The sequence below is a fragment of the Homalodisca vitripennis genome, chromosome 2 (assembly GCF_021130785.1).
Source record: "Homalodisca vitripennis isolate AUS2020 chromosome 2, UT_GWSS_2.1, whole genome shotgun sequence".
Taxonomy (NCBI): Eukaryota; Metazoa; Arthropoda; class Insecta; order Hemiptera; family Cicadellidae; genus Homalodisca; species Homalodisca vitripennis.
The window spans coordinates 90,813,711-90,957,889 of record NC_060208.1 but is presented as its reverse complement, the minus strand read 5'-3'; the positions used below and the strand labels follow the sequence as shown (position 1 = coordinate 90,957,889).

Below are 144,179 nucleotides of genomic sequence, written 5' to 3'. Positions count from 1 at the left end.
TTTGTTAAGATAATAAAACAATTCTGGTTATGTTTGCATAGAAAATATGTAGTTTGCTTTATTCACAGAAGGGGTTTACTTTATATTATACGGGCAACAACCTTATAAGATACAATTTACTAAACTGTGCTTAGACCACTGTTGTTTTATTTATGTTAGATATCATTGTAGCATATTCAATTGTAACATGAAAAGAGTGCCTGTAATACCACATTTTCTCTTTGGACGTTCACTATCTGTACGAATTAGGCTTTTCATCAATTATAAGAAAAACTAATTTTGCATAATTTTACCTGTAAATATATTGAGTATATTTATCTTCCTTAAACGGCCAACGAGTTATGAGTAAACCCGTATTAAAATAATCAAAATGGTATTTAATTCAAAGACACGATTATTTTAAATATAACGTAACTTTCCTTCTTTTCAAGATAATAAGAACACATGAAATAATTCACAATAAATGAAACCATTTACTTGACTAATAATTTAACCTGAACGTATATTTAAAAACAAAATTACTATCTCTAAGGTTCTTAATAAAATTAGTATTACGTAATACCTCTCATTTAGACCAATTGATTTTGATAGTATCCTTTTGTTATAATATGTATCAAAGAAGTTTGAACAAACCACAGTAATAAAAACAATTTTTTGAACCTATTCAAACTTGTGCATTCACTAATTTTGCCTTTACAAATTACTTTTATTATGCACTAAATTAATCTGTGATAAATACTATTTTACCGTGATGGAGTAATTTTAAACACGAGTAAGTTTCTTTAAATATTACAGCAGAGTACAATTATGCTTTTAAACTTCAGCATTCAAAGAACGTTTTATTAAAATTGGTATTATATCAGTATTTATAAGTTCCATGAAAGATATTTCAGACTTACCAAGGAAATAATCAGTTATATTCTCTTATCACTTCTTACTCATGTAATATTACTGTAAAAAAATTATGGTTGCCTGTAAAGTCGGTTTTTACGGGCGAAGATTTTACGTGACAACGTCCTTTTCTCGGTAGAATATTTATTGATATGAATATTATTAAATTCCACAATAGGAACAAGGAATTGAATGAAAATAAGAATTGCACAAATTTTAACTATAGAAATATATTTTGTTTACTAAAACATTGTACATAATTTGAAATTAATTAAAATTTGTTATTGTAAATGGTAAAGTTGAATAAAACATTTACTAAAATTGGAATTTGAAATTCTTGCTAAACACAGTTAAATTCTAACTTAGCGCGTGGTGATTGGTCGGTTTAGTTCGTTTGTTTGGTCGCACTGTTATGACAGGTTAGAGGTTATAATTTGTTATTTTAAATGTTTGACTAGCAATACGCGCTGTTTCTTCTCAATCGACTGAATTACGATTGATTGCAGAGTGATTTAAACTAATAATTTACTTAAAACTATCAACATTTGTCAATAGTATGACATAACCTATAAACTCAGTTTCTCAACTTTTGTGTCAATCTAACAATTAATCAATCAATCATAGTTTACGATAATGAAATATCAGTGTACAATTATTTACCTTTATTGTTGTAGTTGTTGTAAATGACGAATCTAAGCACTCCACATTTTCACGAATAAACATAGTTATCTGCTTTATCCCGTGCGGCGGACCCACAGTTATCTGCTTTATCCCGTGCGGATCCCGTCCGGCGGGTCCACTGGACGGGCATCGTAACGTTACCGGGCGTTACACTTTTTCACGAGTGACTCCGAGCCGCAACCTAATTTAAGACGTTGTCACGTCAAAAACTTTGGTGGCAATTATGTTTAATTATTATTGCAATTGCAGCATAAATAGATGTGTAAAGAAACGGAATAGCCTTACATGCTATTTTAGCATGCGACATACATACAATTATCTAATGTTTAATAGATAGTAACTCTTCTATATCCTGATTAAACGCAATATATCCACAAAAAGATATTATTTGTAGAATTGGTTAAAATGTCTATCCTACTTCAGTGAAGCCTGTTACGACACGTTTATATTATTCTCCTTTCTTGTTATATATGCAAATGACTTGGGAATCTTACTGAGCGTTGAGTTTTCAAATATGCTAACAATACTACTGTTGTAATGCACTAATACTGTCTATATTATTTTTCAGGATATTAAATTGCCTTGGCCAAGTTGAACTCAAAGTATTGAAGTTGTATCAATAAAATCAATAAAGAAGACACATTTCTATGATGGTGTATATCGATCCATGGAATTCGTCTAGGCGTAACTGCAGACTGCTCATTAGGGTGGCATAATATATTTAATGCCTGCCGGGGCATGTAGAAGTTTTTTTACACTGATTTCATGCATGTTTGTCCGAGAGCAAGACATCTAATTAATGAAATGAGCTATATACAAGACGTTATGATGTAATCTGAGCGAAGCCTGATACGAGACACGTGCAGGCACATACTCACTCATTTGTTGAGACAGTTGAATGTGCAACTGTTGCGGTACTCTCTTTCCAAGCCTTACTTTTCATCAAACAGCCAGTATTCACTTTCAGTTTACGTGGTATGAATACCTCAGAACAGTCTATATAGCATTCTTGATGATCACGGTATTTTGCTTGTTCAGCCCGTTCCTTCTCAAATAAAAATGTTTTACATAAGAAAGCTTATTTCACATTGAACTATTCAACTATAAATGTAATGTTATATGCATTTGTAACTTTTCGTCAACAAAGAAAACTTCGTGTTCCTTAGAGGCTCTAAGAAAAACATAACTTGCAAATTATCACAACACGCTTTTTATTATGTTGTACCTATTAAATGTCCAGTCTGTATATTATTACAAATATTATTACTATACTTTATAGCAGCTAAACGAATATAACCGTAGGGACCGGAGGATAATATATCTCAGCTAACTATTACCTACTATAGTTATATCTGTAATTATAGTAATATGTTATCCCTAAAAGAAATCGTAAAAAATACTCATACTATTTTGAATATACTATAAACATTATCTATTACACATATTTACAATTTAGAATAACGTTAAACTATATGTTGCAAAAGAGGCTTTGCTGATACTGCAAGCAAAATTTGCAGTATAGCCACTTCATTAGGTTTAACTTTTGTCGATGTCCCATGTTGAAATATAATACGATTGTACTCAGTGTTTACAGCTATATAACCTTTAACTAAATTCGATGGAACGATATGCAACATCCCGAAACTGTGTTGGTTATATATGAATGAATCTTTACGCAAAAAATCTATAGGACAGTTCGATCTCAATAGAACTTTGCAGACAAATAGACAGAAATAACATTTTTAAAGCTTCTCAAGTTTTAGGTTTTAAGTATCTGTCTGCCTGGTCGCACGATGTATTGTGAAGACTAACTTAAATTTACAATTTTGCATAAGATTCATTTCTATCTAAGGAACATCGAATTCAAGAATATTGTATATCAATCCATGGAACTTAGCTAAACTTTAAGCAACTGATTACATTTGTGCTATAAATTTGCTTAAATTAGGAGCATATTGGATTTTGTCATTTTTACTTGGTAACAAAGTGTTATGTAAATAATATAAGAAAGTATACATAAATTACATAGGACCAAAAAAAACTTATTCTTAAATTGAAAACAATGTTCTTAATAGAGTTTGTTGTTCCAGGAAGTTACTTTGAAAAGTATATTTCGGTCACAAAACGACTGCTTTTCATCCGGTTTAAGATAGTTTGAGGATGTCGCTGTTTAGGATATTCTAAGGCACACTTTCTAAATTTACAAATTCTCTCTGAATACATTTTAAAAATTTGGGCTTTAAATTCTCCCAAAAATGGCAGATGTCATGTACTGTTATCATAAACTTTTCTTCTGAGTAAATTAAAACATCTAAACTAAAAAATTCGTGATAACATGTAAAAAGAGTTATTGATTCTGACATACTTTCGTCAGTCAAATGATAAAAACTTAATAACAGATAAATATATTACTATGCAAATTAAGCTATCTACATAAAACTTCATTTATATTATACTTAACTATTCCAAAAGTGTTTAGACGCATAGTGTTAATACAATTAATTATTCAATACATTTTCAAGTAACAAAACTAGCGTACATTTCGGATCACTTTGTTAAGGGATATTAAACAATAATTGCATGAAATGGGATATTATACGGTCAAAAGCTAGGTATAATATATTCCTTTTTTTACATAGGTAGTTACATAATTGGTATTATGTATTCAAATTTACTAGATGGAAAATATTTCTTTCATACAATGTATTTATTTATTATTAATGTTTTTAATTATTCAATCAATGGGGTTAAATATATATTCAAATTCTTCATATAATATTTAAATATCGTATTAGTCTCTATGTTAACCTAACAAACCCACTTCTTGTTTGTTTATACCTTTAGTATAACCTACACTGGGGAGAGGGAAAACCGACGTGTGACTTAAATTTGGGCAAAAGTATGGATGTACAGGAGTGGCAAATTACACGTTGCTAACCGTAAATATGGGATATAGGGGCAAACGTACATCGATAGGTCTATTCTACTGTGGATGATGACTTTTAAAGGTAGGGCTAACGTGTTAAAGTCACTTGATAGCCCGGACACAAGGGAGTGTCACCCGAGAGTGCTTGGCCTTCCCTTCTTGCTAGGTGACAAGACTGAGGTTAGTGCCAACAATCCTTCCTCATGAATTTCGACAGGAGGTGTTCTCTATCCTCATCCTTATCCATACTGAGTACTTATCACTCTGGAGGCAAGCGCTAAGGTTCTATTAGGACTAAGTGCAATGAGGTTCCCGGCCTAAAGAAATCTCTATTTCAACTACCAAATATTAAACCTGGCTGTAATTCAGAGAGCATAAATATATTTCAAGGAAATCAAGGGTTCACCTTTTTTTAATTAAATTCTATTTCCATATATTCTAATAGAAACTCAATACATAGGAATTTTGTAGGGATGGATTATTAGTATAAGGTATATTAAAAATCCATAATGACTTGTGTGTACCCAGAATTTAGCTTAAATTGAAGTATATTTGGACAATTAACTTTCATGTGTGAAAATAAATAGTGTTATATTCCTTTCTTCGTAAATTATACATTTTTATTTCAATGGAGTCGAATATCAATCTAATCAAGAATGTAAAACATGTATAATTGAAAAGACTTTATGTCTTTATAAATTAGGTTGTATAAACGTTGATAGGTACTAATTCTATTCATAATATTCTACGTATAAAGTCTTTATCAAACAATAATATACCTTACGTATTTCTGTACTTTCATGAAAGAAGATCAGTAATATTTGTGTATTAAAATAAAACGGGTTAGCTCTCAGAGTACAACATGAAAAAAAAATTCTATTTAGTATGTAAGATCTCAGGTTATAAACAGCAATGCACTAAAGCCTCAACCTCCTAAATGCCTTTCGTCTCTAACTATACAGTGCACCACATTCAAAATCAACCATTCCCGAAAAGTTCACAAGCTGTTCTACCTGTATTTACTCGCTATTTAAATCACCCAGTTGTTTCTCCAACCATATAATAGAAACATACGTTCTCGTAGTCATATTTATATTTTGTAACCCGAGCCATTCTTCATGTCATAATATGTGTTTAAGCTGAGGAACAAAAGAAGGATCTGAGACCACCACACCTTTTGAATCCTATATTTCATTCTATTTTTAGGAGATCTTATTAATGATGTAACTTATTCTTTCAAAATGGCAAAGAGAAGCATTCGATAATTTATTAAATAAAATCGATAAATTATTAATTTTTATACTTGGAAACTTGGTCACGTTATAACACTACTATATGTAATTTGGTTGATTATATCACAACAGCAAGAGCTATTGTTTTTAATGTGATACGAGTAATAAAGTTTGTATCACAATAGTTTGTTACGTACGAAAACTATTACAGATTTTGTCCTTAGTTTTGAATTTAGGTTGTAAAGGCTTAAGATCAAATATAAATGATTATGTAAACAAGGATGCCAATACAATTTTTTGTTTTTATGATATTTTGTAACAAAAGACTGCTTATTTTCGCGTAGTTTAAAACTTGAAAAATATTAACAAATTAAAATAAATGTAATGCAGTGATTTTGTAAGCTTTTAATTTTACCGCAAGGTCAACATTGTTTACATCATTTTATATTGTTACTTTCATAAAACTTGTTTAGTTGGTGCTTAAAGGTCTCTATTACAAACAAGTAAGACTTAAACTTAGTATATTAAGAATCAACCCTGAAACTGATCCAAGTTTCTTCACTTCCATTCAAGGTGAATGCGCTGGATGTTATTACCTCTGACTTACACATTTGGCCAGGTAAAGTTCCACGTATGTTCTAATATGAGATACATTACAGTTTTTTTTCATTACTTTTGGACTTTTGTTTATGTGAGATGGTATACAACTTATTTGACTACAAATTTTAAAGGGTTTCCTCAACTAATTATTATTTATAGTCCTCGTTTCTGGTTAAATTTTGCTCCCGAAATTCTAAGGCAAGTTGATTTATCAATATAATTCAAATATACTGCTCTCATTTTCATAATCAACGTTTCATTTATAAGGAAAATAGATTATATGTGAAACTTGAAAATACCTTTCTTTGGACATGGTTTCAAAGAAGAATGATAGCCATGGCCCTAGTTCATATTGGTTGCTTTTAAATTATTAAGATGGATTTTTAACAGCAAAAAAGACAAGTAAGTAGATACTGAAGTATTTATCATTAGACCAAAACTTTCTTTCCAAATGGCTCATTGATAATATTAAGACTTACCCATTCACAGCTAATGGGTATGGTAGCATGATTCATATCATCAACATTGATTACTACTGGTCCTGATATGATGAACGCTGAGAGATAACATGGTAATCAAACAAATACAGATTTTTAACATAGTGTTCAAAAACCAAGCCATCATATTCACAGACTGCGATATTATTTTCTTAAAATTTGATTTTGTACTTAAGTAATTACTAAAACTTCTCATTTCCTTTTCTTGATATTCTGGGCTCAGTGCAGAAAATTTGTAAATAAAGATTCTTGCTTCTAATCATACTCTTTGCTTTAAAGATTATAAATGTAAACAAATTAAAAAATATAGGTCATATAATTACACATATTGTTTTGCTGTCCTAACGCAATTTTTACTCAGAACATTGGGTTACATTACAGGCTTTTTTAATTAATTACATGTGTCTACTGCAATGCACTTCTTTTAAAAAACTTTCACAACATTATACAACAGTGAGGTGGAGCCCTGAGATCAAGAATACACTCCTTATCTAGGGCACAAGACAAACTTTGTACCGTACTTTATGTCTCTATCCTTCATGAATTTTGCTAGGCGTAAATAATTCAGTCAGTCAGTCAAAAAGAATTGTCCTTACTGCCTATGGAATAGACATAGATTATATGTTGTGATAAAATAAGATAACAACTAAAATAGATATATGAGTGAAGGTTACAATTGTATTTATATATTTTAAACTACAGTATACTAGTCCAGAATTCAAGACCTGCAATTAATTATTATTGTTATACATTTTTAATGTAGAATTATTTACATCTACAAACATCTATTTACATCTAACATTAAGCAGGGTATTCTTAAATAATATACACAGTACCAATTTTGTAAGATCATTTGGGTATCTCGTTATTAGTTGGACGTTATATTCACTATTGTATCATTGTTAAATCATTACAGACATTCCACATATTGTAAAATAACAAAAAACATCACTTTTTAATTGGGACTATATTATAAAATATCTCTCGTTTTAAAATGTTGTCATTAAAGTTGCGTACAGAGCTAATAAGCCTGAAGATCAGATAAAAATGTCACTTAATATTATTTAATGGTTTAGCACCCTTAACTTGTCACGTTACTGTAATAAATATGTTTGAGTGAGAAATTTTGATGTGGTTAATTGCAATAGCCTATTTCATCGTAACTCTTGTGTCTTAATTAAATTAATTTAAACTGGGACAGAGGATGTCTCTTTTTCAAGTATAAATCTGTTACATGGGGTATTTTTAAAATAATTATTTTTCTTTAGATCTTTCATTTCTAATAACCTTTACATAAATACGTTTTTCATACCTTAGGCACCTTGAGGGTTAGCTAATCCTCAAACGTGGTTTCAATTTGAGATGCTATTACCCTTAAATTGTGTTTTCTTCCAATTTCATGGCAGCGTCTTTGCGAAGTGGAGACATTTATTTTGTTGGTAGAAAGCACTACATACTCCTTCTGACGGATATATTTATTCCAGGGATATACTGAAACAAATTCTTCAAAGAGAATTAAGCGTGCGAGCTCTTAAAACATGAAGGGGTATTATCAATCTAAATATAACCTTAATGAGGTACTAAGGTAATGTTATATTAAAGAAATAAAAATAGTAAAACAGTACAAAAGGTTTACACCTTCTCTTTTTGCTCTAGTAGAGCTCTGGTGCATATCTAACAGTTAACTCAATTTGTCGAAAGTAAAGTTTCTTTTAATTAATCTGATGCCAGGAACAAGCTATTCCCTTTAAATAAGCCCAAAATTGTAGCATGCATATTCATTGTTTAGTGTTAATAAGTAGTTGGTGAATAATCAAGCTCCAAAATAGTTGAATACCCAGTAACTATATAGCCAGTAGATTTAACTTTGGCAAAGTCGAGTAGATATAAAGTAATTGAACTTTTTGAATAGTTTCAATAAGAAAACTAGGAAAATAAAACCTTAGAGATGGAAGCAATTGAAGATAGTGTGTGGATAATTAGTGACCCTTCGTAAGTGAAAAGTGGTGGGTTATAAAAAGCCAAGAAAGATCAGATTACCCAAATAAATTAAACGATGTGTGTTGTAAAAGTAACAAAATCGCGTTGCAACCCAATTTGAATGATAGGAGTACATGAAACGCACCAGAATGTGGTTGCACCATCCTATGTTGAAAAACAACGATACACAAGTTGAATAGTATACTAGTAGTAATATTAAAAATAAGGCTGTATTACTATACAAAAATTATGTATAATAATATTAACTACTCGTTTTATGAAAATGTTGGTCAATTTTGAAGTTCTCAATAAAGTGAAAGTTTGGTTAGTTATTCTTAACCAGTTGTTAGATTTCTTTCTTCTTTTAACATACCAGGAACTGAAGATTTGCAAAGTGCAGTTCAAGATTTAAAAGAGAGAATTATGAATTAGAAAATGGAAGAGGAAGGTCTGTTGAATAGTTATTCTGAATTTTCTAAAGGGAAAGACTTAGTAAATAAAAATTGTTTAATATATCAGGGTACTTAGTCAATATTTTCATATTCTTGTGTAAAATATCAATGTTTTCCTGCAACTCACAGTTTTTGAACTGGTAAGATTTCTTTTATAAGTTATATAAACTTAATAATACATAACGTATGTTAATAACTAATAAGTATAAATATCTATAAAGAAACTTTTTAGTCTGGAACCTTATTGAAAACACAAATAGTCACTTCTGTCAGTTATAAAACAAAAATAAAAATGAATTCTAACTGGATTTTAACATACGTTTTAAATCGGCTTTAAATATCCTTTCTCATTTCAGTATAGTTGAGCTTTTCTTTCCTTAAGAAGCCATTTTTTAAAATTACAGTTCAAAAACAAAAAGAGCTTTTCTTCTTTTAGTTCACTATTATTTTCTTTAGTTTTAGTAACTCTTCTACAACCTTAATAATACATAGACATATTATTGTAATATGTGATTAATGGGTTACTTTTCAAAATCATGAGACAATTATGTTTATTCCATAACAACCTAGATTCGTTCGAAGAAGAAAAAATCAATATGGGGAGGAAATGCGTATAACTATTGTGGTTTTCATCTTTTACCACTTTTAACGAAGTTAACTCAAAAACTACGAACCATACAGTAGTTCTTTCCTCACCAATAAAAGGTTGAATATTATGTCAAAAACTATACAGAAATAAAACATTATCATTCAAATAAACTTTCGTTCATTTAAAAATAAATGGCAATAGTTTTCCTCAATAGAAGTAACTTATTATAGTTATAGAGCAAACATACATGTTCGTGTGGGAAGGAAGCGGAGGAGGAAGAGTTTTATGGCGGAAAGAGAGAGATATATATTCGTATATTAATAAGGAATCAATATTATACTGTACTGTAAACGTGGTAGGTCTATTGGGAGGCTGACAGTAATAACAATAACTCAGACGCTGTCGCTATGGCAACCAGGTAAACATCTATATTCGGGTCTGGGTATATGAATCCCTAATGTGTACTGTGCATGTTCAGATCAATACTCATTATCTTTATGGTTTTTTTTAATCGGGCCATATAATAACACTAAGAATAATTAGATAGCACTGCCATGAAACTAATTTTATTGGTTGACCGTTAGTGAAGCATTTCATTGTAGCCAAATAAAATCACATTTCTCTCCATCTATCCATACGATATCTTAAGAACAAACTAACCTATTGATTGGAATTTGACTTATCTCATCTAGACGACAATCAGTTTGAAGAATTTTCGCCTAATTCTACGGTATTAGACTGGACATTAACGGACTTTTATATTGGTCTTATAGATAACCGTTCTCTTACTTCTGGCAGGTGTTCCCGCGGGAAACATAGAGGTCCACTAAATGCATAGCAAAATATCTTTCATGTGCACTAAAACAATATATCCTATTAGCTCTTTGTGTTATATAATAATAATATTTGGAGTATATAATAATAATAATAATTATTATATACCCCATGACTGAACTGACACCATGTATATTATCTAATTATACATAAATAGAGGATTAAAGTACAAGTTTGTATAATTGCAAAAGAGATTTTTTTGTTTACTTCATTTTTAAAAACTTTTTAAAAATACCGTTTGTATTACATTGTAGTCTACAGATACTAAAATGGTCTTAGATATTAACGGAGATTTTTCTAATATTATGATTTAACAAATTTATAATTTATAGTTTCTTGTTTTTCTAATGCCAGGAATAAAATAAAGCAAGGTTAAATATCCTGACCATTATTATTCGAAAGCAGGGTAAACAAAGATTCCCTGACTTCACCATTTGGTTAAAGAAGTTTAGTTTAGTTCAAGTGTGTACGAAAGTATAATCCATATTTATTTCACAACCACACATAGTTTTCAAAGTATACACCCAGTGTAGATCAAAATGGTTGCTTTACTCAGTTGCGTCAATTTTAGGATGCGGTTGATTACCAGATTGGACATAATTCTCTAACTTGATAACATGGAGAGGAAAGCTGTTAATTTCAGTAGTGTTAGTTAGCGTTTTAATTATAAAATATTGTTTTATTTAGCCTTTATCTGAATTTATTAGCTAAAGCTTTTCATTGAGTTAAAAATAAATTTTAGAGTTAATAAAGGAACAAAGTTTAAATATTTTGTTGATTTAACGTCGTATAAATTTGCTCTCATGAAGAACCAAGGTAACCACACTATAATTTTATTTAACTTTTTTAAATCAAAGTTACATAACTTTACTTTACTAGTTAGTAATATAGTTAATACTAGTACACAGGCGTAACAAAATATGTATGACATAAAAAACGAGTCAAATAAATAGATAGATGTCTTATTTAAGCATTATAAGGATAATTGAAATGACAAAGCAGGTTTTGTAGCAATCATTAGAAAAGAAAAAGCCTTGTTTCAAGCTCAGTAGACAGATGCGAAATGAAAACTGCCATTTCCGGTTTATGACTTTTAAAAATTGGTAACACTTCCTCAAACTTGAAACTGAGTTGTAAGAAAATTTAAAAAATTTTTCTAAGTTCAGACATAAACACAGACAGGCAATAACTTTATAAACATTTTTGTAAATACCAAGAGATCACAATAGAAAACATAACATACAAATAGATCGTATGACTTAAAAATTATAAAATTGTATTAAATACGAGCTGTACTTTAAATATTAAAATTTAACCCCAATATTTGTGTCCAATATATTTGTAATGTTGTAACGGTAAGTGCAATTAGTTCTTCTGTACTATATTATAAACAATAAGGGTGTTATTATTAACTGGTTTTTGTAGAATGTATGAAAATAATTTTTCGATTTATAACTCTATTAATAGTACGGTTATATTTATCTCGATGACAGGATACTGCTCATAATCAATATTTGAAACTGAACACTATAATAATAGTACATATAATAACAAGTTTTATTTACAATTCCAAGCTTTTCGCAATATGGTGATCAATAAAATCTCAGAATAAATGTATAAAATCCAGTTTCAGTTTTTAAAAAAACCATAAAATTTTTGCCATTCAAACCTTGTTTATGGTACAAAAACTACAAATTGTATAGGATTAGGTCTTTTGTTTATGGTTTTTTTGGGTTCTTTAAGATAACAAGCATTATATAATATTATTGAATTCATTAATGATCTATTTTAATGTTTTACTCCTGGATGTATAAAATAAAAATAACTGATTAATTGATGAGAGTTTCCTATTGAATGGTAAATAATTTGAATAGTATTTAATGGTTTTTAAATATCCACATTAAATGTTTAATCCATGAAAAAATAATTGTGTTAAGGATATAACTTTATTATCCACTCTTAACTTTTATAAGTGTCACTCTCGTGTCTTGGGTATATTGGTGTTGTAATATGGTACTTTATACCCAATATAAATATATCCATATCATTTTAGACGATTATTTTTAAGTATCTCAGGATCAATAAACAATATTGTCTGAAACGCAAAGAAGATTATAATCTAAATTGACCTCAAAGTGATAAAACAGTAGGCGTAATAATTCATCTGCAGAATCAGTGAAATAATCTGTGTAAAGGAAAAGCTGCAAATTAATCAACCTTCTGTGCTCAAGGTTGGTGATGAATGAAATGGTTTATATGAATTTAGTCCGTTGATTTATTGCTATGTTCCTTCAACAAATATTATCCTTTGTTTCAATGCTAACCTTCATTTATTGTAGACAATGCTGAAATGTGTTTTGATTTTATAATTAAAATGTGTTAGCTGCTTCATGAAAATCAAAATGCTCAATATTTTTAAATTCTTATTTATTAAAATAAGTTTTCAATAAAATTATTCCACAAATACTTTATTCATATAGGTAGTATACATGTAGTTGCACTTTAAATTTTAATTCTCTATAACTCATTAGAGGTTTATCGTGCATAAAAAAGGAATAACCCAGATAGAAATATGATTTCGTCAACTTGTAGGATAGATAAAAATAAACGCTCAGACCGTTCAATTGCAAATTGCATATTGGATAATTTTTAATGTATGAATACGTTTTTAACTCACAGTCCTATACTTTATGATAAATACATTTATTTTAAAATTTTCTTTCATATGTTTCTGTACACAAGTAAATAAAAACCAAATTTACTTAGAATTAAAAAACCATGCAAATAAATAAAAACTGCATTACTCAGTGACAAATATATATTTATTTTCTGGTTGTTGAAGGCATTCTCTCTGTTTTAAAACGATAACAGATGCATGCATTATTAATCCAAGTTACCTAACCACAGTAAAAAATTAATTAGCCGTTTAACTTGCTATAACAGTTTCATCGCAGGTAAGGTTGAAATATCAATTTTAGTATGAAACCAACCAATCTAACAGATACAGTTTACCACAAATGTTATTTTTTGTTATTTGTTATAGTATTCACAATGTAACAAAAAGTGTTTTTTTATTTTATTTCCGCTGGAAACATGCTTACACGATGAGAATAACTAGATCCACATTTCGACAGAGAGATATTGTAACTTTCAAAGGACCAATCGCTCATATTTTCTATCCCAATTTAGACGTAGTGGACTTATATTCTCACCCAAAATTCCATTGAATGTACACACAATCGCTAGTCTCTGTCAATAAATGTAACATTACATTTAATATCCATGCACTCTTTGTTTAAGTACTATGAATTAAACACTAAAATTAAACTCATCGATATAAGTATTCTGTTATACCATTAGAAAAACGCACATATTTATATTTGTTGATAGTGCCAAAAACATGATTACTAACAAAGTATGTGTGCAATACATTTCAATTACAACACTCAGTATATGTAAAACTTACCTTAAAACTGTAGTTTGCAATAATATCCTGCACCAAAAGTAAACAATATAGGAGATATACTATCTCTTACAACTCGCTTTTTACATGGATATATTGAAACTGATATAAGACATTTTTTTTATTAATAGTTTACAACTACTGTGTACTTTGTAATTTCTTATATTGTCTTATATTGGTTAATATTACATAGGGCTCACTCTTTCAATACAACTGTGTTAACCCTGTGTGATTTATTACATTGTTTCTCCCGACATACACTCGCACACATTGTTAGTCTACGTTTCATTCAAATAATCAAGAAAACACGTAAGTACAGAAGAGGAAAACTTTGCCGGTTTATCCATGTTTTTAACTTTGGCTTGGTTGTAGCCTATACAAGTATTTGGAATTGAACATTAAACTTAGACTATGCTATCATACATGAATTTTAATCCATAGCCACATTACTCGGACGGGTTTGCGTATTTCCTAACAGGCAAACATCGATTTCAATGTCCATTTCATCGCTCTCCAGCGACCATATAGAAAAACAGTGGGACACTTTCAAGGGCACAAGTAACAAAACTTTAGTCGGTGACAATTTATATTTTTATTATCATATAAATCTTAAAAGATACACGAACCCTGAGTTGAAATACTCTCTCAGAGTAAACCAATAGTTACGAGTATTCCGACCAAACAGAACAACATGACAATGTACATAAAACGGTTTTGTGATACTTAGGATTATACCGACCACACCCAGACATGAATCGTTATTTGACATTTTGCTTCTACTGATTACTAGATTAGCTTAGAACAATATTTCGTCAGTATAAAACAGGAATTGTTTATCGCAAACCCCTCCCCATCCTCAGACAGAGGTCAAAGTCGAGCGGTCTAGTAGATAACGTGATTGCCGAGTCTCGCCGCCCGTTTCAGCTGGTGCGTCGCTTTGTTGTACTTCCGTGTTTTACCCCTACATTTCTCAAAACACAAAAATTTTAACAAAAACAAACATTACCAAACAAAAACTAAACTCTTTATTGAACAAAACACACAAAACCTGTACATTCCAAACCCAAAATGCGAGTGCCTTCGGCCATCAGCGCGGGGCAGCACAGTCGGTGCGTGAAACTTATTCTTTACATAGAAGAAAATAAGTTATAATATGGAGCATGTCTAGTGATGGAATGTGGCTCAGATTATTCGAAACCTGCATTAACTTAGTAGGCTGACAAATTTATTTTTCGGGATAAGTAGAAAGTAAACATTTATCTGTATCATTATATCTGCCTGCTACCTTTCCGTGAACCCTGTATAACATATCATAAACCCCATGGATGAGCTGATATGTTAAAGTTTTATAATACATCCTGTATTTTAATTGGAATGACTCTTAATTAATCCAGTTTACAAGTGGCGCTGTCTTTCAGAGGAAGTATATTTGAAGTCATAAAGTCATAGCATTTTTATTTCATAGGATTAAACGAGCTGTAACAAGTGGTAAAAGGAGTCTCTACGTGTTTAATTACTATCTCGTACTTAATAAAGTAGAAATGTATGAATTAAAAAACATTTTAGCAGCTTTTGTTTACATATCATGATTAATAATTTTAAGCTCCTTTCTTTAACTCTTTATGTAATATTTCGTAAAACTTTCTCATAACCGCTAATCCACTAATTTATTATAACATACACCAAAATTAAGTTCCCAGTGTTCCTTAAACCCTGTGATATTAAAAATGTCAGGCTTTCATTCATATTATATTAAAAAAGAGAATTGAAGGGTAAACTAGTAAATGCTATGGCCATTAAACAGATTTATTTCTTAATACGTTTTATAAGTACGAGTATATTCAAAGAAAAAAGTAACAAATAAAGCATCATTATAATTCTCATTAAAACCAATTTTGTACAAACAAAAGAAAAATTGAAGTTGGAACCAAAAATTGATAGGGACCCCAAACAATCTCCATACGCAATCATTTTTATTAATAGTGTATATTTTACAAATCATAATAATTTTATCACCCAAAGATATAATTGTGTAATTTTGTGGTTTATGTACTACTCTCACATTGGTGATACACATAGATCACAATCCTTGACGCATTTCCTTCCTATGATTAATTTTAATGGTACATCCATTTTGTCTAAGATAAAAATGTCAAAAATCCGAACAAGAATAGGAAATGAAAGGTCCAAGTGATAGCTCTCAAGTCGATCTAGGAGGGAAAAACCAAACTGGTAAGGTTTGTTACAAATCAGAAACGGCAGCTATTGTGAAAACGTGCATCCAAATTTGATGCCCTCCAGCAAAACAACAAGAGCAACACCTTGCCAGCCTTTCAGAAAAACAATCTAGAGTTCACCTTATAAGCGGAACTTTATTCATAATTTTGGTTCAACGTCAGCTAAAAATATATTTACTCTTCCCAATTAAATAAAAATATTTATTGAATTAAGAGATTTTACTAGGATATATAACGGGAAAGGTAGATATAATTTAGATTAGCGCCGTGTAAATAACTATCATCTAAGTAGTCAATGGAGTAAACCAATGCAAATGTTTCAAAGTTTCATTTTCATAAACTAAATATTGTTATCAATTTATTATAATCTCTTCTTCTTAGTGATAGTAAACATTTTTACATTGGTGTTAAGTTTAAACATCAGGGTAATGAGAAAATAGCAGAGCAAATAAATTTTTAAACAAATTTAGTACAATCATATTATATTTTTAACATTTTACATATTAACATATTTAGCTAAATACTTTAGATTTTGGATGTATCTACCACGAAGCCTGTTCCTAGACAACTGGTATGGCATACTAATACCATATTGATAGCATATGTGACTATATGGGATTTGGCAGTGCATTTGCGAATATCCTTATACTGCTATTACGGGAAACGGTGATGTATAATACATAATAGCTGTAAAAATAAAATTACTCATATAGCAAAAAGACAACATAATAAACTGGATTCAATGATAAAAGTCGGTGTCAAGTATTTGTCGTCATCGCACTCTTACATTATAGTGCCTTGGTTTGCACATCGGAAATTGTATTTGAACACGGCTATAAAACATATCTTACTGGTTACCTATTTTGGAAAATATTTCATCTGTACAATTTGACGAATGATGCAACCATTTCTCATATGTATGATTGAATGTCTGTTAATCTGTCGGCAGAAAGAATGAAATGAACTATATAGAATATCAGAAATTTTGCATGCAACCTTAGCGTACCAGGGTACGTGTTGTCGCGTACTGTAATCATTGTTATTTGTGAATCAAACTAAAATAATTGAAGTATTGCTTTAAATGTCCAAATATATCTGCCATAAATAGAAGAAATCAGAGAGATTTGACTTACTTTGACTCAAAACCACTAATAAAATTTTTCGTTGCCTAACGTCCGTATGGAAGGCTTTCCAATAGGATTCTGTTGTCACATAAACATATAGTATACCTAAATATATATCATCATACGAAAAACGTCAGAAATTCAAAGTACTTTCTTTAAATCGTAATAGCCATAAAAATATAAAACAAATTATCCTTCATCACGAAAGCCGAAAATATTACTGTAGTCGGAATACAGATACAAATATTACAACACAGTTCATCACCAAATAACACAGTCTCGAGATGCAGCACGGTTAGTTCAAAGTGGCGTGAAAGGACGTCCGGTTACAGAGATATAAATAAGGGAAATTCGTTATTTTAACGTTTGAAAGATATTATGACCACCACCGCGTAAGTCACGCATAGATATAAAACCCAGACACAAGGTAAGATTTTTGTACAGCCGAGTGAGTAAGGTGAGGACATATAAACCCATACGTCAAGGCGATCATGAGATAGTAAACATTCCGAAACCCTCGGACAACATAGACTCTCACACGTTGTACGCTATAAGACCATGAACCAGAAGGACTAGCAGCGGCAGGGTAGCGTAAACGGCACACCCCACTAGAAAGCAGAAGATGAGGGCATTGATTTTAGGTCTGTAGCTGATTCGATCTAACCAATAATATTTTGATATAAAAACATCCTGAAGTAAGTGACCTGGACAGGATTGATTACGAAGATATATATTTTCCAAAATCTCTATAAGTTACCATACACTTACTATTGGAAGTTTACTAGTATACGTAAAAGTATCAGAAAATGCTCCTATAGGAGTACTTAGAAACATGACATGAAACAATAAGACTGAATTACTATTCGGTTGAAAAAAATTCTATGAAAACTACCGAGATATAGTTTTCTCCCAAAGTTTAACCTTACATGGCACATCTAAGTAACATGCAATGGTTCAAGGTAATGATATAAGTGACATTACTATTGGAGTTCATATCAACATTATGTTCTGAAGTGACGAGCCAGGTTAGAATGCCGAGATTTGAATTTCCTCAATTATTACTAGTTACATCAGAGTTACTGAGAGATGAATTCTAGTACACATTAGGGTTCCAGACAATTGTCCTTTAAATTAAACATGACATGGTGCAAAGAGACAGAATAAGATGCCAAAATGTAACTTTCTTTAAATGATAATAACTTGCCTCTCAGGTGCTAAGAACAATATTTGTTCAATGAAATCTTCGTTGACCGTAATTGTCCGAGGGAAGTCATTACTAGAGGCAATATAAACATACCGTACTAGATTAATGAGACAGGATTTAAAGTGGAGTTTAGAGTTTTTTTTATCACTATGATTTTCCTTAGAATTGCTGGATGAAGATTATTAGTCTACATCAGGGTAAACCTCTGTTGCAGTCTTTTGATTACGACGTGGAACAACGTTATGGAGTGAAATGCCGATATGTAGTTTTCTTCTAACATTTAAAACGTACCTCACAGATAATAGGGAACATACAATTGTTCGTAGCAATGTCGAAATAAAGTCTGTTCGACGCAATGTTGAATTCCTGTTGAGGAAATTAAGTAAGATTGCGTGCGGAGATTGTAGTTTTTTAAATCACCAAATACGTATGTTACCGCAGAGTTGTGCGAAGCTTCCTATTCTACATTAGTGTTCCAGATTATGGTGGAATCTTTTGAAACATGATATGGTGCAACGGTACAAAATGGAGTTTTCTTACTAAGACCATAACCTACCTCACAAATGCTAGGGAACAGACTTTTGTTCACAGTAACGTCCCAAATACGGTCGCTTTAGTGCCAATTTTGAATACATCTGGAGCAATGGACGATTGTGTGATGACATCTAAAATTTTTAAAGCACAATTTGATACCTCCAAGTTGCTGTGGTAAGCTTCTCAGGTTACATCAGGATTGCATTTGACGTTCCTGTAGGAATGCTTGGAATCTTGGGACGAAGCATCAAGACGAAATAGCATGCTGAGAAACCTAAATGCTTACAATAAAAGTGTAACTCGAGAATGCAAAGAGATAAAGATTTAATACTTAGAATAATTTGCTAACACTGAAGAGGGCAAAATAATTAAGTAAATTTATCTCTCTACGCGTACGATATTGTAAGAACGAAATGAGCTGAGTATTATAAATGTGTAATGAAACTTCAGCGATGAAAGGTAAATGGTAAATATTTTTTTGTGCTATTACCTTATAGCTACAGAATAACTCCATACTCGAGTTCTTTGTTTTGTACTGAAGCTCAGATCTAAACTCACTTTGATAAAGATTATATCCTACTTGTATGTTTTATATTCTTGTATATACCATTAAAGAAGTTGCACTAGATAATATACATTTCTTTGAAATATGAACATTAGTATAAATGAGTTACATTGATACTAAATTGATACCTGTGTTTATTAAAATTTGTTGGATTCAATTTAGTTAGTTTTAATTGTTGGTGTTCAATAAATTAATATGCAACTGTAATTTACTTTGTTATTTAAAGCTGCAATTTAGGTAAATGATTTGATTGCCGGTTCGAAAAAAAAGATATTATGGTAAATAAGGATTTGATGAATTATTCCATTTTTTGAAAGGAGAGTTTACTTGCTAGAAATATGGTTAATAATACTTTTCAAAAATAAGGTAAAGGAAATTACAAGTATATTTATAAAAGCCATTTAGCCTATGAAGAAGTTAAATGAATATTAAAATAATTCAATTCAGTCAATTAAAAACTACTACTCACAGAAAATATACGCATGTATTAAGAGTTTTCATTATATTTATAAACATTTAACAATAACATTGAAAAGTAAAATATAAAAGCCAACTCTTTCACTGTAATCACGAATTTTTGAACAGCTATGATTTATAAGGTACACATTTTACGCTACCTCACGTTGGCAGGAAAATAAACGTTGTTAGAAAGGATATTAAATTTCATAGCAAGCCTTGTATTGAATTCTTTGACATGAAAGACGTATGAATATGAGATAGCTGTGGCGTTGATATTTGGTTACACCTTGCTTTCTTCTTACGTAGTGAACGCGTAATGTTGAAAATAGATAGTATGACAAAAAAATTACTTTAACATTCTGTTTTATAATAATAAACTCCTGATTTTGATATTACTTTATTTTATTTTGTTACATTTCCATTGTAATATAATTTTGAAGATTCTAACAACAAAGATGGCTGGAGCCAAGCACAAGTACTGAACTAATTTAGAAAAATATAAATGTAACAACAAATCAATGGAATATTTATTTATTTATAAGCTTTACAAAAAGTAAATAATAAATGTCTAAAATATGGCAACAATAATAAATACTATAACAAGATAATAATAATAAATTAGATCACACTATAAGCCATGTGATATGAATTCCAGGGCGGTATTCCTATACAACTCTGAGTCCACCAAAAAAGAAGTATACTACTGACGCCATTGCCTAATAGAAAAATTATTGGATTGGAGCAGAAATCGAAATAATTTATGTGTAAACTTAAATAAGTGGTAAGATCTATTGGTAACGGGAAGACAAAATCTGTTTATCTCCAACAGAGGGTTTCAGCCCTTACCGAGTTGAGAACGTAATAGAGGAATGTGATATCAGATACTTGTCTTCTAACCTCAAGTGGATGAAGTCCGTAGGCAATTGCGCATAGAATAAGGGATTTCTGACTACCTCTCGCAATTCCAAGATCTGGACAAATCTCCTCTGGACGGATTTAAGTCTATTAATAAGCACCCCTTGGTGCGGTGGCCACACGACGGATCCATCCCCAACCTACTGCAGGACCAGGGACTTTTAGAGGAGAGTTGAGGCCATACCAGAGGTACGCTTTTTTTGTCTACACTCTTCTGCATATTTTATGAACATGCACTCTATAGAAAACAAAGGAATCAAGAACAGTGTGTGTCAAAGTGCTTAGTTGGGGCACACTGCTCCAATGGCAATGGGAATAGTCAAACTGAATGATAGTTCTATAATATATCATTAGCTTTTACTATCATTGATAGACATTGCATTACACTGAAAGCAACAAAACTAGTTTTAAGAGATTATTACAAAATAACAAGAAAATGTCTTCTGCATTCTAGTTTATGTCATTAAAAAATCATGTCCACAGTAAAGAACTTGAAATTGCTTCTTTGTTTGAAGGTTATTTTTGACGATGGAAGGATTGTGAAGGAAACAGGATTTTTCCGGACATTTGCCATCGTTCAGTGAAACAAGAAATCAGTAACACTAGGTTAAAGATCTAGTGGTATTTATACCTAGAGTTTATTTTATTTGTTTTATTATAGGTAGTGTTTATTTTAACCTAGTTTGTAATTATGTATTAGGTTAGTTCTTTACCCGAAGAACAGATCAGATTGCAGATCTCGAAACGTAGTGTTACTGATTTTTTGTTTCTTTGAAATTGCTATTTTTAGCCTATTATGACCATTCATTTAAGTTTTGAAAACAATGATTTCTGCAAATTTAAAAACTTTATCAAGGGTTTTAAAAACTCTACAGTCAAATCTGTTACAGTTGCGATATGAGAAACTACTCCTTAGGAAATAGTTTATGAACAAATTAGACAAATATTTCATATCCAGACATAGGTGTATGTAAAAAATTTACGGCAGAAAGTACAAAATTTACTTTTTATAAAAATTATACGGTTAGAATAACTAAATATGTATTTTTGTGAAGTACAGTTTTGTGGCAACTGAGTTTTTATTAATTTATTCTCAGATTATTTATATATGTACATACTTAATGTTTAAAATCTTTTTGGGAAATAAAAAAACTGTGTATATAAAAAAATATTATGGACATTTTATATACATTTTACAAAGTTTTTGAAGTTTCCCTATGTGTATAAATACAAGAGTTTATGAAAAACATTTAACAAAAAAGCATACTAAGTTGGCCAGAAAGTTTAGACGATATATTTATAAAAGGATTTTTGTACCAAGTTTCAACAATATATGTTGAAGGGGGGGGGGTAATGTTGAGCGCTGCATATCCTAAGTGGTGAATTTATGCATTTATTTTCCATGAGAACATTTGAAAAAGTTTTATTCTATATATAAACTCTACTAAAAAATAAAATGAAGTTGTTCATTGGCATAGATAAACTAGGTGAAAAGTATGACATAAAGATGAAAGGTCAGTAGCTGTTATATGTACTCACAATCCACCCTGCAATTTGAAATTTAATGACATTTCTTATCTTACCTCCTTATGTAGCTTGACCTTTTCCTCCAATGTCCTCATTTATTCAATAGCACTTTACTATATTTTTCTGTATTAAAGCTTTAATAATTGTTCTGGAATAAAAAAAAAAAACTAGGAATAATTCAGGATCATATAAATCAAAAGTATATTATAACAAAAGCAATAAATTTATATTTTTATGTAGACGTATAGTCCTGATAAAAGTACATCAGTAGTATACAACCTACTGCTAGATCAGCTTTTTTAACAGTACTTCAAATCAATGTGTCTGATGTACACTCATATTAACCAGATATATTTAATGAAATTAAATTATATGAGCCACATGTTTCTAGTCAAAAAGAATTGTATCTGTCTAATTTATAGCATCCATGTTCTTTAAACATAACTTTTAACTGATGACTCAACATCACCCGTAAAATATAAACGAGTCATATGTAGTAAAATATCGTTATATCTTACCATATTTTCTAAGCTGAAATAATGTTTACTCTGTCTCTATGGCTCTATACAAAGTAGTACAAAGTAGTAATGAGTACTGTAACAAAGCAGTACGCACGATGGTGTCTGTTGCTCTAAATTTGTTGAATAAATAAAAGGAGGGGTTCTATATGAATGCGGTATAGACACAAATCACTAGTAATTTACGGTTTAAACCAACATATTTATTTGTTCAACTCAATAAATCTAATATACTAATTCATTTGAATACTACTGTGTATAAAAATAGGCTCTTAAAGTTTGTAACAGGTATAGTTTCGTGCAGTAGCCTTGCTTTCCCCGCCCACGATAAGCTCAATCAGATTGTTGGTCAGTGCGGACTGGGCTGATGTGTATCGCCAATCGGATGTGCCATCTGCTTTCTATTATTTATTTCAAACTTTCGTTGGTTTATTTCACAAAGTAAAATACCAATATAGAATCGAACTAAAAATAAGAAACTTGAACCTTGGATGAATGAATTACTTTGCTTAAAAATAAAGAGAAGGAATTTACGTTTTAAAATTTTAAAGACATCCGAATAACGAAACGTAAAAAAGTATTTAAGATTTAGGAATTATTTGTGAAAAGAAATTATAAAAGTAAAAAATTAATATTATTTAAGTACGTTTGATAAATGTATTAAAATAATATAATAATTCTAGAGCTACTTGGAATACTGGTAATTAAATAACCGGGCAAAAGAAAGAAAATAATAGGATAGTGTATTTGGAGGTGGGCGATAGGATAGAGCAAGACTCTACAATAGTGGCTAACAGATTTAATTCTTATTTTCTCAATATATTAAACAATTTCGAATTAGGTAATATTCTACCTCTTGAGTTCTCTTCGCTGATATTGAAGAACTATTTTCCGGTAACCAATTAATTAGCTGAGTTCAATATTTATATATTCAGTCTTATCACAGAATGTTGAAAGTGTAATAAAATCTGTAAAAAAATAATACAGCTCCAGGAATTTATGGGATTAGTTCTTTTATATTGAAACGGGTTTTTTTGTAATATATTAAAGGTCTTAATTTGTTTACTTGATTTAAGTTTTCAGACTGATGTTTTTCCTGAACATCCGAAAAGTGCAGTAGTCATACACATATTCAAAACTGGCTCGAATAAAAAATGCAGCAACTTCAGGGCTATATCTTTGCTTTCATGTTTTTAAGAATTATACGAAAAGATTATGTTACAGCAGTTACTTCAGTTTTTAGAAAACAATCTTTTTAGCATGAATTAATTTACTTTTAGGGTGATAAACTGAAAGTGCTGTGTACAATTTTATAACTGATATTCATAATGGGCGCAATGATAACAAATTTGTCAATGGGGTGTTCTTAGATATAAGAAAGGCTTTCGACACCGTTGATCATGATATTCTATTAGAAAAATTATATAAAAACGGAATAAGGGGTTCTATTCATAAATGGTTTAGAAGTTATTTACTAAAAAGAAAATAGTGTTGTAAAAATAAATTCGTACATTAGTGAAATGGGTATAATAAAGCAAGGGGGTCCTTAGGGGTTATAAATGGCACACTTCTTTCATTTAAATAACTATAAACTATATATGGTAGATGTCTCAGATAAGAGGTTAGATAATAGTATAAGGGAAAATACATCTTCCAGTGTTTTTAATACGACATCAACAAAATAATTGCATATGGTCTTACACAAGTTGAACTCCGGAACTCGACACTCAACATTCACTCAGTGTTGTAACCCGCAAGGAAAATTATATCACGGTAGATTACGCAACCAAAGAAAAACTTAAATGTTATGCAAACATATTGCACGTTGTATCCCTATCTTGGATTTTTCTTCTGTCACCATCCACTACACTGCTATATCCGTGGCACGGTTTGAGTTAGATTTTTGTGAGAAGTTCTGTTCAAAGGTTTGATAACACGTATTTAACACATCTTTCAAACCAAATCATTATAAGTATTTTTAATACCAAAACTCACAGGCCTTGATTCTGGAAATTTCAACCATCCTAATTACATTACACCATCATTGATTATTTACTAAAAGATATAGTTATATTGCGTAGGGGAAATGTTACTTATATTGCTAAAATGTATATTTCTTTAATATAGTCATCAAAAACGTCCCAAGCAATAAACTAAAAATAAAGATTTTCATATTATTATTGTACTCATTAATATCTCTTGAAAAGAAACAAATTGTGTACATTTATATCAACTCATACATGATAATCAATTAGAGCATGTTCTAACATTACGTATTAGATAATATTCATAAGCTTTGATTTACAGCTCCTTGCCGAAGAATGTTTAACATGATGTCACGTTGTAAACGTCGATTTTCTGATTTTATTCAGTGCTGCAACTTAATTAAAAAATATAAATGTATGTAAATACTATATAATAAATGAATACCAAATAAAAGGAAAGAAAAATGTATTGTATAACATCAATCTGGGCATGTTTCAGTACATATTACCGAAATGAATCCTACAATAACTTTGCTCTAAATGTATACCAGCTCTTAATAGCGTGGTACTACCGTAGTTTAATATTTTCTAATTCTGTATGTAAGTAAATTTTGATAAAGGTGGATTGACAGAGTAAAAGAGTCAATTAAGCTAAAGCATCATATTTCCATGCATGACCGACCATAACGCATTACATCAAAGGAAATTTATTACCCTGTGTTACTGTGGATTCTTCTAATTCTATTAGTATATTATAGATAGTAGAACCAAAGGTGATTAATAAAGTGCTCCCAATGAGTCATACTTTTTTAATCTTTATAAAACCCATTGTATTGTTATTGTTTTCCGTGGATACCTACAATTACGTGTAAATTTTATTTTATTTTATTTACTTTTGGAAATATCATGAGCTATAAAATATGTGTAATTTAAATTGAAGTAACTATGTATGTTTCTCATAACTACTTATACTTACAACTGTTTAAGATTATTTATTGTTAACAAGATCGTACTTAGTCTTAACAGTTTTGAAAGTAATGTATGTATTATATGATACATCCATGTCAAATTGCGTTTTAATGAATCAAGTTTTTGCCAAATACTATGTAGTGTAGGAAAATAAGAAGTAATAGAATGAGGCTTATATCCAATATTTTCTAACACAGTTCGCTTCAGTAAAAATTAAATTACTTGCGCACTTTGTAAAACCCATAAGCTCAAGCATTTGTTACCAGACTATTTCTGAGTAACATGCCCAGGGAAAACGTTGCTTAGACTAACATTACGTTTACTGGTAAAACTCAAAATAATATTTTTATTACTCATCTACTCATTATAGCAGATTAATTTAAAACAAATATTTTATTTAAAATGATTAATGTATCATGATTACAGAGCGTTAACAACTCTTTCATAAACGGCAAGCGTGTCATTAGAAACGTAGCTGTAGTATGCAAATCACAAAAACTTTCATCTCACTTTGTCCAGTGAATCGTTTGTTGGCCACAATACATACCTTTGTGACTTGTGACCTCTTCATTTATAGAACATCAAAGTGAGATTTACTAGTGACAAGTCATTAAAAATGTTAGGAACATGGGGAATAATTAAAACAATTCATATGTTTTTTAATACATGTTTTTATCGTAGTTCAGCATTTGTAAATATGTGTTCTGAATATTTGCACGTAGGACATCTCGAGAATTAAATGAGCGATAGACTAGAAATGTTGCACGCAAGCTCAGCAAATTCAGACACGTGGTATATATATATATATATCATTCTCACACGGTTTACAGTTGAACTAAAAATCTCACTATGGCTGAGAATGTCTTATTTCAAATTTCATTAAATAGAAAACAAGTAACGTTCTAATAATTGAATATTCCACGATCAATGAATGTAACTTCATTATTAATCTACAGTGGCTTGCCTTTTTATTTCCTTCTCTTTCTCATAGTCTATTTTTCCTCTGAATCCTTTCCCCTCTCTCTTACTTATACAATATTGTAACTCTATTTGGACTGTTATAAATTCTACGAAATGTTTGTAGTGTTATTTTTAAAAGGATGAAACTGTAAAGAAAAATGTGCTACAACTTTGAAGTACGTGATTTTAACTTATAAAACATTAAAACACTTATTAAATATTTGATGTTATGGATTGCTGTATCTATATTTGAGGATCCATAATATTACTTGTAGGTAATGAGGGTATTACACTAATCGATTTATCTGGTGTGCATGCATTCTAAATCCAATTGGCTTTAATATGATTAATTTAAAAAAAATATATATATACTAGCAGACCCGACAGACGTTGTCCTGTACACACGTCTTTAATTCGAAAATTTTAAACTTTGATTAATCTCTAGCAATCTGGGCTGTTTTGATAAAAATGTCTATTAAATAGTTATTACAATATCTAACTTCATTACATGTACATTTAATCACACTTCGACCAACCGATAGTGTGTGAGTATAACATGAGTGATGTGAAAAGTAGAGGATGTTTTAAATGGAAACTTAAACTTACTTAATCTTAAGGTAAAAAAGTTGAAACAAACTATTTTATAACAGGAATATTTTTCAAATTACAACTTAATTTATCGTAATCCCATTGAATGTACAATATTTTTTGTTAATGCTTCAGGAGTATACACAAACAAATTAGATGGTTTTCCGATAGGGCTAAAGTATAATAAGTGGCCTCCATCACAATCCAATTATGGATATTTCTGAATAGCCTATCTAAACGACTATCCGAATTAGATTATCATTATGTAAAGGCTGAAGTATAATAAGCGGCCACCATCACAATCGCGAATATTTGATATTTTTGATAAGTCTTTCTAAACTACCGAATTTCATTATAGTTATTTGAAATTACAGTATAGTATCGGAAACTGGTCAACAGAATTTACCTTATCTAAAATAGTAAATAAGTATTTCCTATAGGGCTGAAGTATGATAAGTGGCCATCATCACAATCGAATTATTGATATTTCTGAATAGCCTATCAAAACTCTTAAAATGACGATCCGAATTAGATTATAGTTATTTAAAGTCTGAAGTATAATAAGCGGCCAAATTATTCGTTGATTTGGCTTTATCAAAGGCCAGAAGACAAAAGAGAAAATATAGAAGAGAGAACAGGCACAAGGTGAGGCAGAGGTGAAAGCTACAAATCTTACAAAGGTATAGAAGTCCCTTCTAAATCAGTTGAAGAGGGCAATATTTGCCCAGAAAGTTGCAAATTGAGATGTTCTCAAAAGTCTAATCTTGAGCAAAGAAGAAACATTTTTAGACCTTTCTACAAAATGGATGTCAATGGTAAAAATGCTATTTTGTGTAACAAAATACTTGGTACTGTCCCAGAAAGGAAAAGGAAGGGGGCAATAACACATAAGCACAATACTTACAAGTATTTCATAACTTTACAGGGTAAGCAAACTTTAGTTTGCAAAGGAGCACTCATGGCTTTGTACCAAATTAGCAAGAAGAAAATTGAAGTTATACAAACCAAAATGAAAAGAAAATCAGTCACCAGTAGTCCCGACAAAAGGGCCCATCATGATAACAGGCCGAATAAAATCCCAGATGCAGTTAAAGAATATGTTAAGGAGCATATTTCAAGCTTTCCTGCAGAAAATGCTCACTACTCTAGAACACACAACATAAATAGAAAATACCTTTCCCCTTTGTTGACATTACCAAAAATGCACCGCCTTTACCTTGAGTTATGTGAAGGAGAAAACAAGTCAGCCAGTTACAAGATTAAAGAATGTTCAGACAGATACATTTTTGTAAATGAATTTAATCTCTCGTTTCGTCAGCCCCGAAGTGACACTTGCAGAACGTGTGATTCAGGGAAAGCTAACAATGAACATGTAGAAAATTATCGCGATGCCTTCGACGCTATGAAAGCAGAGAGGAACTTAGCACGAACATCGGACAAAATTTGTCTACATCACTATTGACTTACAACAAACAATGCCACTACCGAGATTAACCACCTTGAAGGCGTTCTACCTCAGACAGCTATGGTTTTACAATTTCGGGGTTCATATTGTCACAAAAGATATTGATAAAGCGGTATTTTGTACTTGGACAGAACAACAGAGCTCCAAAGGAAGTACAGATATCTTAAGCTCTTTACTGACTTTCTTTGAGTTTGAAAATATCTTCAGAAATAAGAAACACCTCATTTTGTGGTCGGACCCTTGCGGAGGCCAAAACAAAAACTTCTTGATTCTTTGTCTCCACCAGTACCTACTTCATAAGAAGTTTTTCAAAATAATTGATCACAAATACCCTGAGGTCGGACACACTTACCTGACTCTGATTGCGCTTTTGGTAAGATTGAAAAGATTCTACGAAAAAATGAGACCTTATATTCTCCAGAGCAGTATAGATATATCATTATCAAAAGTGGAAAAAAGAATGTAGTAATTGACATGACAAACCATTTTAGGAAAACGGACAACTTGGAGAAAGAAATGAAACTGTTGAACAGAAAAAAGATTGTGTAAAGGAACAGGTTAGGTTCAGAGATGGAATCAAGTGGTTCAGAACTGACACGTACGGCTACTACATGTTTAAAGAATGCTACGACTACAATATGCCCTTTAAACAAGTGAACAACAGATCAACGAAGGATGATGAAACTCCTAGTCTGGAAAACCTCGTTCTTGAAAGGGATCTGAACAAGAAAAATCCGGTAACAAGAGAGAAGATTGACAACCTGCGGGAGCAACTTAAATACGTTCCCGAAGAGCACCAGTGGTTCTACCGAAACATCATAGCTGAACATGACACACATGAAGATCAATGAACAATGCCATAAACGCAAGAAGGATATTACTCTGTGACAAAAATATCGAAACGATTAGCTTACATTTTTTTATGCATGGTTGCACATCCACCGTTTCATGTAGCTTATGGCGAACAATTTTAATTTTTTGACAAAGATTTGTGTAAAATGTCTATCAATGTTTTTATATATTTGGTAATCAAAATTAGTTTGTTCTCATTTAATTTGATTGATTAAAACCTAGAGTAACCCCTTTATTCAATTTGGAAGGTCCTCAATAACAACTACACTATAATGGAAGAAGGAGCTATGTGATTTGTAAATTTGTTAATAAATAGGTGCAAACTCCATTCAAGTGTAAAAATCTATTCAAAAGAATTTGATAATTGTTGGTAACACACCCTAAACAAATTTGAGTTATAGAGTGTACACTTAAAAACCTCCAGCAAAAAAACTTTGAGGCCAAATATCTCAAAACTTACTTTTTGTTACATAGCCCCTTCATGCACTCACCCCTTCAATTTTAAATAACTATAATGAAAATTGGATTCGGTTGTTTGGATAGGCTATTCAGAAATATCTATAATTCGATTGTGATGATGGCCACTCATTATACTTCAGCCCTATAGGGAATACTTATTTAGTATTTTAGATAAATTAAATTCTGTTGGCCAGTAATTCGGTAGTTTAGATAGACTAATCAGAAATATCAATAATTTGATTGTGATGGGTGCCGCTTATTATACTTCAGCCTTTACATAACTATAATCTAATTCGGATAGTAGTTTAGATAGGCTATTCAGAAATATCAATAATTCGATTGTGATGGAGGGCACTTATTATACTTCAGCCCTATCGGAAAACCATCAAATTTTTTTGTGTATACTCTTGAAGCATTAACAAAAATTATTGTACATTCGATAGCATTACGATAAATTAAGTTGTAAATTGAAAAAAAAAACCTGTTATAAAATTAGTTATTTAAAATTACAGTATAGCCTAGTATCGGAACTGGCCAACAGAATTTAATTTAAAACCAATTCCTACACTATTAACAATATTTATTCACACATGTGATTTGTATGCAACTTAATTTGAACTTATGTGACCAATTTTGACTGGAGATTAAAATGTAAATTACAACAAATTATTTTTAATCCAATTAGTTTAAAACTTGATTATCTAAACTGTTAACAATAGTTATTCACACATAGAAACACAACCTTTTGATTTGTATGCTACTTAGGTTATTTGAGGTTATGCAACCAATATACTCACTTCATTAAATTTGCAAAATGAGTTCAATAACTTCAATAAATAACTATAGTTTTTTATGCACTTGAAACATCTTCATTCTCTATTAAGGTATTATTACAATAATTAGCACTTAGCACAATAATTACACGATGTTACAAAACAACACACAAATTTGATAGCAGCACAAAGTGTCGGGACAACCTGGAATAAAAATAGAAAAACATTATGGCTGTGTTGTAATATTATAATGTTTAAATACAACAATTGGTTAAACTTCATCTTTGCAATCTGCATTACACTACTAATCAAGCACTTTACAATAACAATTTTCTAAATTTAAAATGTAAACAACTGTTTCTGCCTCTTTGATGAACTTCAGCTGAAAGTATTAACAGTTCACTTTGTATTACTTGTCGTAGCGCAGTCTGGCGGATCCAATGTAAAACACTCCAACATCATCAACAATTTATTATTAAAAAATTAATTAAATAAACTATTTAAATTGGACCGAATTATGAATCTAAACCATTCTCGGATCCAACTGAAGACAAACAAAAAGTTTCATTACAATCGGTCCACCCGTTTAGGAGGAGTTCAGCCCCATACACACGCACACAAGAAATATATATATATATATATATATATATATATATATATATATATATATATATATATACTAGCGGGCCCGGCGCGCTTTGCTGCGCATTTCAATAATTTTTTGCAAAAGTTGCCCGCGGCTTCGCACGCAATTTCCCGTTGAAAACAGTACACTATATTCACTTATTCTTTTTCTATCACATTCTAAACATTGCTGAGATAATTGATAGTCGTTCCATCGTGAGCCTCTTGGGCGTATTATGAAGGTATGTACCATATTCCTGCCTCTATCTAGCTGTTACCCACGGCTTCGCACGCAAATCTTAAGAACCGTTTTACTATAATAAATTTTAGATTAAATTAGTTATATCTCCGATGCCACGATTGAGCTTGCTTTGTTGTCTCGATCGAGAGAATATGTACACACGGAGTTTTGAGAACCATACTTCTGTAAAAAAAAACAACTAAGGTTGATTTTATAACATTCTTTATATTTGTAGCCAACGTAAGATAGTAATTATGATATCTGCATTACTCTTCTGATCAAGCATGAGCATGGTTTATATTAAATAAATATTGCAGTTAAAGGTGAATTTTTACGTCAAATTTGAATTGTATTATCTGGATAGTAAAGTCTATGTTTAACAGTGATTGCAAAAACAGTTTAAACAAAATTTGTCGTTTCTCTTAAGCTTACTCTATGCTTTAAAACTATAAGTGTAATATATGTTTACAAAGAACAGCTGATTAAAAATTTGAAAAGACGTTAACATATGTTTGCTGCAATGCATTTCTTATGGGTATTTCTGTAACCAGTGGGGCGGAATCCTGAATCGGGAAAGGGATGGGCATAGCTTATAAACCTTCTCCGTGGAAAAATACATATACGTACAAATTTTCATCATGATCGGTCCAATAGTTCACGATTCCATAAAGGACAAACATACAAACATTCATTTTATATATATATAGATATATATATATATATAATGTAATATAAAGATATATATATATATGTATGTATATAGGTTTTATATTTACAGTTATATAAATGCCGTTCTGATATCGTAGCGGCCATAACCATGGCTCAACCAATAAGAGTTAAGTTTCTAACTATTTAAAATAAATATGTTAACCTAATTTTTACTATCAAATTATTAACTTAGAATAATGCCATTGTACGATGGACAAAAATTATGAAAGAAAATAAACTAAACTCTTAGATTACTTATGTAGTCTTGATCAATAAATACACTCTGTAATTAAGATTAAACATCCATGTGTGTGTTGGACTATCAGCATACATTGTGATAGCTGATGTTCAATATACTTAAGCTGATTACCCCATCCCTACTAGCAACTGTGCTCATTGTTTATGATCAACGGTCTCTACTGTGTTCAGAGTGAGGCAGGCAAATTGGAGATACAGTTCTGTATGGTATTTTAATAAAAAAAAAAAACACACACACACACACACACACACACACACATACACACACACACACATATATATATATATAACTATAATATATTTCATTATTAAACATTAGCATGTAAAACTAAAATACCACACTAACAGCAACAGATAACTCACCAATAACTTAGCACAGGCGAGTAACATATGACATTGGCTGCTGACTTATATTCATTCAGATTATTTAACGAGATTAATTTTTTCTTTCGTCATCAAGTTATCCTTATATATATTGGTTAAGTTATTGGTGAGTTATCTGTTGCTGTTAGTGTGGTATTTTCGTTTTACATGCTAATGTTTAATAATGAAATATATTATAGTTTCCTAATATGTTTTATAATATAGCAGTTTATTTTATTTTTAATTATTGTAAAAAAAAAAACAGTCTGGCCGATTATAGAAAATACATAATTTTATACAAAATCAGCTGGTAAAATTCAAATGGTAACTCAATGCATACTAAATGAAATTTCCCTAGTATTACGTACCCGATAAGAGGTCGATTTGTATATCCACCTGTGCAGTACCTCTTATTAGAAAGGTCATAGAGACTTGGTACAAATTAGAACTCTATTGCTTTTTTTATCAAGATCTTAAAACGCAGGACACTTCTCACTTAAACAGTTGAAGTGCTACACGGATGGTAGGTACGCAAGGCATGTATACGCAACACAGTTGGTGTAGCGTCCACCGCTAAGAAGGGGCTCCTGATAGCCGGGACCGTGTTACAGGTCGTTCGGTAAAGACGTTCTGTCGGACCCGCAACGTTCTGTCGAGTAATACTCTGTTGTACCGCAATGTAAAAATTTGTCTTTTCTGAAATAGAAAATCAGTAGTAGAGTGTGAATTCCAACCATACAAGGATCCTAAAATAAAATGCATATGAGGTTTTATAAGGTTCTAGGAACCCCCGATCTTGTGAAACTCTTAACTAATTAACCACTGAATCTTTTGGCATTTATTTCTGACAAATCGTTAATGGCTATCATATAAATTGCTTGCGCGTAAAGGTTTCTTTAGGTTTCGTCCAAAAGCACATTTATTTTTTAACGTTTAAATTTTTATTTACGTTTAGTTTACGTCAGTTTTAATAGCGATACACCAACTACATTCACCACATAGTTGGCTAAGCTTTAGCGTAGCCTATCATTAGTGGAGCTGGAAAAATATCATTTATGTGTTTGTCTGTGTCTCTGTTTATCTCCATGCCTTTCATACGATATATCGAAATCGAACTGACCTAGAAACTTGAAATTGTACATGAAACTTTATTTCTATGTGAGGAAAATTTAATTTGATGATTGTGCATGTCACTCACTCTGTTGGATTTTTCGGAGCCTTAGCGAATGTGTTTACATTAATTTTAAGGGTAACAATGGTGTGAACGAGAAAAGAGCAGAATAAATAAAACTTTAATCGAACCCAATACACCCATAAGAGATTCAAACCCGGAAGATATAACACATTTAGCCTAACTATTCAAACACATTAAGCATCATTTTATAATGATTTGGTATGTACACTGTTAATTGTTAAACAATGACATGAACGTCAATTAAAAGAACAAAAATCCAAATGTATTATAAGCTAAAATGTTTCGAGGAAGATTTAATATGAAGAATTTAAATTTAGCACGCTACTTAATTTTTCTAAGAATGAGTGCTATGATGCGTCATTTTTGTGTCTCCTTTTTTGTATTATGCATTTCCTTCTATATGTATGCAGGAGACCTCTAATATGTAATGAGTTTTTTTTATAGTTTTTGTAAGCAACCTTACCGAAAACCGTTACGACACGTGGAGTTACCTTGATTTATGGAAAGTATTTGGCCTTTACACTCTATTATCTTAGTTTTAAGTGTTATAAGTAACTTACGTTAATTAATATCAGGTATGTATTCCAACATAAATAGCCCTACTTCATTGGATTCCAAAGCTCTATAAAATTTGCATGTAATAAATCTGACTACCATAGTACATAAAAAGTTCTAGACCTTTAAAAGGCGTTGAGGCTTCTTATGTTACAACCAAAACCCTGGTGCTTAAATTCATTACCTTTGGTAGCAGTGAACACCGAATTCGACTAACGTTTACTGTATAGAATGCAAATGTTAATTAAGTTTGAACACAGAAACCCATTATATAGTTTTTAGATAATAGTTTTGGCCATGGTACCAAAAAAGGAGTTCACGAACTCGTATTAAATTAGGTTTTTTTAGAATTTGTATTATATTAATTAAACCACGATGCATCTGGAGTAGTATTGAAAACTGTTTTCATGAAGAGCCTCTACGATAATAAATATACATAGTGTCTCGTTAGAAATAATGACAAAGTTGTAAAACCATCCCTTCATAATCACAAAAGTTATAACGTTGATACATAAATCGCTGGATCAAAGTTAGTTTTCATAAAACAGTTCAGTATGTAGATTTGGAAATTTTGGTATTATCTGGAGAAATCCGTATCGTGAGAAAAGAAAGCGTTTTATTTAAAAACAAATGGTAATCATTGCAATAACTATATCAAAGTCAATTTTTTTAATATATAAATGTAGAAGGAGAACGTTTTAAAATAAATTAAAACTAATAACTATAAACTTTGAGTGATGCTAACATGGAAATACTCTAGTAAGTAACCAAATCCTCACTGGGCGTTAAGTGTTAGGATATGGTCAGTATAGAAGAAAAGTACCGTAGATTACAGTGGTAAATAAAACTGTAACTATTACATTGATTATAACAGCTGTTGGAAATAAGCTGTGTAGCTTAGCAATTGTTGTTTATTTTGAAAAAATTAACATTGGTATTAAAATACCTCTAACTCAGGAATTTAAATTATAATAAGACTCCTTTACGTAACAAAATGTTTTTGAATTTTTCTAGTACCTTATTTTAGTTAGAACATTACGAAAGTTTTAAATGTATTTAAAGGAAACTATCTGTGTAAAACACACATAATATTAATGATCTTTTATCTTAATTTTATGCTTTAAAGCCTAATTGATCTTTAAAGTTAAGGCGGTTTTCTCCCAAAAAACTATTACATTTAACCTGGCAGAGAAATGCGATCAAAGCTGCATTTAAGTCTTAGTATTGCCTAAAGAATAAGGAATTTGCACCATTATATACGTGCATATAAATATAAAAAAAGTGTACAACCAAACATAAGAGAATAAAATTAGTTATAATCCACTTTTGTTCTTACGGAAAATATACTTCAGCAACCATAAGAGGATAAATACATTTTTGTTCTTAGAATATAAATAAATACATACACATACACAGTATATATATATATATATATATATATATATATATATATATATATATATATATATATATATATATATAGTCTCTTTCCTATTTAATATACCCAGGTTAATAACCCATTGGGTTTAAACAGGTAGGAATTCATGATTGATACGTAACACAATTAGTATTTCCAAAGGATATTTTTAAGCTCTTCTTGTTTCTTAATTATATCATTTATACTATATAAAACAATAATAAAACTATATATTTTTGACCGCTTCATGTGTAATAATCAAATATAACGTACAATAATGCGTACCGTTTAGATTTTTGTTTATAGTTCTCCTTTGTTTATCTGAAAGAAACAAACACCATTTTATTTTAAAGTACGAGCGAGCAACCGGAAACACGAAACTTCCGGATACCCAGGCCGGATACTGTTACTACTGACACTCTTTGTAACACTCTCTACTTTGTTTCTTGTTTTGTTATGTAAGGTTGAGTGTAAGGATGAAATTGGAAACCTAATCAGGCACACAACAATTTTGAAACTTAAGTTTTCGTTTTTTAACAATAATTAAATATGTAATTACGTGTATATTATTGTTTTGTTTTATTAGTTCATGAACATCATCTGTAATTTTATGTTTTATTCAGATTTAATCACGAATGCATTTACCTAAAATTTTATCTTCTTCCACAGATAAACACACAGGAATAATTTTAGTCGCGGCTGATAAATGAAAATCAAATTTAGTTGTTATAAAATAAAGAATATAAAATAACAAGAATTACACAAGGTAGCCTACTGTTTGTTAAAATTAAATACATATTATGTATAGTAAAAATAAATTTAAATTGTTAAATTAAAATAATAACCTTAATTTAGGAAAATAATTGTAAAAGTGAAACTATACTCTAATCTGTATTTTTCATACTTATTCATTCGTAAATAAAAATTGAATGGACCTTAGGCTGCAGATATAATGTATGTCTTTGTAATGTTTTGTATTCTTCTTTGAATCCTCACTTTTATGTTATTTCATATTAGTTGTAAATATTTAGACAGTTAATGTTTTTCTGAAGCGTACTATATACATGAAAATAGATAATTGTGGTAAAACATTATATATCTCTCTCTCTCTCTCTCTCTCTCTCTCTCTCTCTCTCTCTCTATTTGACAGAATGTAATCTCTCTCTCTCTCTCTCTCTCTCTCTCTCTCTCTCTGTGTGTGTGTGTGTGTGTGTGTGTGTGTGTGTGTGTGTGTGTGTGTGTGTGTGTGTGTGTGTGTCTCTCGCGCGTGTGTATGTGTGTGTGTGTGTGTGTGTGTGTGTGTGTGTGTGTGTGAGAGATATTTCTCTAATAATTTTTGGAAAATCAATTTTTGTATTTATATGGTATGACAATTAGGACTCCGTTCTTGGCGTTCTGTCCATTTATATTTGTTTATTGTAACAATATTAAATCATGTATTATGCAGACAAATACTAGCACGTTCGATACATATCATAACATTGTATGTTTGCGTTTTTTTTTTAACTAATGTTTTGTTATATTAGTTGACTGACAATTTTGAATTGGCCATAAATTATTCTTTCATAAATATCTCAAAAATACTGATGCTTTTACACTGTTGGGTGATAGGAGACAATGCAGTCATTCCTCAAACACTATTTATACTACCAAATGCCGCTGTTGATAATACATCTTGCATGTATAATGTATGATATTTATAATATGCAAAGCTTACGTAACTGTTATAAGAAGATTTTTTTGCCATGAATCGTTCATTACGTACTGCATACAGTAATGAAATTAAAATTTGAATCATACCATAGTGGAAATTGAATAAAATACAAAGTGACACATGATTTTGTTAAAATATATGAACCTATTAAGCTATTTAATGATGTATAGGAGAGAGTTATATCTTCTAGAAGCTAATAAACAAAATACTCAACTCAAACAAGAACACATAATAGTGGACGAGACATAATCTGCGCATTGGTAAATATTCATGTATGAAAAAATAAAATATTTTTTAAGGAATGTTTAGGAAAAAAAACACGTTAAAATATATCATAATAGACAATGTTATAGTCTATAACAGCGATATATGTCATTTATTCTCGATTTCTTGGACCCTGCATTGAGTAGACCACAATTAATTAAAAGGAAATCTTCATGGAAACGGACACATTAAGAAAAATTCAATATTGGCAAATTACAGTACTGACTGATCCTATTTCTTCATTTTCCCTATTTTCATGTAAATGTCTATACTTTCACTGTTATTGATGCTGCGGCTAAACCTTACATGTACTTAATATTATTAAGTAAACAAACGCAGATCATTCCCTAATGCTAGTTAACTTAGACACTAGACTCTGATATTAATAAATACTTCCCTACAATTGTTTTGTTAAATTTACTGAGGGATACTTAGCTGCAACAAATCACAAACTTACTTTTATTACTACCTATTTGTATGTGTTGAAATTTATCGTATGTTGTAACATTACACAATGTTTGAACATATATATAATTTTGTAATACAGTATATACTTTATATTTTAAACTCCGTCACACAGAAAAATATTTAGTTATTGATATGTATTATCAACGAATAGTAATAATACTTCTGATAGAGAGAGAGAGACACTGGTGACTGGCCGCCCTCTCTGTCTCTGAGCTACAAGTTGGGTCTTTACAACCTTTACCTCGAGTCTCTATTTCATTTGTGACCCACTTAACCGTGATACTAAAAGGTTTTTGCTCTGATTCTGTATTGGTTACTATTATACTATCGAAAAAACAGGAGAAAATCAAATAAAAAATACATAACTTTTCTACGTTTTCACATGTTTAGTAGTTGATCCATTTATAATTTTAGGATGGGAGTTCCTAAAAATACACAAATATCAAAAATCACTATACAATCATATATTATCATTAAAATCTTTCTAAGCTTGTACTAGCATTGAGGATATTATCTCTTGTGCTGGCTAAGTGGGGTAATGCAGACAACAAAAGAAAAGTAATTATACTCGAATAACTGTTATTGCAAATTATGCCAGTGACTAACTAAAAGCATGTAATATGAAGGAAACAGGATTTTTCCGGACATTTGCCATCGTTCAGTGAAACAAGAAAACAGTAACACTACGTTTCGAGATCTGCAATCTGATCTCTTCTTCAGGTAAAGAACTAATCTAATACATAATATTACAGACTGGTTAAAATAAACAAATCTTACCAAAGCGTTGTGGCACGCCTAAGTCAGGAATCACAACCTACATGTTGTTTGTCAACTTCACTAACACTAAAGACATGCACTTAATACAAAACTATACAAAACACTAATCATTAAAACTAAACTACGGAATACAGGTCACAATACGTCTTCACTCGTCTACTAACCACCTACGACTGACCAGAGGGACTAGCCAATGGTAATCGTGATGGCTGGCTAAAACAAGATGGCGGAAAATGTAATGTATTGGAAATACTTTTTTTCAAGATTATTTCTTGAAATACCTTGAAAGTTCTGATATTGTATTTATTAGAGTGGCTTTAGAAAAAGCAGATTAATGAAAAACAAACGTACCTCAACAACCCATTCTTTTGCAGACTACAATCTGAAAAACTACAAGACATATCTCTCAAAAGCTATTATAATCGATTAGGTAAATTGAAATGTTGCATTACTTTGTTAGGATTCCCCCTTTATTACGGGAGCAGATTTCTTTGCCCATAGTACGCTTATCAGTCCTACCTATGGATATATATATATATATATATATATATATATATATATATTCTTCGTCGGATAACAAGGCATACTCAAGTAAAGGACTGGATATATCTTAAACTTAAATACGATTTCAAAAGCTGGAAGTAGGACATTTTTAACAGAAGGTGGATTCTAAGATGTAAATATATACATATTTTCGGTACAATAAAGCAAATCGACTTTAACACCGTATATACATTAGACCGGAAGTCAATTTAAACAGTCTGAACTATATATAAAGTTATATTGTAAATATTATGTGATGTATATAAATTTATTTTCTTGATCGGGTAAACTCAACTGGGAAACCATATGTGCAGTATAATAAAATTGAATTTAAAAGTTAAAATCTTGCAAAAAGAAAACTTAGGTATGGCATCGTAAATATATTTCATTTTAACTAGAATTACTCTTATACGGGCAAAGCCTACTATACGAATCGATCCCTTAAACTCTGATATTCTCAACCAAGAAGACTTAAACAGTGTTTATCTGGTAGTTGCCTTTACTTTTGTAACATATTATAGGTAACCATCGTAAGTGGTTCAACTAAGTAAGGTATGAATTTATAAGTTAGGAATTGTGTGCAAAGTTACGGGTAATAGTTGGTATTAATTATCAAAAGTATTTGAAGTAAGCAACAAATATGATCTTTTAAAATAAAACATACGTTCTGCAGCCAAACTACTGTACACAACAGTACAAAGCTAATGAAAAATATGGTATTGTAATTAATGCTGTGTTTAACAAACTCTCTTCAAGCCCTGTTGTTTACCATACACAGTGGTCCGTATTTATCTGCATGAAACCGTTGAGTAAATATTCAGAGAATATTGTACTTAAATATGGATATATTTATTTCATATTTTTTTCTGGCTACCGTATATGTACCTCGGAATGTAACGTTATATAAGTAATGTCTTTTTATAAGATTATTTTATATATATATATACATATAAGTGTATATATATATATATATATATATATATATATATATATATATATACATATATATATATATATATATTTATTTATTTATAAGACTTTAGTTTCCACGTTAATTGTAATAGTGATATTATGTAAACTTCATTGGTTTAGTTTTACGAAGCGGGTCAGTAGGGGTGTCAAGAATTTAGTCATGTATTTTTTCACTAGAAATTGTAAATAAGCTCGAGTTTATTTACGCGAGATTGACCTACATTAGACAATTTATTGGAAACAATTATGTGGTAAAAAATATATAAGGTAGCTTTGTGTAAAAATTAACGAAAATACATGCATTGTCAACCATGAATCCCAAAGTGTAATTTTATAAACTTAATTGAATAATAATACTAACTTCCAACACGGTTGTATTTCTAAAATCGTGTTATAACTCACAAAGAATTAATGTCATTGCAATAAATAAATACAGTAATGGATATGTTTCAGAGAGTATTATCTTTAATTTACACCGTTAAATACAATCCAAATAATTAAATTTACCATTGAATGATATCATTTAGATATAGAGGTTATGTTGAGTTCAGTCCATGAAAAGATATAGTGGTTTGATATGTAACCTGTAACTATGTATTATCTTGAGAGATATATCTACTTAAACGCATATTCATAGATAATGTTTCTGTTCTTACAGGTTGACATATGATAGTTGAAATAAAAAAGTTGTAATTTACTGTAGATACTCTTTCATACAAATATTTGTTCTTAGAGACTAGACAGGAAATAAAGAGATGTAATCTAGATATTCCAATTAAGAACCATTTTAACACCTATTCGTCTATTGTTTGAATAACTTATATTGATATTTTGCGTTGTAAGATAAAACTTTGTTCATATGCAATAAATATTCTATAGAGAATACGAAGTTTTCCTCAATAATAAAAAACATACATCTCCCTGTCTAGGTAACTTATTTATTTATACAGAATTTTTTTAATTTTGTTTATCATAATTGGTTATGAAAAGGTTTAGTTATAAGTTAGTAATATTCACCCTTAATGGTACGCACCATGTTACCAGCCAGCAGTATTTGTTCTTATCGTGTTAAGTGGACTTTACATGATAACATTGGGTTTAAAACCACATTTTTGTTTCCGTGGTTACGGTCTATGTTTTTTATTGTATGATTTACATTCCCAATTATTCTGTGTACAGTTCTGAATTAATCAATTTTAAACTTTTCATTTACAACAATTATCTATTTAGAATAGAAAGATTTACAAAAATACAATGTATTAATTATCTTTCAAGGCAGTATTTATATTTAATTTCCGTACGTACAGACAGGTAAGATATTATTAACCAATAACAGCCCGTGTAGCCAGTAACAAGTTGTCCTCCAGGGAACTGGCATTAATTAGATCATACACTTCGGTCCTACAGGTATAAGGTCTTACTGGTACCCATCATAGTTGATTACCCAACTTAGTTATGGTGCTAAAGATTTTGACTCAATATCCAATTGGAGGCATAGATGTTGTCATTAGTTTAATTAGGAAGTAATTTTTATTTTCATAACGCAAAGTAACAAAATAATATAATAATCCAAGATTTTGGATAAAATGGGTACTATACTCGTATACTTTGCAGTATTGTAGACAGATAAGCAAAACCAGCTGTGATAAGAATTTACAAAAAGTATCAACTAATAATTAGGCTATTAGAAGCATATTGGTAATACATTGTCCATAGTAAATATAACATGCAAGGTAAGTACATAGACATTACAGATCAATATTTAATATTAATCTTCAATGAAATGCAAGATGTCTTTATTAAACACAAGGAAAATGTATTAAATTGGTGAGGTTAATACTTATTAAGTCCTATTTAACACATAACCCTACATTTATAAGAGATACGTTTAGTGTAAAACCGTATAGTCTACATTACTGCGTTACATTAAAAATTATAATCTATATTTATATAAAATAATAAAATTTTAAGAAGGTTCTTCATTAAACTAAAAAGTAAATAAATGAAATATAAACTGGAACATGTTAACAGACATTCACGCATCACCATTCATACAAAACCATCGTCCGATATACCCTATGCCACGAAATCGTCAACTCGACGAGGCCCGAAACAGATGTAGAGACTGAATGATTTACTGTAAGTAGAAAATCTATGAGCAGGAATAGACAACTGGATATTCACTGGCATTAATATCAAATTCAAGGATAAGTAAGTAGTAAATTGACTAAGACTATTATTAAGTGTAGAAGAGGTGTTCAAGTTGATACTACTCAGAAATCTGGAAGTTTCAATGAGAACAGTGTGACAGATACGACCCATCGTACAACCACTCCACATAGCCATCATAGAATCCGATTATAGACAAACTATACTGAGGGAAGAGGATTAATGAATACCCCTTTCCTTCAACCATATCACTAACGTAGCTTGCAGCCGCTAAGACACACGACTTCAGCAGGAAACCTGGTTAATATAGCCAAAATATTTCGTTCATACCTAACTTCATATTTTATTCATGCTGAAAGTAATTACTATTACCAGTAAGTACAATATTAAACTTCCAGTAATTCAGGAAATTACTGAACAGGTTTACGTTCATATTGAAATTATCCGCTTTCAGAAAAGAAAACATATCCAAAGGCTGGACTGAAAGTACAATAACAAAATGGTTTCCATATGTCAGAAATCCATATTTGAGATTGAATAGAAGGGAGGGCTAAATAGCCCTAACTGCGTCCTCACGAAGAAAGATGCCTGAATTACTAGATAATGATTGGCCTGTAGCTCAGAGTAGGTGCTTGACATTAATGAGCGACGCCGAGTGCCCGGTGTTGTCTGTGATAAACATAAACAAGCAGAATCATGGTCTGATAAGCTAATTTATTATTTAGTTATTTTTTTTAATAAGGTACTTAAATATTTGAATACAACAAAAGTGAGATTAACCATACTGTTTGACAGTATTAAAATTAATCTAAACCCTGTTAATGCTCTAATATATAAGTATACGCATTAAGCAGGCATGAATTCACTACTATACACATATATTATATAAAAACAAGCTTAATAATAGTTATTTGTTAAAAAACATTTAGTTATATTAGCAAAATATCACACGGAGTCACATTCAATTATAGTTGGTTAGGTAGCGCCACGAATCAAAATCTATTGCATAGTAAAAAATGGTAGTTTCGCAGAAAGATTAGCTTAATTAAATCCATTCCAATAAATTGCACGATATTTAATAGAAAAGCTTAACTTTAATGCGAAGACGTTGACAAATGTAGTAGCCAATGTCGAGAAATAATTGTGGTGGGAATCAAAAAGGCCTAACTTTGATTTAGTCGTAGTTATGTAATTTGAATTGTTATTTGTATTGCTGATTTATTACGAGAACATAGTAGAATACTTTAGTGATGTGTTGTTCTTTACCTTTATAATAACGCCATGTAAGAAACACATTTGGCACATTGCTATCTTTATATCAAACTTCCTATTCATACGTTTCTTTATGGATGCATTAGAGAAGTAAGAGAAATCTACTAAAACAATAGGAAGCAGGTATATTTACGTCTATTGCAAGATATATTAAAAATTCAGTTAATTATTTTGAAGGTTAACTGTACAATATAAGTTGTGTGACGCCTAAATACTAGCTCGCATGTTTATATATTACGAATATTTAGAAGATTCATCACATTGCATCATGCCACCTGAATGGTTATGAGTGTGTTTAAAATTTTCAAATTTCTAGCCGTTATTTTCCCTCTGAGGTCTGGTAAACCATTGTCTACATTACGTAAGTACTCTTTATTTCATATAACTTAAAGCGATATTGTTAAATGGCCAACAATAAAAATTTGTATATTTAAATATATTTGGTCTAAGTACAAGAACGTTTAATTAATTAGTGAATACAAATTTAGCGCATAATATACACAATGTTTTCCGTTATTGTAACAATCGGTTATAAATATAACAGTGTAGTATTCATTGATAGTACGATATCGTAGTGAAAAATCTAAACTTTAGTTCTTAAAACTTTGTAGAACCCTTATCTTGAAAGCTAACGAGATACCAAGAACCGTATAAGAACAAAGTTGTACTAAATGACCCGAGAAACTTAAAATTGTTTTCTCAGGTTCACTTTATGATAGAAACTTTGCTTCAGATGGAATAGTTCAGATATAATCACTCACTTTCGATACTTTGAACGGTATTGTTTAAAGACAATAGTTTTTCAACTATAAAATTTTTGTATAACTAGAAACGATACTTGAAACTTGAAACAACATTTAGCAATGAAATATTAAGGTAGTTTAATGCCAAATTAAGGGATATGGGCACTAAAATATTCTTTAAAAAAATAGGGCTCTACATATACATATTACTGTGTCACAGTGCTACACTCCTCCGAAAGGGCTTTACCGATTTGTATGACATGTTATATGTATACTTGATAGGGTTGAGAATAGGTTTTTATCTATTTTCCATACCCCTAAGTCATAAGGATAATCGACCAATTAAGTTTGTAGAATAACAGTTTTCAAAGTGTCTGCACACTTTAGAGACCGTTACTGTAGCCGAACAATTATAGCCGAACACTATTTGAAGGCACTAAGTTGAGATGTATAATTTTCCTTCAAATAAATTTCTAGTTGAACTTCAAACTTGAATGTTTTAAGACCACTTTATTAAAAAAAAATACATGGACGTGTAGCATGCGTGTTTTTATAATTTTGTATTGGTTTGTAGGAAACCTCAGCCTACAAACACTATTAATTATTACCCAGAAATTCGACAATGTCATTCTTAGCCTACATATTTTTGTGTAGAAATTGTTAATTGTTTTAAAACTTTTTATATTCACAGTTTGTACATATATTTTTTACTTCGTTTTAGATTTCAGCGATAAGTTGAACTCATATATTTAACAAAATGCCCCAAAACGTAGGATACTCAGACTTTGATATCGAAAACTCCCTTTAAAGCAGTCGACAACACAAATATGCTAGATGAAAGTTTGCTGGACTGGGCATTTTAACTAATTTACTAATTCCAGCTTAGAATTTTGTTAAATATTGGCAATAGTTTTCTGTTATTAAAGAAACAAATGCGTAGTGTGATTTTTAATGTACTTTTAGTTGTACGTTTGAATCAAATATTAAGTATTAGATATATGAGAAAATGCTAGTAATCTAACAATGTAAATTGGAATGGCCATAAATATAAACTATTTTATGTATTTTCTAGATCGCGGCAACAAGGCACACTTAACATTGGCATTGGGAATATAATCAATCAAACCAGTACCGGGCATACATGTGTAAGGCATTACACTACTAAATTCCGTGCACAAGAACGGATAACTGCTACCGGTGCAGATATGAGAAGAAATGTAGTCTGACCATTACTTTACATTTAAAGACTGTTATCAAACCCAAATTAGATGTATTTTGATAAAAGTATGGTTCTTAGATACGTATATATAAGTGTGTTAGTGTTTTATTATGTGTTTTTGTTTGTTTTATGAAACATATATAAAACAATACAAATTTAAAAATACTCTTTTAATAATTATTTAGTAGATGATACTATAAATATCTAAAGATATGTTGAAAGCAATATAGTAGATAATATAGTTTCTTTAGCAAACTATCTTATATCAGCCACTATACAAACAATTATTGACAAAGTATTTTTGAATGTTCATTGCCTTATATTTGTCTTTTAAAATATTAAATGAGTGTTATGATGCTAAAGTAATTACCATTTAACCGTAATTGGATGAAATGAGTGGCCTTAGATTTGAAACTATTATAATATTCTAATTTTACAAATAAATATAATATTACCGGTGTGTGATTTTGTAACTAATATTTCTAAAATGGAATTGTAAAAATTGTTTTTTTTAATTACTATTAGTAAGGGCTTTGGAGTAATTATAATAAAACTGAGAGTAAATAACTGAATTACCTCTACTTCACTGTTCAGTTTGATCGTCGAATCATCACTAATATGGGAATGGGACAAAGAAAGGTCAAAGGTCAAACAAGAGACGGTGGTGTGGCAAGTAACAGGTACTTTAAGTTAACTGTTATTTCTTCAACGTTGATACACTGATATTGTTTGTAACGTTATATTTGCCAGATAAAACCCCGTTTGTCTCAAGTACCAATATTAATTGTTTCTTGTGTCCAGAACTGTGATTAGTTTTAAGTATTTTTATTAATTTAACTTTAGAATTATAACGTTATTGTACTGCATTATTTGTATTACTGTTATTATTCAGTGTACTTATAAAATTATTCTTGTAGTATTATGACCAAATTTGATCTAAAAAAATAGTTTGTACTGAGAATACGCTTATAAAATAAAAGCATATCATTATTAATACTATCATTATAGATAAGAGTTTGTTTAAAGTTTGGGTGATAAAATCTTTTCGCTAAATAGAGAGGTGTGCCCCAGAGTATATGTCTTGAACCAGACGAATTAAACTTGTCATATATTTTCACCTGATCTGTGTAAACTTACATGGTTCACCTCTATGCAGATCAGTTACACCTGGCTTATGAAAGAAGGACTTTGATTAATTAGCTAATTAGTTCTTGCTTACACACCAGGAGGAAGACTTTATATGTAGCACACTTCAGGACAGGCATCTTCAGTTGCCTAGAGTGAGGCTAGGAATTGGTAAGAGAAGCTTTATAAGTTGCTACAATTTTACTGTTACAAGCGCCTGCAATCAGCAAATGCACCAACAGAAATAATTATTACTGACTGCAATTATTTGTAGTCTGTAACCGAAAGCTCTACGTACAGTGCAGTCTAAGATCTTTGACAGCCTGTGTTCTTGAAGTTGGTATTACGACACGATTCTGTATAATAATTGCAGGCAACAACATTATTTACATCGATACATTCTACATTCAGTTATTTTGTGTTACTTAAATTCAATTCAGTTCAATTTAGTTAAATTCAGTTTTAGATTCAGTTGATGTATTGTTTAAAATACAAGGAGCATTAGATTTTTTAAATGTTTGTATTACTAACTTCATTCAAAATACGTAACAACTCGTTAAATATTTAGTTTTTAAATTCATTTAAGTATTTTAAGAGACCCATAAACTATAAATCTGTACGACTATTTCCATTGGTAAAAACTTAGACGAAAACAACATCTGCTTACTCTTGATTTAAATATACAGAGTGAGTTTTATGTCCTGGCACACCTGGATATAATTTAAACGGCCCGAGATATCTATGTGAAACCTTGACCCTACCTATTATAACATTTTTTTTTAATTGTTCAAGTTGTTGAATATTTTCCCCCCCTTTTCTAAAGGGGGATAAAGGGGGGCAACTAAAAATTTCCAAATACAAACCCCTATCATGTGACCCCTCATTTTAAAGGGAATAAAAAAAGAAATCCAATAATGCAAACTAGAGGTCTCTACGTTTATTTTAACAGATTTTATGACAAATTTACAATTGAGTAAAGGGGGGTAAAGGGGGGTAAAGGGGGGCAACTAAACATTTTTAAATACAAACCCCTATCATGTGACCCCTCATTTTAAAGGGAATAAAAAAATAAATCCACAACATTGGATTTTGGAATTTTTGGAATTTACAATAATAAAATCAGTAACTATCTTGTTTTGTTTATCGTAACATGAGTCAACACTAACGCAAATTCTAAAACAGTTACCTGTTTTAATGTAGCAGGTGTTCAAACTGTTCACCTTCGGCTGTTTGACAGTGTGCTAGACGTGTGTAAAAAACTTGAGACATGATAGGGGTTTGTATTTGAAAATTTTTAGTTGCCCCCCTTTACCCCCCTTTACTCAATTGTAAATTTGTCATAAAATCTGTTAAAATACAACTAAGAAAAGCGGGGCAAAATTTTCAACAAATTGAAAAATAAAAAAATATGTTATTATAGGTAGGGCCAAGGCTTCACATAGATATCTCGGGCCGTTTAAATTATATTCAGGTGTGCCAGGACATAAAACTCACATAAATAATTACATATATACAATTGCAATATATGTAAATAATGTAATAATAAATACAACCATAGACGAATAAGGTACAATTAATACCATAATACAAATGCTCTGCACAAAACAAAGTAGATACCCGAATTACTGTATCAGCTGAATTGTTGGACAGCTGTACAATAATAATTCGCATTCAGGTATAATTGTTGCAGCACTGTTACCAACTGTCGATTTTCAAGAATTAAAAAAAAAATTTTAACTGACGCAATATTTTAAAAATATAGTTTTTCAACCTACAATATTTTAAAAGTGTAAATGTTTTGTAGCTATTCACTTGGCTGAATAAAACATCTTACTATGTTTTTTTTTTACCAAGAACGTTCATTTAATAAACGGATATACCATTTTCTGTCTTATTTTTCGCATGTGTTGATTTAATTAAACATTCCTTTATTAAACTTCGTGCTTGTTTATTAGTGGCCTATATTACCTAATTTCCTTCAAAACTACATTGTCTATAAGCTTGGTTATAAAGTTTGAGTGTTTATTACCCATTTAATGACGTTAATAATACTTCAAATCTAAACAAAGCATGTCGAGACAAAATTTTGCATATTTGGTTTGATATCTCAAAAAAATGTGATCTAACAAGTCCGGGACGGTCTTTGAAACATTTTTAAGTTCATTTTATTTTAAATACAATAACAAAAATTTTTCGCTATAAAAACATAAGTTTTGCTTTATTTCCGTACTTCAATAGAAATTTAAACGAAAACTTTCCTTAGCCGTAGCTCGCTAACAAAACGTTTCCGGACATATTTTATGTTTATATGAATGTTTTTCATTATTTTGTTAAGAGGAAACCATCCAAAAAGTTTTTCGGGTTACGCGTGGGACAATCTATATAGTAACTGTTTAATTTATAGTATGTTTCTAGAATGTTCATTATAATAAGGTTGTCAAATATCAACAGTTTAAATTTTCCATTAAAGATTGCTTTTAACGATGGCCGGTCTGTGTCGGAAGCAGTATTGCCAGGTATTTACCATTGATAAGTGATACAAAAGTAGTATTCAAAAATATTTTTTTTTGATATTTTTAGTAATTCAAAAACATCAGTTGTGTTACTGATCTTTTCTTTTACTGAACGTTAGCAAAAGTCTGGAGAAGTCCTGTTTAATTTAACAGTTTAAAGTTGGCAATATACTTAGCCATAACATTTAAATGTTTATCCATTACATTTGATTTCCTACACAGCAGAATTTATTGCTCCAAATAAAAAAGCTTTAGTAAATTCCCCATTTAAAGTTTATGTTGAGTTAAATCGACTGGAACAGCTCCCGTGAGAGTATCTACGATATCTGTAACCCTTTTTCCCTCGGCTGGCAGTCAAAGGTATTTAAACTACATGCTAAAACTGTGATAAACTCCACCAGATAGTATTGAAGAGATTTATGTTAATTGGTTTCTAGAAACCTCGAATAAAAACTCATAAATATGTTTCTTTAATCTATATGGCAAGAGTACGCCAGAGCAAGTATTAGGTAAGACTACCTTTAGAGACCCTTGTTTTTGTCTCAACAGTATCCTGGTGAGATACATGTAATATATATATATATATATATATATATATATATATATATATATATATATATGATGGCACATACCTTTTGCTTAGATATACATATGGAACAGACCAGGTTAATGATCTATAAAAATAATGTTAGCGTGTAATGTTTCACTCTTAAAGAAGCAAATGTACTAATATTATCCAGTTACCATCCAAAACCTTATTCTGTCCTAAATATATAAATACTCAATGGGAATATATTATGATATATATGTTAATATCAGACATATATACATGTGTGTGTGTGTGTGTGTGTGTGTGGTGTGTGTGTGTGTGTGTGTGTGTGTGTGTGTGTGTGTGTGTGTGTGTGTGTGTGTGTGTGTGTGTGTGTGTGTGTGTGTGTGTGTGTGTGTGTGTGTGTGTGTGTGTGTGTGTGTGTGTGTGTGTGTGTGTGTAGTTAATATATTGAGAGTGAATTTATTTAACTGCTTCTAAAACTAGTAACTTCATAACTAAAGTGAGTTCATATCTTAATTATTTGACTGCCACAGTTATCTTCTATACCTATTATCGTTGATTGATAAAATACAACTAATCTTACTGATTTCAAATTTAAATCTTAACTTTGAACGTTTGTTCATTAAGACAGACGCTGTTTTTATTACCAATTTTCTGTGTTTGTATTATAAATTTGTTTAAAACGACTCGTAATCATGACAGAAGAAGACATAAAAATGGTTTTGTGGTCTCTATTTAAGTAGGTGGTATTTTACGTAGGTCTCTATGATACACATGAGAGAACTTGTTTTTTATATTATTAAGAACTAAATATATCGATTCAACATGGGATATTTATAAATGTGACAAAATTATTATGCATCCTTGAAAGTTTCATCATCCAACTATTTCGAATTTACTTACTCAAATAAATATAGAGAAAAATAAACATATCAATTGAATTTAATTGAAGCAAACAGTCAAAATACACATAGTTATACACAAATAAAGTTAAGGTTTCGAGATCTGAAATCTATTATAGGAAGATGTAAGATAATGATTGATTGCAGTTCAAACATGCAAATTCCGGTTGCGGTTAGTATCAACCAAAGTTTATTGTAGATGCATTTTGATATAATAGCGTAAATAAAACAAAAAGAATCAATCAGTTTAAAAACTGTGACCTTATATCATTACTACTAATATCTCAATGCACATATAATTAATATACAAGGAACTGAATGTTTAAAGACTTAACTAACATTTGAACATAATTGAATAATTTAATACAAGTAGACTTGTTTTTTTTTATACAACACAATTCAATTACATGCCAAGACGATTGTTCTAATTGTTGACAGATCTCATGTTATTGCAACAACCATTACTAAAATACTATAGGAAATTTTAAAATCAATGAATATTTAAAGGAAAAATTACCAACTCTACTCTACTCTGAATACAATGATTCTATATTAACGAAATTTAAATAAATACGGTGTACATCTTAACAGTCAATGTAGTAAACAGCTTTAAAGAAGTACAGTACACTATTGTTACTTTAATTAAAGACGTGGGGATACAGGGAAGCCGTAAAAAGTGTTTTACGAAATCATTTACTCTGCAAGTAATTGCGAGTAGAAAGTAATCTAATCCATTATACAAGACGAAAACATTCCAAATTCCAGAAAAACACAGATTACGTTTAAATTATAGTAACGTCTTTGTCAAATGCCTTTAAAATGGAATTTTTAGTTTCCAATTTTTGGAACCATTATTGGTCAAATAGTACCTTTAAACCTAACTAAACCAACTTAACGTGATTTAGCGTTCCTCCAAGAGACTTATGCATGAATACCAGTACCTGTGCTTATGTAAGCAATTGGTCTATTAACAATTTAGATATGCTGAGACCATATCACTAATATTGTAAGTTGTGAAGTGTTTCTTGTACATATTTATGGAGAAATGATAGAACAAAAGTAACCTGATATTTCAACATATTAGCATTAATTTTCTAAGGAATGTATGGAAAATTAGTTTGTAAATCAGATGAGTTGTTAATAAGTTATATTTTAAATTATAATTTACTTAAAGATTAAAAATAAATTTTTATATCATCGGATAAGTATGGCAGTGTAAGAGAAATTCTGTTCATTGAAGAGACTTCTATAATTGAGATTCCCTTGAAATTTGCATACTTTAATTGCTTGATTACAGGAAGCGTGTTGAAGTGCTTCATTTACCTTAATTATTCCAAACAGTTTAACGCAGAAGGAGCTTGCAACGGTCTTAAATATATTGCATCGATATTGTTGAAATAATTAATTTTCTGGTGAACTTTTGGAGGTTTGTTTTATTACGTGTAGAGGTTAACACAATAACTGACTGCGTGTTATAAAAATATAATATAAATTAATTTTAAAGCAATAAAATTTAGTTATTTAATAATTGTCTAAATATAAATAGACACATAAGGTAAAGCCCCCATAGGTATGCAGATTTAGCTTTACATGATAAAAATAAAAATTTTTACACGATGGATGTATTCCTTTATAAAAAATTGTATGTCCTCGTGAAACAAAGTTACTAGTTCAAAATCAAGTTAGTAAATAAAATATAAATATAACAAAAAGACATTTTGGTATAAAATATTGAAATAATTACATTTTAGTACTTTTAGAATTATTTTAATTATAATAATAGTTAGTACAACCGTCTTTTTAAAATATATGAGTAGTTTCTATAAATTTAGAATAGTTATTTCGATACTAATTTCGTTATTTGGCACGTTAAAGTATATTCGAAAATATTTTATGAAATTAGCCATTGCTTTCAGAAAAATAACATTTTACACGAATTTAAGAAAATTTAAACTAATGTAATAATATCTGTCATGCAATAATACTAATTGACTGTAACAACCACATAATACGAATGTAACAACATACCTACGTTACATTCACTAACGTCTTATTTGTAAGCAGAATTTTCATTAAAAAGATTAATATAAGCATTCGTAGTTAAAGGTATCGTCAAATTGTTGTAAGAGAGTCCTCAGGCATGCTCATGTGAGAAATATTTAACAAGACTCACCTAAAAGCAGTGAATACAGTATCTGATAATGATATAATACTTAGCAATATTACATATATTCATATATGCCTAACTAATAAAATTTACTTATTCTATTTTTTCTACCTGAATTGATTCAATAAATGCAAGCTTACTAAAATTTACAGGAATGTATTTTTTTATATAAAAATTTAGTTTCTGCTAGAGTACGAACGGACTACATCTATAAATTTAAATTTAAGTTTATGTAAAGCATTGTTTAGATCTATGTTTTCTTGAAGGATGCAACTGCATAACTATAATTATGTTATATTAAGTAAGCATATAACGTAAATAGTATACAGATATCAGGCAAAGTTGTTAAGAAAACTTGAAACACTCTATGAAATTTTTCTGATACTAGAAGGTAAGTTATTTGGGATATTTTAGCGCTTTTATAATAATTATCAGTTTAGTAAAAAATATAGTCTTACTCCAAGAAGTTGGTGGTCATATTTTATGCAACAACGAAAACCAACTATCTATATCAAATAAACTGCTCTCATTGCTTGATTTCTCCCCTCTTCTCATAGTTTCCGAACTGCCTTAACACTCGTAAAAGTCGTTACTAAGCACTCCTAAATTTAAGTTTTTGTAAAAATTGCATTCGTGTGCTAATTGTGGTAAGTTTAATTTTTTACTTAGAAATTGTTTAATTATTTAATATTATTTAATTGTATATAGCATATAGTAAAGTCCTAACGTAGAACACCACGTTGATATTTTTATAGTCCAGAATAATAATGAATGACAAATTAAAGTTACCTATATTTTGAATATAACGCACTTTAACTTGTTTTTGAAACGTATATTTAAACAAGTGTTTTAATAAAAAGTTCTGACAGCACGAATAAAAATCGTAGCAAAAGTCAATTAGCATGTTTGAACTGAAGTTAAGTCGATCATTCTGTTTCCTCTCACAATTGAAGCTTGCAGCCTGTAAACCGGATCCTATTGGATTATACCGGATTTCCGTAGGAACGCTCGCTCCATGCATGTTTTGTTCTGCACGAAATTACTTATAAAACTTTTTATCTCTGAGAGTAATCCTTACTATTACTGAACACCTGCGTAATTAAATTGTATGCAACACTTTGGAGAGTTAAATCTGTAATGATCACATTGATTTTATGTTAACATTGTATTAACAATAATGTCTGTTTAAGTTATTCCCCCTTTAATATTGTGAGCAAATACACTTCTTATCAATATAATTCATGTATTGATTTTAATTGAAAAAAATTAATTTTGGAATAAATGCAAACATATATATTTAACTAAAGCCGACGGTAAATTAGAGGCTAACCACCAAGCGACATGATTCATGTGGGTACAAAATAAACTTGTTTGACAAAATTTAAAAAATCTGTACAAAATATCTTGTTTAAATGTTCCACAAATATACTGTTAACTTGTAACTAATGTTTGATAGTTCTACTAGATTTACAAAGTAAATTAAATTACTCAGTATCTGTATATTGACACTGGAAATGAGTTCTTTGTCAGGTAAAAATGAAATGCAGGTAGAAAACATTGATTCCATTAATTTACTTCAAATAGGTTAATCATACACAGCAGCCCGCCTGCCCAGCCATTGGTGGTGGTTCGAAAGTCACCTTTAAGCCGTTGGTCCCCTGGTTAAGTGTTAGAGAGGTTTTCTTAACCCTGACTTCGCCTTGTAAAATAAGACTACTTTATTTGATACAAGATTACGCATTCAATCTACAAAAATAAAACTTTTAGAACTAAAACATATCCAAAGTATGCTTAATGGTTATTGCCCAATTAGAGTAAAAATTATACATTAAACTTTTAGTTTTATTGTTATTAGTCGTAAACTAATTTATTTTTTTAGGTATGAAATAACCTAAAACTTTAATTCTTTTATTGTGAATAGACAGAATACAAAGGGGATCGAATATGGCCACTCTTGTACACAATATACAACCTTTCAATCTTGACTAGCTACCCTATTAAATAATGTGTTCTAAGAGTTTCAAGTATGAAGATGGTACACATAGTCTAAAAATAAATGTTTTAGGTACGATTTCTGTCGCTTTACAAAATATGCACAAAGTCAACTTAAAATTAATTTTCTTGTAACCAATGCCAATACTCTAAAAGTAAAGGATGTAGGTCGGTAGAGATTATATCACCCACTAGCACCTCAACATAAGAAAAGTCTGATTCTTTAATCAGTCAAAGGACTAGTCGGTTACACTACAGAAAGAAGAGTTAGTCTATAATAGAATAAATATTAAAAATCTGTATAATAATACTTAATAAACTATAAATAAATTATTAATATTTATGATTTTAAGCCTGTAGCAGCGTAATGTACACATACAGTGATTATACTTTTTAATACTTGTATTTTCCGTGATCAGAATCTATTTTTACAACATAACTTTGGTGAAGGAAACAGGATTTTTCCAGACATTTGCCATCGTTCAGTGAAACAATAAATCAGTAACACTACGTTTCGAGATCTGCAATCTGATCTGTTCGTCAGGTAAAGAACTAACCTAATACATAATTAAAAACTAGGCTAAAATAAACAAATCTTACCAAAGCGTTGTGTTACGCCTGTCAGTTGTTTATTAAGTCCATGTTTATAGAGTTAGTGAAGTTGACAAACAACATGGTGGTTGTGATTCCTGACTTAGGCGTGCCACATCGCTTTGGTGAGATTTGTTTTTTTAACGTAGTTTGTAATTATGTATTGGGTTAGTTCTTTACCTGAAGAAGAGATCAGATTGAAAATCTCGAAACGTAGTGTTACTGATTTCTTGTTTCACTGAACGATGGAAAATGTCCGGAAAAATCCTGTTTCTTTCACAATCCTTTCATCGTCAAAAGTAACCTTCAGACAAATAACTTTGGTACCTCTGTTCTCCATCACTATTAAAATTAATCATTTTGTAAAGGAAGCTTATGACACAACGATTATTACCAGCATTTATTCAAAAGCTTTCTTACTATTTTAGATGTTTTCGAGAATGTTATTGTATTGTGTACCGATCATGTTTTTAATTCAGAATTTATCATTCATGCAATGTTGGAGAAAAAAATTTTCACATTGATAATACACAGTTCATTATGGCCATGAAACTGAATACTTCTAAAAGTGTATTTTATTAAAAGTAATATGGAAAGTTTAAAATATTTGGACAACTAAGGCAAAATTTCTGTAATTTGAAATAAGTTAAATAAGTATTTATGCTTACAATCTGTATACAATAGGCGCTGCGTTGTTGATGAGGATGGAAAGTTGCGCTGTGAAAATGTTTAGTAATTAAATAATAATTTCATGAATTTGCAACGAGAATTTCTCACTGCTTACTCTATCTCTAAATATGTTAATTAAACTGTTGGAATTGAGTATAATACATTAAACAATGTTCTTTAATAAAATTAAACAAAAATAACTCCAAAATGTATTATACCCAAAGCATAATAATAACGTAAAACCTATGTTAAATATTCAGAAAAGTTATTACCAGTCATGTTTTAGAAAATTATTTAATAATTTCTATAACAATATTTAGAAAATAACTGTTTATTTTGCGAATAGATTGATAACAAAAATATTTTTATTATTTCAAGCGAATGAAATGATAAACAACCATAATTTTTGCTGAATCCTCAACGAGAAAAATATTGGTAAGTGCAATCATTGTTTTTGTGAAGAATTCCACTCACACAATACACTCCACACAGTGTTTGACAGAAACTATAATTTTCCTCTTATACACAGTGACTAATTAATCTGTAAACAATTATCCTCGTATTACATGCCTTAGGCCACCAAACAATTTTAATTTTAAATATTGTTATCCTTAAAACTTATTTATCAGACTTATTTGTGTTTAATTTAATTTCGAACTGGAACCTCCAAACCCAGCACTAAGCCGGTGCAGCACCACTATGGCTCATTTTGCTAGTACGGTAATATTTATAAATGCTGCAAATTAATAAGTTTATTTCTAAGTAAAGGGTTTGTAAATTTGTAATTTTGAAACGAAAATGAATAATAATAACTAATTTGATTGACAATAATTTTAGAAACACATAAAATAGTACAGCATAAAATAATAATAACTTTATCAGTTACATGATCACTTATGTGTATTTAAGAATTTTATTAAGTATATAATAATTGTTGAAAGTATACTTTAATCGTAACTTTTGCCCTCCGTCAAAATATGAATTCGTGCCCGGAATAAGATTGTATTATATTTTTATCTGAAGTTGTGATTAACATAGGCTATAATAAAATACTCTTTTTATAAATTTATCTTTTGCAAAATAGTGTTTAATCGTACTGTTGATCACAACCAGTTTGTGAACTAATTATTTTTCGTGTATATTAAGGTAAATATAAGAGGCTAAAAAATTATAGTTGACTATACACAGTACTTTATATCCAGCTTTATTTTATTATAAAAGTCATTACAGATTTGTGTAAAAATAGTATTTGTTAATTTTTGGTAAGTCGTTAGTTATTAGCATATGCTACGTATAGTTAAGTATTAAGCATTCCTTTTTTGTACTTTATTCTACGATTGTAACAAGTCAATGATTTTTAATATTATCAAGATTAGAAAGTTGACTCTATGTTTAATTAAAATTCAAGAGGTTCTTGTTAGCACCTTGAATGCGACACGACTCATGTACCGAGTTTGTGAGAGCCGGAGTACTTGTAAAGTGCGTCTACCTCAGACAATGAGTTAGTCTAAGTATTGGCAAGGGGTGATTTGAAAGTACTGGAGAACTTGTTATATTTCCTTTATCTAAAGAATGAAACATTAGTTGCTAAACGAATAAGTCCCATTAGTTCGATTTTAATATCTCAAAAAGAAATCTGTTCCAGATCTCAAAACGACAAGTTTCAATTCCTAGCCCTTATCTGTGTAAAGACGACAAATAATGTTAAAATCACCAATATTATTTTTTCTTACCGTTATAAAAGTCCTTCAGTTTTAGAACTGGAAAATGAATACGTTTGCATTGTTCTTAAGGATAACAATGATTGTAACCAAAAAAAGTATACAGAATAAATCAATTTGTAAACAAACTAAGTACACTAATAAGAGATTGTAACGTATGACTTATTAACATAATAATTCATACATTATGGTGACTTTCTGTAAAAACTTTTATTATTTAATCATTGATATTAATCCAATTTAATTAAAAAAAAAATGGCCATGAATCATTGAGCAAGATAATTCAATAGGTATTTATTCTGTCGACTTACGATTTTGAACGAAACTTCCATGTCTCATGTCCATGCACGAAATAGCTTATTCTCTAAAGTCTATCGTTATTTCTCTTATGTTAGGAAGGAGGTAAACACGTTTCTTTTACTGTGATTGTCTGTAATCTATTTATCGGGAATGATCTATAGATTTGAAATGTTGCATTGGACCTCAAAGATGCCTGTTATACGATACTAGGCGTGGCGTACTCGTACCTTGTATTACTGTAAAAAAAACAGTAAAATAAAATACATTGCTACTATAATAAATAAAAAAATCTGTGATATTCATCTTCAGCTGCAATTCCTGTATAAATAACTAATCCTCATTCTGAAAAAGTGCCGAACTATCTGGTATCAACTAGAATTCAAGATAGTTGCTCGTCATAATATGTAGTAAAAATAAAACCTTGATTTATATTTTGTTGTACATTCTTGTTCATGAAAAGTTAAGCTGGTAAATGTAATGTTATAATGCAGGAACTTATAAATGGTCCATTATATAATAATATTGTTTCAAACATTCTATTCTATACTATACTATTCTGCAATACAATACAGCTAAATAAAATTATATTGGTATTAAGTACAATCAACAATGTAATGGTATTCCACGTGTACCAACGTTATTCAAACATAAGTTTACACTTGTTAAAATTGAATGAATACATAAAATGAGCAAACACGTGAACGATACTTGTAAACTCTACAGAACTAACAAGCCCTTTACTTTGAAGAACTGTTGTTGCACGTTGTTCCAACAAAAGACACAAAAGGTATGCACCGGCTTTGAAGTCTTGTACATAAAACATCTCCTCCCTACTAACTAAAGAAGAAATGTATTTTAAAGTTTCTAGTTTTATTTTAACTTCTTGAAAAGTTACGAATTTTGTATAATAGACCATATGTAACAGTTTCTTTATATTTTTTAACCATACATTTCTTTCAGTGTGCCTTTTTAGAACAGATTCAAACTGTTACGTTGTTTTTTTAGAGATGGCAGTAATTGAAGAGTTTTGGTTACACCTGATTCTGCATTTCTGTCGCTCAGAATTAAGTCGCTTCATGTCAGAAATTAAGCTTTTTCATTATAAAAACCTTGTAAAATTAGGACCAATAAACTGCGTTTTACAGATTAAGATAGGCGATATTTTTAATTTTAGCAAATGCATAAAAAGATCATATTTTCTAAAGTATAAGAATGAATTAAACATAATTTAGTTTTTCTATGATATTAAAAAAATATAGTTTGAACTATCGGAAAAACTTAGGTGGCTTTGTTTTTTATAAAATGAGTATTTATATCCAAATATATATATATATCTTTGGAAGTTTTTCTGTTAGATACTGTAACAAGTAGAAACCTGCATACAGATACACTGCAAGATAGTTTCATAATTTATAAGTTTTTTTACAAGTGGAAAATTAAGAATACGTTTCAAAGGAGATACGGACGCAAAAAAATAGTAGTCACTATTTCGTGATATAACAGCAACATTCGAACCCCTATGACTCAATTTTATTGCCACTTTATATCTATGAATTAAAAGAACAAAATCTTTGTGCCCATGTAAAGTAAAAAAGCGGAAGAGGGACGCCCAAAGTCAACAAAATTTCGTACACGAGTTTGCCTGTTCCATCCGGCGCCTACAGGTTTTCTCAAGAGCGTCGTCCGTTAAGACACAAAAGTTTCTCGTGAGCCGGTAAGTTATGTACTTTATTTATTTGTGTATAGAAAAAATACTTACGGAACATGTTCAGTCAAAATTTGTATTTGATTCTGTAACAAAAACTACCTTTTAATGTTTCCTATTGTTCTCTTACCAGGATGTTTGTTGAGTATGGAGTTGGCTGTAACATGTTTAGTGTAATTCATAAATAGTGCGAGTCTAGATTATAGTTGATTTAATTAAAGTTAATTATTCAGATGAGGAGGAAGTGATCGAATTGCAGATCTCCAAACTTAGTGAATAAAATCAAGAATATTTCCCCTAAAATTTGAGTACTAATAATAAAAAGACACTTGTTTCGTACAGTCTTAGCAGAAGAGTTATATAGGTGTAGTATTTCTGGTTGAAAGTCATGAAAGGAGAAGGAACTGTATCCTTTCAAAGCACAAACGTTTTCAAAGACTTGAATGACAATGTTGTTTTTAACACAAGGATATAAACAAATTATTTTTATGTTACATTTCTAATATTTATCTAGTTTTCAGAAAAGATATTTTTTACTTTTCAGTCAACACTGGGCAGGTTTCAACTAATACACAGCGTATTGCAAAGCTGGCTAAGCTTACCTTGTGTGTTGACATATCATCCCTGACTTGTTAGAAGACGTCACTATGCAAACTAGCCCATGATTGTGATTTCAACTTGATCAGATTTCTGACTATTTTGGGGACGTGATTCTAGGCTATGTGAATGTTGAGTAAAATTTTCTCTTAGTGCTGAGTATGTGATATAAATATGAAGCAAACTCAGCATGCACATGGAATAAATCACTCTCACCTAACTTTTGTATTGCAGACTACTTGACCAAAACCTACGAGAAATAGAACTTTGGTCGTGGTAGTCTAGTAAATTGGCCACTCACATCCTCTAAAACTTCACACTTTAGACTATTTTATCAGCGATCTTGTAAATGGAAATATTCATAGTTTAACAGTTGAAAATGGTTTCGTTGCTCGGATACATGTAGCTAGTGCTATCGTTCAATACAATGTTCATAGCTCACCGGTTTAAAAGGATTTCGTTGCTCATATAGCTGATGCTGGTGCTTTAATTTAATACTTTGTTCATAGTTCTTCGATAAAAACAGATTTTGTTGCTCGGATAGCTGATGTTATTGTTGTATTGCAATGTAGTGTTAATATCTCACCAGTTTAAATGGATATCGTTGCTTGTATACCTGATGCTGGTGCTTTTGTTCAATACTGTGTTCATAGTTCATCGGTTAAAACATATTTTGTTACTCGGTTAGCTGATGTTACCGTTATAGTGCAATGTAATGTTCATATCTCACCAGTTTAAATGGATTCCGTTGCTTGTATAGCTGATGCTGGTGCTTTTGTTCAATACTGTGTTCATACGAGTAGTTCTTCGGTAAAAACAGATTTTGTTGCTCGGATAGCTGATGTTACTGTTTTAGTGCAATGTAATGTTCATATCTTACCTGTTTAATTGTATTTCATTGCTTAAATAGCTGAAGCTTCTGCCTTGGTTCAATACAATACCAATATTTTTTAAGGTCAAGCGTTCTACACAAGACCACTTTAGAAGTAGAGTGGATAACTTCATTTTAAACATTTGATTGACATATTTATGGTAAAGCCAGTTACTTTAGGATGATCCTATTTTTATTATTCACTTTTATGTTTCCAATAATAAACGAATTTTACTATGTATCTTGGTACTTACCCAGCAGTTTTGTAATTTTATGACTTATAAACATTTCTATGAAACCCATATTTATTAAACATGTAGATGTATCATTTAGCATGATAATTTGAGAAAGTTTTCATCCGTGGAATTTTGTATAAAAATTCATAATACATATATAAGTATGAGTTTATGATGATGCATATCCAACGTGAGTATTGGCTGAGCGTCGTTGAAAACTACCACTAAATGTAAGCTAACACTTTATCTCTTTTTGTCTACCGTATAAATGAAAAAATAAAACTCACCTTATAATCTGATATCGCTCTGTATGTCCCTCCGCCGGCTATCTCTAAAATAAAAACAACTAAAGACATGACATAGCTAAACCTCAAACCGCATTGCAACATCTGTAAATCAAAATAAGTTGATTCACCGTAACCCTATGCACAATATGTTGTGGCGTACTCCTACCTTGCACAAGTTGTAGGATCTTAAAAATACACGTTCGTTTGAGTTATTTTCAGACTTTCAACATAGGAAGCCTTATTTTTAGCACACAAACATATATTTCATACAAAACGTAACTATTTCCGCAGTCCAGTGTAGGAATTTTATCAGTATGTAGGCTATATCCCTAAGCAGTATCGTATAAATCTTCAGTGATAAATGGATGTGTTGTCCCATCAGTCATAATAACTTCATTTAGTGTTTCGTATATTGTTTTGTGTTTCCACTTGTTATAATCACAGACTCACTGCGCTCGCTTGTTTCCTGAAATTGTAGCCACGAAGAAAATCGTTTGTTTAACCATGCTAAAGCCCCAGTCCGTTCGTTATTGTTCCTTCAGCTACTGTATGCTGTCTCACAACGTCTAAGGAAACTAAATTCAATATCTGACATGTACACATTCACAATTTAATTTATATAGAAAAATATACATTCGTTCATTAGCCTTTTTGCCACGATGTTGAAATAAGATGATAGTTACTTTTGTAAAATATTTAATCGAAATTTACATGGTTTTTCAATATTAATATTTTACAACTTTAGAGAACAAGATAGAATTTTTAACTTTTTAGTGACCAGTGAGGCGTAGCCTGGATGGATTTTTTAAATAAGAATAGGTCAAATTCATCTCAGTGACCGTAATAATGTCTAAGTAAAATTACAGTAACTTACATTCAGTTGATTGATTTACGTATGAAAGAACAACAAACAAACAGACGAAATTTCGCATTTATAATATTATTGGTAGTCGTTTACTAGTTATAAATGTTTTCACTCACAGTCTGGATATCATACGCGATTTTAAAAACGTGTCAGGAAAACATAATTGTAAATGACCCAGATTCACAATCATTTTTTTTATTATGAGCTATAATGGCAAATAAAAATAATTATTCATGTTCCCGTTTTCCAATACCATCTACTACATAACAATAAAAGATATATTAAATCAATACAAGGATTTTAGTCACGTAATATATTGCATCACGTACTGAATAGGGTCTATATTGACAATCAGTTGATTAAAAGTAAAACACGAAGCATGAATGGTCCAAAATCTTGAAAATTTGAAAAGCCTAAGACTGGAACATGATCTCCTTCAAGCAATGAGCATGTACGGCATTTGTACCTAGTTAAGTCTGGATATGTAAATATGTAGCATATATATATATATATACACATATATTAAAATATGAAAGGAATGTACAAAGTCTTTTTCTTGCATATATATATATATATATATATATATATATATATTTATATATGTCATGACATTATATCAATATATATGCAAGAAAAAGACTTTGTACATTCCTATATATATTTTGTACGTAAATATGTACGTATTTATGTATACATATATTGAATAAAAGATATAATCGAGCAGAGGCTTCTTGTAAGAATGCTAGAAAAAGACTTCGTACATTCCTTTCATATTTTGATATAATGTCATGACAAAAAAAACTCAAACGTTTCACCTGTTGGTGCTCTAATAATTATTTTAGTATAAAGTCCCAATACAACTTATTTAGTATTGAAACATGCGTCGGGAAAATATATTTTATTGAACATGTAATTTCATTATTCAACACAGAACGTAACAAATAACAAAATTATATTCTGGCTTTATAATTAAACATCTTTTTTTATTTATGTAAAATGTAAAGATGACGTAGATTATTAGGATACCTGTTTGGCATACGTAAAATGTATTATAATCCTTTGGGTGCTATCGTCTTGATGCGTTACAACTGAAGACACTTTATTATGTATGCGTTTTGTTTTACATGAAAAATATAAAAACTTTAAAGAAAAGAAAAAAATAGATATATTAATATTATAATATATTATGTAAGCTCGTGTTGTTATTATAGTACAGGTTTGACTAGTCATAGCGAAATGTATCCTCGTGAGAATATGAATAAAACTATATAGTACTCTAGCCATTGTAACACTTTTGCTAATTAGTTTATCCATCCAGAAGAGAACCAGTGACCTAAATGTCCTACAGATATTTTGAACTCCACCATGCGTTGCCATTAGTAGAAACAATTTTATCACACGGTATAGAGTATCTTTGGTGGGAAGAGCTTGAAAGATTGGCCATATTTGAAAGATCCATTCCCTTAAAAACACGTATATTCTCTCCGTGCGCCATTTGGCTCATTTCCATGTTTCATTCTAGAAAAGTATGATTATGAATAAGGAAAAAAAATCTTTCTATTTCAAAGTTTAGAACTGTTAAAATTATTAAACTATTAAAATTAAAAGATATACAAAGTTGGTCACTATGAGCGGATCTTGAATTTTCTTAAGAAGTCAAATCCCTTAAGAAATGTTTTTCTTACAGACTTAAAAAAATTTTTCACATTTGTAAAGTTTACTTGATTTTGTTAAATAAGTAAATTAGCTTTACCAGACTTACATTTCAGTTAGTCTTGGGAGCTATGTATTGCTCGTGAAGCTGCATGTATGTACTAGTAGTGGGAATAATAAAATTGTAAACACGATAACTACACTCATTCTCAATATGTAGATTCAAACATAGCTTCATACAGAGACAGTATTTTTTTTAATGACTTTGTTTACTAGCATTAACGAATTTTGAACCGGTAGAAGTGAATATATTTTAAAAATTACTTTTGATTAGTTGTAACTAAAAAAAGAGCACGATTTTATAATCAGGTGTATATTGTTACGGTTTCGAGATTATGTATGTGAACATTGAGGATTATTGTTATATCAGTGTTGTACAAATCAATAAATATTCAGTTTCACCCTTTGAGATTACACCTTTATGTTAAATCTACTTTTATTTCAACTAATCCGGGAGGGATATTTTCAGTTTTATTTTAATTATATATCTTACATATTTTATTATAATATAATAATATCTTAATATAATATCTAATATTATAATATATTATAATATATATATATATATATAATATAATATTGGGATGGAGTATATTTAAAGCCCAGCAAAAGTGTAATGGTATCATTAAAAATGTTAAAAGTATTATTGTATTTTTTTGGTAATTGACATTTGATATGTACACTACATTTAAGGCAGTTACAAACCTTACAAAATTTTAGACCATCCAAGAGGAAATGTGTCATATTCGATACGAAACCGGATTTTCCCATTCCATCCTACATTGCTGCACTAAAAAAGGCTTATAATGTCCCTTAAAAGGGAGCTCATGTATAACTTTTAACACGTAAGTGTTGCCATAATTACTATGATTATTGACCAATAATGAAAGAAAGTGGAAGCTGCAGTGTATGCTCTCTCGTTACTTCAGAACATAGATTAGGTGAAATGAAGATTGTTAGAAATAATTATAATTCATGGGTAGTTATTCTCTGCCACGTGGTAATTTGTCAGGAGTAAGTGACACGTATTGGGTGAAAACACCTTACTTGCACTAAGTTATCTCATTGCTCCAGGTCAATAATATACGAAGGGTATTATTCTACACTATCTATGTAAAATTTAAAATACAAGTTAGGCGCAATACTCAATCTCATATTATTTTGTCTATATTACTCTATACGCAGTCTCTATAATAGAAAGAAAGACATTTTATTTCATAACACACAGCTTTTACACTCAATCCTCTTAATAACAACAAATAAACTATTTTTTTAACTAAAAATAATAATATTAACATGTTAATGTTACAACAATGGGATATACAAAACTAGTATTCATCGAATTTAGCTTGGATCACTCAGTAGCTTGGGGGAGACTTTTTTCTATCTGCCGGGGCGCTGGACTTTTTTTACACGATTGTGTTTCTGTCTATCCGCTTAATATCTCCAGATTAAAGGACCTTTATAGAAATGAAATATTACACGCAAAGTTAGCGGGGCCTGTTACACGATAGTTAGTGCTGCATACTCCTATATTTAAGATTCGTAAAGTTTTAATGATACGACTTAAAGGATAGAAAAGGAAATGGCGTGTAATACTTAGCAATATACTTTGCATAAAAAATAACAAAAGCATTGTAAGTGCAGTTTAAATTAATAATTGTAACAAGAACAAACATTAAAACACTTTACACAGAAGTAAAATTAGTCTCAGTTGAAGAACGGTATAACGTGCGATTAACTCTTTCTCTGAGTTCTGTATCTTCCATCACCATAATCTGGTATATTATCATAACGTATCGAGGGTCTCCTTTGTCTAGGACGTGCCGGTTCCTGTTCTTCCTCATCGCGCCTTCCAGTTTCTCGTACACCAGGGATATTACGCGCATTTCTTGGGGAATTAGACATAGGGTAACTCGTCATTAATAAGCTCCCACGCTCTGTAACACAAAAATAAATATGTAATAAGCATGTATTCATACTGTGTTGCGTTCTCCATTCAATAAAGTTAATAACAAACCACAATAGATATATTTTAATATGGGTATTGACTTGTTCAAACTTTTGTGCGTCAATTTAAATTGAGTCTCTTAAGTGTGAATTTTTGTTTGTATGAAATCTATATTGACTATTAAATCCGTGTAGAGTCTTGAAGTAGCCTAATAAAGATGGATATTCATTCTAAATGCATTTTTACCTCTACTAAAGAAAGGATTACTACCCTGATAGTATTCATTTTCGTGATATACTGGGATATTCTCTGAGGAGTCCCTACGGGGAGAAAGTCTCTACATGGTTTTACATGCGTTTAAATGGGAAAAAATACACATATAATGTACCTGCTGAGCAAAATCTACTAGGCTTATACTCATGGATTTTAAGGACACTTTAAGGTAAGTATGTACTAACTTTCATTAAAAATGTTCAAAATAAATTCATTTTTGGAAATAAATATGAAGTTTTAAAAGTTAAATTTTTTGTCAATGATAGTCACTACAGAAATGAACTATTTTAGGTACATAGTTACCCATAAACATATGTAACGCACACAAAAATTGGAAGTGAGTAGCTTACTCCAAAGCTGTATTACAGATATATAAATTCTGAAAATAACAAGTTTAGGAAAACCTATTGGAAAGAAAAGAGTACTTTAAAACTTACTTTTAAAGTCTACATCTTCATATTGTGACTCTATCTCCTGCTTCTGGTCTTCTTTCCCTTTTAATTTTTCATCACTCTAGCTTCTTTGGTAATATCTTCCGAGGTTTTTCAGCTTGTTTTTTCTTATCGCATCAATTTTACGCAATTCAATTAATGTACTTTTTCCTGCTTCCACATCCATGTTCTCAAAAACTTTTGACTTGGCTATTGTACTATCATTAAAGTTATTACAGCATATATGCTCCACATTTTAGAATAGAGTATCCTGTAAACACTCTTTTAACAATCTTTCACAAAATTACATGATTTAGACTCTCATTTGGATTTTTTGCCCTTCCACGAAGACATTTTTTAAGACTTCATCTTTTGGAAGCTTTCTGAATATTTGTTTTATGTGGAGCACTAGTGATGCTGGCCTTAAGTTTTTACTTGAATAAACTTCACCAGTTGCCTTGCCTTTTCATATTTACAAAAAAAAATCAAGTCTCATTAAATTAAAGTTCATATTGCGTCTTTTCATCTCTTGATACGTTGTGGAAATAAAGTAGCCATATCGATTTTTTCATAGCTTCTAAATCATTTACATATCCCCTTATAGCTAAACCAAAATAGTTTTATAAACGATCGATTTGGGCATCTGTTAGTCTACCCTTTCCTGATAAGCACTTTCCATATTTTAATAAGATGCCGTAATACTTAGCTTTGAGGCGACGCGACGTAGTCTGGAACCCATCCAAAGTGTGGCCAATGCATTCCAACGTTTATTTCATCACCATAGAGTTTTTTTTTTTACAGTGTCAAAAGCAGAAGAATTCTCTATCACCCAAGAATTTGACATATTAAACGTTTCTTATGTCTTCCGATCGTTTAAAAATATTCAATATGCTTAAAGACTCCATACCGCCACTGGAACATTTGTAATTCTTTACACATCCTGCACGGGTTTTATTGGAATCTTTAATGCATTTCTGGCAGTACTTAGATAAAATATCTATATGTAACACTTCACCCGTTCAAATGAAGTGGCAGTGATAATTCTGTTGAGGAATGTCCCATGAAATGTAGCAGTGATTTTGTTACTTCCTGAGTTTTCTTCAATTACTTCTTTGGCAGCTTTGGTCATTGATTCTTCAGCTACAGATTGAAGAAAACCAACCAAGGCTTTCATGTGAGTAACAAACTTTAATGGCGGTGGTGGAAAAATGATGAATGACAGATATACATTACACTCGTTATCTCTTACTTAATAATTTTGTAAACATTTATATAGTACAAATGTACATTTAAATGAACTAAAATGTCAGAATAATAAACCCATTGAAATTACAGTAAAACGTAGAGAAGTGTGAACGCGTCAGTGAGAATGTTTTATACTGGAAATGAGTTTCTAAAACTAAACAATCGATTGAAATCTCCTACACCTCTTAGTTACTATTCTGTATACAGTATATTAGCCAAAATAAACAGTACTGAAACGGTATTATTTTGTATGGTAAACACAGTAGGGCCTAACATTATATATATATATATAAGTAGATATGAATATGAGGGTTCTAGGACACTTTTGGGACAGACAGAAAATCAAGGGAAAATACTGTTTTAAAGGACAATAAACGAATCTGTAAAATCAAACAGTATGGCGGTTCTGGACCACTTTTGGGACAGCCCAAAAATCAATACAAATACTGTTCAATACACCATAAATATGTAAAAACAAGATAATAATATGGCGGTTCTGGACCACTTTTGGGACAGCCCAAAAATCAATACAAATACTGTTCAATACACCATAAATATGTAAAAAACAATTCACAATACAATTTACTTAAATAAACTATGGTAAACTGTATTCAAGCAATTTTTCATGACAGTATGACAACATAAATTGTGGAATTTATAATACTCGAATGTTGAATTTAGAATATGTTGGCATTACCGTTGAGCGAGAAATGTTGGTAGCACTGCGCGGCACACAGGAGAACAGCCTTTCCCGTCCAGACCTCACACTAGTCAGTCATATTTAAATTTTACTCTATACTTTTGATCCAGGAATGTTAAAAGTTCACTGTTTACTGGTTTTAATATCGCATTCTCTTCATCTTCAGCTCTATTTGGAACAAGACTTAGTGAAATTAATCCGTAGTGACAAGTTCAGTGCTTTATATTCTACAATTTTAACCACGTTACAACCATCTTTAAGACTCATCCATCATAACATCTCTTCCTTCAAGATAGGTGTGAATCATTCAGTTCATCAAGACATTTTCTAATCATGCCTATTTCATTACTTCAAAGCGACACTATGATGTGGTCTACAGTCACTGATCTGCGTTGTGCAACATCTCGAAGCAGCGGACGTTGTTATCACCATGACGTGATTCTGCAGTGTTGTGCAACATCCTGAAGCAGCCGACGGTCAAGGACTTATCAACCGCAGCCTCACACTCTGAACATCTGGGCTACACTGCCTCAACACTCCGCAACACCTTGTTTCATCACTCGACCCCTTTCTGCACCCTCCAACCACGTCATCGCAACCCTCACGAAGAATGAAAGATCACAGATGAGTTCTTAAAGAAATTAAGCTTAATCTATAGATTTAATAATGTAAATAGCGCTTATCAACACACCTTCATGAACTAATTTCAAAAACCTTTCTAAAAAATAACAAACCAAAAATTCAAAATTCATTCAGATGACAAAAATTGGCTTACAATTGGCATTCAAACCGCCGTTAAAGTTAGAAATAAACTGTAATAGACAAAAGAGATTTGAACAAGCAAAATTTTATAAATTGAAAATTAAACATTATAGCAATATTTTTAAAAGAAAACTATTATAAAGAACTGATTGAAATGTCATCTGATTCAAAAACCAAATGGAATTATTATAAACAAATTTTTAAATAAATCCAAAAAACCTTGTAGATACACAGGTGATTTAAATACAATGAACAAATTCTTTGCAAACATTGGTTCAGAATTGGCTTCAAAGATTCCAGATCTAGAAAACGAAAAAATGAAATCAAATCCGAACTCTATATATCTCTCTGAAATTACCAAACTAGAAATTGAGACCAAAATTAAACTTTTAAAGAATGATAAAGCAAGTGGATCAGATAAAATTCCAATCAAACTAATCAAAAATCTTGTATACATAATAAGTGAACCACTAGCATACATTTTTAACTTAAGTATTCAAACTGGCACTTTTCCCGATAGATTAAAAATAGCAACAATCAGCCCAATCTACAAAAGTGAAGGAATTTTTATCAGATCCATCCAATTTTCGACCAATCAGTCTACTACCAATAATTGGCAAGATATTTGAGAAATGTTTGTATGAGAGATTATATAGCTTTTTGGAAAAATACAACCTGTTATCAAGAAAAACAATTTGGCTTTAGAGTTAACAAAAAATACAGAGGAAGCAATCAATTTAGTTGTTAACAGTATTGATCAAAATACACTAATCTCATTTCCTAGACCTTAAGAAAGCCTTTGACACTGTAGATTTTAAGATATTACTATACAAATTAGAATATTTAGGAATTAGAGGTAAATGTTTAGATTTATTTGCTAGTTATCTTGATAACAGGTTCTGTAATACAAAAATTGGCAACAAAATTTCAAATTTAGAAAAAATCACCTGTGGAGTTCCTCAAGGAAGTTGTCTTGGTCCTCTTTTGTTTATAATATATATCAATAGTATAACAACCCTTAATTTACATGGCGAATTAGTACTCTTTGCCGATGACACAGCCTTAATAGTTAAAGGTAACGATTTATATAAAAAAAACAAACGAGGACCTGACGAAAATTAATAATTGGCTACAACAAAATAAATTAACTTTAAACTTTCAAAAACAGAATATATAGATTTCTCCAGAACTAATGACCAATTACCAATAAAAAAGGTAAATGTTATAAGTACTTAGGCTGTATCATAGACTTATACTTAAATTTTAATCAACATATTAACCATATAGAAAACAAATTAAAAAAGCTTTGAAACCGTTATATGTATGTAAAGAAGAAAACTTCAAAAAGTTCAGTATTTTCAGCATTTGTCATGTCTTTTCTAAATTATGCAATAACCATTTGGGGTAACAAAATATTTCAAACCTTTCTAACATTCAAAAAACATATTATGACTAGATTCAAGATAAAAAATATCATATCTTTAGATTCTTTTATATACATATAACAGGATAAAAATTAGCCCGTAAAAATAAAATAGATGTAAGTAGTTTAAGTAACATAGAATTAGATATTTTTAATAAAAAATTTAAGCGATACCAAACTTAAGGCATATTTTAACTACGAATATACCAACTAAAAGTTATTACAATCTGTAATTATCTTGTTTTCAAAATTCTTTAGGTTCAATTGGGATCACTTGGCCATTTACTTTAAAACAGATTTGATTGTAGGAAGTATGGCCGAGTTTTTTCTCATTGTATCTCCCTTATATTACTCCTGATTACATCATATTCAAGCAATTTATCAGAGACAACGACAACATAACCAAACCGCATTGGTAACCGCACTCTGAAAATCCATATTGATAATTATATCGTTCTTTGAACCAGAAATATTTGTCAAACTCTTTGTTGTATCAATGACATAAATAGGTCTATTCGCTAAAAAATTCTTTAGGATTGTAATACATTTCCTTATTATTACAGTAAACTTTCTTAAAAATCTTGATACATTCTGATACATGATTCTGAAAAGACCTCCGGAAATGTTTAAATTTTGTAATTCATTCTGGATAATAAGAACCGTTCAATTTTACTCTGATATTTTTTACATCCAAACTATCAAACTTTGAAGGATTTTTTTCTTGATTATTCTGTCTATCTGTTTGAAAACCTATAATAATGAACTTGGGATTGAAGATGTTTTCTATAAATATTTGTGATATCGAACGAATAAGTTGTTCCGGAAATACCTTTTTGCTCAATACATTGCCAATCTAGAAAATTAAACATAATGTTTTGACTTTTTGTAATTTCATCAATCAACCTAATTTTACTCGTGGTTTTATAATCAATTCATTGGGAACTCTAATAAAAAAAAATCTGTAATTGTAATTTTGCCATCAACTGGCATATCATTTCCAGTTTTTGTTTTTTAATATCGCATCATCGTCTTCTGCTCTTATAAAACTTAGATAAAATCCTCCCTTTATAGATCGGAATAGTAACATTTTCAAAAAAATCCTAATCCAAAATGAGATAAATTTCCAGCTGCTTCAAAAACACCAAATTTAAAAATCTGATTCAAAGCCATTAGAAGTTTGAGAAATAACATCACTTTTTGAATACGAAATAGTTCCTTTAAATTGTGCTTTAAATTGGCCACAGTTTTCGACTTCTTCTATCAATTTATTGTGTTTTCTTACTTCAATCTTAGAAAATAAAAACGGTATAAAATTATCGATTAATCTAACATTATCAGTTCCAAGATATGCTTGACCATCTTGTTTTGTTAAAGTTCCAGAAATATAAAACTGGAAGTTAGACGAGCAAAAGTTATCTCCAAAATCAATATTAAAACTCAGTTCTTTTATTCGGTTCATTCAAATGTTGTTTACTAATTGGATAGAAATTTTTAAACTCCGCCCTTTCAATATCACTAGCATATTTTCTGTAGTCCGCCATTTAATAAGAGAAATATTTAGAAATTTTTAAACATCGTGTATCATTTTTTTCATCGATCTAATGTACGTTTTTATAAGAAAAGATATAAATTTTAGTAAAATAATTAAAAAGATTAGAGTCATTTTTAATGATCTACTTCGTCATATTCAGGATTCTCTTCCTTAAATTTTGCGATCTCGGTCACATATTTCAATAAAATTTGCACAGGATAGTAACCGCTATCTATAATATTGTTCCAATCAACTGTATCTTTATTTTCATCCAAAAACTTTATACTCAAGTGTTGATAGAGACAAAGAACAGACATATGATCTTTTAATTGATAATGTATATTTTTCTTGAATGAACTCTGATGATAAAGTTTGATATTTTGCAATGTTATACCAATTCTATTTGTTTTACGTTGCCCCATCAAGCCCATCATATCTTCGGATAATTCATATTTTTGAGAAATGTCATCCCAATGTTCTTTTTTCAAATCTCTTTCGTGTTGCATGATAAAAAGATCGAAAGCACTGTAATGTCCCGCCATCTCTATTTTTATTAGGAAAAAATTTCAAAATCAAGTTTTTTATAAATTGGCTCTTTTTTGCGTTACATTCAGCACATTTTCCAGAAATTCTCTTAACTCCATTGATGTTTGCATAGTATTTTATATCATTTGTTTGCAGTTTTTTCTGTACATCTCACACAATATATGAGCGCCATTTATATAAGGAAAATTAGTCATCATAGCCGCCTAATCCATTAAATCTGTTATCAATGTTTTCAAAAGATTTATTAACATCTTCTTTAAATTTATTAAAGTTTTCTTCTAGTTTATTTACTTTATCGAGATATAAAGAGTTTTGATCATCTATTCTTTTAAGTAATTCATTATTATGTGTTACATTCTCATTGAAACGTGTACCTAAATTTTCAAAAAAGTTTATTTTCTCATTGAAACGTGTATCAAAATTTTTCCAGAATTTTGTTAATTACTTCACCAACTAATTCATTAACATTATTTTTTATATGTATTAAAGTTTTTTCTTCTAGTTTTATTTACTTTATCAAGTAATTCACCAACATCGTTCTACTGATCTTTTATTTCTTTCAATCAAGTTTTTCAATAGACTTCTGTTGTAAAAATCTTTAACATGCTGTTTATGATTCTCATAATTTTGTTTTAGTTCATTAAACATTTTAATAGGAATCTTCTAATTGAATCATTACAACAACATCAAATGGATTAATTCCTTTACTAACACCGCTAATTCTTTTTCCTTTAAAATCTAAGGCATTTTTAACATTCGGATCATGTAAATCAACAATATCGTTGTTTTCTGATAATTTTAGAGGTTTTAAAATTTGTTCTTTAACAACAACATCATGTTTGTCAATACCAGGTCGAACACCGACAATTCTTTTTTTATTAGCCAAACTAACATAATTCTTTTCAACTTTGATCGCTTCAGTAATTTTATCAGCTTATCGATATGAGAACATTAAATTGGTAAATAATTTTTTTACACCATCATCAACTTCTTTTTCCAATGTTTTTATTTTATCAGCAACTTCATTTGAACTCATGAAAATTTGCAAGTTTGTTATCATATTCTGCTTTAAAAATCTTCAATCTCGACAGCAAACATATCTGAATCTGGAAGGTTTTGTAATTAATTTTCTAACTTGTTATCAAACTCATTTCTCAAACTATCAAAATTCAAACTATTATCTACATTTTTGAATAATTTGTGTTCCAAATACGTCAAAAATATTTGTGAATCCATATTTATTAAGTAATAATTTGTTAACAACTTCTTTAAAATCTTTACCAGTACTCAGTTCATTCAAAACAAAAACACATAAATGACCACAAATTGGGGGATCTTTATAATCTTGAATCTGAGAATCATTGTAGTAGACGCTTGATTTTTTCAAATATTTAATCAATTCTATAGGTGGTTTGTCCTCAATTCTTCCATACGAATCAAAATAACATGCATTCTTATCTTTTTTATAATAACAAATCCAATGCGTTCCACTTCCCATAATCGAGTCTAAATTCACAATTTCCACATTCAAATTTCTTAACTTTTTCAGGTAATGTATCTCTCATGAAATTCCTCTAAAATGTTTAATATTTTTGCAGATTTTCTTCCCAATTCCCCGAATGTTATAAGGTTTAAATATTTTTTTTTCAATGTTTGATTTCACGTAATTCAAAGTTTTTTCATCTAATCCAGATCCTGTAACATCTTCCAACTCTTTATCTAACCAATTTAAAATGTTTCGAACAATAGGAATCACAATCCTTTTTAACGATTGGAGCAGCTTTACGAACATAAGGAACAACATTTTTAACAACTGGAATATTTTCTCCAAAATCTAATAAATCTTTTCAAAGTCCACCATTTTTGAGTTTCTTTTCAACTGATTATAAGAAAATTCTATTCTGGTTCCTTTATTGTTTTTCTTATGTTTTTCGAGTTTATTGTATTGTCTATTTGTCATATCTTGCCATTTTTAAAATTGATCTTATCTTCGCCATTTTTAGTTGATCTATTTTAAAATTGAATACTAACGGGTATTTTCTTCTTAAAAGCGGATTTTATTTTTTCTTTCTGATTTTTGCTGAAATTTACATTCACCTCCATTTATATAGTTAAAATTTCAAGTTCTCTTCGATTCCCATTCCTAGTTTTCTCTTCAAAAACATTGCTCCAGCTGTTGGAAGTGCAACAAATCTTTCACCTAATCTAGCATCTTTTGATAAAAATCTATCCATGTGCCTTATCTTGCAAAACTTTATCTGCTATATGTCTGGAATTTGTGTCTCTATTGTTTTGCATAAAAAAATATCGTGTTCCATAGCAGCTTGATCTAATTTATTTATACCAGGATCTCCTCTTTTCAATCTTTTTATCAAGTTTTGTGCCAGGTCCCAGATATTCATAGCCTGGTACGTGTAATTCAAAAGGTAAATTGTTGATAAAATCATTCAAAAGTCCCGCTACCTTCAATCATAGATGAACTTATTGCCGGCAAAACTCGTTTTAAATATTTAATTCCATCAGGTTTTTCAATCATTTTCATCAAGTTTGTTCGAAATAAAATCTTTAATCGCTTTCTTTTCGTTCAAAAAATTGTTGTTTCCAGCCTTTTCTTGAGCATAAATATAATTTATAATTCCATCGAGTTTTGTCAAATCGTCCGATATATCTGTACTCAATCTTATTATCACTGTATTTTCTTATACCAGATCCTTCGATTCGTTTTTCCCAAATTGGTTTAATCAAATTGAGATATTTTTTTACCTTTACTTGACTTTGGTTTCTTAGTTGATGGATCATTATTTTTGTAAATTGAATCAGATTTCCATAAAATTTCAGTATACTTTTTCAAGTCTTCTTCAGAATATAAACCGTCTTTTGGAACATCAGTGCCTGTTAATAATCTCCATAAACCTTGAGTTCCTTCATATGTTTTTTTCATTAATAATGATATCATTATGCTCAAAATTCACGGGCAAATTTCCAATCATAAAACTTTTCTTTTTTCTGTCCCAATACAAACCAAATTTATCATCCTTTGCTCTAGGAAGAAATTTTTTTACCAATTTCACCAATTATTTATATCCGTTGTTCCAGGACTTATTGGTTCAACTATGGTAGACGTCTTCAATGATTCGAGGTCTAAATGGTGTTGAAGATGGTAATTTTGGCAATTCAAACTCAGATTCTGGTATCGAAATATCAGCAAATTGTCGTACAACTGGAACCAAATTCATGAAATTTTGATTATCGCTTTAAAAACATTTTCAATTTTGCCCTCAACATTTTTTATTGCAGATGTTACAGGTTGATTAATTTTTTGAATAAATTCTTGTTCTTTTTCATCAATTCGAATCTGTTCTTTAAATTCTTTGATTAATTTCTTTTCGATTTGATCAAGTTTTTTTTGCTTCTTCAGAAGTTACGTATCGCTATTTATTTAGGAAAATTTTGAAACGTAAACGTAAACGTGAACGTGAAACGTAAACACGAAACGTAACACGAACGTGAAACGTAAACACGAACGTGAAACATGAACGTGAACGTGGAACGTGAACGTGGAACGTGGAACGTGAACGTGGAACGTGGAACGTGGAACGTGAACGTGGAACGTGAAACGTGGAACGTGAACAGATTTACCGTTTTTCTGTTATTTTCATAATGTAAATAAAAAGTAAAGATAATATAAAAATAATTGTAACAAATATTTTATCGAGACCACTGAGCAGCATTTATGTTAGAAAATTTATTCAAATATTTTTCCATTTTTAGGCTTCAAAGTTAGATTAATAGTTAAAAATCCATAGTCTTCTTTCCAAATTTTATCACACAATTCATTAAAGTGGTTAAAACTCATATCAGATCCCACATAATTGTTATAAATCTTTCTCGAATAGTGATCATCTTGCTTAAAAATACACAACATATTCAAATTATTTCTAATAACTTGTTTATCAACCTTTGAAAAGCATTGGGAAAGATAGATAGATACAAGATATGTTTTTGTGACGAGACATTACGAAATATTCCTTAATAACGTCCTGGATTTTCCAAAATACAATCATCAAAAACGATTAACGAATTGGGTTTACATTCGCTTAACGGAACTATGTCCCTCAGAAGCATTATAAAAATGTGATATTTTTTTGTTTAAGTTTTTCTCAATATTTTTCAAATCTTTCTTGTAATTTTTTTTATAGGCGTCTTGTTCTAAAGATTTACTAAAAACATACAAATTGGAATAAGGAATCAACCTATTGTAGATAAAATTCAATAATAAAGTTGTTTTTCACACATCCACTTGAACCAACAATTAACAATCTGATTGGTTGATCTTTCTTATTTTCTTCAAACGTTTGAAGTTTTATCTGATCTTTTTGCTTTAAAAATTTCTCCATTTAAATAGAAGATTTTCATCTTGAAGCAACGCTTGCGAAAATGAAGCTGTTCAAGTTGACTTCAGAAAGCTCTAAATTAGTTTTAAACTTGGAACATCCTATACACTTAGAGAAGAATCAAATTATTTTATCGGTTTAAGCGGTTTTTATTCTGACAATTTTGTAATAAATATTAGTGAAAGTTCTCCTTATTGTATAGGATTTTAGTGAGAAGAACATAACAAAATATTATGGTTTAAACAAAGGATATTATACCTTCGATCAAATAAAAAATTCCCTTAAAAATTATCTGAAAATATTCAAACAATCAGATAAATCTTTAAACTTTGACGAAAACAAGTTTGAAATGCAAAAAAATTATCTGTCTAATAAAATTCAAATAAAATCACCAGTAAGAATAATGTTTTTCAGCAATTATTGTAGAATTGTTAGGGTTTGTTCAAGAAACTATTGAGCCAAATCAGGTATATTTAGGAAATAAAAACGCCAAAATTTAGACCGTTCGATGTAATTGAAGTGCACTGCAATCTCGTTGAACCTAGTTTTGAAAATCATACCGAACATTTACACAAAGAATCTGAAATTTTTGTACACTTTTTTTCCCAAATGTTGCTTATGGATCAAAAATCAGTGAAAAAACCGAATGAAATCGATTATATTCCAATTAGAAAAAATATTAAAAGAATTCAAAAAAATCGTTCTAACTATACAAGACTCTGAGGGAAATTTATTAAATAATGAGAGTAAAACAACAATATATTTAAGATTGAAAAAGGAATAAAAATGGAGTTGATGATGATGACAAAATTCAATATTTTACTTAAAAAACAAGGGGCTATTCGAATGGCCCCTTAACAATCTTCATCCTGACACTGTTTTTATCAATGAATCTGGCCTTCATTCTCAAAATAAAAATAACTAGTTAAATTTCTTTCTATCTAAATGGAGTCCAGTTGTAGACCTACTCAACAATCAACTTACATTCAATAATAAAGACATTTGCACGATTGTTGACGAAAATAATGAAATTTGGTTTAAGGCTAAAGATGTTGCAGAAATTTTACAATATGAAAATACTAGACAAGCTATCATAAATAATATTGATAATGACGAGAAAATAGCCTTTAAATATATAAATTTACAAGAGTCTATGCCATAGACCCTTTCAAAATCTTCATCCTGAACACTATTTTCATTAATGAATCTGGATTTTATTCTTTAATACTAAGATCTAATAAATTAGAAGCAAAAACCTTTCAAAAGTGGGTTTACAAAAGAGGTTTTAATACCCTCCATTAGAAAATTTGGTGAGTACAAACTTGAAAACAAGATTAAATATTTAGAGGACGAAGTTAAACACTTGCAAATTAAAGATGAAATGAAATCATTGAAAATAGAGAATCAAGAATTGCGAATGGAATTAATGAAGAGAGATATGGTATGTAAAGATTTTGATAAGAAAAAACACCATGTTTTAGTATTAATTAAGAAGAATCACATGTGGGAATATCCTTATTACGTTATCAGAGCTCAAAAGAGAGAAATACCGAAAAGATTGAAAGAACTTGAAATTGATTACCCAGAAATGGAAATTTTATTAAGACAAGGAGATCCAAAATAGTATAAATCTCTACAACCAAATGAAAGAATCTTTGAATATTTTATACAACGGAAATCATTTTACTACAAATATGGCAGAATCTCGACTGAATTTATAGAATATCTAAATTACACGATGAAAATGTTAAACATTCGAATTATGATAGTTTGTTTGTAAATGTCTTTTAAGACTATAGAAATGTTGAATTTCTCTTCCGCATACGCAAAGAACTGGTCTAGCAAAGATTTGTTTAGCACAATCTTTACAATATGCTTGTTTGTTGTCTTTACTATAATGGAGATTATAAAAATTCTGAAATATTCTTATAACCTTTTTACACCGTGTGCACTCTTTCTCTTCTAAAGTTAATTTTTCCATTTTATCATATATTCTTTTCTCTATATTTCTTATTACAATCCTTACAATAATAGCATAATCCATCTTTTCTAGTCTTATCTTGAAAAAACTTCGACAAATCTTTAAATTCTTGACACTTTATACATTTCTTTTGGGCCTCCATTTATATAGAAAAAATTACAGCTTTGACTTTTTTCAATTCATATTCGTAAAAACTTCCGGTTATTTCTCAATTTTCAAAGTTTCCAAGTTTATTTAATTCGTCTAATATATCAGATTTTGCTTCATTTTTATAGCCATAAGGTACTGTATCGATCTTATTTTTCTAGGACAATTCTTCTTATCATCTTTAGCGTTCAGTGCTAACTTGTTTATGGTAACAGTGTACAACTCATGTTTATAACTTTTTGATGACTGTCATCTCCCTAAATTCTTCTTTATCTTCGAACAAACATCTCTCTTCAAGTTTTCGATATTTATTGTTTTATTTACAACGCTTCTCTTAATTCCTTTACATCTTACTGGATTTTTGTCTAGATATTTGTACGAGTACATCTTTGATCTCAATCCACAAAATTCTTCTAAATATCTCGCCGTTCAATTCGTCTTTGAATTTCCCTATTACCTTCTTATTTTTAGTAGTGAAACATTCGTGATCTTTTTGGATAGTCGCTCGTATCGAAATCATCTATATTTTCTTTAATAATTTTAAAGGGATCTCGTTTCAATTTCTAGGAAATAACTGTCTGTATCCATGTAACACAGATTCAAATCTGGATCAAACTTCTTTAAATTTGTTGTAATAAAACTCGTACATTAGCAATTTTGAGAGGTCGAGAACTGAAAATCCTATGTAAATCGGTTTGTTAAATTTAACCTTTTGTTTGTACATGTGACTCGCTATACAGTTGTCGTCAAAGATGTTAAAAGCATTTGAAATTTGTTTTCTTAGCTTGTTTCATTGAAAATTCTTCATTTCCTAGTCTAAAATCACATCTGTTTCTCAACATTTTTCCATAGATTTTCCAAAAACTGAGTTGTTCATCAGCTTATAAAAGTCCTTTTCAAAGTCACTTGTAGCTTTGGTTCTCATGTTTGTGTTAAAATCAATGTACTTTTTCATAAAAGGCTTCTGATCAAATGCGATAACTCTATTCACATGTTTTAAAAATCATACCTTGTTCCAAAATAGAACTTCAAATTTCTCGAATGAACAACGTATTCAGTTTTATCCAGTAGAGTTGTGCAAAGTTTGTTTTTAAAATGTTCTGGAGCAAGAGGTAAATCCTTGTGATGTTCGTGTAAATTTGTTGGATATTCCTAGATCGACTTCAAGAATATAGCCATAATCTTCGTCGCCAGTGAGTTCCAAAATTGTTTCTTGCCATTTCTGCTGTTGTGTAAGTTTTAGGATCCATCCACTTGATTTCGTTTATATGGTACATTTTCTTGCATGAGACCATACCTATAAAGGTTGTTTGCATCGACGTACAACAAATAGTTTTCGGGCTTTGTCTTATCAAAATCTTTTAAATATTTGTTTATTTGCTTTAAACATATCGTTTAAATTACATTGAGAAAAATGCCTCCGCGAATACCTTTTTCAATCATTAAATACATATCGTAATCGTTTATCAGCTGAAGCTCAATTTTCGTTAATTTTAAACATTGCGTCCCAAGCAAGACTTGGAGCTGTTAGATAATGTGCCTGATCAAGTTTATAGCAATTTAAGCAAATATTCTGAAAATTTTCAAATATATCAGCGAGCAATAGTACATCTTGGATATTGTACAAATCAGAGTAATTTCCAAGATTTTTTCTCTTTTAATTTGTTCCAAACGCTCAAGTAGTGTTGATAATCTTTCTCAGATATGCTCTCGTCTGTCAAAAGTGAATAGAAATCTTGAATTTTCAGCTCTTCTGTGTAATCAAGTTTTTCAATACTATCGATAAATTCGTAAGGAAATATACCTTTCCCAGATAGAATTTTAAAAGATTTCTTCTTCGTCATTGGTTGTCTTTCTAGAATTGCGTTCAATATTCGTCCATCTTGTATAAAATGATTTGTATGTTTGAAGTCTTCTTTCTTTAGATTTTTAGCTAACTTTTCTATAGACGAGGCCATGAATCTGAACGTGTCTACGAACGAAAAACTTGATGAATTTTCTTGGCTTATCACCTTCGAATTCATATCCATATCCTGAATTTACTGAATAATTTATATATTTTTCATCTGTGTTTGCGATCAAATCAACATTTCCATATTGTTTAGCCATCTCTTTTATGTACAAATGAGTATCGTAATTTGACATATTATGACAGAAAACTGGGATGTTTCTGGGGAAATTTCAAATTCAGATTACAACATGAATGAGCTGCGCCTCGAAACTTGCCGGTTAAATGACAATGATCTCTCACTTTATTATAACTCTTATCTTTCCAAATATCAGGAGTAAAACCATACTGAATTGACCCAACATCATAAGCAGACCATTCGCAAATATGACAAACGTTTTGCATTTTGGTATGAAAATTTCTTCTTCTTCAGTCAATTTCATAGGTTTTTTGTTCTTAGAATTATACTTTGTAGCTATGTATTTTGATATTTTTATTGAGTTCTTCAAACAATTTTTGCAGGAACATTTTGGCAAATCTTCTTCATTTTTTGCTCGATAACATATCGGCTTGTACATACGATTGGTCTCATTTCGAAACTAAATATAGAGTAAAACTATAAGGAATATGCTTCTGAACCTTGGTTGTAGTTCGATCTTTGTGGATTGTTTTTTTGCATGTGGGAATCTTCTCTAATATGCTTTCAAAATCCATATAAATAAACGTAAGGATGAGAAAATTTCTTTTGATAATTAGTAAATGTTGTTGTTTGACCTGGAAACGGCATAATTGGCTTACAAACTTCATGTTGCTTGCAAATTTCTAAATGATCTGTTAAATCTCCAGATTTGTAGAAATGGCTTAAACATCTTCTGCATAGAAATTTTTATTTTTACACTTAGATAACTGAGAAAATACAAGTTTGTTTAAATCTGTTATCAAAACATTAATGAGATTTTTCATCTTGTTTTACATACAATAAATTGATTTCTAATTTGGCGTCATAAACTTCTGAAATTTGCAACGGAACAATATTGAGTTTTTCATCAAAACTATAGACATTTACAGACATTTTCGGATAATTATACTTTGCTTTACTGCTTCGTTTTCTCAAATAATTGTATATCTTTTAAAGACATAGGATAGTCGAACCCAGAAAATATCTCGTCATTTACAAATTTTTCATATTGTTTTACACGTTCAGGATGAAATTTTGATTTTCAATTGCACATCGGATAGAGTAAATAAAGCAATAGTCATCTTCATTTTTGATATTTACACAAGCTTTCTTTACCTTGATCTCTTGTGGTAAATCGATATATGATCCTGCGTTCATAAATTCGAGTTTATTAAGGCTCAAAAATCAGTTGTTTACAGCGTTTTAATGTCCATCCCAGAACCTCGATTTGGATGATTTTGTCTGTTCTCGATGTGTTAATTTATTAAATTGTTTAGAAATAAAGTCGTTTACATCAAAGATCTCGTCTGCTTTTTATAGTAAAGTACATTGGACAAGTTTGTGTTTTCACCGTTCACTAAAGTTTCGTTCGTATTCGCATTCTAAAGAGAGATATCCTTACTATTTTTTCACAGTTTCTTGAAAATTTTTTCGATTAAACTTTTAATTTCTGGGGCGCAAAATAGAAAGATATTTGTAAATTGACATGAAATTGTCGTTCAAATTTGAATAAATGTATTGCTTAAATAGACCGTGTATTGAGGATAAAACTTCTACATCAATGATATTTTCAGGTTTCTCATTAATCGTTTTTATCAATTTCTTCGATCATTTCTGACTTAGTTTTGTCGTCGTTAGTTTCGATAGCCAATTTTTCAGCTATTGAATGAATTTTTTTCATCATTAAAATAGATTGAGATCTTTTTTACTTTCCTTAAAATTTTTCTTTTAGTTCACGCAATTTTTCTATATTGTACATCTTTTCGTGACCATCGATTTGATTCTCTTTAGCCCAAGTCCTCAAATAATTTAGTTCTTTTTCATAAATATCTTTGTTCTTCAAATGATTTTTTCGAATTGTAATGACGAGTATAGTGATGTTCAAAAAATGTCTTTTTTGCAGTATGGGCACTCTATCTTTTTCCGCTCCATATTTAAAGAGCAAAAATTTGTAAACCTAAAATTTTGAGAAGTGGTGATTTTTGTGACAACTTGACACAAATCAGCACAATTTCTGGTCAAATGTTTTCAGATTGTTCTATTTATTATAGAAAAAATCTTTTAACTAAGTTCTCCTGTGTGCCGCGCAGTGCTACCAACATTTCTCGCTCAACGGTAATGCCAACATATTCTAAATTCAACATTCGAGTATTATAAAATTCCACAATTTATGTTGTCATACTGTCATGAAAAATTGCTTGAATACAGTTTACCATAGTTTATTTAAGTAAATTGTATTGTGAATTGTTTTTACATATTTATGGTTGTATTGAACAGTATTTTGTATTGATTTTTGGGCTGTCCCAAAAGTGGTCCAAACCGCCATATTATTATCTTGTTTTTTACATATTTATGGTGTATTGAACAGTATTTGTATTGATTTTTGGGCTGTCCCAAAAGTGGTCCAGAACCGCCATACTGTTTGATTTTACAGATTCGTTTATTGTCCTTTAAACAGTATTTTCCCTTGATTTTCTGTCTGTCCCAAAAGTGTCCTAGAACCCTCATATTCATATCTACTTATATATATATATATATATATATATATATATATATATATAGATTTTAACAATAAATAGTCAAAGGTCAAAGGAAGCAAAAACGGTTAAACTCGGATATTAACATAATCAATATGACCTCCCTTCAGATTGAGGCAACTCTCGTACCCTTCTTGTAGGATTTGCATCAATTTTATGAATAGGGGTTGTTCTTTTCTCCGAATACACGTTTTTATTTTTTTCTTTGAGATAAACTATGGTAGATGGTGAGTCCTCGGTGAAAATGTTTTCTTTCAACATTCCCCAGACGTAGGCGTCCGGTGTTGTAAGATCGGGGGAGTGGGCTGGGTAAGGAATGTTTGTTCTAAGGGAGATGAGACGGTTGCCGAAGGTTTGTTGGAGGAAAGCAATATTGTTAATGGCAGTGTGACTGGTAGCGCCATCTTGCTGGAACCACTGTGAATTTAACGGCAGGTTTCGTGCACGACAAAATATCCTGCGGTCTCTCACAAAACGATCAAGAATGGCCCCATATCGATACTGATTTACAGTAAGAGTCTCTCAATTGTTGCCTTCAAAAAGGTATGGTCTCACTATACCCCTTTCAGACACGGCGCACCAAATGGTTACATGATTACTATGCTGTGGCCTTTTTACAACAATCTCAGGACGTTGAAATCCAAGGAAACGTGTTGTCTGTTTGTTTACGAAACCATTAAGGTGCATATGACATTCATCTGTAAACCATACATCACTCAGAAACTCACGTTCTTCATAGCATATTGCTAACATTGAAGCTCAGTAGTGAATTCTTGCTTGTTTGTTTCTATAGTTCGAAGGTTGTCCAGTTTTTATCCTGCAGGGAAACCCACCAATGTTTTTGAACATTCTTCGCATTGACGTATTGCTAATATTCAGTGTAAGAGAAGCTCGCATTAGGCTTCTTTCGGTGACTGTAACACTTGCTGAAACACTCTTGTGTGGTTTTCATTTGTACAGACATTAGTTGGGCGACCTGAAAAGCCCTTTTGCTGTGTCAAAACACTACCTGTTCTTCGAAATCTTTCAACAACACTAAGAATCACAGCATTACTAGGCGGGTTTTATGTTTAAATATTCATGAAGACGTAATGCAGAGTATGACAAGATTGGCCCACCCGGACGTCTAATTCCGTATGTGCGAAAATAATGCTCTACGATAAAAACTTTCTCTACCGCTGTTAGCACAATGTTACCAAAAACTAACCTCAAATAAGAAATACGTAATGAACACGAAGCCATGGCAACAATCCACAATTGAATATGCTCATCAAGAAGGTAAGTACAGTTCATTCAGTTTCAGTACTGTTTATTATGGCTAATACTATATTTTGTACTATAGTTCTGGTTAAATTGTATGTATCATAAAATCATTATCGCTATTTATGAAATTATAAAATAATTTTTCAGTTCATTCGAACGAAGGCTCTTATTTCTTTTACGTAAGATACTTTTATTTCATATAGCAATTTAAATGTTATACTGAATATACATAAATAAAATTAAAATTTAACAAAAAACTTTTTGAAAATTGACACACAATATTGAAATTAAATCATATCATTTATTATAAGAACAGCTTCGAATATATCAAATCCAAAAACTCACATAAAACTGTAAGTGTTTTAAAGAAGTATCATTATTGAATACAGTGTTTTGTAAACTCCTGTTTTGGATTTCTTTTTGTTTTAGTTGAGAGAAATATATTGAGAATCTTTACTTGAACACCATTCAATTTAAAAATATGGATTTCTTTCGGTATTATATTACACTTATATTTCAATGCCATACCACATACCACGAACGCTTGGAGGATATGACGCATGAGCTGGATACTGATGTTGAGGACCCATACTACGGGGGTATGCCATCGTCGGCCCTGACGCTCCCTCTGTTCCGAGGACATGATTAGGGAAGTACGTTGGTTCTGAAACAGTTTATATAGTGTTACTCAATACACAATGAAGAAACGGGTGTAATATTTATGCCCCGTTACATACCATAAATTGAATAAATTTCTTGCGATGAGTACAGTATGAAGATTTCTTACAATATAAAATTATTATAAGGGAAATTCCAAACACTCACAAAAATGGAATTACGTGGGTTACAATACAGTTTGTTGATTTACAATATTGGACTGCAAGGTAAGTATTTTTTTACTTACTGAAAGTTACGTCTAGCACTGCAAGAATCTCTCCAGAAGTACCCCACCCAGTTCCAGAACTTATATTACTGTAATATATATTATGATATTACTTTATCAATTCTGTACCAGTAATTGTTAGAGGAGCCAGTGGTTGGGTAACTGACGGTTGACTCATCCATAGACCCTGGTCGGTCATGGAATTACTCGTATATTGGAGCTGTGGACTCGTGTACTGGTATGGTTCTAGATTTGGTAAGAACCACTGTCCCACAATTGTTGATGGCACAACTGTAAATTAAAAGGGATTTAAACGTATGAATCAACAGTTACATTGAATAATATTAGTACATATGACGATTCTGATCTAATAAATCCAATATTGGGGAAATGAAACTAGTCTACATCAATTGAAGGCAAACCAGATAATAATTTATGAAACTGTTATAATTTATAGTAGGTGATCTATAATAGCATTTTGTTTAAAATGGAACAATAACATCATGTAAAAATATACCATATTAATTTTAATAATTTAGAATCGTATAAGAGTTATTAAATATATATATACATATCAAAGGCAAAGAAGGTTGTACTTTTTAATAGACCATGTTTGTTAGTTTTGAATTTTCGGAACAAAATTGACAATTGTATAACCAAAAATCATAATAATATTTAAAAAAATAATATTCCAAATCTTTAAATTTTAATTAGATACGTTTAAATTAACCTCTAAGTATAGTAAAACATTAAAAGTTTATCCCACATTATTTCTCAAGAACAGGCAGTTAGAAGACGAATATTGTTACTCCACTATTTGATTATATGTAAAAATTGTTAATTAGTCCAACATTTAATTCGTTCTTGAAATATCTTAAGGAAAATTAAGTTTCAAGATTGCTCAGAAAAATCTAATAGGGCTATCCACCATCACCGATGTGGATTTATCCCATATGGAGTTTAAGCGACATGCAAAATTATTCAAGTCTATATATGTTATGTAGATATTGAGATATTTTAATCATGGAAACATACCTTTGGATTTATATGAACTGTATAAGGTAAATCAAGAAAAATAATTACATTAATTGTTAAAATATGTTTATTTTTAAACTTTGATAGCAACACTTTAAGACAAATTAACATTTTATAATCATGTTAAAGGAACGGTTAGCTTTCACTGAATTATTCTTTAGTAAATTTATATTGGTTCATTAGTCAAAAGTATTATATTTACAACATCCTAGGATGATCCTCCAGACGAGATTAAATCATAAATTGTAAGTAGTAAATTACTTATTGTCTATAAATTATTACGTATTTCATGTAGATAAATAAAGTACCTAAATTTTGTACCGTAGTATAAACAAGAGGTAAAAGTGAATTTAATAACCTTCAATAACTATTACTGTTACTCCTATAAACTGTACTAATATTATACTTATTTTGCCTCTTTCGGTAAAAATACTTAGTTACTAAAACTCAATATCTCATTATATTAAAAACTCATTAAGAATATTTTTAGGAATACAACTTCAGGATACTTTCCAAGAAAGCCTAATATTAAACTTCTATGGACCGTGAGAGTATTTCATCTCAATAAAGCTATACATCAGTAAGATTGATCCTTACTGACGGAACCATCAGGCTGTGCTTGTGACATGGCTTGGTATAGAGGCATTTGTTGTTGGACACCCATCTCTTGAGGATACATAGATCGTGGTAGTGACGAAAATGGTCTATACGGTGGAGGATATAGTACAACCCCTGAAAGATTTAACATATGGTTAAGGAACCCAACATGAAAAGTTTAAGAGTAACCCTTATTACAATCTAATCAATATGAAATAATCTAAGCGTCTAAAACAGAGAATGGGTTTTCCTTATTTCATAATTTAGATTCATATTATTCATATATGTTTCATCTTATAATGTATAAATTAAAAATTCTTCATCCGAATTTTAGTAAGAGTGTACAAAACACGAGCTGACCTAGTGATATGCTGAGGGTACATCAAACAATATTTCTTAGAGTGGTATCTAAATATCAAATTACAATTACTATTCTATAATTACTAGCTATAACATTAGGAGTGTTAATAATAAAATTCCTGAACTTGTCATATATCTCGATTCTCTTCCTCGATCTCCAGATGTGCTGTTTCTACAGGAGACTTGGACTGATGCTGACACGGAGGCTCTGCTGCATACCGTGCCTGGCTACAGACTTGTCTCTTGCTATTCACGCTCAGAACAAAAGGCAGGAGGGACCACAATACTAGCCAAATCAAATCTAAAAACTAACTCGGTGAAGAATATGAATCGAATTAAATGTATCGACGGCACATTTGAGTACAGTGTTGCTGAGGTTTTTAAAGGTTGTAATTCGTTTCTAATAATGTCTTTGTACAGAAATTCTGAGATCAAAGCTCTAGACTTCCTATCTAGTCTCAAGGATGCGCTCACCCTAATCTCTAAAAAACATAAACACATAGTTATAGCAGCAGATTTTAATATAGACATTTTGTTACAATGAAAACAATGCGAAATCTTTAAAAACGTTATCACCTCTTTTGATCTGAAAATAAACTTCGTAAATGCAACGAGAATAACAAAGGTGTCAACAAAATGTATATATAATAACCTCACAAGTTTTAGTCCCGATGTATGTAAATTGATGGAGCCTTCATTGTCTGACCACCAAATGCTGTTACTAGAATATCCCTTAATAAAAAAGAATCAAACCCAAATTAAAAAAATAAATTATTTATAAGACAATTCAATAATTACAATATTAGTAATTTTTTAAATAACCTTGAATTACAACTGAGTGTTTTCGATTATTATATGACTGAATTTGAGTATTTTTATTCAACATTTCTAAAACTGTTTGAACAAAGTTTCCCACTGAAACTCTCAACTGTAAAAGACAAGAGGAATACAGCAGGTTAGATGACCGGGGGAATTAACATATCATCAAAGAGAAAACGAGAATTATAACTAGCTCAGAAATCACTGAACAGTCCAGAGCTCACTAAATACTATAAGAAGTATCGTAATATCTTAAGAAAAGTAATTCTTGCTTCCAAAAAACTGGCAAATGACAGATTCATATTGGATGCGAGGAACAGGCCACAAGCGATGTGGTATGTGGTTAATAGATAAACTGGTAAGTTAAAATTTAAAGCGGATGACGATCTTGAAATAATAGTTAATAAATCTCCCATAGTCAATAATTTCCTGATAGCCAATTCATTTATGACTTTTTTTATTAACGTAAGTAAATTAATAATAACAAACGAAAAATTATCGATTAATTTTCAGACCAAAAATAACAAATTTATCCAACTTTGTTTTTGTACCCCACTAACGCTGAAGAAGTGTTTCACATCATAAAAAATTAAAAAAATCCAAATCGTGTGGATGGGATGAAGTTCCAACTCACATATTAAAAGTATCAGCCTCAATTATATCAGTCTTTAGCTCTTTTCATTAATAATTGTTTTTCAAATGGTATTTTTCCTGAAAAACTAAAATACAAACTAAACCTATCCATAAGAAAAATTCAAAACTGACATGTCCAACTACCGTCCTATAGCCCTTCTTCCAGTGATTTCCAAAATTTTCGAAAAAGTAATCGCAGTCATAATTCTTAAAGAAACTAAATATAATATTTTGTGTAAAAATCAATTTGATTTTAAACCAAACTCATCAACAGCCTGAGCAGTTTTTAACTAATTGACACAATTGTATGTTCAATTGACAAAAAAATCATTTTTTGCGACCTTTCAAAGGCTTTTGACTCGTTGAACACAGTATATTGTTAAAGAAATTATAATTTTATGGCTTAAGAGGCTCAGTTCACAGTTTATTATCTTTATATTTATTAAATAGAAACAAAAGGTTACAATTAAAAATAGTTCTTCTGTCAAGTATTCTTCCCCCTGGCAACTCAGTGATCGTGGCGTTCTCCAGGCCTCAGTGCTGGGTCCACTACTATTTCTCATTTACGGGAACGATTTCCTACATAACCTAAACTACATCATCTGTAGTTCTGTTTGCTGACGACACAACTCTTACTATAAAAACAAAATCTCTTGATGATTTAGAGAATAAAATTAATCAAGCAAGTGACGAAGCAGGACTGTGGTTCTCAGCAAATGGGCTACTGCTCAATAAAAATAAAAGCCAATTATTAATATTCTCAACACTCTAATCGGCAAGCACGTATACTAACTTTAACCTAACTAATATTAAAAAAAAAATAGTAAAATCGTCATGTAAATTTCTGGGTTTAGTTATGGATAATTCAATATCATGGAAAGAACACACAGTCTTTATAGAAAAAGTTACATTCAGCCTGTTTCGCATTAAGAACGTTCTCTCATGTGGCTAGTTTAGATACTGTGAAAGCATTTTACTATGGTTATGTTTACTCGCATCTGAGGTTTGGGGTGGTATTTTGGGGAAATTCGGTGTTATCAAATCAAATTTTCAAAACTCAGAAATATATCATTAGAATCATGTTCAAACTTAGAAAGAGACAATCCTGCAAACCACTTTTTAAAAACCATAACATTCTCACTTTACCATCTCTATATATTCTAGAAATCCTATTACTATTTAAAACTAATAACAACTCTTTTCCAAAAAAATCAAGTATTCCACCATCATGACATCAGAATTCAAATGGTACAATATTTGAAATAAATTTAATTTGAAATAAATTAAAGTAAATTTCTTTTTTCTGTAAACAATATCAAACTGAAAGTGCTTTTTTAATAAATTTTATGTGGAAGTATATAAAAAATGTCTTTTCCATTAAAACCTACTCACTTCCACCAAGGATTCAAAGCAGAAAAATCAGAATTCAACCCTTACAATACTCCATACACCGATTAAAATTATGCAGGGTCCTTATTATTCAGCTCTTAAAATCTACAATAAATTACCTCCAAATCTAAAGAAGGAGAATTCCATAAATGCATTTAAAACTTCCCTAAAATGCTACCTCATTAACCGGGCATACTATTCAGTTGATGAATACTTAAATGAATAACAGTTGTTTACTGGTTTATATAATTGAATTTTTAGACCAAGTTTACTAAGCTTTGCAGATGTGTAACTGCTTCTTGATTAGTTTAGTTTAGTTTATTTTTAACATTGACAATTCATATGTTTATCTTTAGCTATGCTGAAAATTAGGAACCTATGTGAAGCTTACAATAAATTTAAAAAAAAATTCTTTTGGGAATTCATTCCCTTCTAAATGTTATTATTGAATATCTTGGTTTAATTATGTCCATATTTATATAAGGCATTTTTTTACGAAACAGAAATAGACTTTTATTACATTATCGGTTAATAAATCGGGGTACGCGACAGGCATATTTTGGGTGGTGGGAGGGGGGTAATGGAGGATATTTTCCTTACGTAGACCTAAGTCGAAGCCTTTATCATATATCTCTACAAGGATTTCTCAGAAGTTACAATGAAAGTTTGATGTATTGGAACTGGCACAGGCCTCACAGTACAACAACTAGAGCGGAGCGAGTTCTACAATAAACAAATAAAGTGCATTAACTATGGATAAGTGTTTGAAAACTGGATTAATGTAAAACAAACACTTTGTAGCAAGTAAGGTACATTACAAACTCAGTTCATCCCCAGACGTTGCAACTGGTTCCATATTCGAGAGTAAGAATATTTACAAACCTCATAAAAAATATAATAACTCTTTTCCGAAGAATCGATAATATTTATGCCAATATATAATTTGAAGAACAATTAATGCTTTCTTGCGAAATAACTGAAGGAACTACATTAGTGTACTTATTCAATAACATTTAGGGTTATTTTTGTGAAAAAAATATAGATTCCAGAAAAGGAAACTCACTGAAATTTTTAACAAACTCTACGTTAAAATAAAACTCAAAGTTAAAATCCTTTTTAAATACGTGATGAGTAAGGATCTTTGACTAAAGAAGCACTCTAGTTTTAGTACCATTTACAAATTCTGAACTAGTAAGGGAGATTTCTCTTCTTGTGCTTTCTCGAAGAACGAATATCGTAACCGAGTGGATGATATTGCTAATTTAAGACTTTATCAGTCAAGAACTTCATTTTTAAATGCTAAATGCAACAAACATACTTAAGTAATACATTAAAACAGGCTTTGCATTACTTACCAGACTAATAAAAAAGTCTATAACATTTATATTGTCAATCTTTTCTTTGGGATTTATATTAAGTACTATGACTAGGAAATACTATGATTTTATTTTTTAATTTATTATTATTATTAGGATTTTACTATGAAATATACTAATATTGATTGGTTTAAATATCATTCTTTGTCTTACAAATATTTACCTCAATAAAACGATTTTATCTTTATTTTCAAAAGTAAATAAAAACCCAAAAAATCAGGGTTTTCCCTATATTAAAATTTCATATATATATATATATATATATATATATATATATATATATATATATATACGTATATACACACATAGAAAATAATTTTGAATAAATATCATTCTAGAGTGCTTTTGGCTAAAATCTCATAGTAAGATATGATATATTATATCAAAGACACTATTATATTAATTATTCCATAATCATGATTTGATGCCTATATATAATAAATTGATTGCAAGAAATACATATGACGTTTTTGGGGCTACAGTTTTTGTATCAAATGTGCAAAAGTTACTGGAGGGAAAAAGGTTGGGAATCACTGACCTAGATGATACTTAGTTAGTAAACATAGAAACTAAGAGAAAAACATTATTTATTTCTTAGAACACTATTTATAGACATTCTGAATATTCTTTTATGTACTGCTTGAACTGTGATATATGCAGAGTTTTGGTCAGTTTCATAGCCATATATAATTTTATCTACATGATTTAGTCTGATTCTATAAATTTCGTGTTAATTATTATGATATAGGAAAATGATATAATTATCACATTTGAATATTTTATTAATAATCTCTCCTTTTTGAAAGATAACAATTCCAAACAAAACGTAAACTGGTATGTGAACGAAAGGAAGATGTAAAATTTCCAATAAATGGCAATGAAAATATAGTTTAAAACGTAAAGATTTGTAAGATAATGAGTGTTGTAGTATCATACCACCACCATTCACAGGTAGATAGATTTCGTCTTGGATATAAATCGATTGAAGTTCTTCATCAGTATTATATCCTATGGAATTGAAGAGTTGTTGAGGATCCATAATATAATTCTCCCTCCATGGTAATGCTATTGAAAATCAAGAAAATTCAGGTTTGTGAGACATATATTATTTGTAGATATGAAGTATAAAAATATAATATTACATCTAAAAAAGTATATTAAATTGAATTTCACATCTATACTAAAATTTGTTAGTCCTTTTTTTATTAAATACAGTTAAATTAATTTCTACTAAAAATTTATTGAAAGGTAGATCCAATAATTTTATTCACAAAGCCAAAAAAATATTATTTTTAAATAAAGTGTTTTTATATTATACTTTATTCAAATTCTAATCTTTGAACCAACTATTATGCACATTAATATAAAAACTAATAACGATTTGGTTATGTTATTTTATTTTTTCTTTTCTTTATAAATGTATTTATTTATTCACTTGTTCATTTCTTGCAAAACTTTACGGTGCCACAATTTTACGCAACTTAATGTCCAATAGATAAAATAAGGCTGAATGGCACTGTGATTTCACCTGCATACTGCATACCTATTACGATTTGTGTATTTTCCAACCTCAGATTAACCATACGAGTAATTTACATTGTCAAGTCAGCAAGCTATAACTTTACTCCAATAAGAATTAATTTGCAATAAAAGACATGCAATAATTCTTAAGTAAAAACTGGCAATTTCATTCGTTATATGAACTATGATTCATTCACAAGTAAGCGTCATACCTATGGATTATTACCATGTAGACATAGATTTTCTCTAAGAAAGAAGAATAAAATACTAAATATATTTAGTAAAAGCACACTTTTTAACTGAAAAGGTTTACTCACAATTTCAATATGGTAACTTCATATCGCTGTTGTTGCTATAATTACTTATATCAAATCCTTTCTCTTAAACTAAAATAATAATGATAAACATGTAGACAATAACTTAAGTTTTGTTTACCAGTGATAAATAATCGCATGTGTAAATTTGATAGAAGTATTATGTGTTATAATACACCAGCACTTACCCGTGTTTTACATGATTTCTTATTGAAAAAAGTAGGTAGGCTAATCAATACTACTGAAAATTAAATACTGTCACAAATATTTAAATATAGAACATTCCTGGTCCACTTAAACGAATTGGATTTTAAATTTAAAAAACAATGTTTTGATAGTCGTATAGTGAAAACGTTTTATGAGTACCAATGATGTACATACATTTCTTTGCTAATTATATTTATAAATCCTTTTACGTCAACGTATTTATCTAGTGTTAAAATTATTTTATTATGGGGGGTTTATCTACCTTTATTAGTAGACTAGGAAATTTAATACTTCCGACCATTGAATCTAATTCTCGCGCGTCGTTGCGTTTTTATTATTACATGAAATAAAATAATATAGTACGTTGCTCTTAAAATTATAATTTAATAAAAAATTATTTGACTTCCATACAAAAATATTTTTTATGCAATAGAAGACCTTTTACTATTGTAAATGTGTAGGGGAAAAATCATACAAAATGCCTCTATCAGAAGAGTTTCTTTGTTAAAAAATCATATACTTTCTGCCATTAGAATCTACTTCAGTTCTAAGGTATTTTTGGTGAGGGTAATGTGTTTAGTGCATAATATAAACTTGTATCAAAGTCTACATTTTTAGGACACCAGGAAGTTTAAAAACAAAATGTAGCTCTTTTGACCTGATTCAACTCGTATAGGGTGCTTATGAAGAACCTTGGATTATTGGAAAAGTTTAATTTATTATCACTAGTAAATAAACACTAATTTTCCAATATTATTTTATTCTTGCGAGACCTTTCAAAATCAATAATTCCAACATCAGACAACTTCACAAAAGAATGTTTAACGTTGTAGAACATCGGGAAGAAGAAAAAAAGAAATGTATTTATTTAGAGTTGAAACTCTTTTCTAATACTAGGTTTATTTACTTCTATTGGAAGGATAAAAATTATACTTCTTGTCATTAATTCCAATTCTAGTTTGTAACTGCGTTCCTACTATTTCCTCAAATAAAACAATATACTATATTATACATGGGAGTAAAAGTTCGACGTATTAGGATATTAACAAGCTGAAAAGCAAAAGAGAAATGAATCTTGGAGGTTCAACCTGATTTAAATCCTGAAGGGTTACTAACCTTCATAATAAACATTTTATGTTCTTCTTTTGAGAGCATAACACACGTATGTGACAGTTTGTACAGGGTGTCCCATGAAGAAACGGAGAAACTGTCAGGACTTGTTCTTACGGTGAAAATAATGAAAAAAGTTCATATACACATAGGTCCAGAAACGCTTAGTTAGCCAGCTATACACGGTGAAAGATTTCACCCAGATTTCAGTGCCACCGTTAAAAGGGAGCCCTATTAAATTATTTTGTGCGTTATTTAGGACCTAAAAGTTAATGTATATTATGCAAATTGAACTGGAAAATTGAATAAAATTGGTACCAGACCTCTAGCTGCAGTAATTTTTAAGATTTCTGAAGAAATACGCAAAATTTGGTGTCCAAAAACAAGTTTCATTTAGGTTTCAAGTAGATTAACTTTGTTAAATGTGTAACAAACACGTAAAATTCTTTGACAAAACTTGTAAAGAATTAATGTCTTAGGATAATGATGTAAAATAAGCCAGTAAAAATTATACGTAAACTTTAAGAAAATCAATTTTTAATTAAATAAATAACGTACGAAGAACAGACAAAATCGGTTACACTTTTTTTCTTGCTGAACGTACATGTTTTTATAAACTTTTATTTTCACTTACTATTGCAAAACAAATAAATGCTAACAAAATAACTAACCTTAGTTTAGTAACTGTTCGAAATTCTCTCCTTCACAATGCACACAGCATTCTGCTCGACGTAAAATATTTGTGGTGGCTCTGCGAATCATGTCTGGATTGTTTCTTATACTGTCAAATGCGTTGCGAATTCTAACGAGTAATTCTTCCTTGGTATCAACTTTACGTTTATACATCATAGCTTTTGATATGTCCCCATAAGAAGTAGTCAAGAGGCGATAAGTCAGGCGATCGTGGTGGCCGGTTGATTGGTCCACTACGCCCAATCCAGTTCAAGAAATTAGCATTCAAATGGTTTCTAGCTACTAAAGAAAAATGAGGAGTTGCACCATCATGTTGGAAAATCATTTTTAATCTTTTTTGTAAAGGGATATCTTCCAAAAGAGCCGGTAAATAATTTTTCAGAAATTGTTCGTACATATTTCCTGTAAGGTTTCCTTTAAAAAACGAATGGTCCTAGAATTTTGTCATCAATAACGGCAAACCAAACAACAATGTGAAATCTGTGTTGGAAAAAGGTTTCTACGGTACCATGTGGATTTTCTTCGCTCCATAAATGACTATTTCTACAATTGAAGGACCCGTTTCTCGTGAAAGTTGCTTCATCAGTAAATAAAATTGAATTCACCCTATCAGCATTGTCTAGAAGCCAATGAGAACAGGTTAACCGTAAAGGGTAATCTGTCGGCAGCAAATGTTGTACCTTTTGCAGGTGAAAAGGATGAAGTCTCTCTTTACGCAAGATGCGCCACACTTTGTTTCTCGATAAACCAGTGCGATACGCAATTCGCCTCGTACTAGTACCCGGGCTACGATGAATATGTTGAATCACTTGAAGTTCATCGTTAACGCGATGATGTGCCTGCCGTTCAACCGAAAACGAAATTGTTTGGAAATGATCCATTCGTTCCTAAAAACTGAAACACTGAAGAAAAGGTTTTCGCATTCGGAATCCGCCTTGCAGGAAATCTTTCCTGATATTCACGTCGAGCAGCTTCCGCATTTCCATTAGCATATCCGTAACAGAACATTATGTCGGCATATTCTTCGTTAGAAAATTGAAACGGCATATTAACTTTTATACTGTATCAATATTTACACTTAACTTATCTGTATGACACTTCAATATAAAATATTCAAAAAAAGTTCGTAATTGTGATTGTTGAACTACTGTTAGTACGGCCAACCTATGAAAATAATATTTTTGTTACAAAAGTTGTAGAATAACGTAAATTAATTCGCAATTATTGTTAAGTTTCAGATTTTATGACACTACAGTTATTTTACTAGTATGTAATTCATTAGAAAAAATAGAGGAATGTTTCTATTAATAAAATCTATACATAATTATTTTCAATAATATTTTCAATAATTAACATGTTTTCTCCAAATATTAGGATGTACATTCAGTATGAAAAAAAGTATTTCTAGTATGTTTAAAATCTGAAAACGAAATATAGCTTTTGTAGGGATTGTCACTCCATTTCAACTCATATGGATGTCTGATCTTTATGGAAATGCTTTAGTTTTTTTCTTCAAGGTAACGGCCGACGCCAGTGCTCAAGTATCTGTATTATTGTGAATTTGTAGAACGGGGTTTGCTTTCCACGAAGGTTGGCATTGTCATTATGTTTGTCATACCCAAATGAAATCTCATTTAATAGATGTAAACACCTATGAATATTGTCAGCAACTACTCGTATATCCGATCTGCTTTGTCTAATAGGTTTCTGAAATCGTTTAGTATATAATGTGTTTCATATTTTATGCACTCTGAAGTGGTCCTGGAAACTATAAAAGATGCACATACGACTAAATTGGTAAAGTTCTACGTTATAACAAGACCAACAAGGTAATTGAGTTAAGTTGATTATTGGTTGCGTCGTTCACTCGCTGAGCTCAAAAATCTAATGTTGGTAATAAAACTGCCACAGCTCTTTTATTGGTTTCTATATTGTAAGCGAAAAATAGCATGTTATATCAAATTGTATCATAATTTATAATTTAAAAAAATAAAATACGATATAAAATAACAAAACGTCGACCTAATCAAGTTTTAATACAGCTTATTTTACTCCAACTACTAATAGTCTATTGGACCACACGTTCAAAAAATGGCACCATTACATATTTTTATTTTGGAATATTGCATCAACAAAGTTTATACGTGCAAAGAAAGATGCAGTACTGAAATCACTGGGGCAAGTGCCGTTATTTAGTAAATTAAAGGCTACTTCAAAAACTGAGTCTTTGGTTTCCATTACCAATTAATAAAATAATAGAGTTATTTATTTTATTATTTTTAGTTACTTTACTCGTAGTTGCGTTAAAATTTTATTAGGTGTTTTAATTATTTTCATTTCATGATATTTGGTTGTATAACAATTATGAAACATAACGCAACTTGAAATTATTAAGCTACTGTGTTAATTAGTAACAAAACTCTCAGTAAAAGTAGACTCACCTTATCATATATTTTGTATATTTTACTGAAAATCTGGTTCCAAACACTATGTGCAGTGAAATATCAGTCAGGTCTACCAACTATCCGAATAAGAGAATAAATATTCCTTTCACACAACCATACAAAAACGGGATTTTATGACTTGTTTTATAAAAATCACCAAGAAAGTAAAACATGTATGGTATTTTTGAAATCAGCAAAAAACTCTACATTCTTTTCATTAAGTAAAACTTTCCTTGCGTTAAAAACTATTCGAACCATATACCTCGTACTTGGTGGTTTTGTAACATTATAATGTTGCTATTTAAAAACTTTCATTCAGATTTGCTTAAAAAACGTTTTAATATATGAACTACTAAGATAGCTGTGTCTGTGATTTTAACATCATAAAAAAGTATGGATTAAAAAAATGTTAAAATTATTTTTCATATTATTTTTTAATAATAAAAGAGATCAACTTGCCATATAAGTCATAAAATGTTTCGATAAGATTTGCTTGAAGAAAACTAAAAAATTCAATGCTAAATTTTAGATATGCAATGCTAAAAATTCTCAGGAAGCAGCAGTGAGTAATCGATGACAACATAATACCATTTATAATATTGTTTCGTATAGTACTCGTGTACCTGTAGGTACGCCTACAGGTGCCGCTCCTCCCTCGTAAGGAACTATTTGCATATCTTGATAAGAATCGTAACCTGATTCTCTAGCAATTCGGAGTTGTTCTTCAGCAGCCGACACGAAGTCCCCTGGCCAGTCTGTGGACAAAAACACAAGCGTAACTTCAAAATATACCACTCTTCTATTAATATCCCACCCGTTAGAATGAAATATAGGCCATTTTTAATATCTAAGAACAAAACCTGTTCCTTAATAATCATGTTAAAATTATTTATGAACCATCTCATTAAACTATACAGAATGGGCGGGTGTTTGAAAGAATATATATATGTATATATATATATATATATATATGTATATATATATATATATATGATATATATATATATATATATTTTAAGGATTTTAGAATATAACAAAAATCCACTCCTGAAAAGCGTTTGCCTGTACGTCACATTTAAGTATTTCGAGGGAATTTGCTCCAACCACATAAACTTTTGCTCCAATAAAATAAAGTATTACTGTAAGACTAATAGTCTCCAGAGGGCAGACTATAATAATTGTTGATGAAATAAGCTGTTTGTAAATTAGTACTATCCAAAGTTTATTTACATTTCTATAAATAAATTGGCCTAAGTCCACTTATCAGCACCGCCGAAGGAAAAAATACACATACCGGTATTTCTTGAGAGGAAAACTAAAGTTTTCATCATTGCCAGTATCAAACTGAACAACTCCGCCAGAGTAATAACTGTGGAACATGAATGATGATTTTTGTCTTAATTAATGATGAGCGCTCATAATTAATATTTTTATTTACTTATCTTTTCGAATTCTAAAATAGTGTTGAATTATCTTTCTAAAATGCCAATATTCGTGATAAACATCTGTCACTAATGTAAATATATGTTTTAAATATTTAAAGAATATCCTAATCACATATATTTTATGGAATATACACGTTTGATTCAAAATGTACTATAAAGTTTAGTGTTTTCTAAGATTGTGGAAATTTCATTTTTCTATATTAAATGTTAAGCTTCTATATTTCCTGGGGTTTTCCCTACATATTGAGGAATATTCAAACAAAAATTAATAACAAATATTTTTTCAGTTCTAAGCTCACTTCAATTTTGTCTTGTTTGTGGGCAGGAGCGTGTTTCGATAGGTTGGACTGGATAAGTTCCCTCCTTATCTTTATGAAATGTTTCAAATTTGGCCATTTTACGCTGACTCTAAGATGACAATAAGTTTGCCCAGTGTGCTGCTTATAAGAAAATTAGCATCATAAGTTAAAGCGTCAATATGTGATTGTGTTTTATGACCTCATCTTCAGGAAAGCATGAATAATAGTACATAAAATAAACAATAAACTAATTAATTTCACAGTAACTGTAATATGGCCAATGGCTACTACTCATAATATGTTAGATGAGTGCCTTATTTTTATGAGTGTACGTTGACAAGATGTTTACGCAATGTATTGCTTATTACAATATTTTAAATTCATTTAAAATCGTTACAATTATAGAGTTACAGTGTGATTTGCTAAGTATGAAACATTTTAAAGTAGCTACAAGCTATGTCTATTACAGTATGTACACATCTTGATCTAATAACTGTGTTTCAGTAGATAAATATCTGTACAATTCATTAGCTAAAGCTGTAAGAAGACATTATAGAAATCAAGGTCTAAAACTGAGATCTACAAAGAAATATACATAACAGCACTCTAACTATGAGTAATATACGTATAAGAATTTTCCTCCGATCTGCGCTTATCAGAGCGTATACATGATGGTTAAAAGGATTGGTAAGCTTTAGATCTATAATACCATCATTCACCATCAAACAATTCAATGGATATGCATTAATGATGTAAAAGAATCGAAAATAGCCAATATTATTTCCTAATATTATTACAGCTGTGTTTGCCAGACAACACTCTTTCTAGAGAATATCCAACAAGCATTACATCGAAGAATTTCAAAAATACTCTTTGCTTTTCAGAGTCATCGTTTCATAACTGGAGCGTAAAACCTCTGGATGCCAAAGAACATTCCTGTATGAAAAGTGTTTTCTCCTGAACATACTTGTTGCTCACAACATTTATACTTGTGTAACATAACTACCTTCAAAATTATCAGTAACATTCCTCATTCAAACTAAGCATTCCTTATATGTACATGTGATTCCCAAAATGACCTGCTGGGAGTTGTCCTGAGCACCTTGTCTCTTCACGTCGTGTATAGATTATCTGTTCCATGTACCTGGATGGGCTCACTGTATCATCTGGATGCGACAGTCCTAAAATCAGAAATAACTTATGTAAAGCTAAAGACATAGTTATATCTCCACTTAGTACAAGAAGATGAGGAATCCTCTCGTTATATTTTGCCCTAAAATACAAGGATACTTGTGTAATTCCCGGAGTGACATAATGGATAAGTTTAGGGGTAGATATTGTCAAAAAACGTGAAATATTTCTGTCCTCCCGAATTGGAATAAGAGGGCTAGCTCTGCTCCAGCCTCTTCCAGTCAAAGCGGAAATACAGTCAAATATTCTCATCTTTATGAATTAAACCTTTACACGAAGGGAGCTTCACCCACTCTAACAGTTATACTCCAAAGTAAAACAAATCAAGCTCGTTGTATCACAACATATCTATATTTGTAGTTAACGATGTGTGTACTTTAGCAAACCTGGTCTTAACGCACCGAAATATAAGTAGATAATTATTAGTAATACAAATAGCAATATAATAGAAACAGCTAGAGTATTTTGTATTCTACAATATTAATTCTACGTAACTTTGCCTGTATCAAATATATCTACGTAACGAATGTATCTCCTCTCCAAAAGACTAAACTGGCTAATTAGACTAAAATATAACATAAGGCTAGACAGATTTTTATGGCTATTTATTTATTCTTACAACAGTAGTCGGTGAAATGTAATTAGGACTGATGTCAAGTGTGTCAGTGTAATAAGTAAGTTAGCATATTTAAAAACTACTTTTAGGACAAAAATAAAAGAGGAAGATGTTTGGATGTACCGAATATGTCAGAAACTCAAAACTTTATGATGATAAATGTTTCTACCAATTTCACTACATAGTTTTAGTAGTGGATTTACAATATGTAAAGATAAATCAATTGGAGAAAACTCCTCTCAATTTCAAATTTTATAATAAAAGAGAAATGCCTCCTCCACTTAATCACTAGCACAGATCGGAAGGAGACTGTTGAACGCTTAGATCTCCTTATATTTACTGTTGTACCCAAGCTCATTTATTTATGAATTAATATAAGTATAAAGATGACAAGATAAATTGTAATTATTTATATTTTATATAGCAACCAAATACTGATTAACAGTATATGTTTATGTATTTTGTATTACTCGTTAACTATTACAAAGATATTGCTATTTTACATTAATATTTGCTATCCTCAAATTTTCAGGCAATTCTTATTAATCTCATGTAGAATACTAAGATTTGTAGTAGTATATGTCATAATGGCTTACAACACAAGCTTTGTTTGTCAGAATCTCTACTGGAGTTTGGAGACCTGATTGTCTGTCAGAGAGTTGCTCACTGCAGTAGATTCTTAAGCTATAAAATTGTAATCTGAAAATGGTCCATAACATCCCTGATAAATATTTTTCTCCTGTGGAAAGCTGAAAACTTTATGGCTGTTGATACAGTTGAAATCGAACTTCTAATTTACCAACATTACCTTAAAGGACATGGTTAAAACCAGTTAAAATTAAATTTTAAATTTACCTGTTGAATGGATTTGAAAATGCCCAGGCGAGACCGTACGTCGAGTATATGACACCTCGGTGATAGAAGAAGGAGTTCCCTCTCGATGTGGCAGTGCTGGAAAGAAAATGAACCTGTTAGCAGCTGAAGCTACATATTATACTATCTTATAATATCGAAATTAAACTATTCCTTTCTTTTTATAGTCCCTTAAAATTCATGCACTAAAATTTTAATCAACTATCCATATTTTAAGAACTAAATTAAAAATATTTGTTGCAAAATAATGACGTTTAAAAGTATTTTTGCAACTATCAAAACTAGGTTTGTATTAAAAAGGATAGGGGTACGCTAAATGAAATGTCACTTAAGAGTCTGAGCTGCCTTCGGGAAAATATTATATTATATATATAGGTTTATTTTAATATTTTGAAAACAATCAGTCACAAAAACCTTTTTATATCCATTGCAGACTGGAGAGAAACTCTTTCACTCTATAAGCCTCAATAGCTCTAAAACAAATTACATTGCTATACATGCATTATTATATAAAGAATTATACTAGAATTATATTACGAAATTAGAAATATTGTATTATTTATAGACATTAAGTTCCATGCAAGATTTAAAGTTCACAAGAACTACTTTGTCAGATATCTTACGGATATTTTTGTTAATGTGTTTCGTGATGTTGCATGTAAAAATTGTATATCTTTGTTCTCAGTTAGCTTCCATATTTATTTATAATATCTCCTCTTTTCAATCATGGTTAGCTAAGCACAAATGTAGAAATGTTCTCTAACGTTCAACAAAATCCCAAAGCCAGTTCGTCAGTCAGTTCGTCTTCAAAATATTGTGAAATTAAAGATTCCCAGTTCCCCAAGTAATATATATATATTTTAAATCAAATAAATACTTAAGAGGGATACGTTTATGATCAACAACCCTTAAACTTTTGTATATACATGTCAGTAATATTTAGATATTACATGTTTAAAAAATCTTAATTGTCGTTGATCATAAAACCATTTGAGAACTTCTATATAACTTAGATGATTAAATAATATATATGTATATCAATAATATATAGGTGAATATGATATACTATCAGAAAGAACTATCACGCGAAACACAGGCCTGAAAAATCTAATAAATAACATGGATATGTAACATGTGAAATAAATGTGAATTCCCTAGTAATATTTTTCATGTAAATTCGTTTTTATAAGACATTGTTAATAGTCGTCTCATTATAAGAAACAGATTAAGATAAATATAAAAGTATCATATACCGTTACAGTTAAGGAAACGTTAAATGTTCAAACAATATCTCTAAACTGGCCTATAGACTTGAAAATTTGGATTAATCTTTATTTTAATATAAGCAATATACTGAGATAATGATGGTGTAATTCACGCAAAAGGATTTGGCTGGGCTTTAGCTAATATTTTTAGATTAGTCTTATAGATAACAATGAAGGTAACGTAACATATTTAAATTCATAACTTTTTAAGGAAACGAATGACGGTGACTGTGTTTGATTTCAACACTCCTATGAGGCTAATCTTAATAATAATAGATATGATTGTATGATGTAAAAAGATATCTCAAAAAAGATTTCATCTGTAGACTTTTAATTGAAACTTCCTTTCTGCATATGCACGGATGATTTCTGTAATGGTGAATGCTCAATCAAAAAATCCGCCCCAGCGTCGTTGAAGTCTATCATTCAGTATATCTATTTTGTGAGTAGTCTTTAAATTTGTCTTTAGTTAGCAACGAGATTTATAAAAATTATGATCTATTTGATAAACATTATTATTATTTTATATTCTGCCAACTTTATCTGTCCACAAAACACCTAGAAAACGAAAACTTCTTTGAAGGGTATACCACGTCATGTAGTGTGGGGTACTTTTACCTTGTTCAAATGTGGCTTTGATGTTATTGGCGATCTACTTATATTCTTGTTTAATGTGTACCTTTTATTAATTACCAAAGCAAACAATTGCTTTTCTCTTATTCTGTTTTAAGCAATGGACAAACATTTAGATATAACTCAGTTAATTATTAACTAGAAAGTAACTAACCAGAACAAACTATTCTGAAATAAGTAATTGCGTAGCTAAGAAATTATAGGAAATCCTAGATATAAATTATTCAAATTAAATTGAAAAAAGATAGCCTACAAAAATATCTTTCAAACTTTCCTACTACTAATAAGAAGGAAGACTTTAGATTGTCTCTTGATTTGGGTAGAAATATATAGCCATACGGCAGCTCGATTCTTCACGCATGATTGAATTGAAAGGGAAGAAAGAATTTTTGGGGTGGATCTAAAAAGTAGGTTAGCACTTTGAATACCCCAGTACAGTATTTATGGACATCATGTTTTATCCCATAGACATGATTTGGTCCCTGTAGTTTTTCACCTGTAAGATCCACGGGAGTGTTGTCTTCTCAGCACAATAAAGTTTCCAAACACCTTCCATCTGGAGAATATTTCTGTGGTGTCTAAGTTTTACACTTTTTTTAGTAAATATGAAATTAACTGTGGGAATTGTCCGGACGCGGATTTTAAACGTTTAAATTGCAGATCATAGCGATGCTGAGACATCTTTTGTCATAGTAAGGAAAATACTTAATTTGGACGTTAGTGGTTTGTATACACCAATTTATTTTTATTATAATTACACCAAAGCCGTGCACATCGACTGATTCTAAATCTCACTTAACTATTCGTAGTTTACCCGAGGCTTCGCACCCAATTGCCTGCTAAACATCCTTTATTAAGTTGCATAGCAAACACTCTTATGTCCCTGGAGGGTGTTGAATGGATCAGGAGTGATAATAGGACTTTGGATAAAGGTCAGTGTTTTGAGGCCTTGGAGTTCCAGAGTAAATAGTTTTTATAAATGCTAATTGAATGTATTGAATTTCTCCGAAACTTTCCATCACGTTTTATAGAATGATTCAAATGGTTTAGGTTACAATAAAAATATTTTAGGCCAACTTGCAAGAATAATAAAGTCAAAGTACTTAGTCATTTTAGTGAAACCATTTAAATTTCAATATAACGGGGTGCTATAATGATTTTTAAATGGTAATAGGTATTTATAAGATAGATAATATTCCGATGTTTTCTGGAAAAGGAGTCACAGGTCAGGCAAAATTGTAACTGGCTCTTATTAGACATGTATTGCACGTGTAGAAATACTTATGGTTTTAATAAAATACATATACGTCACCACAATTGGGCTTTTCCCTCTTGGCCGTGTAAATAATTAAATTTCAGTTTAGAAGCCTACTTTGGTCAAAATGCATCAACTTCCAGAAGTTATAATCAACTTCGTTATAAGAGTGATAGTGTGAAAAGAAATTTACGGATTAACCTTATTATTCAATAGGCTAACATCAGTGCTGTGCTTCTGACATGTTACACATCTTATTTTTTTATAAACTAAATTGTTAGAATAAAAACACCTAATTCGTCACTATTGCCATCTACAGTAAAAGTTAATATAGTTTGGTAGATTATATAATTTTTGCCGTAACTTAAATGGTCATATAGGCAGTGCGCTCCTTGTTAAAGAAAAATTCGTGAAAACGAAAAAGGTTTTCGGCTAGGAGTTGACAGTCAGTAGAACGTAGACAAGTGAACTGGTGCCGCAGGGTAGGAGAGGGTAGTTCAAACAACCATGGTTTCATCATGAATGAATGGTGGTAAGAAAACGATCATTTCTCAAAAAGAACTCGATTGAAATAATGCTTATTTAAATTGTAAAAAAAATTTCAGTTGATATGCAGAAGCAAAAAGAAAGCTCATTTCAAAAATACAGTCATAAATTTAAGTTTTATTCTGATTATAAAACGAGTTGGACACTAATTAATAGTTTTAAAAATAAAAATCCTAAATTCACCTAAATTTTTTATAAAATTGCGCCTGTCCAGTGAGTGATCTGAACGTTTGAAAATGCCATTGAATCCATCTTTAACTGCAGCTGGTGATTGGACTTTTATAGGAATTATACATGTTCTGAAAAGATCTAAAAATGATAAGGCCGCAAGTTTTGATAGAATATTAGACAACGAGTTAGTATCAAATCTGTAAATAATTCCATTTTTTCATTTGCACAAAAAGGGGATATTAACTCCGTCGAAATCTACAGAGGATTGTCCTACATTTAATGCATATGCAACATGTTACAGGCATATTACATTCAAGATTAAGTAAATGGTTTAATTACTGCGAAATACTTCCATAATTTCAAGGTTGGTACAGGAAAATATATTCTACAGTGATAATATTTTGTCCAACATGGTTTATTTCCTCTTGACGTAGCTACAAGGAAAGACGTTTTGCTTCTTTGTTGACTTTACATCTGAATTTGACATCATTGAAAGGGAGGCGTTCATTTCTTGGTTGTCATGTATGGGGTTGTCAAAACGGATGCTAACTGTGAGAAAAGGTTTGTAAGAAGGAAATAAGACCTGGCATGTGGTGCGCTGAAGGAGTAACAACGGAGTTCACCACGAAACTCGACTTGAGACAAGACTGTATCCCCAGTCCGCGACTGTTCTCTCTGTTTGTTAACTACCTGCAGAGCTCTGGGGGGTGGCTGCAGTTTCGGTGGTTAACGAGTTGCTCTGTGCAGATACTAGCTACAACAGCAGCCGGGCTACAGCACATGATCGCAAACTTAGAGAAATACTGTGATAACTGGAATTTCAAAAGTTAATTGAATAATTCAAAGATCATGCTGTTTAAAAAAGAGGAGTAAAAACGGAAAATTAACCGATAAGTGATCGTACAAGGGAGAAAAAATTGTAATATTAATTCAGTTTAAATATCTAGGGGTAATTTGAACGTTTGAGAGAAAAACTTAGAATGGGAAAGTTGTTACTAACTTCAATCTGGGAGAATTGAAGTTAATGTGTGTTAGTAATGTAAGTTAATAATGTGTTTTAACATTAGTGTTCCATTATGCACCAAATACATGGTATACAGTGCGGTAGTAAAATCTATGCTATGGTGCTTAAGTTTTATGAACGAGTTTTTATTAGAAAATTATTTCGCTTTTTTATTTTGAGTTGCATTTATACAAACTAAAATTACAGTCTTGTTACATATATAATAGTTTAAATCCATAACCAAATCGCCTTACAAAAGGTTTTCTTGTATCGCGAATGGAAACCAATAGGTCAAAGTTAGACTTCTGGTTAAATGATCTGGAACGCGGGGAATCACAGTTGATGGCGGTGGTGGAGACGGCACAGGCTGGAACAGGCTGGTGAACAGAGCTGGAGGGACAGGCATAGACCTTGTAAATTCAAATTGTAAAGGCAATACCTGATCCTCGACCTTGACCTCAAAGACAGGAAATATCCAATTGATAACTATCATATAAGTACAATATCATGGTTAGTAAAGACAAGGTCTCACTTGATTTATCTAAATTACCAACGGGTTAAAAGTAGAAACTAAATATGTTCGCTTTGTAATTTGGATGAAAACGGGAGTGAATTTCACTTAGCTGCTACTTGTCAATTCGTAAAAACTATAAGGCGGCATTGATTTCGCTTTCACAACCTAAGCGAAAAGCTACTAATAATTATCTGAATAGGGAACATTTGCTGGCTCTAGGGAATTATTTGAAAAATACTTGATTAGGCTTACAGACGGGATTTGGTCAATGAGTTCAATTTCTAAATTTCTTATTATGTTTTAATACTTATATACTATCTGTTCCTTCCTAGAATTATAGATATTCATAATAATGTCTGTTACATATCAGTCCTTCCGAAATATAAAATTATAACTTGATTGAAGTTGTGCCTCCAGATCTGTCCATCATCAAATAAGAGTCACTACAAGATGAGTCTGTAAAGAGTTAATATTTAAGAGTCTGTAGAGGAGATAGCCTTCTCTTTTTAGCACTCACTTATTTCGCGTCTCCCGGTAGTCCCTAGCTTATACTTGGGCGTAAATGTGCATTGTTCGGCCAGGTGGAGCATTAGACTTCTGCGGGGGTCTTCAAAAATATAAAACCACCAATAAAACATTTTGAGTTGGCGGTCAACTTTTACATTAGGAAAGCTAGTATTTCGAGTACATCACAAAATAAATTAAACTGGACATATAATTAAAATCGGCAAGACATTTTATTCTACATTTATTCTTGCTTTTTTTAACTTTTCAGGTTTCAAAATCGTTGCAGATTAAAGTTTTATTGCATTATACAATTAAACCATTATAACCGAATATGTTTAAATGTATGGTTATAACAATTACGATTTCCAATTTTAAGATTTAATGATTCCGGACCTACAAATTATTTTTAAGTGTTATATTATATTGAAATTCCAACATCGATTGCTATTGTCTCGTCAGTGTTGCGCAAATCAACCATCTGAAATAATAATTTATCTTCAATTTTACATTTCAAATGGTATTTGACAAAAATGGTAGCCTCATGTGAAATATACCTTTCTTTTGACTAAATCAGAAAGGAAATTGATATATTCTCGAGAGATGGAAATGTACTCAACATCTCAAAACCATTCTAGATTTAAACACATTTTTATAACAAATAAAATAGGAAATGTTATAAGCGCTCCTTAAAACATGTTTCTTTAACTTTATAAACAACAGAGTTATGACACAACTGTTTTCATGAACGGTCTTTCCCTTTTTTTAGACACTTATCATTCATATAATAAGTAGGCGTAGTTAATTGTAGACAAAATAGTTAATAGTATATTTTCTGATTCTTGGGTGTACGTAGATATTCATACCTCAGAGTAACTAGATCAAACTCCTATCTTCCATCCTAGTAATATTATGGCAAATATAGTGATTGGTTTATTAAATAATATTAGACGAGAAAACTAACATAAAATACTTGAAAAGGTTTTGCTTACCAATAGGAGGTGAAACATGTAGTTGTCTCAAGCTCTGAAGAGAACTATTGTCTAGATCTGAATCTCTTGAGGACACCGATTTAAGATGTTCGACTGAAGTAGGAAGGGAGTAAGCACTTTTAGACGGATCTAAAATCCATAAAGAAATTTAAAACAAACATTTGGACATAATAAGAGTTAAAATAAAACAATTAACAAACTCTAAGTTGTTGATTTAAGGGTTAACCTATTGGCTTTAAAAATTTCAAATACAGGCACTAAAAAAATTGGATATCTACCAAAAACTATTTGTTTGCATTTTTTATTTCTTTCGTGAAATATAACTAAAACTCTGAGAAATGACAAATTCATTATTACGTCTTATTTACATAGATATGAGCTAAAACATATGTTAATTAGAATAGTAGTTCCACACCTTGTAAATAAATTGTTTTAAGAATATGTACATACTTATGCATTCATTAACAAGTACATTCTATAAAATATGCTATGTTAGTTATTTGGGATATAAGAAATCATACTTTGTTTCGTGGTTTGAGTGGATTTATTTTCAGAAACTGAAGCTCTGGACAGCGTGGTGTTTTGATGACCATTTGACGTGGAAGGGAGGTAAAGACTATCCTCGGATTGTTCTAAAAATAATAAAACAGATTGTAATTTATTTATTTGAAAAATGGCAGAAAATCCATCTAACTCTAACCAAAGGCAGGTTGTCAGTGCCGTTTAAGACAAGCTGATTGGAACCCAAAGATGAAATCCATAGCATAAAAATTACTCTGGGCACTTTTTCGTCTAGAATTTTCCTTCATTCTATTATTTGTCTATCTGCATTATATATCAAGACATTACAAATATATTTATTTTATTTTACTATAGACAATAATTAATTCAACAATGGTGTATCTGTAGGATATTATAAAGTGTATTGTGTATAAAGTGTAAGTCATTGAAGTCTACCATTCATTAGGCTGATGAATTTCTCTTCAGTGTATTTTCAAGTTTATTTCTGCATGATTGTCTATTTGGTTGCAAGCCCGCAGAACATCTCGAGTATGAAGTGAGCAACAGAACAAACTTCGTATGCAACATGAGCGAGCCTGTTAAGCGTAATGCACTCTGGCCTATTCCAATCACGTTTTAAGAAAACATGTCCGCATTAAAGTTATTCACCTTTTGACGCCTACAATAACATTGAAGTATAAAAATATGTGTTTAGTGGAAACAAAATTATCATCCTATAAAAAAAGCACAGTGGTATTTATGAACAAGTGTATTATATCTTTCTTAACCTTTCAAAAAAACAGCCAAATTAAACAGTATTATAGAACTTATCAATAGCAGATCAAGAGATGAAGCGCCTTAATCACAATATTTCTGAAAACAAATTTTTGTTCAACAACTTTTCCAATAAGAAGGTCAAACAAACATTTTAAGTAAAAAAAGGACACATATTTGTACTTTAATAATTGTTATGTGTATGTGTCTTAAATTATGTAATACAAGTACATTATAGAAATTTGAACGCAATAAATGTTGTAATTTTAATTAGATTATCAAAACTTACTACAACGATAATTCTAACTATTAATATAAGCACCGGAAAAGGTTTTTCGGTTATCATAATAAAACAAGTTTCATGTTGACACTTTACACTTATCTTTCTAACGTACTTTAGTCCAAATACTAATCAATGGGTTTGTGAAAACTGTTCTTTGCCTCATCCCTTAAATGATTTACCTACAAGAACCCGATTAAGTTTAATCGATGTAAAATCTTGAGAAATATTTAAAATCAGAGTTACATATCTATGATTTGCGATGAGGAAACCGGCAGCCTATCTTGGTGACACTCTTGAACATTACTCAATATGCTGAATGTTGTTGGCACACATCTAATCAATGTAAAAGGTGTCCCCAACTCTCGTTTGAGGTATTATTTGTAGACAAAAGAAAAACAAATTTTTAATCTATATACCAAGGATGTTTGGGTAATTATTGAGTTTTTGAAAGTTTCAATATAATATTTTTGTTTTTATTTTGTTTGGTTGTCTAGGAGTAATACTTTAAAGATTGGTAGAGTAGTCTTGGATACCCTATAGATATGGGTACCTCCTACTCTTACAAGTCTATCTCCCTGCTCTTAACCAGATAGGTTTGCCAAGAGATTAACCTCCACTCTATACTAGAGCTTAGGTTTGCCAATGGCGCAGTGTAGTGGGTACGGCGGTTATCGCAAGATAACCAGATCAAGCAACGCCGAGCGTGGCTGCTGCTTGGACAGGTGACCGCTGAGCGATCCTGTCCTTGCAAGCGGCCCGCCTGCCCGGCCATTGGTGGTGGTTCGGAAGTCACCTTTAAGCCGTTGGTCCCCAGGTTAAGTGTTAGAGAGGGCTTCTTAGCCCTAACTTCGCCTGGTAAAATAAGACATTCTTTACTTTTTTTTTTTACTTTTTAGAGCTTCTGAAGTAACGAAAATGTTGGAAAATGTAAGGCATTCATTTGAATCAAGACTTTATTTTTGCCAAGAAATAAATGGCCCATTTTCAGCATTTATTTTGAGCTTAAAAAAGATTGAGGTAAGATTTGAACATTGAGTTTAATTATTTTAAGTTTAATTTAAACTTAAAATAATTAGTTAAGAATCACTGGGAGAGTTAAGAATGGAAAGGAGAAGACACAACCTAAGGTGGAACGACGAACTAGAACAACTAAAACATGACAAACAAAAATGCACCAAAGATGGCTCCAGAGCAAACAACCAGAAAGTTTAGTCGCCTACAAACACGCCAGAGCAAAGTTTTAAAAGATTAATAAAACAGGAAAAAAATAATCAATGGGAAAGGAAATGTAAAGAATTGGATACCTACCTAGGAAAACAGACAAAACTCCAACTTAACACTCAATCTAATAAAGAACGAGGAATGGAAACAATACTTCCAAGAGATGCTAAGTGAAAAATCGAGCAGAATTCATAAGCCAACCAGAGAAGGAAGATATTTATACAATAGGGGGAGAACAAGTAGCACTTGATGAAACAACAGTTACGAAGGCGATTAAACAGCTAAAAAATAGAAAAGCAGCTGGTCCTGGCAATATTCCGGCCGAATTAATCAAATACGAACCCAGAGAACTACAAATCATGTTTACAATACTCTTTAGAAAGTGCCTGGACGAACACAAAACCCCAAAGGAATGGAAGCATAGCTGGATAATACCACTGCATAAAAAAGGGCCAAAAAATTACTGCGAAAATTACAGGGGACTCTCTGTTAACAGCACACTATGCAGATTGTATGGGCGAATAATAACATCGTTGATAACCCATGATTACTCTCCGTATCAACTAGAAGAGCAAGCCGGATTTCGAGCAGGCAGATCCACGGTCGATAATACTTTCTGCCTGATGCAAAATAGCCGAAAAAAGATTAGCCACGGGGAAGAAGTACTGATCTACTATTCGTAGACTTAACAAAAGCGTATGACAAATGTGCCAATCAAAATCCTTTTTAAGGTACTAGACGAATCACAGATCAGTATACCGATTATAAAAACCGCCAAAGAAATGTACACAAGGTTGCTGCATGTAACACCAATACTGTTCAACATATACGTCGATGCTGCATTAGCAAAAATGGAGACGGAAATGCAGTGGAATGGGAATTTCCGTGGGTGATCGAACGCTATATACACTGCATTATGCCGACGACCAGATGGTACTCGCTCAAGACCCTGAAGATTTAGAGTATATGAGGAGGAAGTTGCTGGAGGAATATAAAGTGGGGGACTAGCAGTAAATATAAAGAGAAAACCAAATACTTATGTATAGGAGGACAAATACAAGCCCTACAAACTGAACTCTGGAGAAAAAATTAGTGGGTGTGAAGAGTACATATACATGGGCACGAGAATCACTCAAGATGGCAAGTGTGAAAAAATGATCAATGATAGGATAGTCGGAGCACGAAGAATTACGGGAACAGTTAACTCCATCCTGTGGCAGAAAAAGATGTAAGAAACAGAACGAAAATGCATATTTACGACGCGGCGATTGTCAAAAGCACATTGACCTACGGTAGTGAAACATGGCAAATTTCCAGAAAAAATGGAAAATAAACTATTGTCCACCGAAATGGATTTCCTGAGAAGAGCTGCGCGGAAATCGAAATTAGACAGAGTGCGAAATGAGGAGATAAGGAAGAACGATGAAACGAGAAGAAAACTATTGTTGAAGCAATTAGACAGAAACAGTTAGTATGGTTCGGCCACGTAAACCGAATGGATGAGGAACGTCTGCCAAAAATTCTTATGGAATGGCTACTAACAGAACGACGAAAAAGGGGACGCCCTAGAGAAACATGGAAGCAGGGGATATCGAGGGCAATGTCGGAACGGAACTTAGGACCTGGTGATTGGATTGATAGGAAAGAGTGGAAGTTGGGAATCGGAAGGCGACCACATACGCTGTGAAACCGATTATATATATATATATATATATATATATATATATATATAAGTTTAATTTAGCACCACTTAGTGTTAAGAATAAGTCTGAACAGATGAGTTAAGAAAAATAGTGTTTTTTAGCGTAACTTTTCAATAAAACTTTGACAAGCCGATGTTTCGTACTGGATTGAGATGGAGACCTCTAGTCTGTGGCATTGTCCTTCTTTTATATAGACCTTTAAAATGGAGTGTCCCACCCGTTGGTTGGTGGTTGGGGGTTTGCATTTAAAAATTTTGACTTGACCCCCCAACCCCCTATTTTGGGTTGAGAGGCTAAGGTTTCATGTAGCGCAAAAAATTAAGCTACCCCCCAAAGGATATTGGTTTGTTTAATTCCGTTCAAAAGTTAGAAGGGGAGGTGGGACTTTTGGGACACCCGGTGTATTGTTTATTGAATCAGTTAAAATAGCACTAAATTGGAACAGACCTTTAATATTTTAGAATTACGACTATAGGATTACAAAAAGCAAATACTCAAAATTAACTTACTTAAAATAAATACTTTTAAATGACATATACTTCAAAGAAACGTACCATATAACTAAAAATGTTGTTAAATACGATAAAACCAACGATGGCCTCTCATAATTAAGTCAGCTCGAGGATTAATCTTTCTTGAAAATTTTCAACAATAAGTTATTACAATTTCTTAAATAGTAGATAGTACTGGATAGAATAATTTTAAATTTCTTTAATAAAATATATTCCATAAAACTTGATTATACAATGAAACTACACAATATTGATTTCCCTGCAAAAGAATAACATTTGTAAAACATTATTTGGAAGTTCTATAAACACTCATTAGATATATTGTTTAGTTAAAAAAAATATATATACGAAAATAATGTGACATTACCAGTAGAATATGAAGATGGAAGTAGGGTTGTAGTTGGTACATCCATACAAATGTTGTCCGGATCTACAGCAATAACTAAACTGGAGCATAAGTTTGTGATTGTCCTGGGAGATGGGACTGTATTGTAATTAGATGACCCTAAAACAAAGTCATAAATTAGTTGAGAATATTTTTAAACACGATGAGACTAAATTAATCATTACTGTGACATTACGAATTGTAATATTAACACACATTTTTAATAGCTTATTGGAGGAAAATGTATACTTTTTTACTGAAATATCTGATTTCACATATGTGTAGATTTCTAAGGTTCAAACTTTGGTATTGTAACAAATATATACTCAATATGTGCTGCCTAGTATAGTTATACTTAAATAGTGTATAATAAAATCGGATGAGACTTTGACACTCAAACCACCATTTCATTTTTTGTAATAAATATAATACCGTACATCGTGGAAGGTTTATCTCTTACCAAAAGGATGTTCATATGAAGTTGGGTTCATAGTTTGTATAGAAGTATTGCTCGTGTCTGGAGCTGCCCTGGTTTCTTGATCTACATGAACTGGTGCGAATGAATGAGAAGGCCAGACTGCATTTTTATCAGCTTGTTCTAAAAATCATTAATTATTTTGTGATATCTGGACACATGAAAATAATTTGATAACAAAAGCCACATTACTACATGTATTACTAACTAGACAGATATTGCGTGATGGTTAAAATGTCCATAGAATTGGTTTAATACCAAAACATAGTCTAGTAAGATACAAAGGATACATTTATTCGTCCATTAAAATAGGATTATTCAAAATGTCTTCGCATTGTTGTTTTAATCGAGTTTAAAACTTTGAGAATTTACTATAATACTATATGTAACGTTGACGGCCATGAATCTGAAAATGTTATTATGTCAATTATTATACAATCGCACTTGGCGCAACTATTGTAGAGTCCGAGCAGAGTTTGAATTATTAATCGTTCCCCTTTATGAACTATCTCCTTATGTACCTCGGGTTGAATTCAACCTACCCTCTAATAATAAAACGTAAAAATAGGTTAAATACACAAAGATCATTAATTTATAGTCATAGTTTATGATATTTGATATGCACATTTGATACGTAATTTCAATTTTATTTTTATAAATAACATCTTGGTTTACAAAAAAAACACTTGTATCATTAGTATGGGCGTATGTGTACATAACTTATTACTCAAGTGGTTTATTTTAAAGGTACAAAAATTATTACTGGTTTATTAAAAAAAAAGGTTTTTATCTTCACTAAAACGGCTTTTCGTAATTATTTTGTGATATTTCGTTAGGCGTCGTTAATTTGGCTTATATATTTTACCTATAGTTAGTTCAATACGTCATAGCTCTTTAAGGGATATATGAAAAAAGAATAAGAATAGTTTTAATGTTTCCCCATGTTATATGTTACTGCAGTGCTGGAAACCTTACTATTCTTCATTTGTAAAAAATATGATCTCAGGTTAAACATGGACCAACATTAAGATGGAAACCAACAAATCTCGCTGAATTTGTCATTAATTGTGAATACGCCATAACAGTCAAGTTTATTACTGAAGAAGCATAATTTACAAAATGACAAACAGAAAAATCGGACCGTAACTGTAGCGTACATTTAGTGCTCTATATTATTGGATATTACAATGGGACTTGTTCATAATCCAATCATCTTTTCAAGTCATCAATATTGATTTTAATTTTAACCAGAGTACAACATTATGAACTTGATAAATAATTCGCCAACAATCAAATACAGCAGTGCTAACTGAAAACTAAAAGTGTTTGATATACCCAAATTATATTTTATTACCTATTTGTGTAGCGGCTGCATTCTTCAAAGCCTCTTCTTCTGCACGTCGGTTCTGCCGTTGAAAACGAACCATCCTCGTATAATATGCATTGTCCTCTATCACTTGTAAAACTACCATAAAGATAAAAAATAATAGTTATATAAATAAGGAAACAATATACCAATGTGTGTGTCGGTATATATATATATATATATATATATATATATATATATATATATATATATATATATATATATATATAAAATAATCAAATTATTTTAAGTATGATAAAGGTAAGCTATAATAATTAATTTTGAACTATAATATATTATTGCTATGATTTGGAGGTGATGTGCCGCTGGTCTTTAGATTCATTTGATTGGAGGCAGCAGTATGGATGTATAAATAATTAGCCACTTTTTGATCGCTGTCATGGATTTGCTAACTTGTGCCACTAGTAGACTCGATAGATTGTACTTTTCTAGCACCTATGTTATATTTTTAATATTGATTTCTTTTTCCACCAGTATATCACAAAAACTGTTATCAGTAGATCCCGCTGACAAGTTCTAACTTAGTGGGGCCAAATGCATGTATGATTGGTGAATAAATAAATTCTATTCTAATTCTAATATATAATATAATTATCTTTATTTTGTCAAAAATTATAAGATTGCATGAGTCAAGTAAATTCATAATAATATACAATTCCACATATTATTTGTATATTTGACGATAGGTTCTCTGAAAATTCTGATTAAAATTTTACAAAATTTTATAAATTATTTAGTTATAGTGTTGTGCTGTCAATGTTTGTTACTTTTTAATTATAGAAATGTTTAAATATATTTATAGGGATTTTCTTGCAAAATGTAAAAAACCATATCAGTACCTATCTATAATTCCAATTATTTCTATTTTAAACCATATCATTTTAAACTGATACGTTGGTGGTAAAGCATTTTAAATTTTCCGAGGCTTTTCTTTATATTTGGATTTTTTCATATTGAAGTAATAAGTTTTTCAGTTGATGTAAAGTTAGATGTTGATATCAGCTGTTTACAGGTTCATATTAATAAATCTGTTCTTACTGTTCTCATGAGTTGAATACCGTTATGCCGTAGTTATTTTAAATGTGAGTTCATGTTGAGAAATACTATAGAAGGCATACTAAATAGATCGCTATTTCCATTGACAAAAAGACATTTACCTTTTTTTACAACAGGCTTGGATAAATTTGAAGGTTATATTTGAACACTGGAGAAAATATGATTTGCAAGATTAGCAAGAGTTAAGAGACAATCATCATCTATATTCATGTCTGGATATAAATATAGAATATTCGTTGGATAGACTATGCCATTGCATGATATACACAAATAAACAAATTGTTAATGGACCTACATCTTTAAAAGCGGGACTCTTGATCCTTAACATAAGGTACTTTCTTCCTTGATGGATGACGATTCTTCGGATTTAGAACAGAGTATATGGTGTCGAATTAATGGACCTCATATTCATTTTGAAAGTACTTTTACTATCCACAGTTATTTTGATGAGACATTAATAAACAGCGCAATAGTGGGTAAGATCTTAATATCTCACATTAATAACATTTCCTGGTCGTTTATGATTCATTGATCTATCTTTATAGATTTTGTTGGTTTGAATAGCAAAGCGATCATCGGAATACCGTATCAAAAAACATAAGGACATCGGTAGTACATGCGTAAATTCCTCTTATAATGTTAATTTAAAAATGTTTACTAAGAAAAGAAAACTACTCCTTGTGTTTGATTCTTATTCCCTTATTATATTTAGTAAATCACATATAAATAAAAAAAAATTGGAATGTTTTGTCTTTATGGTAATCTGAATTACAAATTTGTTTTTGTTAATAGAGATAAAAATAGACTGATACACTATAATATATTTAATATCATTAACGATTATAGATTTTATGATTGATATGTAATATACATTACGTATACATTATCTATGAATAGTATTACTATACTGTGACATGAAACCCATAAATATTTCCTTAAAATGTAACAAGGGGATTCTGTGACATTCTAGATAAGATAAATATAATTATTTAACTACGAGAGTACAAAACAATACTTACATTCTTGATGTTGCCCTCTAGTTAGATCAGGTCCCTCATCTCTGGACATTTCTATACTCCAATCCATATTCATAACTTCTTCCTCAGCGCATATGACTAATTCATAGTTTTCGGAAATATCACAGGTGATCTTGACATATGATGTGTTTAATTTCGAAACGGGGAAATTAAGAATCATTCTTCCTATAAAACTGAACTCATTTTCTACCTCTCTCCGGCGTTCATAAACCTCTACTACTATATCATTGATACCCTGTTCCCTATTGACAGAGAAATATGCAATACCAGTTGCTGGAACACAAGCTGGTGGTGAGATCACGGGAACTATCCTCTTAGTGATATCTCGTACACCCAACTCAGGTACAAACTCTCGCAGGGAACACAAGTTGCAGCCAAAATCTTCTCGGGACAACGCAATCAACGCGGCTCCTTCACAGGCTAAGTACCTGATTTCTGATTCATACGTAGTGCGTATATGAGGATATCGTTCAAAGGCAGTTTGCACTTCTTCTCTTACCCTTTTCATTTGCGACAGACCACCGAACACAAAGGCTTCAATATGGATCGTATCTCTTATTTCATTGTTTAGAAATGACAAACAACTATTAATCATACTTGTAATATTTTGAAACCAATGTTTGAGTGACGCTAATATAGCGTTTTTATCGATCTCACACTCTGTATAAACGTTGGGCACCGGGACTCGGATGCTCGTACGTTCTTCTGACAGTTGTTTTTTTGCGATTTCACACGATGCTCTTAAACATACTTTCTCGATTTTTCTCATGGGACGTGCTTTCACACTATTAAAATGGTAGCAACATTCACGAAATATGGCAAAATCAATAAACTCTCCTCCGTAATAGCAGTCTCCTACGGTACTGAGTACAACAAGCTCATTGTCTTCCACATTATATTCCACAAGTGACACTGTACAGGAACTTCCTCCAATATCAATTATTAAAGAATGTTTCTGAAAACATAACACGTAACCAAATTAATTTAATTACATATAGTTTTTAATTATTATTTATCCCATGACAAATAACAAATATTAATTTTAAACCAGAAATATTCCTTAAAAAAATAATTGTAATGTTAAAATAAATTTATTTTATATAGCCTATCTCGTATTTTACAAAAATATACGTTTTACGTAGGTAAACAACGACCACCAATTTTATTATTGAGAGTTTTGTAGGCTCTTTCTACGCCTGTAACATTTTATTTTCATTGTATAAGCATTTTTAAGATTAAAATAAAATCTTTCAATTATTTATTGCCCTCCACTGGAATGGAACCCGTGGAGGACCTGTTGGTTAGAGGGTCCTGCGCTACGAGAAAGGTCATATTATTTAAGAAATTTCTCCAAAATTTAGCACTGGTTATTTTTGTATTTAAATCTAGACCCTTTATGGAGTCTAACACACCGGAATGTACGTGTAGTTCAAGGGTCTTAGCAACTAATCTGGAAACTTTTTGCTGTTAACTAAAATTTACATAAACTTTAATCAAACATTTTTACCCTGACGATTATTCATAAATGTGGAATGCCAAAAATAAAAAGCAATCATATTTACAAAATTGTAAATGAATTATGTTTGCGAATAATTGTAGTTTATTTAAAAGTAGTGTATATTATGTAGAATACATTATGTCCGATAATTCATATAAATTGGGGCAAAAACACAAAGCACCTAGATTAAAAGTTATTTTTGCATAGCCGCCACGTAATGCTAACATTATTGTTTAAATGTAAACCAGTCAGTTAATATGTTATATCGAACAAATATTAAGCATTTATTTATTGTAAAAGACAGGAGCTCAATGCTGAAATAATTCTTCAAATAGTTCTCAAACTCCTTTAAATGTATGCATTTTAAACAAAATTGAAAATAAAAACATAAAATAAGTCATATTCCGGAAATTAATCAGTGCCTTTTGACCCACTTCTCTATTATTATAGAAATTTTCGACCTACACTTATTATTGGTGGTTGGAAATTTACCTAAATTTATACGTTTTACGTAGAATATTTCAATAACTTTCAGATCTAGTGTGCTTTTGTAGCCAAATTGTGTACTCCCGATTTTGACAAGCGATTCTGAACATTTCCCATGGTAATAGTATGCATCCATGTAATGATGCATGATCCAACCCATGAACATCAAATACGGCTAAATTTAAATTCGATGACATTGAATGATACCCTATCCCAAAATATATCTACAAAAACGTGTAGTGTTGTAAACAATTATTGTTATGGAGCAATATTTTATATATTTTAAGCAGGGATATTTATTAACCTCTCTTGGACTAATGGTTAATGTTAATCTAAAGAAACCAGGCTCTACACTACTGTTTGTTACCTTCAACAAGTTATTAATGTGGGGTTTTTTTTCAAAATTTATCGAATCTAATTAATGCACAGTTATTTAAATAGTGAACACAGATTATGATTACATACTTTGCTAATGGTCTTTAAGAGTGCATATGTTCTGTTAATTAGAATTTGCTGATTATACAAAAAGTAACAGTAATACGACTGGGATTCATTCTACCCCTAAACTATTGCCTGTATATCTTCAAATAATTTACGTACACATCAAGTAACAAACCGACATTTTCACCAATTATTCGAGCATTCAGACTAAACAGTTATGAATAAAAACTTGATGCGTAATATTAGTTACAAGTCTATAGAGCATTCTCATCTTTTATGAACAAAAATTTATAAATTAAATATAACTATAACGTATAGTCTGTTCCCTTGAGAGCCGGTATGCCCTTTACGACATGAACTCTTAGTGGGCAGGAGTTTCTCAGTTCAGAAATGTTAGAATCATTCTCTTCACAGACTAGGGCTCCTATAATAAATCTTAGAATCTAACAGGGTCTCATGATTCCAAAAGCCCAAATTGTTTATTGCCATAGCTTCTGGAAGCTGGTACCTCGGACGAGGCGCTAGCTCAGGCGCAACACTTTCAGCTGCTGTAAGATTGTATGAACCTTTCACAGGGTGGGAACTATCTTACGCCAGAAGCTTTCATCGGAGGAGAATATTTAGATGGCTGAGGGCTTTTCTACTAATAGCTAATGGCTTATCGGCATTTTAAATATTAAAACATTTCTATGAGCCCTCCAAAACCGGAAGTTTTAAAGTTACGAGGTTTATAAGGCTTTAGTTTTTTGGTCAATATAATAAAGATGTTTTTCTATTATATTGCCCAATAAATTATGTGGATCTTCAAAAGACAGTGACCAGTTATCGTTAATTCCCAGTAACAAAGAGGAGTCATGAGCTGCCTGACAACAGATAAAAATTAATAAGAGCAAATTTCTTTATACTATTTATAGACAGAAATATCCTTTAAAAGATTTTCTTACGTTAACATCCTGTATATAAAGACCATAATGACATAATTTTGAATTTTGTATTTGGTTACTATTTATTTTAACCCTAGCCACCGATAGCGTTAACAAAGTCGCTGGTTAGGTATGAACGTTATAAGAAATGTAAGGAAAATGAATACAGAAAAATTATAATAAGCTAATGCTTAAGTTGCAATAATGAACTCTCTTACCTGCTTCCATCTAGGTAAAGTTGCATAAGCAATTGCGCTTGTGTCACCAACCATACTGGTGACAGTAAATTTTGCTCTCCTAGCAGCGTTTAGTACTGCCCGCCTGTACTTGTAAGAGCAACATCCAGGCACTGACAGTACGAACAAAGGCTCTTTGTCTTTGCATATCCTTCCGGCCCGATACTTTACAACTTTAAGAATAAAACTCAAAATCTGAAACAACACACGTGTGCAATTGTTACTGTAATTATAAATAACTTTAAAAATTACCTTTACAAAAAATATTGTTAAATTTTTAGTTAAATTATACATGACTTTGTAAATCTAAAAAATGTGCTACCTGAACAAAAAGAACATGTTTAATTCTTAATAATCATAAACAGCGTGAGTTTCTCCCCCATCAGTCTCTTCCTCATTGTCTCTCTTTCTCTCCTCTTAAAAAAATAATCGGACATTTTTACTCGTTACAATACCCATTTTTATTCTGTTACTCTAATTCAGGTATCTCGTAATTAAAGGTTCATTCAGCATAATTAAAATTTACTAACTTTGTTTAAAGGCCATCATAATATTTTTAATAGGATAGTTGCTGTAGAAAGTGAGATTTGAAAGTGAAAACATGAAAATTGTAGGAATGCACGTTTTGTACTTAATTAGGTTTACATCATACCTGAAACCTAAGACTGATATAGGAAAATAAACGACCTCACTATTCTTGTAATTTAAGCTGGCAATAAATAAACAATATGTTATTTCCTCTTAAAAAATTATAAATATAGTCAAATCTACAGTAGATAATATTCTATTTCAAAATGAATATATAAATTTTAGTTAAATTTTTGAAATTAAGACTGATGTCAAATTATGTTTAGAATTGTAGATTCTAAGAGGGTTTTATATATATATATATATATATATATATATATATATATATATATAACAGATTATTTTTTTCTGATACAAAACTATTATTGTTAAATCGTCAATGTCTGATTGAAATGGATAATTGAAAAAAACCTAATCTTCATAAATTGATAAAAAAACACTGTTAGTAACGGCGTGGGGTAAAGCAGCTTTAGGATATGTTTACAATCATTTAAAATTTTTATACATGTTTTTAATTTCCTGTTTATTTATGTCATATTATATTATTACTGACTATGTATTGGTCCAATACAAGCCAAACTATTAAGTATTTAACATGTCCAAGTAAAACATCCACTTAAAGTTCTTGCCATTATAATATTATTTGTCTGCCCTTTGCCTCACATTAACGTAATGCAGGAATCTATCCTGCATGGACAAACATTTGCGGCTGTCCTGTTTACACAAGCCTTTCTTTCAATCGAATGCAACTGGAATCTTGATATCTATACATAGTTTAATGAATGACCTTACTATCAAAAACTTCACATTATAATTTAATATGTCACCTATTAAAATTCTATTTTGAAATATTAATTCTAACATAATTTACATAATACTTAACATTTCAACATTTCTGCATATACATTTCGAGTTTTAAATTACAATTTAATTCAATAATTGTTTCCTGATACAATTATGTGTACATCTCAAATAAATATTATTTACAATTTTACTATGCAAATTAAATATTAATTAATATTTTTACTGCAAGACTATTGTTATTCAAGGATTATTCTACTTAAAATCAATAACACGTGCCTTTGCTACGTCATTTAAGTGTGCTTGAAAATATATATTACAAGAGCGAAAATTATATAATACTAATAGACGTTAACTTTTCCACGATCTTATTTACCTTATTAATCAGGCCCTTTTCCACACGAGAGAAATTGTATAAACATAGTGTTTTACATACTTACTGTCATTTATAATTCCATTTACACTGTGTTTGTATAGTCCTTTTGACATTTTTGGTGGCCCACTTTATTTTTCCTTATTTTACTAAATGAAAAATTTTCATTTACAATGCATTTATAATACTGTTTCTAAACATTAACTCAAAGTATCTAATTCCTGAATCATCATTGCATGCAGTATTTATAAAAGTCTGTAGAGATCCAAAGTTTACATTTCAATTAGTTTGATCATCGCTATAAAAATATCTAGACAGTGTAGGTATGTTATATATCTAACCTTTTCTGTACAAGGAATTCTCCTACGTTCAATTTAGCTCTTAAATAAAAATGGATTAAAAAGGGCAATCATAAAATAATACACAATAGCTGATACTTACGTACAACTATAGTACGCAAAAAAAAACTCTGTAAATTTTCACATCTCTGCACTTTTACAATATATGAATAATCAGACCTATACAAAGAAAATCCACATAAAGCTGGTAATGAATACCAATGACTCATTGCAGTGCAAGGTAATTGGCCATAACATGTACAGTTCAGGCTACATCCTTATCTTGTAACCTTTTTTTGACTTTAAAGGCTGATGATAAATCGCTAACTAGCTGCCATAGGTTATTCTTTACACTGTCTTCACTTACACCCATAGTATATTTTATGGTTTCAGCATTTCATAAATTTTAACTGTAGTGGCTAAAAAGAGTTTAAACAAAACGTATTAATATTTTTAATACTTATAGCCTGACTTTTAACCTCATTAATACTTGTCGTACTGTCTTCAAAATTATGGAGAAAAAATCGTCGCTAAACAATTCGTAAAAATGCTTTGGATGGTTCAATATCCGCTGAGCTTTTAGATTCTACCGTAAGTAACATATAACATTCCTTCAGGATAACGAGCTAACCATCCTACATTCCGTTTGTTAAGTAATATATATGAAGTTCTTGGTTATTGATTGTAATGTAAGTACTTCTAAACATTCATTACAGTTTCCGTTATAGAAAAGTCTTGATAGTTTTACTACTCATATAAAAAATATTTATTCAGAATCTTGACATTTTTATAAATAATAGGAAAAGTTTACGAAATAATTACTGTTCTCTGCACTTTTACAATATGAATAATCAGATCCATACAAAGAAAACCCACATAAAGCTGGTAACGAATACCAATGACCCATTGCAGTGCAAGATAAGTGGCCATAACATCAATAAAAGTACAGTTCCTACATCCTTATCTTGTAACCTTTTTTTTACTTTAAAGGCTGATGGTAAATCGCTAACTAGCTGCCATAGGTTATTCTTTACACTGTCTTCACTTACACCCATAGTATATTTTGTGGTTTATACATTTTTAACTGTAGCGTCTAAAAAGAGTTTAAACAAAACGTATTAATATTTTGAATACTTATAGCCTGAATTTTAACCTCATTAATACTTGTAGTACTGTCTTCAATATTATTGAGAAAAAATCGTCTCTAAACAATTCGTGAAAATGATTTGGATGGTTCATTATCCGCTGAGCTTTTAGATTCTACCTTAAGTAACATATAACATTTCTTCAGGTTAACGAGCTAATCATCCTACATTCCGTTTGTTGTGTAATATATATGAAACTCTTGGTTATTGATTGTAATGTAAGCGTTTCTAAAAATTCATTACAGTTTTCGTTTTTAAAACTCCTGATAGTTTTACTACCCATAAAAAGAAATATTTATTCATAATCTTGAAATTTTTATAAATAATAGGAAAAGTTTACGAAATAATTATTGTTCTCTGCACTTTTACAATATGAATAATCAGACCCATACAAAGAAAAACCCACATAAAGCTGGTAACGAATACCAATGACTCATTGCAGTGCAAGGTAAGTGGCCATAACATCTTGAAATTTTTATAAATAATAGGAAAAGTTTAAGAAATAATTATTTTTTTCTTAATAAAAACCCCATCTGAGGCTATCACACTTGTATCTACAAATATAATAAATGGTATATAGACATTATCTAACTGGAGTATAGGGCATTTGATTTAACTCTTTTAGTCTATAACGAGAATTTTAACACTCAGTTGTTTTCCATTAAATTTATAGTGTTTTTCTCTGGGGTTGTTTAGCAGAGTACAAATATTAGCATAATTTTAGTAAACTGTGCAAAAATCATGTCTTTTTTAAAAGTTGACTGGATTATTCAACATTTTTAGGAGCTTGGAAAGCGTTTATACTCTCCGTTTTACTTGCATTTATGGTCGCAGTAAGCATTAATTTAAATTACCTGGAAATAATATTTTTGATTGCAATAACATTTTGTTTTATTCCTTGTTATATATTTTTTTTAATCTTGTTTACTTAACGTAACAACTACTTCCTTTACACTGTTCGTTCGTGAACTCTAATATTGCGCGTAAATTTGAATATGGTTACAAATTCCATGGTATAATTTAACTTTTAATCCTTAGGTATAGCATTCCCAAAAGCAGCAAGAACAGTGCAACCAACACATAAACCGAATGGTACTATGATAAATTTATATTTTCTAAATAGTGCACTGAATAAAACTTAGTCTTTGGCTATATTTACACAGTTTACATCTTAAAAAGGTCTCTAATTTTAGTATATATATATATGTAAAGCGATATGCATCATTTAACATTGGGAATACTTTTGAATATTGCCTAGTAGAAAACATCAATTTATTAAATTTTTATTACACTATGTGTAATTGACTACTGGCCTATCTTTCTCGATAAAAATCCCGGACTCGAGTAAGCCAAAGTATCAGGTTCAATAAAGCCGTGTTTTAACTAGTCATAAAAAATTTCCACCATTTTTTCACAGGAGGGCAACTTAAAAATAGAGACGTACAGGTATGTTAACTAGTGTGGAATCTTATAAAGTTAATTTCAATTTTAAGTTGAGCGTATCACCCTACTTTGATAAATGCATTTTGATAAATTTCAATCAGTGCTTAAATCTAGTACTGTACTAGCCCAGTATTGGTTGTAATAGAGGCTTTAATTGATTGTTATAATATATTCCATCCAATACCAAATAATTTTATAGCTATACTTACTTTACTCAAACGGTGACTAAAATATTTATATGTTGACGCATATGGACTTTTTAGGAACCATTACTCGGAAATCTCGAGGTGGCATCCATTAGTTTGATGCTTACCATAGATAACAAAATATCACCCTCTTAATAGATTATCAGCGATTTTTTTTCCTATAACATTTTTAGCCAATAAATGCTATAAGATTTCTTTATAGCAAGTACATAAACACTACTCTAATAGCCGTCCTCTCTTGCAATCCTATCTCGTAACTCAAAGTTGGCAATTTGAATACACTAGACACTTCCATTACTATATTACCATAATAAGTATAATGTTATAAAGAATATACTATTTTGTAGTTTAAAAAGTATTTGCACTGGTATCACGGGGGATACTTACTGTATACCTCCAAAGAATTGTGACTATCGGCAATATCTTAAGCAAATCAGCGGAATGCCAATATTATCCTTTGATATACAAATAATAATTTACATTATTATATTTTGGTTAGGATCATTCAAAGTAAAAGATAATTTTTAACTATAAGCAGTTTAAACTAATCATAAGTTTAAGATATTTCGTTATCAAAACGGGTAAATAAATAACTTATTCTTGAGGATGTAGTTTTTAAACCATTATTTGTTTAGCAAAAATGTCAAGCATTAATATACTGTGTTACATAATTACAGTTATAATTGATCTTAAAACTGATAGAAACACTAATAACTCTCCATATGGTAATATAATAATATGATAAATAAAACAGTGATAGTTAGTTATTTATTTTAATTTAACAATAAATTTTACTAATTATATATATATATATATATATATATATATAATTATATACATATATATATATATATATATATATATATATATATATATATATATATATATATAAGATCCTGGTTATACATATTTCACATCCACCCCTTAAAACCAATCCCAAACCGTAATACAATTGGATTTAAAACATTTAAACTAACCTTTTCAGGAGTGAGGAAAACGGTTTTCTTGTCTACACTGCACATTATATTGAGACATCGACCTTTACCCACTACTTGGTAAGGCCACAAACTTAAGTTGTCCACGTATGAAGTTTCTTTGTCTCTGCCAATTAGTTCCATTACACCTGAACAGCAGTTTCGACATTTCACCTTTAAAATATCAAATTACAATAATGATTGGAGTACTGAGTCTTTATCAAATGGGCATTCCGCAAACTAAATTTCGATATCTGTGAATATTTAACAGCTTCTCATTTTGTTGAAAATAAAATAATACAACTACCATAAAGCTAGAGCTTTGAAAATATAAATATGAGGAGCCTAATGATGGAATATCGGTCTCAACATGAATTACAATATTAATTTAATACACATTCAATAATCTATTGAAAACCTTCAATCAATCAAGAATGATTTAAGTTTAACCATGTTACTTTAGTATTTTTCTATTACCTATACTTTTGTTTTCGTGAATTTATATTATTATCTCTATTACGTGTAAAATTAATCGCTAGTTATATAATTATGATTTTGTAAACTCCAAGTTTAGTAAATGTATTAACTTACCTAATTGAATAAGGAACTTTAAACTTTAATAGTAATAGTAATTAAGTAATATGGATTTATTTAATAATATTTATTAGCTCCTTACGTATAAAGGTTTCTCTTTGATTGGTTTATTTCTAAAATTGTTTATATTTCCAGATGTTTTGGTGTTTTCTATAAAGCTTACCGAATGTGACTTGGTTGTCCCTGTTGAATATGTCCGCCTCAATATCGTCTCCGATACAGATTTTTGTACCTGAGAAACGCACTATCTTTGAAGTTTGCACAGGTGGGTCACAGTAGATCGGAAACACTCTGGCCTCGTTTTCTATGTAGTGGGCCACTCTGACACAGGTGGTGCCTAGATCCACCCCAAACATTATTACTGTGAGTGCGCTCCTGGAACATATATAAGCCATGTTTACCCAAATTCAATCTGAAGTAAACATTTATTCAATTAAAAGAGAACAATGTGACATTTAAAGTCTAGATGGTATGAAAAAATACCGCACTCGTTATTTCATCTACATATTAGGAAAGTATGTTGCAGTAAAACTATTCAAAGATGCACCTTAATAACGGCACTGCATTAAAATTTGAATGACTCAAAACTTTCATTTATTAACCAGCCTTAACTCTAAAATACCATTGTATTAAAAATCAAAATGAAACCTTTCTCAAAATGAAATAAGTAATACATATAACTTGGAAATGGTGTCCTTAAAACTAAAAATATTTACCCTATGATACTTTAAAGTTAACATTAAAAATGTGTTTCAATTCAAAAGAATTTTATGGTAAGAGTGCATTTGTTACATATATAATTAATTATGAGTTTGCAACTATAAACCATTAATTACAAATTTTTTTTGTAAGCATTATAAAATTAAATGTGGTATCTTAGTAAAATATATTTACATTAAGTTTTCAATTTTTAATACTAACTTATAGGTCTAATGTATAGTCAAAAAACCAAATAAAATATATGAAAAGATGTCAACTAACACATGTAAATTTATTAGTAGGGCTCCTTAATACAAATTAAAAAGTGTGATTGTAATCATAGTAGCGTTATAGTTAAAATTAAGACTCAGGGTAAGAAATTTGCAACGTCATCAACGATTTTATATACCTTAAGTCGGTAAAACTCCTGATGTGACTCTCATATGTAACAAAAAGTAATAAAATTTTCCGCATATAGCCAATAATTTAGTCTCACCATTTTTCCAGAAAATAATGTGTGTGTGTGTGTGTGTGTATATGTGTGTATATATATATATATATATATATATATATATATATATACATACAATAATATATTCAATATATTACTTATATTATATATAATATTAAATAATGTACTTATTCTTTACCAGATGACCGAGACCACTATAGAGTATGATATAAATAGGGGTCATAGTTACCATTCTACTCATGAACATAGATTAAAACAAACATAAAATTCTGGTAAAATCCATTGCAAATCTTAACTCTATACCACACAAAGGCAACTCGTAAACCTTGTACAGGACATAATTCGATGTAAGATTAGTAGGAGAAAAATGATGAAACAATTTTTAATTCTCCTTTGTAAAATCCAAACTGCCAATAACTTTAATTTAAAAAAAAAACAGCTAAGATTAATCGGTTTCATTGTAGAAAAGTGTTTAAACTTTTTTACATACTTTAACAAAAAACCACAGTTTTCTTATGATTAATGAATCTATCACAACAGATACAACACAATAATTCAAACACGTCCTTCAAAAAAACATAGATAAAATATATCATAATCTTAAGACAGTAATTAACAAATTTTTTAGAAAGTATTAGATTTTTTAAAGATTAGTATTACAAAACAACTTTGACACTCACTGTATTATCGTCAATTGGACTAATAAAGGAACATATATTAGACGAATTATTTACCCTTAAGGCGTTTATATGCAGTGGCAATATGTGTATAAAACTGTAGCTTTAAAACATTATCCCAAAACCATGTAAGTGTTTAAATTAAAGCTACATTTAAATTTAAAATAAAGCCCATTAATTAATAAAAATATTATAAATCTACATTTTTTCTTGGAAATATTATATAGATGACCAGTAAAACTAAATAATTCTTTGTTCAGAAATGTATAAAAGTGATCAAACATTACACTTGCATGTTTAATATACCAAACCATATTTGAAATACCAGTATAAAATAACAAAATGCACTGACTTTATAGAGAAATGTATAAAAAATTAGTATTGAAAAAAGAAAAGCAAGTCTTCACAGATAAAGTATGCTCATCCCACCTCTTGACACTCTTACGGAAGTTGGAACAAAATTCAATATAACCCAGAAAAGAAAAACATTTTGTTTTGACTAATTTTTCCAGAGTCAAATTACGGAAATCTATCACATAATTTATCTTTAATGTTTATGAATAGCTAATGAATAAAATTTATTTAAGAAGTAATTGCTATTCATTGTAGTTACCTTATCCAATTTTAGAATTCTTGATATAGTTTTCGTTATGAATTTGTTTTTTCAGCTTTATTTTTATACACGTATTTTGATAAGGAAAGTTTCAAATTCAAGGGCTATAACCATGACACACTGTTAATGCCTGACATCGTATTACAAATAAATGTGTCATTGGTCCACCACTTGAGATGATGCCTTGAAAAGTTAAAAACTGTTTCTAAAGAAATTGACAAATTAATGTATTAGGGTAAGTAACAACGCTATTAATATTAATTTTTACTCAAGTGGAAGTAACTAAAATACGTAACCTCATTTGTAAAATAACATAGCTTTTACTAATTAATTTACATTTAATCTCATAAACATGACCATGTAAAATTTTCTCACAATTTAATAAATGAGGGAATTTGAATTTATTACTGACACTTCTCTTGAAGTTTCAGTACCGCATTTGTGTAATCTTTGATAGCACCAATCTCAATACTGAAGTCAACTAAAGACCTGTTCTACCATTCAACGATAATAAAAGCAAATAATGTATCCTGGGTCATTGTTCCAAAACAGGGTCTTCCACATTTTTTATAAAGTCCTTCTGGGATGAAGGACTTGATATTTACACATATTAGTCCACCGATATTTTGAGTAAAGTTTGAATCATCAGTATTTAAATATTTTTTGTAAATGAAACAATGATGAAATGACGGAAGGCCCAAAACTATGTCATGGATAGTGAATTGTGACTAAACACAATGAGAATATTACACGAATGTTAAACATGAGCATGTTCTACATGTTATAGTTGTCTCCTAGATGCTAAAGTTTGACATCCTAATGAGTATAAAAAATTGCATAGGTTATGTTAAAAATATTAATGCTTGACAGATCTCAGCATTCATTCTTATCAGTTCTAGTTACAGTATCCATTACTTTATAATCACAGCCATAATATTATTTATTGACTTACACGATGAGTGATTATAATGGTCATAAGATAAAGATATGAATGAACGAGGATCTGCTTATCGCTTCCTTTTATGAATATTATGAATATACATTTTATGACTGAAGGCATAGATTTATAGAGTACACAATAAGAAGGCTATCATATAACGTGGTGAAATGGAGAGATTTCTAATAAACACAATATAATTTTGTTAAAAATACATAAAAGTTATTTTGAACAGGTTCAAATAGGTCTGTTAACCATTCTATTCATTAAAAGTTGGGTTTTGAAGGAGCTATTTCTTGAGTTATAGTTTTTACGTTTTGGGTTTTTTTCTAGGGAAACGTTCTAGAATACAACCATTAGCACCGTAGGCAAACTTGTATAGTAGGTTTTAATATAACATTTTAACTTATTATAATTAATTGTTAGTTGCTTAGTAATTTTACAACCTACTTAATATTTGTTGAATTAATTAAGTATTAAATAGTTTTTTTTTAATTCAAAAGAAAAGTGATTATGATATACTCTAACTTTATAGACTAAAATTTTAAAACTCTAAGATATATTCCAGAATGAACTTTTTTATCAAAGGAATATTAGTAATTTGTTTCAATCATTTAATATTTTTAACATATTTTCTTTGAAATTTCGTTCCAAATTATAACTATTTAGACAAGGCCGATTATAATTTAAGTTTTAAGTACCTATTCTGATATGTATGGGCTTTGACAATCTCGTAAATATTCGTAATTGGTTAATCACCTTGCAACAATTATTAGGTGTGCAACTAGTCGGCATTGGTTAGAAGACAAGTGTGTTGGTTTGTGTATTTAAAATAAAGATCAATCGATTACAATGAAACATTAATATGCATATTAAATAACACACTTAGATGATAAGAAATGTTAATTGAATTTTAACCTTTATCAGACTCTCAGATTATGAAGCACATTAAAACATCAATTTAATTTATAACTTTCATTTCAACCTGCCTTTTCTATGGAGAAAATAGAGAAAGATAACCTAAAACACCCATTAAGCTGAGGAACTATAAGTAAATCTATTTAATATACTATTTTTAGTATCCATAATTTGTTCATGTTCATTTTAATTCTGTCTGTTATGTACTACCAAACACGTATTGTTTAAAAATAAAAAAATCTAAAATGTGGCATATTGTACTGCTACGGATTTATATACTATTGGTAATATTGAATTATTCTTAAACTTTAAATGAGGTTCTTTTAGAACATCTTTAGCCTGCAATATAATATAAATTCTTAGTCATAAATTTTACTTAATTTTATCGTAGACTTGATACGTACAACAAATATTAGAAAAAAGTAACTTGATAATTTAATATTGTGAAAATTATTTTTTATAAATAAAAAAGTTGAAAATGTGTATAGTACAGGTAGTGTGCTTAAATAAAACAAACTAACTTTGAGGTTAAGGCAGACAGAATTTAAAACTACCGTGTCTTTGTATCTCTTTTGTAATGTGCTAACACAATGGATAGACTGGGATCAGACTTGATAATTTAATATAATACTTAGAAGTAATTACTTCTAGGTATACTTACTTAGTTTGTTTCCAAGTTCTGATGTGGAGGAATGTAATCGTGACCGGAATAGTAGCGCCACAGTCAGTGGACACGATGCTACATGCAGGATCCTGACACTGGGTTTGTAGCAGTGGGACAAGAGTTTATAATTTCCAGCCATAAATGTTATCAATATTATAAGAATGCTAAAAGGGTTTTGGGCCAGCAGATACTTTTCAGTACAGTCGTTTAAAAAACATACGCTTTTCTATACTTCAACAAACATAAATTATATTATAAAAAATACACATAACAGTTCGCTACAGATTAGCTAAGTAGTCTTTTACATTATTCTATTATTATGTTCATGCTTACTTAATGAATCATTTAACATATTGTTGGAATTGCAGAAATGAAATAAATATATCGGTCTTTTGTAAAAATCAGAATTTCCTTTATGTTTGTGTGTCTAAGTGTTTTAGACAATCTCTTTTTTACCATTAATCTACCAAAGTGAACAGTGTTACTATGTACAGTGATATTTGTTATTTTAAGGTACAGATTTTATTTTGAAAAATATACTTCTTTTTTATATTTATAAACTGTGAAGAAAAAAATTTTTGTTATTAAAACATATTTGGTTTTATACGAAATAAAGTTGAAATATTAGCAAAGTTGAATCCCAAAATCTAAATGCCGCTAAAGAATTATAAAATGAAACAAATTCATCCAAAATGTAAAGGTATTCATCCAATTCATCCAATAATGACCTTTTAAATTTTTAATTGTAAACAGATAACAATCAAATTGAAATAATTATAATAAACGCGCTGTTTATAAATAATTTTAAACTAAAATATAAAGTGTATGCAAGTTTAATATGTGTAATATTACGTAATGAGAAAGGAAACTAATAAATATACTTTTTTATAATAACATTTAAAACGAATAGTTAAAATGAAAAAATAATTTGTTTTTAATAGTTTTTGAAAGAACAACAAAATCATATAGTAAGTAAAGTAAATATTTTTCTATTAGGAAATTCAGACCTTGTCCATGACTCATCTTGATATTTTAGAATTGTATCTTATTTTCCATGTGATTCATTATTTTACAGTTTACAAAAGACTTTCATGGTTCAACTATAACGAACAGGTAGTGGAATTAAATTATGAAAGTCCATAGCATCGTATCACTTCATTGAAACAAAAATAATAAACCAGAAACCACAAAGTTACATTTATTTATGTATCCCAGTAATATTATAAATGTGAAAGTGCCTTTGTTTACCTGCTCTGTTTTTTTGCGCGTAAACCTCTCAACAGATTGCAATGAAATTTTACATGAACATTCTTGCGGATCCTGGAAAGAATATAGGCCTATTCTTATTTTATAAATCTCTCCGGTATTAAAATAACGACAAATCTCATCTTAGTATCTAAAGTTGTGTACTATAATTGAACTAGCCTGTCAAATGTAATCAATTGTTCTGTGAAAACATTGTTTATTATTTTAAATATTCTTACCTAGGCCTACATAGTGAGGAAATGTTGTAAATACGTAACCATAATAATTAACACAGATTTAGATATCAGAGGTTAGGTAAGTTTTACTCTACCTTAGGAAAATGTCATAAAACATAAGAATGTCAGAATTTGACTTTGTAGACTCCCTTTGAAGCAATCTACACGACCTATGCATTAAATTTCACTGGACTGTTCTTTGGAACTGATGTACCAACATCATTATTGGTTCATTATGTTCTAAGATATTTAAAAACTTTTAGCACAAATTAAATTATTAATATTAAACCCGTCTTGGTTCTCTATTGACAGAAGAATGCTTCTCTCATCTGTGTTGAATTTTCTTGATCGGAACACATAAGGAAACCAACTATGGAATTAAACGAATCGAGAAAAAGTTACAATGGTCATAATTATAAGCTTTTTGACGTATTTTATTGATCGTGGTAACAGATAAAACTCAAAATTGGCATCGCAATTAACTCAAACAATCAGTGGTCATAAACGTGCAACGCCTCCTATATTGCGTGTAAAGCAATGGGTAACTGCTAATAGTGCAGATATAAGATACAATATAGTCCTACTTTTACCATACATTTAAAGATTATTATGACACTTATATAAGTTGTATAACTATGCGTGTGTGTGTGTTTTCTTGGCAAAACCAGCTTTGGAAAACAAATACTAAGACTGGAGTAAATAAAAATGTAAATAAATATACATTTACTAACATCTTGATCGTAGGAAGAAGGCAAACTCAACATTGGCATCGGAAATATAATTCACTCAAACAAATAGTGCTTGCGAAATTGCATGCGAAGCCAAGGTTAACTGCTAATATATATATTTATATTTCAACGGAGTAGAACATTTTACATTAAAGTCTCAGAATAAGTTGCAAAATGAAATGTACTATTAATTCTTTTTTCTATTTTAGAATAAGTTTTTGAAATTCTTAATGTTATTTTAATTTAGTACAGTACAGAGCTTATAACGTCATATTTTAAACATCAAAAGTAACTGTCGAAATACAATAGAATTTTCTGCTAGTAATGAATTTCATTCATATCACTGAGTTTATTTTAACCATAGTAAACCAGTTTTATTTCACTGCAAAATTAAGTTTAAAAGTATGTATGAAACGAAATGTTTTATGCAAATTCGAAACATACCTTATTAAATTATTTCACAGTAATTCGTTAAATGTACTGAAGCTGTAAAGTAAATTTAAGTAACAAGAACTTCTTTTAGTTTTACAGTCGTTTTAATATAAAATTTTATTACAATAAGGGGGCTCTCTTCAGAAATAATTATATAAAAATCAGAAACTAATAATAATTGGAAATATAGAGTTGCATGCAAACAACATATCTTGCAGTATTGTATGGCCAATTAATTAGAACCATAATGGCCTAGAGGGGTGTCTTAATCACCAACCATAGGTCAGAGGTCACGATGTAAGTAGTGATAGACTTCCTGGAAGATAGTATTTGGGTAGATTACAAGTATACTTCTTATTTTTAAATAAGCTCTGTTTGAACATTTGCTTAACTAGTTGTGTTTCTTAGACACATTTTTCAAGCGTAAAAAAACTGATTGCTTGTATGATATTTGTTTTATTTGTTGTATTTAGATAATCTAGCTAAATAATAGTTTTTAAATAGACTTTTGATCTTTTAGAGAAACATATTTCTATCTTAGACATATATTAAGTAAATCAGTTCAATTATTTGAGAAAAAGGCAATACTGTGGACAGTTCACATATGATTAATTTTTAAATAACAATCCATGCAGGCTGTAATACCAGATTAGTTCCTGACTAGATATTTATTTTATTCAACCTGTCTATAAGAACAAGTACAAATGCGTTATAAATACAAGAATGAGCTATGCATTTCACGGAAAGACATGTTTTCAATTTTTTTGCCACAGAAACCCAGATGAAGATTCAACGCTGTGTCTACACACGAAATATACTGATATAGTTAACGTTTACTGTCAATTAGCCCTATTATAACGGAGAGACCTGCTCTTCGCTCGCTTAGTTATGTGCGTATTGCGTTGCATTCGCCGACCTTCAAATAAGCTGGAATGTTCTGCCGGTATCGTAAACACTGTAGAGGAAGGTGGGCTAGTCGGTATTGGTTATTCAAAATGTATATAAAAAAGTAGTTTTCCCTTCTAAGTTAGCCTTAGATCATGGCTGGTGCATTCTAGGCACTCAATATTTGTCCTTAGTTTTAATCCTCACATTGACATTTCTTCGGTACAATCTTTCCATTTAATAATGCCAGTTCACAAACTTTTCTTGCAATATTTTACTTTTCAGCATATTTTTCTTTTTTCTCCCAGAAGTTCGTGCGCTTACTAACAATTTTGTGGCGGAAGACACATTTAGCTCCTAAGTGAACTACACGCAGTAGCACTTCGGATTAATCAACTATCTAGCCTGCGTTTCCGTATGTTCATTTAAATGCTTTCACTGTCGACTTACCAGTGAACAATTTTCAATATAAAGGTTTACAAATATTTTGCCGTTTAATTTACTATAAATACATTACACGTTGATACCTTCTCTGTGGCTCTGTACAGACAGATTGCTGTTAGTGTCAGAGTCGCCTTAAGGTGTCTGCTGCAATCAACATGTTTATATTATTACTATTTAAAGTAATTAAAATCTATTACAATCAACGACTTGTAAAATGTAACTTATTAATACGTGTAGGCTAACATACTATTTTTCATATTATGCTTGTTCCATCTTTTCTCTTTTTCAACATTATTAAAGATAAACCAAACAGAAAAATCTACTAACACCTCCTAATTTAAATTAGATTTATAGAAAACTTTAAAATATATTGCATACCATATATATATATATATATATATATATATATATATATATACCATATATATACATAAAATTTCAATAAACATTAAATCGCAAAAAGTACTTGCTCCGCCGGGACTCGAACCCGGATCTCTCACTTGCCGGGTGAATGTGCTACCATTACACACGCACACAAACACACACACATAATATATATATATATATATATATATATATATATATATATATATATATATATATATATATATATATATTCTAGAATACAGTGTCGAGAAAACACTGACCTATTGACTAATATGACTTAGAGAGGATCTTACAGAGAAAGTTTCTCAAAGTTAAGTTTATTGACCATGAAGTTCTAAAGACCTAGATATTTCAGCAGCTGGTAGCTCCTGAATTCTAGGAACGTCTATAGACTGGCCATTCCATATGAACGACACGAATTATCAGAAGTTAGGAGCACCCACACTTGGAAAGCTTCAGATGACTTTCCAAGCTGAGAGGCGGGTGTCATTATAATCCTGTAAGAGCCCGGGACAGGGATCCAGAGGTTGAAATCAAGTTCTTTAAAGTTATAGATTCAAAATAGCAATAGAGCATAGCCTATTTAGAGTAGTATTTACTTGGGAAGTACTATATATAGTTTAATGAACAGTTAAAGACAATTAGGAGCTAAGAGGTTCAATTCCCAGAAACCTACAAACGCCGATCGTATTATCAACCAAATTTAGTTTAATCTCAAGATGATTAGCTTAAACGTTTAGTTATTTACAAGCATTCTTTTTATATTAATTACTTCTTATTAAATTGGTGAATTATAATAGTCAACGTTGTAATAAGTTAAACAAATTAAATAGTTAGATAGTATGTCTATTATGATCACTTATTTCACGCAATTAACATTTTATGAAACATTATTTACATTTTTAATGGCTGCAATCTACTTTATATAGTATTTATATAATACACAGGATGTGTATAATATTCTACATAGATATATGGTAAAGTATCTTTGGAATAAAACATTTGAATATTTTAATTTGATATACGGATGTCAGAAAATGATATGGCTCAATCTATAACCACGAAATAAGAGTGCTTACTTCCCATGTCGATTTTTGTAAAACTGGTTATTGTTAAAAGAACCAATACGGTTTCGCTGCAAAATGTAAAGAATAGAGCAAGAAATCAGGAACATTTTGCAGTCCCTATCAGTTATATTTTCTATAAGTAGATAGAAGAGTATACGTGTTAAATATTGCTCACTGATTAACTTCAGTAACCTTCGGAACTTCTCGATATGAACGGGAGATTGAACATCTACTATCCCAAGAAGTCTGAAATATCTGTACATGGTGCAGCTTAAGATATCTAGAGATAACTTCATAAGTTTTAGTGAAGATTATACTAAATAGTAGACTAAAGTTACAACATAATCTTTAACGAAGGAAAGTCTACACAGTGTTTGTTTCAAGTAGGATATTCTAGAGTAGAGGGAACATTTTGATAGTTTAAGGTAGAGCGATGGAAGAAGAAAAATTGGGAATTGGTTAGAGGATGTTTGAAATTTATAGTTTTAATGCAGTACTACATAGAGTTAACTATTCTAAGTATACATAAATATTTACTCGCCCAATTAGTCCAATTTGAATCACAGCAACACCAATAAACAACAATTGTTCAATATCATCAACTAGTACTTAAAAGAATCTGACTACAAAACTCTTCACGCCGATATAAGTGTTGTTCATTATGTTTAGTTCAATCAAATATCGTTTCATATATTTTCAATTATGAATGAAACTTAAATGGGTAATAATGTATTAATGAATCAATGATGTATATTGCAATACCGATAAAATATATGACAGACTGTATTGGATATTGCAATACAAAGTTTACAATAATCTTACTTACTAAACTTGTGTTTTATCATTTATATTCACAAAGGGTTATAAATATGCAAGTTTTCACTTAGCATTCTGTTCCATAATCATTAAAGCATAATTTTTTTAAGTTCAAACAGCTTGAGTTTTTGGCTGATGTAACTCATATACATTTACAGTTCAATACTCCACGAGTTAGTCTGACAGTTAAAAGAAAGTCACAGCTACTTTGTTTGAGCGCAATTTTGTGTGACCCCCGCGGTAGCTATCACCAGGAAAATCAGGCCGCTGGGAAATCAGACAAACAGCCGGAAACAAAGTCTCTCCCCTACTTTACCGCATCTCAATCTCAGACTTTGTCTTCACTTCAATTAACACTTTTCTAAACGACCCTCTTCTACGTTATCTTTTCACTTATTTAATAACTTACAAATACAGATACGCAATTTGGTTTGCATTAAATTACGCATTAAATAATAATATACAATACATAAAATCTCAGTTATCTAATCTATGAAATTGGTGTGTAGCATAACAGTAATGATTTAAAATAACATGAGATAAAAGTTTATTGAAACACAAGATATTTTACACTAAATTATAAAGGCTCTATCGAACTGTGCAAGGCACTAGAGTATTATTATCTGATTTCCTATTGTTTCTAAATACAAATTCTGGATTCTTTCCTCAGCTTAAGCAGCCTAAATAAATTATTATAATTATTGTCATGTATTTCTTAAAGCTTTGAAATGCTACTAATTTGAAATCTTATTTATTCCAATAACGTTTACACTCCTCTCATTTTAGTATCCTTCTAATAATTGCTAGCCAAGGTCTGCTGAACATGACTTACTCGTACGTTTAATGTTTCGAACTATAATTTCAGCTCAGTATTATTATTAACTTGCAATTTACATCTGAGATACTATATGGTAGTCTTGGACTTAAAGAGATGATCCATACACAAATCCACAAAATTACACAAAGATACTGTAGTATTTAATGATTCTTATAACCGAAATATATATGTAAGGGATGTTCTAAGGGATAGTGCACCAAAATGAATATATATTATCTCATATTAACGCATGTATATCAGTCTGAATAATATAAGATTGATAAATCAACTTTCATGGTGTTTATTGACCCTGCTTTTATGGATAACCGTAACAAAAACAACAGCCGTTATGAGGAAAAAAATTACCGATGTGAAGAGGGTAGTTAATAGTGTCTTAAAAATTAATAAATGTTAGTTAATGTAAAAACAGTAATTAACAACGTAAACAATTCTTTCTAAAGTAATTTAAAGATGTCTCCATACAGATGTGCCAATAAAGTCAAATTTTATCTAGTTGTAATATTTTAAGGGAGACAAATTAAAATACTTAAGGGGAGGCGGTAAGGTAAAAATTTAATTTTTAAACAATTTTTTTTATTATTTTATGTTGAAGAGAATTTATTTCTGAACAATTTGATATATAACACATTGCTATTATAATATGTTACCTATTTGAAAAAATCTGAAATAAATATGCATACTTAGAAAAGTTTTACATTACAATATTGCGCGCTGTCACACTTGTCTTTATACAACCAGTCTTTCTTTTGTTTGCTATTTCTTGTCCATATGTTGGCCACACTGCATAAGTAATGTGTCTGAACTGACTCACAGCTGTCAAATTGAATTGAATTGAATCAAACATATCATAACCTTTTGTCAAGATTATTGGTGTGACTGTGTGTTATTGTTTACTTTTGAGAATTCAGGTTGGAATTAGATATATTTTATAAGTATAATGCCGCGAGCTTTTGGTAAAGTGGCAGTGTTGTCTAAATACTGTATTTGTGTGGACAACCAAAATCATGATGCTTACTGTTACGCAAACCATAAGGGCTCGAGCGGCAGCATGGAGGGTGCCGGTATAAGACAAATTTTTCTGAGGTCTGAAGAAAAGTATAAAGTAAGATATGTTAGTTGTCTAGGTGATGGAGACAGTAGTAGCTTTGAAAGCAT

General features: G+C 30.4%; 1 protein-coding gene across 1 annotated transcript; it reads right to left on the bottom strand.

Moving 5' to 3' along the window:
• Nucleotides 1–67,179: 67,179 nt before the first annotated feature.
• On the bottom strand, nucleotides 67,180–136,060 carry LOC124354348 (probable heat shock protein ssa1). The gene is made up of 18 exons (XM_046804730.1): nucleotides 135,944–136,060; nucleotides 131,130–131,341; nucleotides 130,376–130,521; nucleotides 124,487–124,699; nucleotides 120,903–121,875; nucleotides 118,795–118,905; nucleotides 117,426–117,563; nucleotides 116,948–117,085; nucleotides 112,108–112,218; nucleotides 111,587–111,715; nucleotides 104,686–104,781; nucleotides 103,103–103,204; nucleotides 100,903–101,034; nucleotides 94,927–95,055; nucleotides 89,414–89,548; nucleotides 87,911–88,072; nucleotides 87,434–87,562; nucleotides 67,180–67,528 (listed from the first exon to the last, which is right to left on the bottom strand). The coding sequence occupies exons 2-18, from the start codon at nucleotides 131,320–131,322 to the stop codon at nucleotides 67,326–67,328; spliced, it is 3,240 nt and encodes a 1,079-aa protein (XP_046660686.1). The 5' UTR covers nucleotides 131,323–131,341; nucleotides 135,944–136,060; the 3' UTR covers nucleotides 67,180–67,325.
• Between the last annotated feature and the right edge of the window lie 8,119 nt (nucleotides 136,061–144,179).

What these genes read in the sequence shown, in the direction of transcription:
- LOC124354348 (XM_046804730.1), bottom strand. Translation starts at nt 131,322, where the DNA reads ATGTTTGGGGTGGATCTAGGCACCACCTGTGTCAGAGTGGCCCACTAC. An exon ending in CTTTACCTAGATGGAAGCAG is followed by an intron (nt 121,876 to 124,486) that starts GTAAGAGAGTTC and finishes TTATGTTTTCAG; the next exon opens with AAACATTCTTTAATAATTGA. An exon ending in CACTCAAACCACGAAACAAA is followed by an intron (nt 111,716 to 112,107) that starts GTATGATTTCTT and finishes TATGGATTTTAG; the next exon opens with ATCCGTCTAAAAGTGCTTAC.